Source organism: Lactuca virosa, chromosome 6, assembly GCF_052849685.1.
Source record: "Lactuca virosa cultivar CGN04683 chromosome 6, Lactuca_virosa_CGN04683_v6, whole genome shotgun sequence".
Taxonomy (NCBI): Eukaryota; Viridiplantae; Streptophyta; class Magnoliopsida; order Asterales; family Asteraceae; genus Lactuca; species Lactuca virosa.
Genome location: NC_136431.1, coordinates 48,026,151 through 48,170,329, shown reverse-complemented (window position 1 = coordinate 48,170,329; position 144,179 = coordinate 48,026,151). Strand labels below are relative to the sequence as shown.

The window sequence follows — 144,179 nt, the reverse complement described above, 5'->3', positions numbered from 1 at the left end:
TTTATATGGTGCTGATGATATCGAGTTTTGTTTGACATGAAACGAGAGTTTCTTGCATATTTGTTGTGCTGAATGATACTTAAGTCATGTATTATGGGGAATTCAGCATAGTAATGAGCATCTATTTATTAGAGGGGTAATTTAGGTATTTCACTTGTGTAGTTTGTTGCAAACTTGCAATAGAGTACTTAAGTGGGTAGTGGGGAGGAGAGAGAGCATTTTTTTGGTGAAAATCTGGTAATTCTACCATTGGGAAGGTTAGGCTTTCGAATCACTAGCAAATCATTAGGGTTACCATATTCATATTGGTATTTTTTTTGGAGATTTCAATCAATACACCAAACCTTTTGATTATTGTTCTTGTTATTGATTACTTCTTAGGTTCATAGCAAATTGGTATCCAATTTCATCAAAGGTTTGAACTTATAGAGTACATAGCATTTCAACTTCAAGATTGACAATTGATTTGAACTTTCAACAAATACTAACAATGGAGAAACATGAGAAGTCACAAGTTAGATCAAAGATGTCTAACTTTATCTCGTATTTTGGAACATGAGGAGGAGCATCTATTTGGGTATGCCCTTTTATGGTGAATCATATTAATATAACATATGGTTGTTTTTAATTCAAGAAAGACAAAGAATGCAAGCACACCACACTTGTATTGTAAACACTAGGATGAACTTTTTAACCGAAGACCAACTGAACTGGTTGGAAGCGATTAGTGGTATTTGGTCCGTTTTCGGTTCTCCCGATCCATCAGTTTCAGTTTTCGGTTATTTTGGTTCCAACCCGGGTCGGTTCCAGTTCCAAATACCTTCTTAGATAACACATTTTTTAGAAGAACTGGAATATGAAACGGTGGGAATCGGTTAGTGATATTCGGTCTGGTTCTCGGTTCCTTGTTCAATCGTTAATCGGTCTTAAATTATTCTGGTCTTTAGTTATTCTGATTCTGGAACCGACCTAGTAGACATTGTTATACCTTATTTTTGGGTTGCTATGAGCCCTATACAAACATGTTTAATCAATATTACTTAAAATATTATCTTACCTTATTATAGCTAACTTGTAATTTTAAAACAAAAAATTTATCTTTTAGGAATGAAAAAATATATTTGGTTAAGGATAGTCTAAGGTTTAAACTGTTGCTGAAAAAAAAAATTATTTGAAAAGTATTCAACTTGTCGATAAATATAAAAAATGTTATAAAAAGATAAGAAATACGAGTTTTTGTTGTTCCACATGCTCAATCCGGTTTATCAGGTCATACTTTAGTTTTACGTCTCTCGTCCTAATTTTAATTTGTTATTAATTTGGTCTAAACTTTAAGGTTTGTACGAATATGGTCAAAACTTTTAATTTTTGCAAATTCGTCCTAAATTAGTTTTGTTTTTTAAAACTTTTTTTAGCCTTTTTAAATTGTTTTTTTCCAATTTTTTATAACTTTTTACAACATTTTTTAAGATTTTTTTGAAACTTTTTTACAACATTTTTTTATAAAGTATTAAAAAGGTTTGTATACAACTTTTTTTACAATTTTTTTATAAACTTTTAATAAACTTTTTTTTAAATAGTTTTACAAACATTTTTTACAACACTTTCTAAATTTTTTGAAACATTTGTATACTTTTTATAACATTTAGATATTTATAAAAAGATTAAAAGGTTGTATTAAAAAGTATTAAAAAGTTTTGTTTACAATTTTTTTTATAAACTTTTAATAACTTTTTTAAAATAGTTTTACAACATTTTTTACAACCCTTTTCTAAATTTTTTTACAACATTTTTATAACATTTAGACATTTATAAAAAATGATTAAAATGTTGTATTGAAAAGAATTAGAAAATATTTTTATACTTTTTCACAATATTTTTATACTTTTCCTACAACACTTAGATATTTATAAAAATATTAAAACCTTGTATTTATAATACAATTTTATAACTTTCTACAACCTTTTTTACGACTTCTTTTTAAAACATTTAAAAAGCTTTTTTCTCTCATATCTCTCATCTTTTTACGAAATTAAGTAAAATCTAAGTTTCCATGCTTAAATTTATTTGTTTTTCTTTGTTTTGATTCAATGTTTGTTTTATCAGTTGTGAATTTATTTGTTTTTATTAGCTTCAAGGTTGTGAATTTGTTTATTTTGTATGTTATAATTGTCTTATCATGATTTAATTGTGGTTGGATTCATTTTTTATTGCTGAAAATTGGAACTCTAGATCGTTGATGATGTACTTTCTTAAAATTGAGTTATATCAACTCTAATAAATGAAAGTTTTTTTTTTTTTTTTTTTTTTTTTTTGCCACATTTCACTCTCTCTTTCAATTTGCCAAATGTCATTTTATGATTATTTTGAATTTTTTTTTCCACATGTCGTTTTATGGGTTTTTCTATTTTAATAAATTCCACATAATACTTTAATGTAATAATTACAATAAATGTAGTAATAAATGAATATCAATTTCATTAATAGACTTACCTTTTTATTTCAAAATTTCCAAATTAAAGCTCATTAGTTTATTTTGTATATTTATTTAAATTTAAAAGATAAAAAAATCAATTTTAATAATTCATTGTTTTTCTTATTTTTTTATAAATTCAAAGTTCTTGAATATTTAGATCTTTATATTTAAATTTTTTTAATTAATCCATGTAATAAATGAGTCTTACACCTAATGAATTGATATATTAGGTGTTGTTTTTGTTTCTTCCATTTATGTTACTTGAGAATCGGTGTTGTCTTGGGATGAGGAAGATTTGGTGATAACTCACAGTGGAGGATTGTAAGGATAGTGGTGTTGATGATGTTCACATTGGAGGTGGTTTGTGATCATAGGCGGAGATAGCAGGGGGCTGCCGGATGCTCTGCCCCCTCAATCTCCTTTAAAAGTCCAAACTATAGTATACCCATGTATGTATAATTTGAAGTCCACATAGGTTTTTTGTGATAAAAATCCTCTGCCAATCTTTATTAAAATTTCAGTTAATATATAGAAAAGTAATAGGGTTATGACTACAAATAAACTTGGGGCCCACAATTAAAATCTCATAGACTTAGTACTTCACCCATATTTTAGTTATCGATTTACCTCCATTTACTTTAATTTGTTTAATTTAATTAGTTTCATTATGGGTTCTTTTAACCACTGATTAACCAATATAGTACATAACTCTTATATATGTAAGATTTTTTTTTACACTATCATCCAAGACCTACTTCGGACACAATATAAGCCCCCGTTATCTTTCAATCCCGGCTTCACCCCTGTTTGTGATAACATGTTAATGAGTTTTATTGAAAAGGATTAAAATTAATGATAAAAATTAAAAGAAATACATAATTGAGGGTATAAGGGTCATTTTCTCTAACTTATTAAAGCAAACCAAATAGGTGTTGTCTACATGGACGAAATCCATAATGAAACCTTCAAATAAGACATTTTTGCAAGTTGAATTTTTTTTAGACCCTGGTAAGAGAAAATAGCAAACCATATGAATATTTTTATAGTTTTCTATATATAATAAAAACACCTAATTGATAAATAAAATATGTTAAAAATTATATTAATATAATTGACAAGCAATGTTTAAGATGGATTGGATTGCAAAAAAAAAAATTATTCTTTTTTTTTACAATATGGTTCATCTTATTAGTGTGTCGTACATAAATGATCATCGATACAATGCGAGATGAAGAATGAGATTTATTGATATACAACCCTTCTCAGACTTATTGCGGACCTAACCATCATTTAGGTATAAAAGTAATGTCCCATATCATGCATAATGGCAATATCCCCAATGGGATCAATTATATTATACTCTTAAAGTCACTCTAGTAACCCGGTTTGAAGAAGACATTTAATTGTGTATATGTGCTAGTAATAAGTCTGAACAAGCTACATGCATCGACTAACTCCCACTTCAAACTTGGGGGACTTATTGATATACATCCCTTCTCGGACTTCCTTTACACCTTATTGTTCGGTTCTGTCATTTTGGTTTTGAACATCCAAATACGGTTCGGTTCTTCCATGTCGGTTAGTATAGTGAATAGTTGGGCCCCACCCATCATATAATACAAACAAAAGTCACAAAGACAACAATCATACACTGACACCTCGTGTCTGATGTGCACAAATATACCTACCAATTTTAAATTTATAAACCTAACCTAACTTAACTACTGATGCACTTATAGGCAGTGTACCTAGTCATTTTATAATATAGAAAAGTATGTCGGGTATCGATCACAGGGAACAATATTTAGCTAATAAAATAAATACTAAAAATTAATCTAAAACAATAACTAAAATGGGGGGGGGGGGATTCTAAATTTGCAAGTTTATATTAACTTAACTACTTAATTAACTCAAAACTAAGCAAACAATTAACTAAGATGAATGTAATCAAGATAATGAAGATACTTTCGTTTAGCTTGGAATCCCCATTTTTCATATGGTCAGTTTATTAATCATGGATTTATTCAGTTGGTTACCAATATAAATATTATTAAGAATCTTGATACGATCTCCTAATATTTTCACTAATTCATGTGCAATGATCATACACAAGTGAACATAAAATTGATTATTTAAGATTATTGGGCTATATAAGATATATCTAGGATAATTATCTATGATCAAGACATATTACCAAACATAATTATGATCAAATTATGTTCTCTAACACAATTAAAGTTGTTATATTTATTACTTAATCTAAGATTTGGTAAATTCTAGCTCTAGCAATTTAATGATCATAAACACCTAGGTAGACAAGTTCATGCAGTTAAAGTGATGATTCAACTACACTTAACTTGAATCTAAGCAATAAAGATTAAAGTTTTAAACATGCTAGGTATTAATAATCAAACATAAGCTAAACCAACTTCATAAAATCCATGAAAATAGAAATTAACACATAGTATTATGGTTCATCTACACTAAACAAAAACCTAATGATTTAGCTCCACATTATAAAAAAATAAACACATAAAAACATAAAAATTTAAACTATACATGATCAATCTAATGCAAACCGAATGTGGTGTATGAATCCTTGCAATAATCTTCAAAACTCGTAATCTCCAGTATTCTTCTCCTTCCAAGGGTTGTTTTTCGCAGCTTTTCTATCCCAAAAGTCATCTAAAAAACCTTAGAAATCTCTCCCATTCGTCCTTAAGTCGATCTAACAAACGATATATATAGTTTCCATAAAACACTCCCCACGTCGTGACCAACACGGTGTCACGACGTGAATTTAGTACATATCCGTATTTGACAAGGAAACTTGCTTCTCCGCGTAGAATCTTTTGGGACATAATCTCATGACGTGAATGACAATGGCTCACGTCGTGAGCTTCTATTTCACATACACAATCGAGATGTTTCTTGATGCCACGTCGTGGTATTCATAAGGCCACATCGTGGGACTTATTTTTGTATGATCTTCTCCTTTTTTAAGCTCCAAGTTCAACTCTAGTCCTTCGAGTATCCCGTTTTTGTCGTTTTCAGTCCTTTTTCTTCAAGAGTAATCTTTTTTGCTGCCAAATAGAATTCAACTTACTAAGTACAAAATATCTTTGCAATTAACCAAAATACAGATTAAAATGTATTAAAATAATGCCTAAATATATGTATAATGTAACATCCCAAAATTCATGACCAAAAATTTCATTTTTAATATAGCGAAAACACATTTGTAACTTGGTTCACACATTGAAAAGCAGTTCAAATAAAACATTTATCAGAGTTCATTCCCAAAAATCACATATTGCAGAAAACATATGTGTATGCACTGCGATCGTCCCGAGCTCCTTTATTTGAAAACTGGAGGTACCTGAAACCAAAACTGAAAACCGTAAGCACGAAGCTTAGTGAGTTCCCCAAATACCACATACCATACATATCAACATACTGCCTAACATATCTGGGTGCTGGCCTACCCATTCAGTCTCTTTCAATCGGATACTGTCTAGCATATAAGCACATAAATCACATACTGTCATACATAACCATGAGCCATACATATCATTCATATAACATAATCAATAAAGATGCTTTGTGTTGAACATAGTCTTCCCATTATGCCACGGGCCACCACGTGGTCTTTCTTGCCAAGCCGGGGGCCACCCCCTGGGTCTTACAGACAAGTGCCAAGAGCCACCTCCTGGTCTTCCATGCAAGCATCACAAAGACAACTAGCATACATACTACTCTACTTAGCTAATTAGCATACAGTATACCAGGAGCCGCCTCCTGGTCTTTCATACATAATGCCTAGGGCTAACTCATGAGTCTTCCTACTATACATAAACCAAATGGCCCAACATTGGTGCCTTCGACCCATCCAAACAGTGAGGAGACTCACCTCGAATGCTGAAGCATACTGCACGAAATCCTTAGCTGCTGCCCTAACAATTCCCCGAGCTATCCATACCAAAACATCACCCAATTAGCAATTAGGTTCCAAACCATGATCCATAATCCTTACTTGGGGTGAAATGAATGTTTCACCCCCGACCCATCAAGGCCCAAACTATAAAATCCATGAAAGCCCATCAATGGCCCAATTTTCCAAATTGGGCCTAAACCCTTACATGGAACTCCCTTTAGAACCCATTTCGTACTTCATAGCCCTACAGGGGTCAACCTTGGTCAAAGTCAAATCAAGGTCAAAGTCAACATCCAAGTCAAAGTCAAAGTCAACACTCCGAGTTTACTCAACTCGTCGAGTTTTTCCTTCAACTCGGCGAGTTCCCATAAACCACAGGATCGTGATAGTTCGAATCAACTCGTCGAGTTATTCCTTAACTCATCGAGTCCTTTCCTTTTTAACAGATACTCACATCAACTCGCCGAGTTCCTTCGTGAACTCGTCGAGTTCTTCAGTCTGTTTACTCCTTCTTAATGCATTAAGCCTTTATTCTTCAGATTTGAACCCAATAGTCTAGATCTAGACTGCAAATACCTTTTAGAAGGGTAAAGTTTCCAACTTTACCCATTAATCCCTTCCTAAAGAGAATAAGCTCAAACCCTAACCTAAAAAGGGCCAAGGTCTTAATCCAAAACCACCAAAACTACAAGGTAGACCATGAGGTCATAAATCCGGACCATAAGAACCAAAATATCACGTAAAGTTCCTAGCTTTCTCTACATGCATGGCCATTAGAAGCTCAAAAGGCCAAAATGACGGCTTAAAGGTTACATGGGACTTCCATGGCCATAAAGTTGGCACCTTTATGCCATGAAAGTCCTACAAGACTCTAGATCTGAAATGCTTTCCATTTGGGACGTCCAACTCTTAAGGACCATATCATTTGGACCAAAAACAAGCAAAATGTGCTAAGAAAGAGATCTAATCAACTATTAGGCAAGTTTGAGACTTGATTATCATAAAGTGACGAAAATGGAGTGAGGTTTCTGGATCTAGCAACTCTTCCTTGTTCCTTCAAACTTTCCTTCCTTTCAAGAGCTTCAAACACCCACAAGAACACTCAAAATGGATCACAATCACTCATAATAGCATTAGGGTTTCGAAATATAGGTTTAGGACAGTGGATGCTGGAAAATGAGGCCAAACCCTAAAGCATACAATGTTTAAATAGGGTGCAAAATCTCGGATCTACGGTTTCCCAAACCCCGTCCAACTCGTCGAGTTGGTCCTCCCCAACTCGTCGAGTTGGTCTTTAAATTCCCGCGTGCCCAATTATTCCAACACGTCGAGTTCTCACCCTTGAACTCGACGAGTTGGCCTCTTAATTGAAGAATTTCTTTCCTTAATTAGCCTTCTGAATTCCGGGTGTTACAACTCTCCCCCACTTATACTAGATTTCATCCTCGAAGACTGCTGCAGTCACCTACCCTGGTTACAGCTCCCGCGGCATGCCTGCGGCCACCACTAGCTGCCATGAACCAACTGATGTTTTCGATGAGTACTAACACTCGCCATCCCGAGGGTACTGCCATCACCCCGCACAATGAATGACCTTCCCAAGGCAACCAAGACTCCTATCTTGGAAATAACACCCGAACCTTCAACCCTTGCAAACCACTTCTACTTTCTGAGACTTGAAATCTACAATAACCTGACTTTCCGACAATTTGCCCTTGTTGAAACCACTTTCTGCCAACTCTCAACATGTTGCTGACCAATCATAACTCTTCCAACACTGATCTATCCAAATCTGCTGAAACTATCCTCAGAATAGTTCCCTGAATCCGATGAAGAACGAATCCTCATATCTCGAATAGAAACCGACCCCACTTATCTGGTGTCCGAAACCTAAGTCTCAATGGTCTGACTCCCTGCCAGACCCTTCACACCGAAATGCCACCAAGCCATCCTCATAGAGTCTCGCATCACACAAAATGCTCCCAATCCTTGACCACATTGTCATCCCAAAGGAGACAAGGTCACTGACCATATATCGCTAAAGAACACTTAACTCGATAGGAGGCTCAGATAATCCTTCGAGTAGAAGATTCATCCCTGCAACGGTTAGACTCAGACGAGAGCTGCGCAACAGGGTCAAATCAATTACTCTGAGATTATTTAATCCAACTGCGAGTGACTTAGCGCCTTCCTGTCCACAAGCTACTCTACGCAAAATCCCAGAGCACTATCGCTATCCGGAATACTTTTGGATAATTAGAAAAAGGAAAATGAATGTTTGGCTAAAAGATAATTAGTGTTTTGATCGAATTAAAAATGAAATTTTTACCTCGTAATTTTGGGACGTTACAAGAAACCACATATCAAGCAATAAGCTCACCATCTTCTCCTTACAATGTATCACCAAGCTCAAAACACCAAGAACACACACAAGGATTAAAGTTTCTCTCTGGATGAAAGAGGATGAAGATAGAGCAAACCTTAAACATCTCTTTTCTTAAATAGGGCCCAAGGCCCGAGACTTAGTGTTTGGGTTGTGGCGGCCACTACGTGGCGGTGTACACCTTACCGTGCTGCTACTTGAATGACGTGGCTGCGACACGGTACCATAACAACCGCGCCGTGACCAAAGGTTTTCCCCAAAAACACTCAAAATCCTAAAGTCTTAAGCCGATTGAACCAGAAAACAGATGTTACATGCTGTCTATCATTCCCATGCATATTCCCATTGTCGGACATATGCTCCATCCCAAGACAAAGGTATCATAACTTATGCTCTCCTCCCTAAGTTAAAAGGTATTTATCCTCTTATAAATACATATATCCATACAAAGTACAGAAGATACCGAGAAAGATCCATGAACTCTCTCATATACATCGTACATACACACGATCAATTCTTTTCCACTAAAAGGAACCGATCCATATTTTGCATAAATTCTAATTAAATTGTCAGAGGTCATTCCCATGATGAAAGTACTGGGGTGACTCTAACGATCATGTTGATAAGTGTTACATGTTTCAAATCGAGGCTCACTAATGAAATTATACTACATATCCATTATCTTGACTTAATCAACCTCGTGGCAATTTTCCATGTTACATCAAGATCGAAGATGAAAAATAATATCTAAAGCAGACAAAAACACAAAAATTGTGCTAATTTGACAAAAAAAAATGTGTTTCCAATAGAAGGCATGTGCTTGGTACATGTCATGATAAAAGATGCTTAAAAATCATGCACAAAATTGTTACAAATAACTTAAATTAGCATGATATTAAAGCAATTTTAAACTTCTAAACTAAATTTGTAAATACAGAATACTTGAGGGTGACAATGTGTAACTTTATCTAAAATAATTTGTATTCAAATATGCAGGGGGCGAGGTTTCACACGCTATAGGCGTCAAAACGCCACTTATAATATAGGGTTTCAGCAAATTAGGGTTTTCACATCGCCGATCAACAGCTGAGAATGGAGCTAGAAGTCGCCGGTGCTACCGAATCACTTGTCACAGATCCATCAAACGCGGTGGCGGTGCCACAATCTCTGTTAGTAATAAGAAAATTAGCTTCCTGCAACACCGGGGCGAGGACAAAAGCTCTCCGAGAACTCACCAATTGGCTTCCGACACAGCTCGAAATCTCCGATGAGGAAATGAAAAAGCTCTGGAAAGGGCTTTTCTACTGCATCTGGCACGCCGATAAAGCTCCCGTACAATCAAATCTCATTAACAGGCTCTCGTCCATGCTTCTAACCCTGGACGTCCCGCTCTCACTCCATTACCTCTCCGTTTTCCTCACAACGCTCCGTCGTGAATGGTCGGGAATCGATGTCCTCAGGTTAGATAAGTTCTACCTTCTTATTCGCAGATTCGTAAATTGCAGTTTTCAGTTCCTTAAAAAGAATTCATGGGACTTGGAACTGACTTTAAGAGTGATGACTATTTACCAAGAGAAGTCCTTGTTAGCTAACGAGAAGAAATTTTTGGGAAATGGCGTTAACTATCACATCGTTTCGGTTTTTCTCGATGAAATCAAAGGTTATTTGCCTCTAAGTATCGAAACATATGAGATTCTGCTTAAACCCTTGTTCAATGTCATGATTAATTCTCAAGACAAGGTGTTGCTGGGTAAGATTAGGAATACTGTTTTCGAGCCTTTGTTGTGTATGGGGAAGAGTCTTCTCGAGAAGATGAAGAATCACGAAACTGAGATTGACACCGAGGTTATGAATTTGGGTACAATAGCTCTAAAGATGGGGTTTTCAGCTAAGTTCTATGAATTCGGATCCTCTAGTGACTGTTTTCAAGGAAACAGGAAGGTTTTGTTTGGTTTACAGAAGGAGTTCCTCAAACTAGAGAAGGACATGGAAGTTTCTGGTATTAAAGTTCCACTTCCTGCTCTCCAAGTTGATAATGCAGATGAAGAAGTTCCTGATTTAGTCCCCATTATCACCAATGGCAAACAGAAGCTATTGAAAGTGTCTGAAACTGTTGCAGAAGGATCTAAAAAGTCTTCAAAGAAAAAGAAGAAGAAGAAGACGACTCCTGAGGAGGGTTCAAAAGAAAACAACAATGACAATGTGATTGTTCCCAATGGGGAAGATGTAAATGTAAGCAATGGAATAACCAGTAATGGGAATGATATTACTTTCGGAGATATCTTCAAAGCAAATCTTCAAAAGGAATTTGAAAAGGTAGCTGAAGAAGAAGGCTTAGATAAAGATGGTGAATCAAGTCTACTACATGACACATCACCAATCACAATCACAAACACTAAAGCTCCCAAAAAGAGAAAAAGAATGAAGAATGGTGATGCAAAGGAGTCTCAAAATCCTGAAACTAGTGAACAAAATACAAATACTGCAATGAAGAGTGGTGATAAAAGTGCAAAAAGGGTAAGATTTTCAATCAAGAACAATTTGGTATGGAAGCCACAGAGTCCATTGCCACCTCAAAGCCTTAGAATCCCGCCATCTGTGACGCCACGTGGCAGTGCTTTAAAGAAAGGGGTGCCACCTGGACCAATCAGAGAGATGCCTTCTGTAGGTAAAAAGATGAAGAAGAAGAAAGTTAGAAAAGTGATGAAGACCACATCCCCTGCTGTCAAACGATTGAGGAAGCTGCAGACTCTTACTCCTTGAGTTTTGAGGTTAGAGGAATTTTTAATGATTGTTCTTTTTTGATATTTTAATATTATTTTGTTATTGATGTTGAGGTTTTATGTTTCTGATGCTTGTGGGAATCAATCCTATTTACTCTTTCGTTCTATAGTTTATGACTTGATATGAATTATGATTTTATGCATTTTTCAATTGTTATATATTTTTATCTATTTAGATCTATATTTTGCGGGTATGGTAATATACAGTTATTTTTTCTTAAAAAAAATCTTTACATTTGATGAATATTTTTGTTTGGATCGACTTTTTGTTTTGACTTGTAATTAATGTTCTTGATGGAGGAATCTTGAGGTTAGAGTCTTTGTTAATTTGGATATTGAAAGTTTTGTATTTTTTAATTGTGATAAAATTGATCAAATGGTTTTGTTTGGATATTGAAAGTTTTGTGTCTATTAATTTGGAGATTAAACTGCTAAACTGAAAATACAATGCCTAAAGAATTTGTTGATTTTGACTTGACATGGATATTGATGGAAGAAAATTAAGTATCAAATAAAACCTAATTAAATTATTATGGATCAAATCATTTCGGAGATTGAAATGTTGTAGTGGAGAAAACATTAAAGTTAGAATTCAAATTTCCAAACATGGATTGAAGTTCGAAAGTTGTTTTTCTGTTCGATTTTGAAAAGAATTTAAGATGTCAACTCAATCTAGACCATTGTTTTTCATCTGTTAAAGCTAAAAAGCTATAAGACTAAGGGGTAGGGGCAGGTTTACACGTCAAATTCTGGATGGCATACATTCTCATCGGTGAACACTACTCAAGTTTATAGTAATTATGTTGTGGAGTGGTTAGCTTCAAGGAAGCTTTTTTAGACCATTCTCTATATTTCTCTCTTCTTTCACATTTTCCTATCTCTTGTTCACTAATGAACACCATTTTCACAACCTAATGACATACTATGGAATGGTTTGACGATGATGTGGCTTCCTCGTCTATATTTTTTTTATTAATAAGGATACCCCTTAGCCTAAGGCTTTGGGGAGTGGTCACACCCACCCCACCGGAAAAGTGCTGTCACATGTGCGCCACGTCAACTTCACACCCAACCCACCACCAACCCACTAAACATTGAAAATGGTTACCACTCCACACATTTCTTTTTTTATTTTATTTTTATTTTTTTAACATTATATTAAATAAAAAACCAAATACAAACCATAATTTAAAATAAAACCATAATTTAAATAAAAAACACACATTACATTAAAATTAAAAACACATTACGTTAATATAAAAAACACAAATTAAAATTCTAAAATTCTTAAAAAAAACATAAAAAAATTAAAATCCTAAATTACTTAAAACCATAAATATTAGAACCTAAATTCCATATTTTTCCTGGACTTGTCGTTGAATTTTAAGAAAGGTCGCAAGATTTTCCGGGTCGAGATCCGGTTGGAGCTTTGTGTTTATGATTTGAAGATCGGTAAGAGCTATTTTTTTGGCGATTAGCTGCCTCCGACGATTCGTATTTTTTTTTTATAGAAAAATTAGAGCTTTATCTATGGATGTCGCAAGCTCGCTGTCGCTAGTTGCCGATGCTTTTCCGCTTGAAGACGCTCCCTTTCTCGCTTTGTCCCGTTCCGGTGGTCGACGAAGTTGGACGTCCGGTGGGCCCTCCCCCTCGGTGGCGTCGAAGTCATCGTTGAGGTCGAGTCCAAAACCCACGTCTGACTTGGACGTTCTTGCCCTTTTGTTGGAACCGATTGTAGATCCCGAATGCGCCATTTCCGGATATAGAACCCATTTTGGACCGTTACGACAAACTTCCCATGCTTTTTGGTGGCCGAACGGTTTACCATTGGTGGTAATTTTGTATTCGTAGGCCGCGGTCGCTAAAATGTTGAAGTCGTTGCTACCACTTCTATGCATGTTTTTAAGCTTGTCAAATATGTCATTGAATTTGGTGCAAGCCGCTCGTAAATCACGCCATTTTGCGTTGATCGAGTTGTACGTCCGCTCCGTTTTCTTTCTTAATAACGCGTGGAAATGATCTAAAATACGACACCAAAAACTTTGACCCGATTGCGAATTGGCGACATCCCCGTCTTGGGATATGAAAATCCAAGCTTTCGCTAAAGCTTCCTCCTCGTCTTCGTTCCATGCGGTAGTTTTTTTTTTCTTGGATCTTTGGTTTTTTTTTTGCCGTCGACGGGTTGGTTGTTGTGTTTCTTGGACCCGTTCGTCGTCGTCGTCATTGTCGAGATTTATAGGTTGAGATTGAGATGGTTGAAATTGTTGAGGTGTAAAAGAAGTTTGCTGAAATTGTTGAGAATGTTGTTGAAAGGGTTGGAATTGGGGTTGATTGAATTGTTGTGGTTGTTGTTGGTAGAAGTTTTGGGGGTATGAAGTGGTGAATAGAGGTTGTTGTTGGATTGGGGAGGTTAACAATTACATGTAGCTAACATTTGCATTTGGAGTGTTTGGGGTGTTTAGATTTGAATCCATGTAGAGAGAAAAAAAATGAGAGATGAGGTTTTTTTTGTAGAAAGTAATAAAATATAGAGAGTGTTTTTTGAAGTGTAAATTGTAAATAGAATATAGGATAATTTATAGGTGTAGATGGTTGTGTTTAAATTGTAAAAAGTAAATTTTTTTTTTATTTTTTATGTTTAAACGGTTATATAGCCGTTCCTAAAAAAATCCGAACGTTAGAAAAATGAAGCAATTCCATTGGTCGTCTTCTCGCGTCTCCGGAGCCACGTCACGCGCACCCCACCGACTTTGGGGGTGGTGTTCACGCGTGGGAGAGGCTGCCACCTCAGCCCAAGACGCGTGATTTTTGCTCCATACCGGTTAGCCTAAGCATAGACAATGTCAACAAAAAACACCATTATATAGGTGGATCTTATTTTTGTCCCAAAAGCAATCATTTGAAATTAATGTTAAATCACAAAGAACACCTAATCATAAACAATGTCAACAAAGAACACCGTTATAGCTGGTCCTAAGCTCATTTTAGTTTATATTTTTTCCCAAAATTCTTTTCGGTGTAAATAACCCATGGTTTTCAAGCGGAACTTTTTTTTTTTGACAAAACTGCACGAATGGTCCTTGTGGTTAACTGAAAATTGCCACTTTGGTCTAAAAAAGTTTGGACTAGCACCAGAGGTCCAAACTTTTCATTTTGTTGCGAGTTTGGTCTGATTTTGTTTGAACTTTTTTATAAAGACGATTTTGCCCCTGATTATTTAATATTTTAATTTTCTTTTATTACAACAATTAAAAAAAATTAAAAATAAAAGAAAAAAGAAAATTCTCTCTCTCTCTCTCTCTCTCTCTCTCTCTCTCTCTCTCTCCCCCTCTCCCTCTCCCTCTCCCTCTCCCTCTCCCTCTCTCTAATAAACCAATACAATCAACACATATCCTTCAACACATATCCTTGTTCTTCCCTTCTGCATTCGTTCCCAACCAAGAACATAAGAGCATTCTTGTTCTTTTCATGTATACCTGTAAATGAGAAATACAACCACTCCTTGTTATTGCTTCATCTTCTTTCTATGGCAATTTCAAGCAACGAAAACACAAACCTAAACCTAGTGATTTACAACCCATCGATTCTGTCAAGCAAAACAAACATACACCCATTGATTTCCTGTAAACGATTAACCTCACTCATCCATTCCATTTATCCATTTCTATCAAGAATCAATCAACAAACATTCATATTAACCTAAATCTATTTACTAAACCCCATGGATTTACAGTCAAAGTAAAAAGAAGAGAGATGAAAGGAAACCTGTGATTGTCGAGCAAACAAAAACGTCGAACACCCCCCATCGCACCTGCCCTTCTTCCCGTCGAGCTCCACTGCCAAACACACCACCTGTGCCGATGATGCTGCTCTCCTAGCTCAACCGGTTCTCCCTTCCGCATCGCACCTTGTTACCAGAACAGGAAGAGGGAAGCTTCACTGCCTTCCCTTTCCTTCTCTTCGGCCCTATCGATCTCTAGAAATGCTTACGATTCATTGCCGATTTTGAGATTTAGAAGGTTGTAGAGAGAGGTGATTTGAGAATCGAGATCGTCGGGATTGCTTCGAGCAAAGATGAAGTCGTTTTGGCATCAGAATCTTCCTTCGCTAACCTTCTGTCACCCCCCAATAAGAAAACCCTAGACACACATAGGTAGAGTGCCAATCTCTGCAAATTTGGTCTCCGATTTGGCCCTCTCATCCCGAGCGATTGTCGGAAGAGAACGACAGCAGAACACACGCCTCCGGTGTTGGTTCGAAACAGGAAGAGGAATCGAAAACAAGGTTCGTTTGGGGGTCCCGATGAGGTGCCACGAGCAGCAACGATAAAGAAGACGAGGTCGTCGGTGGGTTTTGCTCGACAGAAGAAGAAGAAGCGGGTGCGACGGTTGGTTCGAGAGAGAGGTATGAGAGGCGAGGCCAGAAGGGGATTTTCGGGGAGTGTCGATCAATCGCAAGGTGGGATAACCTCTGGTGCTCGCCTGATTTGAAGAGAGAGAGAGAGAGAGAGAGAGAGAGAGAGAGAGAGAGAGAGAGAGAGAGAGAGAGAGAGAGAGAGAGAGAGAGAGAAGTATCTTCTTTTTTTCTTTTCTTTTTAATTCTTTTTAATTATTGTAATAAAAGAAAATTAAAATATTAAATAATCAGGGGCAAAATCGTCTTTATAAAAAAGTTCAAACAAAATCGGACCAAACTCGCAACAAAATGAAAAGTTTGGACCTCTGGTGCTAGTCCAAACTTTTTTGGACCAAAGTGACAATTTTCAGGTAACCACAGGGACCATTCGTGCAGTTTTGTCTTTTTTTTTTTACTCCATACATTGTCTCTCATATTCTCTCATCATATGATATTTGCCTTTTCGATTCAAGTTTACATATTCTTTTTGGTATTCATGGTATTGTAATATTGTGTAATTTTAAAGTTTAGTATTCTCAATCGGTACAACTACTGCAAAGACCGTTGAACTCGAACCGTCTAGACAAAAAAGCGGACCAATTTAAACACACCCCGAGATTGGTCCGAGACCAAACTGAGACCTCTCGTGACCTTTTGCCCTATATATATATATATATATATATATATATATATATATATATATATATATATAACAAAATCAGTATGTCGTGAATTAATCTTACTTGAGACCAATTTGTTTATCTCTAAACCAATAAAAAAAAACATCAAAACCCCAATCTCATAAAATTATGATAGGGTATGAGGTAGGTTAACAATCTTAGATGTTTTCGAATTAATCTTAATTGAGACCAATTTGTTTATCTCTAAACCAATAAAAAAAACATCAAAACCTCAATCTCATAAAAATATGATAGGGTATGAGGTAGGTTAACAATCTTAGATGTTTTCAAATAAGATCAAGGTTGTTAAAATCGGAATCTTAGGTAGAATCGTTTTTGGGTTTGCAAGATTGGGAAGGAGATCTTAAGATCTCACAAAATAAAACATAATTTTAATTGATTATTTTAAAACATGAAAATATTTCAAACATTTAGTTTTCCGTTCAAAAACCATCAAAACTTCAAAATTTTAGTTACAACTCACAACATAAAATGATAAACGATAAATAGGTAAATGATAAAATACATAAAATGGTAAAGACAAAATTGCAAGAATGGTCCCTCTGGTATGTTAAAACTAGCCACTTTGGTCCAAAATGAGTTTGACTCGCAAGGATGGTCCAATAGTTTCTTTTTGTTGCGAGTTTAGTCCAAAAATTTTAAAATTTTTTATAATGACAGATTTGCCCTTGGTATTTTCCCTTTTTCAAATTTTTATTACAGAAATCAAAAAAAAAAAAAAAGAAAAAAAAAGAAAATCTCTCTCTCTCTCTCTCTCTCTCTCTCTCTCTCTCCTCGACCTGCTTTCATCTCCAACTCGTCTATCTCCCTCGTTTCTCACTTCTCCAGCGAAGAGAGCCACCATAGTCGACTATGGCAGCTCCTCCGCCTTCCCCTTTCGTGACCCACCACCATCCAACATCCCAAATCCAAATCCCCAATGGGTGTTCTTCGTTCTTGATTTTGGATCTGAAATAAAACCCAAATCCAAAAGTTAAAGGTAGGTATGTTCTTGGTTCCAAATTTGAAACGAAGATGAAGAAGGGTAGATCTGAAACAAAATTCACACACAAAACCTTACCTGAAACGAAAACCTACCATCGATTCGAAGAGAAACGAAAACCCACCATTGATTTTGGATCTGAAATAAATCACTACACTTGTTGCCTCCTGTTTTTCTTTCCTGTCGGCGAGAATAAAGAGAAAGGAAGCTGGTGGTCGGAGGGAGTGGCATCATTTGGTGGCCGAAACTCATAACAACAGCGGTGACAACAAGCTGTTTGGGTGGCAGAGCGACGGGAGGAGCTGGGTTTCCTCCTTAGCGGTGCAGTATGACTGGAGAGACGTAACGAGGGTGGTGAGGTCATGTACGTTGGTGAGAGGTGGCGTTGAGCGACTGGAACGGGCGGAACAAGGGTGGCAGTCAACGAGCTCACATCCGTCTCCTTCTCTCGTCATCGTTGCAGATTCAAAGGGGGGGGGGGGGGTGGATGGAGAAAGTCGGGAAAGGCAGTGATTAACGGTGGCAGTCGGCGACTACCTTCCTCCGTCGTCGACTGTGGTGGCTCGGACTGGATATGGTGGAACACCGGTAAGTTGGTGGTGATGTTGGCATACAACTGAAGTGAAGTTTATGGTGGTCGTGGTGGTGCTGTGACAGGCGAAAAGGTGGTGGATGTTCACGGTGGTCACCACAGCAACACCACCGGTGTCAAAACCATTGGTGCTCCATTTTTTGTTTGTGAAACAGGGACGAAAGGAAGAAAGGAGAAGAGAGAGAGAGAGAGAGAGAGAGAGAGAGAGATTTTATTTTTAATTGTTTTTTAATTGTTGTAATAAAAGAAAATAGAAAATAAAATAATAAGGGGCAAATTCGTCATTTTAAAAAAGTTCATAGGAAATTGGACTAAACTCGCAACAAAAGCTAACCACTTGGGTTGTGGTGACTTGGTAAGGCATGTGGAAGATATGGTGGATAACCTATTGACCCATGTTCAAATCCTGGCACCACTCAGCCCTTGTGGCCATGGAGGTTCGCCTGCAGTGACTTCAGGGCATGAGGCAAAGCTTCATGTTTGCAGCGGGGGATTAGTCGGTGGCGAAAGCTGGCCCGGAAACCCTCGTTAGGGAAGTTCCCTTTCAAAAAAAAAAAAAACTCGCAACAAAACGAAACTATTGGACCCTCCTTACGAGCCAAACTCATTTTGGACCGAAGTTGTTAGTTTTGACATACCACAGGGACCATTCTTGCAATTTTGTCAATGGTAAATTCATTTTTTAATTTTCAACAAAAAAAAAAAAAACTTAAGGGAAGGTAGGATCGGATCGGATCGAATCCTGATCCTACGCTCCCTACCTACAATCCTACGATCTTATCTGTGATCTTACCTTAAATATGATTCAAATCGTTTTTCATGCCTAGGATAATAGGATCCTACGAATAAGATCGTGATTTTGACAACCTTGAATAAGACATTCGAAAACATAAAGAAAAAGAAAGAGAAAAGGAAAGAAAAAAAAGGGAAGTGAGATAAACCAAAGAGTCACATCGACACATTAAGAAGGTGTTTGTTTTTTAAGAGTGAAAAAATATACAATTTGCAAACCATATTTGTAGATATTTGCAAAAAAGGATGTGGCCCAAACGTTTGCAGTCTATAAGAAGAAGATTATTATTATTATTATTTATTTATTTATTTATTTTTAAGTTTGTAGACTACTAAAATAAATTCATAGAACTCTTTTTAAGTATTTGAGTTCATGTTTATAAAGATTAACCTGTGATAACCCATTAACCCTCCAATTTTCTTTGAAAACGTTTAAAATTCATTTTTGACTACTTTATATTGTCATTTCACTTATATTCAATTTGTGGCAGAAGATATGTAAAAAGTATACCGCGCTCCAAAGCAAAATGTGCATGAATTTTCTTCAAAATAAATAAATAAATAAAAATAAAATAATAATAATAATTGAACAAAATGATACAAGTTAATAATGATGGTATTGATATATTGCTCCAAATTCAGCCCTCCATGCCTGATCATCGTCTTCACTCTCATGTGCTTTTACATCCGCGTCTTTCTTGTACAAATCTCTCAACAGAGAAGAGGGAAATTAGAGAAAGAAAGCAAAACAGAGACGGTGAAATTACACCGCTAAAAAAGACATTTTATCGAACATATAGAGTGTATCATAATGGTTGGATGCCAATAAATTCACAGCAATAGATAGCAACCCATACAGTCTAAAGAAATTAGATTTTAGCTATTTCAAAAACGATTTCAACTATTAAAGAAAACTACATGAAAGTAGAAACAAACATGAAGCCATTTTAGCTATTTTAGAAGCAATTTCAACAATTCTAGCTATTTTCAGAAACAATTTCAACAAACCTACTATAGAAGGAAGAGCGTGGTCTAGGAAGAAGCAAGCAATGGGAGCAACGTGAGAAGGAAGGTGGTCGACAGGAGATCTGATGCGATGGAGAGGCGGTCGGCGGCTGTTATTGGCATCTTCTAGACGGCGGCAACAGAAGGGAGATGAGGAAGATGACCGGTGAAGGAAGGAGGCGTTGAATGGTGAAAAAGAACTATGGGGACGCCGATATGTCGAGAGAAACAGATGGGCTGCATTATTATTATTATTATTATTTTTTTTTTTTATGTTTTGAATAGAATTGTGCAGACCTTAGAAGACTCAAGGCTATATTTGTGCCATGAAGACCCTCGTAGATGTTTTTACGTCTCCAGTTTTCTGAAAAATTCACCTCAATTCCTTATGTCTGCATGGTTTGCACGATGCAGACAAAAGAGGTCATGCAACTCTGTAGACAAAAAACGAACAACTAACACACAAATTAAATGTCAAACCACCATCAAACAATAATTAAATAAAAAGCAAATTATTGAAATGGTTATTGTGGTTTGGTTAGAATCACAAGTTCCAACATTTAAAAACTTGATAGGTGGTGTGTCCTCGTGGTTTCTGTTGGTTCAGGCCCTGTTTCACACAGCAAAAACACATAGAGTAAAAAGGAGAAGATATGGGGCAATTTTTTGTGTTATTCCAATCCAATTAACTCATCGATTACAAGGTTATTTAAACAACATAATTCCAACTACTTATCCTAAAATGACTGCAACTACTGTCCACTAAATCTCTAGAGCTAACGTGGCCATTTACTTAGTCATACTCCTAATAAAAGACTAAAATGCCCCTGAATAAAACACGTACCTTTCACATGGTTTGGATTAACACCAACAGTTTCAAAACATTATGGTGGTCCATGATCAATATACAAAGACTATTATAGCATTTTTAACATATATTACTTTTCTTTATTACATATTTATAATTAATAATAATAGAAATTTAAGAATCCCTATTCATCCCGTCGTCTACATCTCCAAACCACACCAATGGCATTCTCACGATTAAAGTGATTGTTAGTGCATAACCGTGATGATTGTGGTTTTGATTGTCGACAGAAAGGAGAAAGGAATATGAATATAGTGATTTATTAAAGAAAAATGTGTTGGATGGAGGGTATCGTGGGTGGGCAAACTATATTAAAATAATAATTTATTAACTAATTATTAGATAAAGAAAACCTAAAGTTAATTACATAAACATAATAGTCTTTTCATATAGATGAAAAACGAATGTTATAATTTGTTAAAACCATACAAACACAACCTATCAATTTTAAAAAAGGTAAATTACACCAATCGTCCCTCGTGCATATGACAGAAAACGTGTTTAGTCCCTATTTTCAAAAATTAACTCGGACCGTCCATCGTTTGCTTAAAACGTGCACGCTTCGTCCCTGATATACATTTTTGTTGCGAATGTAGTCCCTGACAGATCTAAAATGACCATAATGCCCTTTGTGTATTTCTTTTCCATTTAATTTAATGTTATTATTGTTATTTTTATTTTTTTTTAAAAGAAAAGGGTAAACATATCATGCCTACCCACCCCCGTCCCATTTGTCCCTTCCCAAATCCAAATTTGCCTCACACGAACCTACTCCCCTTAAAGTAAAAATCTGGCCACCGGGCCACTACCTTGCACCACTACCGGAAAATGGAAAACCGTCGAAAATCTTCACCCCATTTCTCTCCTTCTATCTCGTACACCTGGATCTATCTCTCTACAACTTCACCAAAAAAAACCCAAAATTCTCGTCAATCGCAAACCCTAATCCCAAATTCTTATTAAATCTATTAGCTTTAACGAAACCAATTCAATCTTTTACCTGGCCTTGTAGAGCAATTTAAGATCACTCCGATCAAATCTGATTCCAAGATCAGGAATCTTATTATTGATCTTGAGATAAATCGCTTCATCAGGCTAGACACCAAGCACGAGCTCATTTGTAGCCTTCTCCAAATCCATTTCAAAGTTTTGTTTGTAAAGATTACCATGAACACGCCGATTTAAGCGTTAGGAAGGAGGAGACACATCTGGTGACCGATTGGAGGGAGAAGAACATGGGCTATAACACAAAGCCTCGCCAACGTATTCTCTTACCACTTCATCCACCATTTTATCGACCTTCATTTATAACATATTTACAGACGATGAGGGAACGAGATATGAGCTTGAAAGTAGGTGCAGAAGACGAGGACTTTTCTGCTGCCATCGCCGGAGAAAGGATGAGGAACTTATGTGGTCTCGCCGGAGAGTTAGGTTTTGGGTGGTTGTCGGTAATGGTAAGAATGAGGGAGACGAAAGAAACTAGGGAAAGGGAAGGAGAGGGGGGGGGGGGGGGGAAGGGTTTGGTAGAGATATTTTTTCCTTTTTTTAAGTCTAAAAATGATTAACAAATAAAATAAAATTAAAAAAGAAATTATTAAGGGCAAACTAGTCTTTTATGTCTAGAGGGATGAAGTGTGCAAGTTTTTAACAAGCAAGGGACGGTCTGAGTTAATTTTTGAAAATAAGGACTAAACACGTTTTATGATATATGTACGAAGGACCCTTTTAAAAAAGACAAAACTGCACGAATGGTCCCTGTGGTTAGCTGAAAATTGCCACTTTGGTCCAAAAAAGTTTGGACTAGCACCAGAGGTCCAAACTTTTCATTTTATTGCGAGTTTGGTTCGATTTTGTTTGAACTTTTTTATAAAGACGATTTTGCCTCTGATTATTTAATATTTTAATTTTCTTTTATTACAACAATTAAAAAAAATTTAAAAAAAAAGAAAAAAAAGAAGATACTCTCTCTCTCTCTCTCCCTCTCCCTCCCTCTCTCTCTCTCTCTAATAAACAAATACAATCAATACATATCCTCCCTCCCTCTCTCTCCCTCTCCCTCTCCCTCCCTCTCTCTCTCTCTCTCCCTCTCTCCCTCTCTCTCTCCCTCTCCCTCTCCCCCTCCCTCTCTCTATCTCTCTCTCTCTAATAAACAAATACAATCAGTACATATCCTTCAACACATATCCTTGTTCTTCCCTTCTGCATTCGTTCCCAGCCAAGAATACAAGAGCATTCTTGTTCTTTTCATGTATACCTGCAAATGAGAAATACAACCACTCCTTGTTATTGCTTCATCTTCTTTCTATGGCAATTTCAAGCAACCAAAACACAAACCTAAACCTAGTGATTGAAAGCCCATCGATTATGTCAAGCAAAACAAACATACACCCATCGATTTCCTATAAAAGATTAACCTCACTCATCCATTCCATTTATCCATTTCTATCAAGAATCAATCAACAAACACTCATATTAACCTAAATCTGTTGACTAAACCCCATGGATTTACAGTAAAAGTAAAAAGAAGAGAGATGAAAGGAAATCTGTGATTGTCGAGCAAACAAAAACGCCAAACACCCCCCATTGCACCTGCCCTTCTTCCCGTCGAGCTCCACTGCCAAACACACCACCTACGCCGATGTTGCTGCTCTCCTAACTCAACTCATCGCACCTTGTAATCAAAACAAGAAAAGAGAAGTTTCACTACCTTCCCTTTCCTTCTCTTCGGCCCTATCGATCTCTGGAAATGATTACGATTCATTGCCGATTTTGAGATTTAGAAGGTTGTAGAGAGAGGCGATTTGAGAATCGAGATCGTCGGGATAGCTTCGAGCAAATATGAAGTCGTTTTGGCATCAGAATCTTCCTTTGCTAACCTTCTGTCACCCCCAATAAAAAAACCCTAGACACACACATGTAGAGTGCTAATCTCTGCAAATTTGGTCTCCGATTTTGCCCTCTCATCCCCGAGCGATTGTGGGAAGAGAACGACAGCAGACCACACGCCTCCGGTGTTGGTTCGAAACAGGAAGAGGAATCGAAAACAAGGTTCGTTTGAGGGTCCCGATGAGGTGCCACGAGCAGCAACAATAAAGAAGATGAGGTCGTCGGTGGTTTTTGCTCGACAGAAGAAGAAGAAGAAGAAGCGGGTGCGACGGTTGGTTCGAGAGAGAGGTATGAGAGGTGAGGCCAGAAGGGGATTTCCGGGGAGTGTCGATCGATCACAAGGTGGGATAATCTCTGGTGCTCGCCTTCTTTGAAGAGAGAGAATCTTCTTTTTTTCTTTTATTTTTAATTTTTGTACTAAAAGAAAATTAAAATATTAAATAATCAGGGGCAAAATCGTCTTTATAAAAAAGTTCAAACAAAATCGGACCAAACTCGCAATAAAATGAAAAATTTGGACCCCTGGTGTTAGTCCAAACCTTTTTAAACCAAAGTGACAATTTTCAGCTAACCAACGAACCATTCGTGTAGTTTTGTCTTTGAAAAATTAGAAGTTCCGGTCCACCTAGGCTTTTGGGCCCATTTTTCAGATACTCTTAAAGCTTTAATCTTTTGGGACGGATAAATATGAGTTGCACAAAAAAACAAACCCATCGCCTTCCTTCAACAGCTGTCAAACAAGAAACATATGGAGTGCTAGCAGTCAAGGTCTATTCAATTCCTTCAAATTTATTTCCGGCTCATTTGGTAAAGTTTCATTTTCAACTAATAATATGATTAAATAAAAATATATTTATATTTTTTAACCTTCTCGAACCAAGAAATCCATAGCATAAGTACAACAAGACATACAAAAAATTCTCTAAAATGTTTAAGCCACAAAAAAATGTCATTATGATTGTACCATGTATTCTCGTAACGAGCATTTATTTATTTATTATTTTTTTGATGATATGAAAAAACTGACGAGTGTAAGTTATACTTTTCAAATGACAAAATATAAAAGACAAAAAAAAAAAAAAAAAAAAAAAACAAAAGACTTTAATCAGATATTTACAAACTTATTTTTTAAATTCATTGTAATTAGTGTTTTATGATTTTATTGCAATTTAATAAAACCAAATAGTTTATTGTCGCTTATTTTTTAATAAATTATTTAAAATAAATTATTAATAAATTAGCTTTTCAACTACCTCACTAAATAAAGGCTTAAATAGTTAGATTAACCACCATCAAGAATTCAAGATAGCTCAAGATATATAAATAATGAAATGGTTCAAGGTTCAAATTCTATAATCTTCAATTTTAGGTAACCATTTTAAGAAAATAGTTAAATCTAACTTTATGATGCTTGAATCATGCAAGAAAATATGGTTTGATATTTGGTTTATATGATATATTTAAATTGGTTTGATATTTGGTTTTTATGGTATATTTAAAATGGACTAGCTATTCCAACAATTAGATTTTTCTTTGATATGGATTCTCTATTTCTAATGGTTTTTGGTATATAAAATACATTGTAAAGAAAAGAATAGAATAGACAAGTAATAAAAATCTCTCTCGGTCTATGATACCTAAATGGAAGAAAATTCGGATCAAACCCTTATTTATCTCTAACCTTATGTTAATTTACTTAGCAATTTACTTAGCCTAAAAGGAGCAAAATGGATCAAACTCATATTCTTAGCATTGTTGATTTTATTTTTGTTAGGTTTAAGTTTGAGATTAATATTCTACAACTAGCAATTTTCTTTATTTTCAAACCGGCCAATTTACTATCTATTACTTGATTGAATAATCATTTATATTATAATGATTGAAGAGTCAAATGGTTTGGAAATTCTTCATGGAAGAAGATTGAATAATCATTTATATTATAATGATTGAAGAGTCAAATGGTTTGGAAATTCTTCATGGAAGAATTTGTCGATGCATTTTATTGAAAATTGCAGGTTTTTGATTTTTATCAGTTTTGATCATGTGGTTTTCAATTTTTGCACTCCACCCTTTTAACTCTATTTTTTTTGTTAAATATCAGTGAAAAGACTTTTTTATTTTTGGACAAAAATTGCAATTATTTTTCCAGTAAACTTCATTATTCCATTTTCAATGAAATTTAGGAGAATAATTCAAATTCAAGGATGCAATGTTATTTACAAATTCATCACATTCCTAAAACCCTAATCACGTATGTAATGCATCACAAGAAACCAATGATTCCATTTGGAAAATATAACATTAATTTCTCTTCCAATTTCAATCCTATGCCAACCATTCAAAATCAATCGCCTCATAAACTCTCCACTTTTGAATTGCATCAACATTCTTCTGATTCTTCACTATGTTCTTTATCTTCTTTGTTTTCGGCATAGTCACTTGATAATGATTTTATCACAACAATAAATACTACCCATGATTATGAACATCATATATTGATTAACGACAGTGATTTAGATTTCGTTGTCGGGCAAAGGCTGACTCCTAGATCAACACCTCATAAACAATCTCTATCTGGGATAATTTTGACAAGAAAATTGGTATTTAAGTTATCACACAAATATTGGTTCTCAAAATAAATTAAACACACACACACACACACACACATATATATATATATATATATATATATATATATATATATATGTTATGAATTAAGCGTAATTAATGTAACTATAAATCAAACCAAACTAGTAAACTTTGATAAGAACTTTAATTGAGAAGAAAGAATATTTAGAGAGAATATGAAAGTTATATCTCTTATAACTTTTGGTGTATTTCATTCTTTACAATGGAGGGGTATTTATACTACAAATTTTACTAATATATAATTGTAACTAGTTAGAAATGTTGACAAATTTGCCATGCACCAATTATTATGTCATCCACCAATTATTTACAACACCACCAATTATTTACAACATTCCCCCTTGGATGACATCATTTTAGCATTCAACTTTGACGTACTGCCTCATTAAAAACCTTGCTAAAGAAAACCCAGTGGGAAAAAAACTTTAGCGAAGGGAAAAAAAGTGCAGTGTATAGTTGGCTCCCCCTTATTTAGACATCCGTCACATTATGTTCTATGCACATGTCGCATTCCGATGCCATGGACATGTTTCCTGAAGATTGCAGTAGGAAGTGCCTTCGTAAAAAGGTCTGCTGCATTGTTACTGGATTGAACATATTTGATTTCAACTTGATGGTTCTTTATAAGCTCTTGAGTGTACTCAAAAAACTTTGGAGGTATAAGTTTTGTCCTGTCGCTCTTGATATATCCCTCTTTCATTTGAGTGACACATGCTGAGTTATCTTCATAAATTAAAGTTGGACATATATCCTTTTCAAGTCTACATGAAGTTAAAACTAGTTGTGTCATCGATCTTAACCATGTACATTCTCTACTAGCTTCATTTAGTGCAATTACTTCAGCATGATTTGAGGATGTGGCAACAAGTGTTTGCTTTTGAGAACGCCAGGAAATTGCAGTACCTCCATTCATGAATACATATCCAGTTTGAGATCTAGCTTTATGAGGATCAGACAAATAACCTGCATCTGCATAACCAATCAAGCCTTGTTTTGAATTGTTAGGGTAAAATAACCCTAAATCACTAGTTCCTCGAAGGTATCGAAAAATATGTTTGATTCCATTCCAATGTCTTTTTGTTGGGGCTGAACTAAATCTTGCTAGCAAGTTTACAGCGAAAGAAATGTCAGGTCTAGTACAATTGGTAAGATACATAAGAGCTCCAATTGCATTTAGATATGGTACTTCTGAACCAAGGACTTCATTTTCTTCGCATGGACGAAATGGATCCTTGTCAATATTTAATGATCTAACAACCATTAGAGTGCTTAAAGGATTTGCATTTTCCATATTGAAAAGTTTCAAGACTCTTTCTGTGTAATTTGATTGATGCACAAGTATTCCGTTAGGCATATGCTCAATCTGTAAACCAAGACAATATTTGGTTTTTCCAAGATCTTTCATTTCAAATTCTTTCTTTAAAAGTTCAATCACTTCAAGGATTTCTTTATTCGTTCCAATGATGTTTAGATCATCAACATAGACTGCTATGATCACATATCCAGATGTTGTTTTCTTAATAAATACACATGGACAAATAGTGTTATTTTTATAACCTTTACTTGTCAAATAATCGCTTAAACGATTGTACCACATGCGCCCAGATTGTTTTAACCCATACAAAGATGTTTGTAATTTTATAGAATACATTTATTTGGGTTTTGCACTTAACGCTTCAGGCATTTTAAATCCTTCAGGGATTTTCATATAGATATCACTATCAAGTGATCCATACAAGTAAGCTGTAACAACATCCATAAGACGCATCTCTAAATTTTTAGATACTGCCAAGCTGATTAAATATCTGAAAGTGGTTGCATCCATTACCGGTGAATAAGTTTCTTCATAATCAATTCCAGGTCTTTGAGAGAAACATTGAGCAACAAGCCTGGCCTTGTATCTTACAATTTCGTCTTTCTCATTTCTTTTTCGTACGAAGATCCATCTATATCCTAATGGTTTCACAACTTCAGGTGTGAGGATAATGTTCCCAAAAACCTTTCTCTTGTTAAGAGAATTTAATTCAACTTGCATAGCTTCCTTCCATTTAGCCCAATCATTTCTTCTTTGACATTCAATGACAGATTGTGGTTCGAGATCATCATTCATAATATCACATGCAACTGAATAAGAAAATATTGCACCTATATTGTCAGTTTCATTTTGGTCACATATTCTATTTGTCTGACCATAATTTAATGCATCATCCTCCTTTCCTGGGGGAATTTGAATAATTCGTGTTTCTCCAGGAACACTTTCATCGTGATCTAGTGCATTTTCTGCTCCTCTTCTTTTTCGTGGGTTCTTATCTTTAGAACCAAATGGCCTTCCACGCTTCAGGCGTGTTTTAGACTCTTGAGTGACTTTATCATCAGATTGTCCATGTGGAATGTCAATTCGAGCTGGAGCATTGACAGCTGGTATATATGATTTAGTCACCCTTTTTGTGTCAGTAAATGCATCAGGTAATTGATTTGCCATTTCTTGGAAATGCATTATCTTTTGAACTTCCATGTCACATTGCTTTGTGCGAGGGTCAAGATATGATAAAGTAGGCTCATGCCATGACACATCCTTTTCCAGAATCTTCTTTTCTCCACCTAATGATGGGAAATTTGCCTCATCAAATTGACAATCTGCTAGGCGTGCTGTGAAAACATCACTTGTTAATGGTTCAAGATATCTTATAATAGAGACTGACTCATAACCAACATATATTCCCAACCTTCTTTGAGGACCCATTTTTTTCCGTTGAGGTGGTACAATAGGGACATATACTGCACACCCGAAAATTCTCAAATGGGATATATTTGGCTCTTGACCGAAAGCAAGTTGTAGTGGAGAATATACATGATATGAACTTGGTCTTATGCGTATCAATGATCCAGCATGTAAGATTTCATGGCCCCAAACAGAAACAGGAAGTTTGGTCCTCATTATCAATGGTCTAGCTATTAGCTGGAGACGTTTAATTAGTGATTCAGCTAAACCATTTTGTGTGTGTACATGAGCAACTGGATGCTCAACAACAATTCCTACAGACATACAATAGTCATTAAATGCTTGTGAAGTAAATTCACCAGCATTATCAAGTCTCACTCTTTTGATAGTATAATCAGGGAAATGTGCCCTTAATTTAATAATTTGGGCAAGAAACTTTGCAAATGCCATATTACGAGTTGATAATAGGCAAACATGAGATCATTTGCTGGATGCATCTATTAAGACCATAAAGTATCTAAATGGTCCAGATGGTGGGTGAATCGGTCCATATATATCACCTTGAATTCTTTCTAGAAATCTAGGTGACTCCCTTTCAACTTTCATTGGAGAATGTTTTATAATTAACTTTCCAAGGGAACAAGATGCACATGGTTTTATGCTATTGGATTGAGGAAGCTTTTGGTCCTTCAATGGATGCCCGTGTGTATTCTCAATTATCCTTCGCATCATTGTTAATCCTGGGTGGCCCAACCTATCATGCCATAAACTGAATGTCCCAGGATCACAATGTTTTCCTTCTACTACCATATTTGATTCAATCATATGTATATATGTATAATGCAGACCAGAATCAAGTGTTGGTAGTTTTTCAAGCACATGGTTTTTGTCTATAATATACATATATTTCTTATTTTCAATGGTCACAGTTTTTGTGTCATAACCTTTGAAATATATGTCATTGAAACTTAATAAGTTTCTATTAGACTTTGGAGAAAATAAGGTATTTTCTATACAAAAGCTTGTACCATTTGGTAATATAAAATGGGCTTTCCCGGTTCCCTCTATCAAGTCTGCAGGACCTGATATTGTATGTATGACTGTTTTTGTTGGTACTAATTCTGAAAAATATTTCTTTGATTTCAGAATAGTATGTGTACTACCACTATCTGCTATACAAAGATCTCCAATCTTTTGTGCTCCAGTTGGACTCATATTAAACTTCACATATAAAAGGAATAATAAGTGAATAAACATAATCATAATTATTATTAAAAAGAAACCTCATTTATTGTAGGAAAAACATTACATGAAAAACAAACGAAGGAAAAACAGTTTTACTAGAACAATAATAGATTTTTTTTTTAGTTTATGTCTTCCATGTCATTGCAGAAATCAGCAACATTTAGGGGAGTGAATTCAACATTATCAATGAGGTTTGCTTCTTTTCCTTTTCCTTTAATGGACTCTTGATAAAGTTGACAAAGATGTGCAGGTGTGCGACAGGTCCTTGACCAATGACCTGTGCTACCACATCTATAACATGAACCATCAGATTTTTGTGATGTCCCAGTGTCATGCCTTGCCACTTTGGCCTTATCTTGTGTGTGGACATTGTTTCTTTGTGAATATTGGTAATTATTTCTTTTCTTGCCACGACCACGATTATTACCTTGTCCACGACCAGAATTATGGTTCTGATTATGGCTTTGATTTCGATTAAAATAGCCACGGCCTCGCCCTCGACCACGACCTCGCCCTCATCCACGTGTATTGTTTCGATGACAATCAATATTTGTAGCATTTGCTTCAGGAAGTGCTACTGATCCCGTTGGACGAGATTCATGGTTTTTCATTAAGAGTTCATTGTTTTGCTCTGCAACAAGCAGACATGCATTCACTTCAGAATATCTTGTGAACTTTTGCATCCGATATTGTTGCATCAAAGTAATGTTTGTTGCATGAAATGTTGAGTAAGTTTTCTCCAACATATCTTCATCAGTAACCTCTTGTCCACAATACTTGAGTTGTGAACATATTCTGAACAAAGCTGAGTTGTATTCATTTACTTTCTTGAAGTCTTGAAACCTTAGTGTTCTCCATTCATCTCTAGCATTTGGAAGTATAACTTCATTTTGATGATCAAATCTTTCTTTCAAAAGATTCCAGAGAATACTTGGATCAGTAACATCAAGATATTCAAATCTCAACATTTCATCAATATGCTTACGAAGGAAAACTTGTGCTTTTGCTTTGTCTTGTGCCAAGCAATTATTAAATTCATATATAGTATCTGAGATACCCATGGATTCAAGATGCATTTTTACATCTATCATCCATGGCACATAGTTTTTCCCACTAACTTCAAGTGCTGCAAACTCGAGCTTTGCAATGTTGGACATAATGTAACTATAAATTTTAAACAAAATAAAAATTAAAATTAAAATCCATTTATTTCAATAAATATTACACAAAAAAGAAACGGTAAAGCTAACATTGCATACAAGCCTAAAAGTAGATGAAATTCCATATTATCTTCGATGTTAAGGATTGGGATGAAAAGTAACATGACTATTATAGTCATGATTATCACAAAAGGATGAATCATCTTGAAGCTTGATTTCTTGAAATTGATTTATTTGATAGAAGAGAGAAATATTTGTTGTGGGTAAAATAAGCAGGGTAAAGATGTTTATTTATGGTAAAAAATATAGCCGTTGTTTTTGCTGTTTATAACCGTTGCATATATATTCCCGTTGTGTATATATGTATATGTATTTTATGAATCATATAATAAGACTTATAACTAATACATAACTTTACTAATTAGAAACATAAATAAATATTAGTAAATGTTTAAATAAAATTATGAAGAGTATCTAAAATATAAATAAACATTGACATGTATAAATAAATATAATTTAAATGTTAGTATGCACAAATAAAAGTTAGTAGCATAATATAAATGTTAGTATGCATAAATAAAAGTTAGTTGCATAATGTAAATGTTAGTTTGCATAAATAAAAATTAGCTGCATAATGTAAATGTTAGTTTGCATAAATAAAAATTAGTTGCATAATGTAAATGTTAGTATAAAAATTAGAATACATAAAGAAATGTTAGTATAAGAAATAAAAATTGTTAGTAGTCCATAATGTCCATAATGTATAAGTTTCATTAATTCATTAGTATTATTATTTTAATATGATTGAGGTTTTTATAATTAATAGTGTTTTTACTAAGTAATACATACCTTGATTAAGATAGATGTGATTTTCCACTTGTTTAGTAACCTTGATTAGAGCTTTCGTGCTGATAACGTGTTATGAATTAAGCGTAATTAATGTAACTATAAATCAAACCAAACTAGTAAACTTTGATAAGAACTTTAATTGAGAAGAAAGAATATTTAGAGAGAATATGAAAGTTATATCTCTTATAACTTTTGGTGTATTTCATTCTTTACAATGGAGGGGTATTTATACTACAAATTTTACTAACATATAATTGTAACTAGTTAGAAATGTTGACAAATTTGCCATGCACCAATTATTATGTCATCCACCAATTATTTACAACACCACCAATTATTTACAACAATATATATATATATATATATATATATATATATATATATATATATATATATATATATAGAGAGAGAGAGAGAGAGAGAGAGAGATAAATAGATAGATAGATACAAAGATAGAGGTATCTACAAATAGAAACAAAAACATATTAGAAACCACCGCTGAACCAATATAACCTTTTCATTTTTTTGAAGTTTTTATCAACAGACAAAAACAAAACAAGGGCATTAAGATCATTTTAGACACCTTAACATCTCAATAAAAATAGGACTCATTTCATTATTTAACTCAAATACTATCTTCATTCTCTTAGGACTCAAGTTCATACTCTAGTAACATTGACGCCAACTACCACTACTGTCCAACCAGTGGCCACAACCACTACACAACCACAACCATCACTACCGTCGCCTACCGAATTGCGGTGGATACGTGAAGGATTTGTAACAGACGAGTGAAAAATTTACGATGAATTGTTGATGGATCAATGATTGATTTGCGACGAATTTGTGATCATTTGCTACAAAATGAAAAAAAATTTAGTGTAAAAGGGGTTAGATGTTCGATTTCACACCACCACGATGTGTATGCCACTGCACACAAGATGTTTGATAAAACTCCTCTGCATTTTTAAACATTGAATGTGTTGTATGAAATTGTGAGTGTTTTGTTATATTAAACTGTGAATGTGTATTAAAGTGGCCCATCATCATCGCCACTACCAATGATAGCGACCCTACCACCACCTCATCCCTCTATGGATTTCTAAACTTTGAATGCCTTACACTAAACTGTAAATGTGCATTTTAAACTGTGAATGTTTGTTATATTAAATTATAAGAGTGTCTATTAAAGTCACCGTCACCATTGGTAACGGTCCTACAACCACCTCCTTCCTCCCTTTGTAGCTGCCTCCTGACATTTGTAGAAACGACTACTAATGTCGTTGCCCAGATATGCTATGTATTAAGCTTTAAGCTTTGAATGACCTATAAATGGTTATATTAAATTAAGATTGTTTGTATTAAGTTGTGAATATGACTAGAAAAATACCACTAATGACATTATTTATGGTTATATCTATAGGTCTATTTTTAACCTAATTCACAGTTTAATAATTATAATTGTTGGTTCATAGAGTTTCCAACCTTTTTTTGGTTACTATTTGTACCAATATATATATATATATATATATATATATATATATATATATATATATATATATATATATATATAGGCCTAGGTTATTCTATTCAAAGTAATTATTGTGTTATTGTATGCATAAATATGGGCCAATCATTTTACTTATTTTAATAAAGTGATTAATACATATTATTGAATTAAAAATAATCGAAAAATACCATCTAATTTAACTAGAAGGGTATTTTAGTCAATTAATATAGATTTAATAAATGAAATTTGCATATTTTAAGGGATCATAGATTCTATTAATTTTAAAAAACCGATTTTACGAATTATAAGGTTTTTAATTCGGACATTCTGACAGAATATGTTTGAGTATGTTAAAAAAAAATATTCTAGAACCATAAAATAATAAAAATATTATTGAACATATTTCTTGTAGAATAACAAATTCTTGAATCAGCAATTGAAGAATTAAAACAAAAATTATATTAATTCTTATAGAATACATGTAACAATTGCTAAGAATTACATTTGTTGTTAAAGAATAACACTAAAAAACTGTCAAATCGGGAAAAAAAACATCAAAATCTAACAAATACACTAATTTATTCTAAAAGAATAATGTTGCTAAGAGGCGTCGTTCAAATTTCGTGGTCCGTTCTTCAAGCATCAGCTTCTGTGGAAAAAAACCCAATGAATAAAGTAGTGAGAAAATATCCATATTCCATTACAGCATGAATGGAATTCGTGATTTCATTCTGATAGAATTGGAATTCATTTACCAATAATTATATTAATTCGGGGCATTCTAACAGAATATGTTCATGATTATCATAAAAAACATTCTTTTCTGATAGAATATTATAAACGAAGAAATACCATTCAGTTGAAACATTCTTTTCTGATAGAATATTAATTCGGGGCATTCTAACAGAATATGTTCATGATTATCATAAAAAACATTCTTTTCTGATAGAATATTATAAACGAAGAAATACCATTCAGTTGAAACATTTTACCGAGCGCTTGGTGTGCATCAAAACAACTTTCAATTTCTTGTAAAAATTAGACAATCAGAACAAATTCCCAATAAACCTAAACACATCGAGTCTATCAGAAAACCATTGTACCTTACATTCATTTCTATCAGATTATCGTTAATCTATGCCTTGGAGCTTGTAAATGTAAGCAATTTTGCACAGGTTTCGTTCAATGTCATCATTCAAGACTGTATTTTTGAATCATCCAACAGAAGATTCCTAATTTCGTACATTTTTATTGGGGATTTCGTTTGGGATGGTTCAAATAACGAAAACTAGGGCTTTTCTGCCAATTCGAACTCAAAGAACACCTGATCGATCGGCCTACATGTCTATGAAATACTAAATGCTAACAGATTATACAAACTGAGCATTCGTCACTACAAATAAAACTGCTTATTGATATGACTAATATCTATTAACAGCCTCGATTAACTCAGAGAGCAGAGCACAAAAGGGGCAAAACCTGAAATCAGAATCGACCTCCCGTGCGCAGAATTGACATCGAAGGCTTTCTGATGGCCGAAAGTCGGAAGAAATCGGAGACAACGATGGCGGATAGAACAGGCCGCAATTCTTTGCAGTGCATAGGTTGGTCTTTTCTTGGCCACCGCTAAACCGAGACGAAAAAGAGTTTTAAGACGTTATTGGTGTCGACAAGATCCGCCGGTGACAGGTGGCAACTGGCACGACGCCACGGGGAGACGTGATCCGCAGGTTACGATGCCCTCCTTGAATCTGCCGGAGTCGATGAATATAAGAGAAGAGGGAAGAGGCGGACTAGAAATTGAGTTTTAAAACTGATATCCCTAAATTAAAGGGATATTAATTGATTTATATATTTACCATAATTAATTAAATATAAGATTACATATTTACCCTTTTGAAATGATTGGCCTATATTTACTCATACAATAACACAATAATTAGTTTAAACAAATGAACCTAGCTCTCTCTCTCTCTCTATATATATATATATATATATATATATATATATATATATATATATATATATATATATATATATATATATATATATATATATATATATATAGAGAGAGAGAGAGAGAGTAAGTTACACGAATTGTCCTTCGTGCAGGTGTCAAAAGGCATATTTTATGACAATCACAAAAATAGACCCCAAATCACTAATTACAACAAGTATAAAAGACTTAGAGAGCACTAGTTAGCAAAACGCAAGAATTTGAGTTCCAACGCATAAGAAAAACCGGTCCAAATAGATAAAAACTTTAAGAATAAGTGCATAGAAAGTTGCATCGATTCGTATAAAGAATAATATATCCCGAGAGTACGCGTCAACACGTTTTCAAAAATATAAATTTCATAAAAATCCGACCACATATGAATTAGATATGATTTTTGTAAAATATAAAAATCTGCGGCACATAAGGAGTTGCAACGTCAAAAAGATATGAAGAGAACGATTGACCTTTGGATAAAGTCACCAAAAGGAAAATCATAGTACTTCTCGAGATAATTTTGAGACAAAGAAAGCCAAAAATGGAGTCCATATGAGAAAGATATGATTTTTTTTTAAAATCATTTTGGGTTATAAAAATAAGGGCTAAAAATAAAGTCAGAATTAGCTAATACAACATAAAGGAAAGTTGAAGTACTTAAAGATAGCTATGCATACATATAAAGAATGCTGAAAACAAAATTCATATGAAAGAGATATGAATTTCTGAAAAACATTTTTGTGTGCGACACACACTTCTGACGACCGGATTCGCTGAGATACGGGAAACGTGAGCGAAAGAGAAAGTGACACGTGTCCAATCTTGGATGGAGCTAATGTGCGTATGTGCGCCGCACATATGAAGGTGCGCCGTACACACACCAAAACCGGCTACTATAAATAGACACCCTTACCCTCTCTCTTTTCACAACTCACATCACTCTCCACTCTCTTCCATTCAACCAATATATTTCCCCTTCTTCCGAATGGCTCGAGCCTCCCGATACGAAGTCCTAGATCAGTCAAATCATGCTACAAGGGCGAGTTCACGACCCCACTTTTACGATTTTCAAATGTTTTACGGAGGGGGGGGAGGGATACATGCCATAATAATACACTATTGATTTTACAAAATATTATTATTTATAATATATCAAGTGGTTTATTAAATTCATGAGCATTAGGATGATATTATGCCTGGTAGTTACCTTGCCAAATTTTTAGGAATAATATTATGCCTAGTCGTTATGCTGCACAAATGATAGGATGATATTATACCTGGTAGAACCTCTGCCCAAAACTATATGATAATATTATACCTAGTTGTTATACTGGCAAATGCTCTAGGGTAACATAATACCTAGTTTGTTATACTGGCCAAACTTAAAGATAAGCATAGTTCTTAGTTGTTACTCTGCCCTAATATCCGATCAAAAACATCAAAAACTATGATAATTATATATATATATATATATATATATATATATATATATATATATATATATATAAGTAAGTATATATATATATATAAGTGAGTATATATTGTTATAATTATGTAAGAGAATCACATTAAAGGAGAACTAAAGATAACAAGACCAATAAACATATTATAAGGTTAAACAAAGCAGTTGTTAAATGAGAACGACAATTCATCGAGTAGCTGATCAGTTTTCAGCTAACCCCGTCCTATAATCATTAAATATTAAGTGAGTGTGAAAGATATGTATAAATATATACGAGGCTGACACCCCCACATGCGGTTGCTAGCTACAACTTTGACAGTAAAGTAACAACAAACATAACCTTGTAAACTACATTACAACATCTAGTGAAGCATTATGCGGGGAAAATATCTAGTCGAAAGCTCGATTATAGGAACTCAGTGTAACAAATGCTCTACCAACTTTAATAAAACAAACTGCCTAGAGGGGAACGCCTTGAAGTAGTAGTGGTTGTATCAATAAAATGAAAAGTGTAAAATATCTTAAAAGAAAAAGATATAGAATTACTAGAAGTGTGTGTGTGTGTGTGTATATATATATATATATATATATATATATATATATATATATATATATATATATATATATATATTGTTGTGATATGTCTCCGACTTAACTCCGTCTCCTTGAGGGGTGAAAAAGATAAGCCTGAGGATCACAACAAAGAAAACAAGATCGTCAGACGTCGTCCGGGAGGTGATCCTGGAACGAAGATCCGACAGTCAAGTTAGTGAGTTCCTTTGAGAAAAGGTCAATTATGGAAAGTACGAGACTGGGATTAAAGAGTCGATCCCCTCTATTGAGAGATAAGGGACCTTTTTATACATGTGGTCAGGGGAACAGATCCCTGACAATATCTTCTACTTTTTTAGGCATGGCAGGACAATGCGACCTTCAATTGGTAGATCGTGCTCCACGGGTGGCTATATGCTATTGGTGCAGAACTGCCAGTTGGCAGATCACCGAGCACTACACATGTGGCTCTGGGGAAACTGGCACTCCTTTGTCTTATATGGAACAAAAGTTTCTCTCCTAAAAGGGGGCCAACCCCGAGGCCAGATTTCCAGTGCTAGAACGCGGGGTCTTATGGACAATGGTTTGCTCCCGACTCTTGTCGGGTAGTGGGTTTTTGATGGTCAGTTCCTGAGTTGACGGCTCCGTTATCCTTTGATGTTATTCCAGGTGAGATACGTCAACAAGTCCCCTAGGCTAGTGGAGGTCAAAGTTTGCTCGGGCTAGCGAGGTCATTCTAGCCTTAGGGTTGGATACGTGTTCATCGATGGCAGTTTCTGCTGCCTGTTGACGTGACGGAATCGTCTGAGTCAGCGGTTTCATCATTGTAACTGTTCAGGTTTCCCGCCTTCATTTAAAACCTTCCTTATTCGATCTGCTTTTTTTTTCCTTTGCTTATTCTTTCCTCTAATATCGCTTCTTTCTTTCCGTTCCTTCCACATTTATTCTTCTTCGTTTTCGTTTCCCATTTGTTACCAGACCATGGCATCTCTAGACACGGGTGTCGCTCCATCTTCCGAAGAGTTTTCCGGGCTGCAGGAGCGATTTGGTTTCCTCCCCAATCATGGGGTCGAGTTTCCACATAAGGGAGCCGCCATCTCCCGACCACCAGAGGGTAAGTTCAGAGTTCCTATTCTCATCTTTGAGGCAGGGCTCCGGTTGCCAACGACTGAATTTTTTTTGACAAGATCATGCGTCACTATGGTTTCACTGCCGACGACCTTACCCCCAACGCTGTTAACATGATAGTTGGATTTGAGATGGTGTTTTGGGCTCTGGGTGTGATTCCCTAACTATGGGCTTTCAAGTACTTTGTCAATTCATCGACTCAATCTGGTACTCACACATTTCTTTTACGCAGAGGTGTTCATGCTTTCATCGTGAACCAGAAAGCACCAAAGAAGAATTGACAGGACAGGTGGCTCTGGGTGAATCGGGATTTAGTCGGTTACGGTTATTGATAGATGTCATTTTATGCATCTTTTAGGGTAGTTTTTATTAGCATTTTGAATCATTTTTTATGCTTTTGCATGTGCATTAGTTTAAATAATGTTCAGCTAATGTATTTCGTAAGAATTTCTATACTGCTCATGTTTTGGTGTTTATTTTCAGGTAATTTGAAGTTGAGCGGGAGTTTGAAAGTCTTTGGAGCACATATGGAGCTTATCTGAAGCCAAAACGCTAAAAAAAAGACCAAATACAAGCTATATCTCACCAAAAATGGGTCGTACTTCACTTATGAAACATGAACGGAGGATTTCTGATTTTTTTAGGTCATTTTAAAATTTTGGCCCTAAAGCTCGGGGCGTGATTCCCAAGCGCGGGCCGTGCCTACCTCCTCCTGCCTTATTTTGGGTATTTTAACCTACGAATCCCAAGCACGGGCTGTGCCACCCAATAACCGGCCTTGCTTCCCCAAATTTTGAGTTTTTCTTATTTATTTTGGATTATCAAGTTGCAATGAGCTGGCACGGGCGTGCCCCCTCCCTCTAAGCAGGGCCCGTGCTTACTGCCAGGACCCTTATTTGCTGCCCATATTGCTATATAAATACCACATACCCTCTAAGTCGATTCTAGACGACGAAAAACCCTTCTGAAGGCGATTTTATACACTTTTCATCACTTTATGGAGATCTGAAGACTTTAGATCATCTCCCACGTTTAGTTTAGTAAGATTTAGTAGTTTAATGTTTCTTTTTATTGTTCTAGATCAGATTTTACCCATGTCTGGCTAAAACCTTAGTTTTCAGTTCTGCATTAGACTAGTACTTTTCATGTAATTAGTTATAAGATCTGGTTTATTTTTGTGTTTCTATCTAGATTTTTCAGTTTTGAGCTTAATGAATGTTTGGTTTTAAATTCTTGTTAGTCTGATCACCTATCTAGGGTTTTATTATTCAAGTTAATCAGTTAATAGAATCCGTAATTGTTCTTGTCAACTGATAAAAAGTAACAAGTATCAGATTGGTTCCGTGTTGGGATTTAACTCTGATATAAACTGAAAAATCATATCTTTACGCTTCCGAGCTTGTGAGAAGTATTGGGTATTGCTGGGAATTTTACACAGAACTTAATGCAACTTTTATGATTTAATTAAGAGCTTTTTTAATTGAACAGTAAAAAGTTAGGGTTAATTCAAAGAGCTTGTTTTGGTTAACTAATTAAGGTAAAAGAGATTATACTAGAGCTTGTTAGTTTTTCTCAGTAACAGCCTAGATAAAACGCATTCTGAATAACCAGATCTGAACTAATTGCATGATTAGGAAATTCGCAGCAGAACTGAAATCGTTTTTTTATATTGATTTTCGTTTAATTTAATATCACTGCATTTTTAGTTTTTAGTTTTCATCAAAATCCCCCTTATTAATAATTTCTGTTTTGACTAGAATGTGCCTGATACAAAAAGGCATTGACCATTAGGTTGTGTCCCTAAGGATTCGAACCTGCTTCCCTCTGCTATATTTTTAGTGCAACCGGCAGTGATAAATTTACTTGTTTAAATCGGATGCAAGAACCGGTGTAACAGTTATCCTCGTAGATCCAATTTTTCTGATTGGATTCCTACTCTTTGGGGGGCTAGCGAGCAGGTTGCCAACGCTTTGAAGAGCATCTCTTTCAACGGGGATGACTGGGAGGACCGTATGCTGGCCTCTGTGGGTATGAGTGCAGCTTGAAGGTCTTAAGGAATGATGCCTCAATTTTTTGTTGTGAAGGATGGTAAACGCTTCTCCCTTCCTCCCTTTTTGTTTTGCTTTCCTTCGTGTGCGTTTGTGTTTCACAGTGTGGCATGCCCCCCCCCCCCGCCTTTTATTTTTTTATTTTTTTATGTGCTTGATCTTCTTGTTTTGCTGTTAGGTCGTGAGAGGATCATTCCATTTAAGATGGTTTTGAGAGGTCTTTTTCAGGGTGTCTGTCTTCATCAGGAGATGCCGTTGGTGGAAGTGCTTTCTCCGCCAATTAGCATCGACTGTGCATGGGCTCTCTTCGGGCCGATCACTCCTTTGGGTCCAATGCCTGATCTTTGATCCGACCCAAAGCTGGTCGATGCTCCGGTCGGCGGTGTTTCTCGTGAAGAACCTTTGCATTCTGACACGAAGGAGGAGGCCTCGAACGGGCTAGTGAGACAGGATACCCGCGTGGCCTCGAAGTGATGACTTTCTTGGTTGGATTCACCACAGGCAGAATCTACCAGGACTAGCTCCTCGGGCCGACGCCTCCTCAAGAGGTGAAATGTGGACTTCCTTTTGGGGGAGTCCACCATGGTAGTGGACATCCCCGATGATGTCACTTCGAAACAGTCTGAGGGGGTGAAATAAGGGGCGGCAAAACTGCCCCGTAAACTCAAAGAAGAGCCAGAGGAACCTATTACTTTTGGTGAAAGCGTTTTTGGTGTTGACTCGGGCGTTGCTCACGAAGATGATCCAAAAGTATCAATACTGCTTCTGACTGGGGAGGGTGCTACTGGGGATTCTACTTCTGTTCCTCCAACGGCGCCGACCATATATGTACCGGAATAGGGGATTACCCAGGAATCTCACCTCAAGCAGCACACGGTGGCGTATGACTAGGGTTGTCATGCTCCCCCTGCCACCATTGAGGCTTTGGAGCTTCATTCTAACTCATATCTTTTAAACAGTCTTTTATATGCAGCTGCTCAGGTTGGCTCATACATGGTGACGACTGCTCGTCACCTTCGTTAGAGCAACTCGAGGTATGGTGAGCTTGCTTTGATTAGGGCTGAGCGGGTTGAATTGAGGGTGAGGTTACTGGAGTTGGAGGGAGAAAAGTGTGCGTTTGATGGCCTTATGACCTTTTGGATGGGGAGAAGGCCTCTTTGGAGGAGCAGGTTGTGAGACTGGATGAATCTGTGGGGAGTTTGTCTCAACGTGTAGAGGCGTTGGTTGAGGAAAAAGGGGTATTAGAGGACCACGTTAAGGAGTGTCGTGGGTAGCTGGAGACGGAGAGGACATGGGAGAATATGGAGGTGGATTTGTCTTGGCACCTAAAGAAAGGGATTGTCCGGGTTGTGGATAAATTATTTGAGAGCTCCGAGTTCACACTTGGGATTAAGAAAATGAAGGTTGTGTGTATGGCAGCCAGTGTAGAGGGTGGCCAGCAGGTAATCAGGGAGCAGGTTGCTGTTGGGAAGTTTATACCTGGCGAGCCGAGCGTCCTTCTAGAATATACCCAAGCCATGCATGCTGAGGTGAAATCTTTCTTGGAGACAGATTTCGCCTCCTACCTCCACCTTGGCGAGCTCGACATGGAGGGTCTTCGTCTGTTGTGTAATGACCCTGATGTTGAAGGATAATGTCCTGAAGGAAGTACTTCTGGGGCCGGACCTTCCCCCTGCCCCCAGTATGTGATTTCTGCTATCTCCTTTGTTATGTGTGGATTGCCTTTGGTTGGTGAAATTCAAACAATGTTTTCTTTTGAATGGTTTTCATTTGGTGAACAACTTTGACAGTGTTGTTATTCGTTTTTTGATGGCCCCGTGTGGCCTTTTTTTAAGCCCGAGATCTGTCCGGTGGACAATTTGTTTTATTTTCTGAAAAAACATAGCTTTGTACTTTGCTTGTGATTTACTTGTGGTTTATTCGGTTTGATTACTGGGGGGTTTAACTTGGCCACCCCGGGGCTGAGTTCTTTCTTGGACCTTGGTCAGTCCCAGGAATGCTATTCTGTGTTGCTATTCCTATTTAAGTTTGTATTAGGTGAGAGATTGACAGAAAAGTTTCTCTGTTAAGAGAGGGTTATTCAATTTGGTTACTGCCCTTTATTCTCTTCCCCTATTTTTCCTTTTAGACTTTTATTCAGAGTTTTGGGCTCGTGGGGCCCCTGTCTCCGAGTTTGATTATCTAAGCCGTGCCAAGGTTGTCATCCCGAGGATTTGACGCTTAGATATTGTTTCATTGCGAGACGAAGGTTATGACCCTTCATATCCTCTAGCTATCCCACATCCTAATTCTCACCGTACATAGCCATAGCGAGATTTTATTAGGGAAAGGTTGCGAGCCTTTGAGGCTTATGATTGTATTTTTTACAATGGTTTCATGTAAGTGGCGTGGATGATCAGTCTGTCTTTGATTTTCATTTGTATGAATGCATGTTAATATGCGTTTGTTTCAAATTGTAACTTTTCATTGCATATTTTCTAGTGTCTTAGAGACATTTACATCATTAGATAGGTATCGGGGGGTGGGATAGCTGATGCTATACTAGGCCTAGCTCCTGGGCTGGCTTGTTGGGGGGGTGATTATTCGGTAGGAGTTTAATCACTTGACCCATTCCCTGGTTCCCCCCTCCCCTGTTCTAAGCCTGTTGGTTTGGGCTCTGGGGCTCCCAGGCCATCAGAGCAAATTCTTCTTCTTGGTCTTTCCTGGTTTCTGTCCCTTGGCGGCTTGTGTCCACGAGCTCTTCAGCGTTCGTGCTAGCATGCGGGCCCTGGTTGGCTGTTTTTAGGTTGGCCGTCTTTGGGAGGACGATCTTCAATTTTTTCCATTCCCCGGTTCTGGTTACCTGGTTATCATCTAGGGATGAGTTTGTCTTGTTCGGCGTGCATGTTTGTATTATTATGACCCTTTGGCTCCTTTGTGGTTCGATTTTCCTGCTGTTGTTTGCGAGGTTCCCGACTAAATGTCGTCCTAAAAGAAGCCTTTGCCAGTTGTGGGCCCTTACAGTTGTGGTGGGTCTCCTGTTGACATCTTCCTTTCTGGGGTAGTTACCTACCCTCGCTACTCCGACTTTAGCGGTTTCCCCCTTGCGTTTCTGGTCGAGCTGCGAGACTTCGCGCTTATGCCCCGTTGTTTCCTCTTTTTCCGTTCTCAGGCCTTTCGTTGTGTGACAACATTTTGGCAGGCTTAGGGGTATCCAACCTCGTTTGGTGTTCCTGCTGACTATCCTCGATGTTTCTAGCGTTGTAATGCTGTTGCTATCGCGCCCTTCTCCCCCCGGGCTGTTTGTCTGGGGGTGGCGACTTTTCCCCTGTCCTGGACCTGGGTTGTGATTATTGTTGTGCGTCGCCGTCTTAGAATGTGCCAGTTAACCCAGGCAGAGATCACCCGTTGTTGCTTTGCCCGTGGGTTGAGGGCGGTCACTATTGCCGAGCCGTTGGTCGTCCTGAATTTTACTATACCATGTATTGTTGATGGGATGTCTTGGAGCCGGAAAAGGGCTGGCCGCCCAAGGATGATATCGTCGTCAGACCTGTGTTTTAGTACTATGAATTCGATTATCCTTGTTACATTTTCCTTCCCATCGTGGCTAAGTATTGTCAATGGGAGGCTTATGGTCCCGAGCGGACACAACTTGTGTCCTGTGAAGCCGAAGAGTGGGGCTCAGGTCGATGGTTTTAGATTCTTTTTCCAGGATGTCGGGATTTGTTCGTAACAGTGCTCGTAGAAGATGTCGATGCTACTGCCACCGTCGACCAAGGCTCGCCAGATATGGTGTTGTTGGATGTAAGCGGAGATTATGATTGGGTTTGTGGGGTCCCAGTTGGGCGTTCACGGGTCTCCTGGTGAGAAACTTATGTTAAGTGTATCACCAAGTAGGGCACCGATGCTATTGTTTGCCGATCGCTACCTAGATCTGTTATGGGGCTTCACGATTGTGAAGATCTCTTCCTTTTTGGCTGGTTGTTTATTCGCTTCCTTACAGGTTCGCCCGTCTTTTTGTCCGACTTCGAATTTTGATCATAGGGTTTCGCGATCTCCACGAGGTTTCCATTCAATTGCTTGTCCGCTACTTCTCTTTTGAGGATCGTGCATTCTCCGGTGTCGTGGGTTTTGCTCTTGTGGTATTCACAATACTTCCCTTTTTCTTTTTCCACCCGATAAGGGGTTTTTTCCGCAGTATGTACTTCCGGCCTATGGCTCCTGGGCTCGTCCTTGACGAATGGGCGAAACCTGCGGGATGAATGTCTCGAATGTATGTTATGCTTATCGTGACTTCCATCGTGACTCTCCTTGTGACTATGGCGGGATGGGATTCAGCTGATTATTGTTTGAGGTATGCGTTCACTACAACTTTTAGATTGGCTTCTTTGCGATCTTCTCCCTCAACTTGCTTGAGGTAATTTTCGACCCTATCCTTCAGTTCGTCCATAGATTTTGGCAATATTCCTTGCATTTTCCTCGACAGGGGGCTTGGGAGTAACCCCTAGATGAAAGCGCCTGTGACTAGAAACTCCTCATGACCGGGGACGCTCAGAGTTGTGAGGGTAAACCGGTCATAGTACGCTCGGATGGACTCTCCCTCTTTTTGTTTGCATGCCATAATGGAGTTGGCATCTCCTTTGATTTTCCTTAATTGCATAAAATTGTTGAGGAAAAGATATCTCAATTGTTCAAAGCTGGAGATACTTCCCGGACGCAGTGCCTTGAAGCATTTGCTAGCATTTCCTGACAGCGTGACCGGGAAGTAGGTGCAGGCAAACCTCTTGTCCATTCGTAGTGATGTTATTGTCCATTCGTAGGTGTCTATGTGCTCATCAGGATCTGTCGTGCCGTCATACTTTGGAATGTTTGGTATCATGGGGGAATGTAGTATTTCTTACTGTAAGAGCTCTTGGCAGAATGCCGAGCTGATGCTCGTGACCGGGCTGTCCATGTGTAGGTAGGTGAATGCTCCGTCGGCCATCACCAGTTGTATGTGGTATGGGTTGTTGTACCCTTGTCCATACCCGTATTGGTACCCATGGTTGTACATGGTTACTTGTGGTATGTATGGTGCCTGTGTGGAGTATGTGAGCATCAGCTGGTCCGGTTGTGAACTTTACTCTGTTGGCCCCGTAGTGTGTGAGCTCGTCTCCAGCACTGGTGTGCCTTGACTGTTATGACTTTGAAGTTGTGCTGTTTAGGGAGACACACCTTGGTAGTGGTATGAGTATGGGTTGAAGGCTAGTTGCTGTGCGAATACCGGGATGTGCGACATGCTGGCCATCGGGGAAGACAGATGACCTGTGGATGAGAGTTGTGCGGGTAGAATGGTAGCGGGGGACCAGGTGCTGGTACCCACCTATCGTAATGGTGTCAGAGGTCGATTTTCTGTTGGTTGTGATTGGTTGTTCGACGCTCTTTGAGGTGCTGTGGTGGGTGTTGTGGCCGGGTGTTCCGTTGCGACGGGTGGCGGTCGCCATAAACTGGCAATGAACTCTACCGCGGACCCCATTGCCAACGTTGTCGGTGTTTGAGTGGGCGGTTGCCCTTCCCAGTGATGATGGACCACTCCCGTTGAGGGACTGCATTGGTCTGACTGGGCTGTTGTCACCACCGTCTGGCCATATGGGTCCTTTTTCTGTCATCTCCGGCGCCTAACGTCTTTAGATGGGTTGTGCAATACTGAGTGCACACCCGGATGACGCGAATTGTTGTGATATTTCTCCAACTTACCTTCGTCTCCTTGAGGGGTGAAAAAGATAAGCCTGATGATCACAACAAAGAAAACCAGATCGTCAGACGTCGTCCAGGAGGTGATCCCGGAACGAAGCTCCGTCGGTCAAGTTAGTGAGTTCCTTTGAGAAAAGGTCCATTATGCAAAGTATGAGACTGGGATTAAAGAGTCGATCCCCTCTCTTAAGGGAGAAGGGACCTTTTTATACCTGTGGCAGGGGAACAGATCCTCGACAATATCGTCTACTTTTTCAGGCATGGCAGGACGAGGCGACCTTCGATTGGTAGATCGTACTCCACGGGTGGCTATTTGCTATTGGTGCAGAACTGACAGTTGGCAGATCACCGAGTACTACACCTGTGGGTCTGGGGCAACTGCACTCCTTTGTCTTATCTGGAACGAGAGTTTCTCTCCTAAAAGGGGGCCAACCCCGAGGCCAGATTGCCGGTGCTAGAACGCGGGGTCTTATGGACAATGGTTTGCTCTTGTCTCTTGCTGGGTAGTGGGTTTTTGATGGGCAGTTCCTGAGTTGACGACTCCATTATCCTTTGACGTTGGTCCAGGTGAGATACGTCAACATATATATATATATATATATATATATATATATACCCAAGTAAACAAATACAAGAATAATGATTGATACTTTCCTAAGTATCTTATCAAATGTCCACTCGATATTAATTGAGTGTACACATACAAATATTCATGAAAGAAGGAAAAAGTGAAATAAAAAGAGAATGCCAAAGGAAAGATGGCAAATTATCAATCAAAGATAGTGAAAGAAAACACTGCTTAAAGACTTAGAGTATAAGAGGAGTTACGAAAGCATGTATATTCATAAACAAATATCTTATGTTGTAAACTTTTACAACGAGTATTTTTAAAAAACTATAAAAACCTGTGAAGTCACCAACATTATGTTGACCATTTTCAAAATCACATGTATTCCAAGGAAGCCAAAGAAGAGAAGATCATTCCAAGAGAGTACAAGACATAAAGAGATTGATAGATTTTGGCATGTAAAATATTCAATGCAATCATTGTTTAAATAAATATTATGTACTGATGGCTTTATGCCTTTATGGTTATGATATTTAAAAACATCGCGCAGCTCGACGTTTCCGTCGCTAGCCGAGGGTGTGACAGATTGGTATTAGACCAACAGGTTATAGTGAACTAGTGTTATTTTAGGAAAAAAATACGACAATAGCCTAAGGCATATACTATGATAAGATTTGTTCTCAAACCTATAAATAAAAGTATTATTACTAATTACACTACCGATAGGCTACTTACGGGAAATGTGACTAGACCGGAATTGTCGCTTTAGGTTGCTGGATTTCAGAACGGCTATACACTAAAATGGTCATGCCCTACTACACTACCTATCTGTCTGATCCTTATTTGATAGTCTAGAAGTATAGAACAAGAATTTTAAAACACCAATCCAAAGCATACAAACAAAAAGCGAAAGAGCAAAGCCAATTATCTTAATTTAAATATTATACATGGGCCAAGCCACAACTAAACATAGACTGCTCACCTATGTTAAAGTTTTGGGTTAGACAAATGCACAACCACAACCGAAAAGTAATATGATAACAAATATAAGACATACAAAAGACATAAGATAAACCATGATAATATCCCAAAGTAACAATAAATATCATAAAAACAAAAGACCATAAAGTATATCCAAAAATAGAAACACATACATCATCTACAAACCTCCAATAAAAGCATCATCGTCGTCATCCTCATCCTCCTCCTCCTCATCATCCTCCTCATGATCATCATCGTCATTGTCATGCTGTGTCCCAGATCTACCAGCACCATCGCCCGACTGTGGGAATGGTGCATGAACGATCCTATGATGATCCATCAGACAAGTAAGGGATGCTATAATCCACTGCTTACCCTGCATGATAATATGATGCTCCATACTCAATGCGTCTATACGATGAGCCAAGTAGCGTAAATCAATCTCAGGATCAGGCCCCTACTCAGCAACCGGTGGTGAATGCCTAGCCCTCTACCGCCTATGGAATGTAGGCTCAGGCTCAGGCTCCACTTGGCGAAGAAGTTCTACTATATCACAAGGAGGAATCCTCGCAATCCCATCATTTCCATGTACAATCGCTCGTATATTTATCAGAGCCCTCTCATCAAGGTGCCTAATAGTGTAACATTCGAGATTTATTGGTATGTTCTTTTAACACTTAATGTAAAGTTTATCTCATTTTAGTCCCTAGCTAGTACGCGGGGCGTACTCTATTAGTACGCTTAGTGTACTAGCCCATTTTTGGATCGCGCATGCACCCACGTATGTTGGGCGTATGTGGGAGTACGCAGGGAGTATGCAATGCTGGGGAAAACCCGAATTTTTAGGGTTTGTGCCTTATTTAAACAAATTAAGACACCCTTGGACCTTCTATTGAATAACCTCAATCTCTCTATACCCTAAGATCGAAACCCTAAGTGTCATTTGTGAGATTTGAGCTTGAAAGTGAGTTTTGGTGGTGTTTTTGGTGAAGTTGAAGAAGAAGAACACTTGGAGGTTTCTTGGGAGTGGCTTGAGCTTGTTGATCCAGAGTCATCTTCATCTTAGCAAGCCATTTGAGGTAAAAAAGCTCTCATATTGATGGTTCTTTATGCTAGATCCAACTTAGGGTGTTATTTGTGCATTTTTGGGTCTTTTAAGCCCCTTTTGAGATTATGGTCTACTCCAGAAGCCATGGATGTTAGATCTTAGCACATTTGAGGTCCCTTGTCCATAAAAAAGCAAACATTATGAGTTATTTTGGTCCATGCATGTGTTAGGTTCCTTGTTATGGTTATCTTTGAGTTTTGGGTCTTATTAAGACATGCATAGGAGTAAAGTTGCCAACTTTACCTGTTAAGTCACTATTTAGGATCAAATCTGAGACTTTGGCTGGATGGCTTAACCGATTAAGTGCTTAATGGGTTGGATTGGTGGTCTGCGGAGTACGTGGGGCGTACCCAGCTCGTACGCTGCGCATATTGGCCCCGGAAGGAGTACGCTAAGCGTAAGCCTGAGTACGCCCAACGTACTCAGCAGTTTGATTTTTGGTTGACTTTCTCGGTTTTGGGCCATATTTTGGACTTTGAGGGTTTGGGCTTTGTTGGGCCATTGGACTTCTGACTTTGGGACATGGATATACATTAGGATTTCTTGGAATTAGGTCCATGATGGTTTTTGGGCCCAATTAGGAAGTTAGGCCATATTGGTTGGGATGCTATTTAGGAATTTGGGCCTTTTGAGCAAACGGGTTGGGCCTTGGTTTTGGGCCAAGTAAGAAAAGGGTAAAATGGTCTTTTACCCTGGATGTTGGACAAGTAATTTAGATTCTTGATTATGGGTCGAGATCCGATTATTAATTGGATATTATTTGATGGTGTTAGCGCGGGGATTTTCCGGATCAGCAAACCGAGATCTTATCTGAGAGATTCAGCAACTTGAGGTGAGTTTCCTCACTGTTTAGCGGGTCGAAGGCACTAATGCCGGCCCATGGTTTATTATGATTAAGATGCTAGTTGTCTGCGTGACTCTGCATGTATGATTTATGATATTTACCGGACGGGGCTCGATGATTATTGTATGCTATTTATCTTTGTGATTTTTGCATGTGTTTATGTGTTTGTATGTATACCGGGGGGGGGGGGGGATGCCAGGCGGTGCCTGATGACTGACAGATCTGTTCTGAGCGGGGATGATTATATGTTTGATATGTATGGTATGTGGTATTTTTAGGGAACCCACTAAGCTTTGTGCTTATGGTTTTTAGTTTATGTTTCAGGTACTTCTGGTGTGAAAGGGAAGAGCTCAGGATGATTGCAGTGCACACACCACGTAGTTCTGCATTTTATATGACTCTGATTATACTTGGATGTTATTTGATATACTATGATTTCACTATGGTTTTATGATATTTGTATGGATAATGGTTTTATTAAAATAAAAATCAAAATTTTTGGTCTTAATTTTGGGACGTTACAGATAGGATACAAAATCATCCCACTAGTATCTACCCCATAGGAGCTAGCTAGGTGACTGGAAAGATAACCCCCACAAATCTTGCTCCATGACAAGGGACCCACGACTAGACTAGATACATATAAAGCAAGAGAAAAAGGAAGGTTGAGGAAAACCTCAGTGCGAATCAGGCACCACATATAGAATAAATCGCTTGCAGACACATTGTCACACTCACCACGGTGACAAATGGTAGAAACGACCAATCGATGAATCAAACTCATAATAGCATATCAGAATGTACTCTCCTTGACCAACCTAGCCACATAAGTACCCCTGACACGAGCCTAGACATGCATCTGAATGAACTCATGTGGTGGTGAAGTGATGCAACAATCAAGATGATGTAAGAAATGAGGGCTAGCCATCTCCTCGTCATTGTAGATCCCCAAACGTCGTCCCAGCTCCATGAAACTGCAAGAGTGGGATGCCCCTACCAAATGAAAGATAAAAATCGATTGATCAGCTCAGAGTCTCGACTCCTTGTCGAACTGAATGGTAGAGAATAAATCCCAACAAAGCTCCTGATAAACGACCTCTCATTTCCCAAAAATGCAGCGCCACCCCTAGCAAGTAAAAAGCTCGAGACCGTTATCATCGCGAAGTAATCAAGTAAGGTACGACTCCAGACGAGTTGCCAAACCCAACCTATCTGTAATCCCCCACTGAAGTGACTGGGGTGTACAAATCTACTTGGACAGCAAAGCAGACATCGATGAGATGAAGGAGTTGTGGTCCGCAACCGAAATGGTATCCAAAAACTGTAGATAGGGGTGTGCTAGCCAGTTATGTGGAAAATGATGTTGTCTATCTCCTCGAGCCATTGAAAAACCTGAGAAAAACAAGGCAAAACAATTAGTATTAATGTTAAGATAAATAACAGGCTTCAAATAGTCAAAAAGAGTTCAACGCGCACCAAGAAGTGCGATGCGCATAGATTGAAGGTGCGCCTCGCGCATATGCATTTGCGCAACGTGCGCCAAGAACATGAAGAACAGTCGACTCTAAATCACCAATTTCGTCTAAATTTCAACACAAAAATTATAGGGGTTTGTTAATCGGGGCTTAGACAAACGTAATACACCACCAATTCATCCAAAACACAACAAAATGACGGATTTGAGTAAACCCTATAATTTTGCCCAAAAACCGAAAACCTCAAATTGAAGCTAAATTAATTTATTTAATAGAAATGTAATCATAAAGGTTTGCTAATCGATCATTATACTAAAGATTTAGCTTGCCAATTTCGTGTATTACAATAAAAAATTTATAAAATCCTAAAAAGCTCAAAAACTCGAAAACAATAAACCTTGGATCATTATGAACTAGAAGAAGTTGAGATCAAAAGTTATAAGTACCTTAGAAGTACGGAAAATCGAAAATTAAAGTAATAAACACCAAACATATGGTGTGCTCGTCGCGTGTCGGGACCAGTCGAGAGTGGGTACCAGTTAGTAAGAAGAAGACACAAAAGCATGCGGTGTCAAATGAAGTCATACACATCTTTTATCGATCTGGAAAGAATGCACGTGGCGCATCCTCCATGCGCGACGTGCAGTGCCCTATTTTCAAAAAAATTACTTTTTCATCCCTAATTAATTTCACCCATTCGCTTTTACCCCCTTAAGAGAAAAATTTTGTTTTAAACAACCACCATTCAAGTGGATAGAACCTCGACAAATCAAAATTCGTGAGGCAAGAAAAGAATAATGCAACCTAGCTCGCATAAAGGATTCCTATAAATAGCTAGAGACCTCATTTAAGACAAAAACAAACAAGGAATTTAAGAAAATCATCTAAATATCTTACAGAATAGAGAAGCCGACAAGAAGACAAGTTGCTAAGAGGTTAGTTAGTTAAAAGCAATCTACCTCCAAAGCAGGAGAGCACCAAGAACGTCAGAATAAGTAAAGTGGAATAACTCAAACTATCAGACCACTGGGAATTTGAGAATGTCCCTCAATTATTGCAATAGATCGTGAAAATTCAATTAAAAAGTAATAACCATATACCTACCATTATAGGATGAAGCCATGTCAACACAAAGACTGGCACGAGTAGATTCAGCCGCTATCAAGACACTGATAGATCAACAAATCTCTGACACCTTAGGGATCTACGGAGCCAACATGAAAGAAGGAAATGAAAACAACAATAAAAAAATAGGCACCTATGAGGAGTTCATGCGTAACAATCAAAGATCCTTCTATGGAGATGTAGGAATAAATGGCCTAGCCAACTGGATAAGAGAGATCAAATTATTCATAGAAACCCATAAAAGTGATAAAGACTGGTGGGTTAAATTTACCACTTGTACATTTATGGGTGCGACTCTTATCTGGTGGAATACTCTGGTCAAAAGCTTAGACATATACGCAACCTACGCAACTTCTGTTGGATTTAGTGTCTAAGCCCATTACTATAATTGGTATGTACTTGACCCAAGAGTAGCATGGTCCATTTGGGTTGCATGGCACCGGAACAATTTGTAAGGATGGACTTTTGAGAAGAGGATATTCATGATTTATTAATATATTATAAGTTCTAATATATTAATATGAAATCATATTATTTAATTAGTATTGATCAAGAATTAATTTTGTGATCAAAAGAGACTAATTAAATATAAGGGGTTTATTTGGTAAATCATTCATTCTTAAGGTGTGGGCCTATAATCCATGATTCCTTATGTTGGGCTAAACCCATGGATGATCCATGAAGGTTTATACCCATGGAGCATGAGGAATGCGGAAGGTCATGCACATTAGGGTTTACATGGTGTAACCCTAGTTTTGCCACACTATATAAGAAACCCTAAGGCTACCAAAATTGGCACCTAAGTGAGCTTAGAAGAGTGCTAGCTGATTTTGTGAACCAAAGAATCCTCTCTTAAGTCCTCCATTGTTAGTGGTGTTGTGTGATTCCATTTGAGGTGCAACACTTGGGGCACTAAGTTCTTAAAGGCCAAACGCAAGAAGTTCTACAAGCTACAACAAAGAGGTAACTCCATAACTCTATTTTATGTTGTTTATATCATTTATACGCTAGTTGTAGGCTTAATGCTTTATAAACAATATTGCATGTATAATTAGAGAAAACATAGATCCAAAGCATTTAGGGTTGTATGTGCACCATAGGATGTTGTGTTATACTAAAACCCATCAACTTCATGGGAAGAATTGAAAAAGTTGTTAACAAAAGGATTCTGTTCTAGAGAGGACATAATGAGAATGGAGCAAGGCCTCAGTTACCTGACTGCAAGGAAAACAAACTTGACATCATATACCATGCGCTTTGAAGACGTAGCTGTCATATGTCCATCAGTGGTTGGCTCAGAGAGCAACAAGATTGAGGCATATGTCAAGGGGTTAGCTCAACAAGTTCGAAAGATAATAGTCATTGTACAACGCGACATTGTAACACCCACAGAATTGGGCTAGTCAACTAAGATATAATAAGCGTTAAAAATGACTTTTTGATAGAAGATTATTTAGGACAAATAATCTTAACCAAAGTTATAGTATATGTCATAAGGATTCTGTACATATAAAGAACGCTGGAATCTAACTTTGTATGAGGAAGTTATGCTTCTTTAAGTTTCACGATTAAACCGGAACGGCTCTGCATATTGTAAAAGTAAATTTTTGATGAATTACTCTTTAGACTAAGTGGTCTAAACAAAAGTCATAGTAGTCGTCAAACCAAGAGCGTGCATATAGAGAACGTCTAAATCCGACTTCATTAGTGGAAGTTATGATTTTTCTAAGATTCAGCGTAGTAGTATACAGTTCAAAAATCGAATTTTAGATCGGTAAATTTTTAGCCAAAACGGTCTAAATAAGAATTAAAGATCTCGTTAATAGGAGTCTGTTGATATAAAGACAGTCGATAACGGACGTCGGGCGAGAGAGTTATGAAGTTTTAACGGACTTTAATAGTCTAAACCTGTTAAAACATAACTTTAAAAATAAAGTCAAAATTTCTCGTAAATAGCTACATGTGGATATAAAGAACGTCAAAAACGGAGCTTGTTTGAAAAAGTTATGAATTGTTGAAGATCTATAGTTTTACTTGCGTTTTTGCTTGTTGCCTACGCAAGGCAATGACGTGGCAAGATGTGCCACAATGTGGGAAGGCCCTGAACAACCTATAAATAGACGATTTTACCACTTTTCTTCATTTCAAATCACTGCCAAACATTCCTCTCTCTATAGATTCCATTTTCGGAAGTTTTTGGGGTTTTGGAGTATCTTAGCGAGGCTTTGAGGCATCAGAGAGCCCGAAAAATAGAAGCTTTCGGGTCGGAGTTCTGCTTGCAAACTTTCCGGTTTTCGAAAAACATTTCTATAAGTTAAGCTGCACTTACTATACTTTAAGTGTAACTTATCTTTAAGTTCGTTATCGTTATTATGAACCTATAAACAAGATTTATTAGTGATTCCAAGGCGTTATACTGATTGATCTACTTATAGGGATGACGACAAGGCTAAAAGGTGTTTAAAGTGGGATTTCCAAACAGTATACTCTGTATACCAAACGGATCCTACCTCCGATATGATCTTACATGGTTTTCCCTTATCAGCTATAGATCAGTAAACTTTGAATTAATGATGAATCTAGACTAATAATTAGTCACAAGAAATAATAAACTTAGACTTAGTGATAATTGAACCTAGGTCACATCAAAAGAAAGACTAAGTGCTAAAGTGAAACGCTGCCAACTTTCATGTCATCACTTTAACAAGTGATTTCATAGTTACTTTCATCTTACACATAGATATGAAGTATTTGAATACTTAGATGCTATGTGTGCCTATTGTATGAATTTGCAAAACTTGGGCTCGATATGATTACTTGTTTATACTACATTGAGCTATTTTATAATACCTAAATTGTGTTGGGCAGTAAAGGGTTATATGAAGTAATATATATATAGAGGGATTGTAGCCAGCATTGTAGTATTGTACTTCTATGGATTAGTCATCTAGTAAGGTATAGAGGATGGCCTCGGACTAATGTAGACAAGTCTGGTCAACATGGACATGTTTGCAACCTGTAGATGTTTTATTATCTCTTCCACGGCAGGTGGATAATCTGTAGATGTTGCTAAATCGTACATGGGCAGGCTTACAACCTGTAGGTGTTATTCAATTGTACATGGGCATGTTTACAATCTGTAGGTGTTAATCGATTAAGCACGAGCAGGTATACAACCTGTAGGTGTTAGTAAATTATCTTACGGGTAGGTCTATGACATGTAGGCATTAATGAACGATACACGGACATGTATTCAACCTATATGTGTTATGAAATTATACATGGGCAGGTCCCCGATCTGTAGATGTTAAGGAACCTCATACGGACAGGACTACAAACTGTAGGTATGAATGAATTATTCATGTGGGTACTCCATTCACTCCATGACTATCTTATTAGTACATATTGGTAATGGAACTGCGAAACAATATTGGTCACTTAGAGATCCTTTAGGATAGATCCCTTGAGATCATAGATCTAGGATCAAGGAGTGAGAATAACGTGAATGGATAATCAGGTTAATTGTTTGATGTGAATTATATAATTGTAACAAACTGATTATAATATTGTGGGTTGAAAACCCTATGTACTCATCAGGTTTCCCAACCTGACCCACTCAGTTTATTGTATCATAGGTAGTGATTTAAAAGATACATTATGCTGATAGATTTGAGGAGTATTAGGCCACTAGTTTAATTTTGTAAGGCCTGTACTATTTCCATTTATGCTTATGTACTATATTGACGATGAAACCCCAATGTTTTTAATATAAATAAAATACATTTCTTTGGAAATGTTTTGATAATATCTTTATCATATTTTTGGGAACAAATTCCGCAATATTATTCTTCAAAAATGATACTCTAATTTTAAATAAGCATAAAGAAATCGGTCTTTCCTGGCCGTGAAATTGGGGATGTCACAGACATCTACAAAAGTGTCAAGCAACTAGCCTTCAACTTAACAGAACAGGCAACCAGAAAATATTTGTCAAGAACAAAGGCTAATGAAGAAAAAGTCAAAGGTTACAGGAAGAAATAGGAAGGAGATTCCAACAGAAGGTCCAGTCGATCCTCATGGGAGAGACGAGACATCAAGAAATCCTGAGACAGACCAGTCTCCCCACCAAGGGGATACTTAAGTTGTCTTCCCATGTGAAATCAATTGAATTATCACCATCAGGGAAAATGTGGAGAAAGGGTTTGCTACCATTGTAACCAAATAGTACATAAGGATCATGAACGTAAAAGAAGGGCAAACATGAGGATCAGAATAGATAAGGATGAAAAGAAAGACTACCCAGAGATAGGTAAGATAGGTAAAGAAATACTGGAAACAGAGCATTCAGGAATGGCATAAGGTTCCAGGAATCCTAGAATATTCTATGAAGAACATTCTTGAATTAACTATGTCATTAAATAAAAGGACTTACAATTCTTGAAATTTTTAATATTCGTAGAATCTATAGGATGCTTAATGTAATCATATTTCTTTATCTTGATGTAACTTCTCCATAAATGAAAATCCCAAAAATAGAATTAATAATGAGAAATGAATATTTCAGCTAGAGATCAAATCATAGGAATCTCTCTAGAAAATGGCACGAAATGAAAATAAGATGAAAACAAAGCTTAGTTTTCCTCTTAGTGTAAAATATGAATAAAAGGAAAACTATAATAGTTCGACTCGACCAATATAACCCAACGAAATAACAAAGACTGATACCACTTACTTTCTATCTAGAGTTAAAGAATTAGAAGTAGAACCAATGAAACCGAAAATAAAAAGGAATGCGACCAATAAAGGATAAGTTGTTCTAACCTAGAGGAAACAACACGAGAGAATCACGCACGGGTTAAGAAATCAGCCTCCCCTAGCCAACATCTTAGTGATAAGCACTACGATCTGAATTTCGGGACGTAATTATTTAAATGGGAGAATGTGACAATCGCAAAAATAGACCCCAAATCACTAATCGCAAAAAGTATAAATGACTTAGAGAGCGATAGTTATCAAAACACAAGAATTTGAGTTCCAACGCGTAAGAAAAACCTGCCCTAATAGATAAAAACTTTAAAAACAAGTGCGCAAAAAGTTGCGGCGATTTGTATAAAGAATAATATATCCCGAGAGTATGCGTCAACATGTGTCCAAAAATATAAATTTCGTAAAAATTCGACTCCGTATGAATTAGATATGACTTTTATAAAATATAAAAATCAGCCGCGCATAAGGAGTTACAACGTTAAAAAGCTACAAAGAGAACGGTTGAACTTTGGATAAAGTTACCAAAAGGAAAATCGTAGTACTTCTCGAGTTAAGAATTTTGAGGCAAAGAAGGCCAAAAACGGAGTCCATATGAGAAAGACATGATTTTTGCAAAATCATTAAGATTTATAAAAATATGGGCAAAAAATAAAGTCAGAATTAGCCAATACAACATAAAGGAAAGTTGTAGTACTCAATGATAACTACGCGTACATATAAAGAATGCCGAAAACAAAATTCATAAAAGAGATACAAATTTTTGAAAAACATTTTCGTGTGCGCATCATGCGCATCGTGCGCAACGAGCACTTCTGTTGACCGAATTCGCTGAGATACGAGAAACGTGGGCGAACGAGAGAGTGGCACATGTATGAATTTGGATGGAGCCAATGTGCGTATGCGTGTTGAGCATATGAAGGTGCGCTATGCGCACACCAAAACCGGCCACTATAACTAGAGACCCTTACCCTCTCTCTTTTCACACCTCACATCACTCTCTACTCTCTCCCATTCAACCAATTGATTTCCCCTTCTTCTGAATGGCTCGATCCTCCTGATGCGAAGTCCCAAATTAGTCAAATCATGCTACAAGGTTGAGTTCATGGCCCCACTTTTACCATTTCCAAATGTTTTATTGGGGGGGGGGGGGATACATGCTATAATACTACACTATCGATTTTATAAAATACTATTATTTTTAATATACCAAGTAGTTTAGAAAATGCATCAAACATTAGGATGATATTATGTTTGGTAGTTAACCTGCCAAAATTTTAGGAATAATATTATGCTTAGTCGTTATACTGCACAAAACCATAAGATGATATTATACCTGGTAGAGCTCTGCCCAAAACTATATTATATTATTATACCTACTCGTTATAATGGCAGTTGCTCTAGGGTAACGTAGTACCTCGTTATGCTGGCCAAACCTAAGGATAAACATAGTACTTAGTTGTTACTCTGCCATAATATCTTATCAAGAAAATCAAAAACTACGATAACTATATATATATATATATATATATATATATATATATATATATATATATATATATATATAAGTATATATTGGTATAAATATGTAAGAGAATCACATGAAAGGAGAACTATAGATGACAAGATCAATAAACATACTATAAGGTTAAACAAAGCAGTTGTTAAATGAGAACGACAATTCATCCTTTAGCTGATTAGTTTTCAGCTAACCCCGGACTATAATCGTTAAATCTTAAGTGAGCAGGAAAGATATGTAGAGATCTATACGAGGTTGACACCCCCACCTACGGTTGCTGATGGGTTTTGATACAAAATATAAGTTAGTTTTTCATAAAAACCGGTCAACGGAAGCATTAAAAATAACAAGTTTATTTTTGAGTTTATAACAAAACCAAATCTTCTAAGATCCATTTATATAGGCTAGAATGATATTAAAAACAACCATAAAATGTTTTAGAATGACAACCTTTGGAGCCTTTGAACCCACTTGGTTTTGGGATTTCGATGAAGATAGAAAAATCAAAGAGTATGATTTTCTCTACAAGTATCCACCATCAAGATTAAAGCACTTGGAATGCTAGTTCCTTATTGTATGAAGCACTTCTTAAGCCTTTAAGTGCTTAACTCAAATAGGAACTAAAGTAGAAGTACTTCTAAGCATCTTCAATATACTTCAAAAGACAAAGAGAATAAAGAGAGAAGAAGAGAATTCGGCGATCATACGGAAGAGTAGGAAAAACTAGTAAACTCTAGCCAAAAACTCATGCAAAAGCCTTCCTTTTATACTCCCATGCAAGACATACCTTTACATTATAGTAACATAAAATATTGGTAGCCTTTTATAAGCATGGGGGACATAAGAAGAAAGTTGACAAGCAACCTCTCCTCTTATAAAAATGATTTTGTCCATGCTTAAGAAGAAGAAAAAATTTGTCTAGTTAGTTTATTAACCATGGTATGTTAACTTATTAACTTAATCATGGTTAACCAAAGTGTCCAAAACTTTGTACATGTCTTATTAAATCATACCATATGATATAATAACTACTTATACTCTCTTTAATTATTATTTTGACAAAACTATAATTATTCCGTAAATAAATACAAGAATTGATATTATTTATTAATAATCATATTAATAATAAATATACAAAATGTGCCAACTTGATAAAGGTGTGACCTTATAGGATCATATATTATTAACAATGTCACTCAATAATGATTCTTAGGTATATAGATTCAACAATCTCCCACTTGCACCAGATTTATTACAGACTGACATAGACAGTAGCTGACATTTAGCAATGGGCTACTTCCCCTAATAACATATGAAGGGTGCCATCTTATCAATAACCAATTCCAGGAGCTTAAAGCTAATGTTGTTACTAAAGGTGTGGTATCAATTATTCCTTTGTCTCAGACATCATGTTCAACATGAGATATGGATCGACATCAATCTCATTTAGTGTTCAACTTTTAGAAAGACCTTCAATGTCTATCTCTCAACGAATAATAGGAACACATCTCATCTTGACTACATAAGCCCATTATGTCATTCATGTCACACCCAACGATGGCCCTTATGATTGCCTTTTACAGAACAACATTACACCATGTCAAAGCACAACAATTCCAATAATTTAAGTCCCAAATATGCATCTCAGGTCTACAAATACAAAGATGCAACATTGATCAAAACATCACTCATGACTACGATCCATAAAGTGATTTTGATGCGGTTCAGGTCGATTACATATTTTCCTAATCAAGTATCTATGAAGTTGGTAGCAGCTCTTGCTATTTTCATCACCATGAAAATCAACCAAACCAATCATATTAGTCTTACCTCATAGATGCTCCCATAACTATGAAAGACCTTGGACATTTAGAATAACCTAGTTATTCAAGGATTAAACATGCTAATATAGAACACAACAATTATTTAATGAAAGACTATATCCAATATATCAACTCATTGCATTACATGTTGCTTGTACTGTTCCAATATCCAAATACAAAATTTCAATCAAATACATCTACTTATATAAACAAGACCCTATATCACCAACTTGACTTTCATGCTTTAGCTAATAAAGGAGCTATGTTGAGTAGATTTAACAAACTTGATTTACATAAACTTTGCGAAAACAAACATTTTCAGTTATATATATATAACTCATATATAAATAAAACTATTGAGAATGTATCAGATGCTTAAATATGACTTAGATATCAATACTTGTGTAATGGGATTACTCATAGTCATAATGAACTATACATTAAACATCTTTGTATGTGGTTCTACAAACCACAATGTATTGTAACTCATAGTCATAATGAACCATACATTTAGTGAGTTCCCCAAAATACCACATACCATACAAAAAATGTCAGCTCATGGTTGAGCCGGGTTTGTTTCACCTCCGAGTCTATTTCACCCTCGAGTCTATTTCAACTCACATAACAGCTCAAGGCCGCACTATGTCTATTTCACCCCCGGTCTATTTCACCCCCAATTATATTTCAACTAAAATGATAGCTCAAGGCTGTACCGGGTCTATTTCACCCCACATACATATAGAAAACATGCATACAATTATATAACAAGAGTCACAAAGACAACAAGCACATGCTATCTTAGTATCCTACAGTATAGTGAGCAAACTCACCTCGATCCAATGATAAACAAATAGATGCTCAGGCTGCTGAACCGGAGAATCCCCACACAAATCAATCAAATAGTATCCTAATTAGTAATTAGGTCATAAACCATAATCGGGAATCAAACTCATTAAACCCGACTCCTTAAGGTAAAAATGCCATTTTACCTTTTCCTTTAATCGACCCAAAACTGAGACCCCACCCAAAAGCAACCGAAGCCTAAAATGGCCCAAAACCCTCTAAGCCCACAATTAGGAGTACACAGAGCATACACAACTCGTATGCCCCACATACTCACCCTTGACCAAGTTACGAGGTTTAAACCCAGTACGCATATCGTACATGGAAATACGTTCGACGTACTGGTCTATAAGCCAATCCTCCTTTAGATGGATTAATACCTTAAGACCTTTTTGTCAAAACTTTAGATCTACTATACAATAAGGCCTTAATCCATATAGTTGGAATATTTAAGCTTATGCATGGCTTCTTACACCCAAAACCCAATTTTAACACTTTAAGCTCATGAAATGAACATCAACCCTTGCATGGTTGACTTAAACCCATAAAGCTACCATTTATATGCACAAGGGACCATAGAAACACTAAGATCTAACATCCTAAGCTTCTGGAATAACTTATACTCACAAGAAACCACTCAAGGGACCAAAATATGCAAAGAATTCCTAACTATCTAGATATAAAAGATAAATCAACAAGGCTACAACTTTATACCTTCTGAGACTTGCGAGGATGATGAAGATTCTTGATCTTCAAGCTCTAATCTAACCAATGCTTGATCACCAAGCTCCTACTTCTTCACAAAGGACAAACACACCAAATATTTACTTCCAAGGTTCAAGAACATACAAGGAAAGGCTAGGGTTTCATAGGGAGTCTTTAGAGGGAAGGAGGCTGATGAAGGGGCAACCTCAAGGTCCACAATGGCATTTAAATAGGGGATAAACCCTAAAAACTAGAGTTTGGGGTCTGCTTACGTACCCCCGATGTACGCATGGGTACGCCCAACGTACGCCTTCAACACCTACGACCCACTTAAGGGAGTACGCCCAACGTACATCATGCTACACCCAACGTACTCAGGGACTAAAAATGCAAAATTTCTAAAACCAAATCCAATATTGAAGAGTAACTGAAACTCGATCGTTATAATTCTCCCCCACTTGAATCAGACTTCATCCTTGAAGTCCGCTGCTGGAAATAACTCCGGATAATGCTTCCTCATCTCATCATCAGGCTCGCACGTCGAATCTGAACCCTTTCGGTGCTGCCACTGCACCTTTACCAAGTCCACCATATTGTTTAGCAGAGTCTTTGTCTTTCTGTCAAAGATTGCTATTGGTCTCTCTATATAATTCAGGCGATCATCCACCTGAATGCCCTCTAATGGAACCAATACGAAATCATCAACCTGGCATTTCCACAGCTGAGAGACGTGGAAAGTACTATGGATCTGATTGAGCTCCTCTGGAAGATCCAAAAGATATGCAACCCTGCCCACCCAGGCTAATACCCAAAAGGACCAATATATCTGGGGCCCAGCTTACCCCGCTTCCTGAATCAAATGACACCTTTCCAACGTGACACCTTCAAGAGTACCATGTCCTCAACCTAGAATTCTAAGTCTGTTGTTATATGAAAGGAGGTCGATTAATGTTGGCGTGATAACTGTTGTTAATATGAAAACTATGCCAAGGGAAGATACGTGTCCCAACTCCCGCCAAAATCTAGTACACATGCCCGAAGGTGTCCTCCAAGTTCTGGATAGTCTGCTCATTCTGACCATCAGTCTGCGGGTGGAAAGCCTTGCTAAAATGCAGATGAGTACCCAACTCCTCATGAAATCTCTTCCAGAACCTGGAAGTAAACGAACATCCCTATCAGAAACCACCAAAACCGGCACCCCATGCCGTGCCACAACCTCCCGAATGTGGATGTCGGCCAACTTCTCAGTCGAGATACTCTGTTGGATCAGAATAAAGTGTGCACTTTTGGTTAATCGATCCACAATAACCCATATCGAATCTACTTCACGCTCAATTTGTGGTAACTTCATTATGAAATTCATTGTGATCTCTTCCCAATTCCAAACGGGAATAGCTAACGGATCCATTTTTCCATGAGGTTGTTGGTGCTTGGGCTTGACTTTCCTGAAGGTCAAGCACCTCTCCACATACCAGGCTACATCCTGCTTCATGTAGGGCCACCAATAATCAGGCTGGAGATCTCTATATATTTTCGTCGCTCTATGATGAATAGAGAACCTCGACTTGTGTGCCTCCTCCATCAAAACCTGACGCGCACCACTCCAATATGGAACCCATACCCTCCAATGTAGATTCAATAAACCCTGGCTATCATAATCTAACGAAGACACCTAACCCACTATACACTCGCTCTTTAGGTGTTCCTCCTTCATAGCCTTAACCTGTGCTTCCTGAATCAGCTCCATAAGCTGAGTAATCACTGTCATCCTCAGACACAAGTCCCTGATCGGAGCGGTAGCCATCTTGCAGCTAAGAGCATCGGCCACCACATTGTCCTTCCCCGGGTGGTAAAGGATCTCACAATCATAATCCTTCACCACATCCAACCACCTACGCTGCCGCATGTTCAGATTCACATGATCCATCATGTACCACAACTCTTGTGATCCGTGCAAATGGTACAATGGACCCCATAGAGGTAATGTCGCCAAATATTGAGGGCGAAAAACACATCCCCCCCCAACTCCAAATCATGCGTAGGGTAGTTCGCCTCATGAGGATTCAGATACCTCGATGCATGTGCAATCACATGACCCCGCTGCGTCAAGACTGCACCCAAACCCGTGATCGATGCATCACAGTAAACCATAAAGTCCTCAACACCCTCATCCAGGGTCAGGATCGGTGCCTCACACAACCTATGTCTCAGAGTCTCAAAATCTGTTTGCTACTGTGTAAAACCCCGATCTAGGTATCAATTCAAATCACTAGATTGGTGCGGAATCCCAATCAAGTGAATGAAAAAAATCGTAAATATGAAATAAGAACACAATGTTGAATCTTCAATGCACACTATATTAATCAATAGTCTAGTACATAAGACTCTCTATGTCTTTCGGTTCTCTCTGTCTCTCTCAAATCTCGAAATCAACAACTAGAATGACTAACTCTAAACACGGCTGAATCAATACAATATATACCTAGACCTAATTACAAAGGCCCAACCCAAAGCCCAACCGAAATTACTTAGTGATTTCGGTCCCAACACCACCGAATTCATGGTGTTTTCGGTCCTAGACCGAGAACTCTAAAAGCTATGTAAAGTAAAGTATAAACCACAAATCATATCCCAACAATCTCCCCCTTGGTTTATAGCTTTCTTTTCATTTCAATCTTCTCTTTGTTCTTGACTTTCAGCCTTTATCTTCGATTTCTTCACGACTTCAAGATGAATATATGAATTTCTACATGAATGACTTCATCTTGAATAGTTGGACTTCCTTTAAAATTTGACTTTGAATGCACATTGGGTATAGAGGCTTCTTGTATAGGTTCTTGAAAATAAGCACTTTTAGCTTTGAAATACTTCAGAGATAATTACAGAGAAACCGATTCTTCTGGATCACTTCACCAGGTTCATAGATAGTAGCAAATTGATTGAGGAGGCTTCAATGCAATTCATCACATAACTCCAAATACTGCTTCACCTTGCTTTGGGGTTGAAAGGTTGTGTGTTGAAAAATAATCTTCACTTCTTGTTCCTTCGAATGAATATTCTTCATCGATCACATATGCGTCTTGAAAAGTAACCATGACTAAAAGTCCCTATGGATCACATAGTCATAAAGACCCTTCTCACCACAGTTGTTCAAGGACCTAACCTTGGCTCAGATGGAGACTACTCGCAGTATCTGTGTGAACACGGAGGAACGCACTACGATTTGTTGAGTATCGGAGAACTACTCGTGGCTATTTTTGATGTTAGCCCCTGTATATCCTCGATCAAAGATCTCAATACAGTTTTTCAAGTTAACAAGTTAACTTGGCCCTTGGCGAGACGTTCAATGGTTTCTGAATCTCAGCTGAGTGTACCATTCTAGTGCCAGTGAGAGTTAATTAGGAATAACTCATAAAACCATCCTGTGAAAAAGTATCCGAGGACTTATTTCCATAGTTTAGCATGGCACGAGGTCAAAGCCCTTAGGCGGGACATTCAGCGATAACCGTGCCTTGAGAGGTGCATCACCCTAGTGCCAATAACCGTTAATTCCTTACTTGCAGAGAATGTATCCGAGAATACATTTGAGTCTCTACAGTTTTGCATGAAAATGAGAATGTCATGACCCTGGGCGGGATGTTCAATGATATCTGTTTCCCGGTGGGCTGTATCGCCCTGGTGCCACGACAGTTCTTAGGTAAAGATAACTGACAAGACTAATTTTGACAATTTGTACAGTTTCAAACTTTCAATTCCTTAAATACGACAATTCTTAGAAAGAAACTACCTAACTGACAGTTTGTACAGTTTCATGCCTTCAATTTCTTGAATACGACAGTTCTTAGAGAGATACTGCCTAACTGACAGTTTGTATAGTTTCATGCCTTCAATTCCTTGTGAAAGTAGTGTGAAGTGTAATGACCGTCAATTTCTTTCCAGGTCTCTTCTCCTTGCTCATCCACGTTTCAAGACAAGGAAATTTTAGAAATAAAAATAAAAATAAAATAAACTTAGCACACACAAAAAAAATAAAAATAACTAAGAATGAAAATAAAATTAAAATACGCTAAAAAACAATACAATATTTTTGGATTTTTTATTTTTCTGAAAAAGAAATAAAAACAGAACTAAACATATTTTTGGAATTTTTGAATTTTATGATTTTTGTTTGGTATTAATTCTCCACCTAAATTTGTGCATAGAGGAGAAAGAAAGAAACAAATATGAACAAATTTAAATAAAACAAAAATAAAATACAAAATGTACAAAAAAAATTTGTCAGTCTTCAAAACGAATCATTTTAAGAAAACTCACAAGCACATCAAAATGAGCTTTTCCAAAAGGTTTTGTAAACAAATCGGCCACATTATTATCAGTGTGGATTTGTTCCAAATGAACAAGTTTACGCTCAAAACAATCTTGTATAAAATGAACTTTAATATCTATGTGCTTGGTCTTAGAATGCTGAACTGGATTTTTAACAATTTGAATAGCAGCATCATTATCACAGAAGATAGGAGTGTCAAGAAAATTCAAACCATAATCCTGCAGTTGATATTGCATCCAGATGACATGAGAACAGCAAGCAGATGCTGCAATGTATTCAGCCTCAGCTGTAGAAGTGGACACAATTTTTTGTTTCTTGCATTGCCACGAGATCAGTCTGTCTCCCAAGAATTGACATCCAACACTTATAGATTTCCTGTCAATGTCCCAACCTCCATAGTTGCTGTCAGCAAAAGCATAAAGATCAAATTCACGATTTTTAGGATACCAGAGACCCAATTTAGATCTCCCTTTAAGGTACCTAAAATTTCGTTTGACAGCAATTAAATGAGAAAGTTTAGGATCAGCTTGATGACGCACACATTGACAGACTGCAAAGAGTATATCTGGTATGCAAACGGTCAGATACATCAGAGAACCAATCATGGATCGATATAGATTTTGATCAACTGATTCTCCATCCAGATCTGATGTCAACAGAGGTCGTTCAACCATGGGAGTAGAAGCAATTTTAGCATCCTTGAACCCGAATTTCTCCAAAATGTCATCAACATATTTGCCTTGATGCAGTAGAATGTCCGAAGAATCCTGACGCACTTGCAATCCTAGAAACATCGTCATTTCGCCTAGAGAATTCATCTCAAACCTCATCTTCATGACCTTTTCAAAATCGTTTCATAGTTCATCATTTGTTGACCCAAAAATGATATCATCCACGTAGATTTGAACAACAATGAGACCTTTCTTCACTCTTTTGATGAACAGCTTCTGATCAATCGTGCGTCTTGTGTACCCATGAGTTAATTGATGCTCGGTCAAAGTGGCATACCAAGCTCGAGGGGCTTGGTGAAGACCGTAAAGTGCCTTGTCCAACTTGTATACTTGATTTTGAAATTTTGAGTTGACAAAACCTGGTGGTTGATCAACGTAGATTTCCTCTTTTACTTTTCCGTACAAGAAGGCAGTTTTGACATCCATCTGATATACAGTGAAACCCTTGTAGGAGGCGTATGCTAAGAAGATACGAATTACTTCCAGTCGAGCCACGGGAGCATATACCTCTTTGTAATCAAGACCTTCTATTTTCCTGAAACCACGAACAACCAAATGCGCCTTGTTTCGCACAATCACCCCGCTATTATCTTGCTTGTTGCGAAAAACCCATCTTGTGTCAAGAAAGTTCATTCCTTCAGGAAGTTCTACCAGTTGCCAAACCTTCAGCTTCTCAAATTGATTCAACTCTTCATGCATGTCATCCACCCAACTTGGTTCATTAAGATCCATCTCAACATTCTTTGGATCGATTTGGGATATGAAGCACAAATATAGATATTCGTTAACATATCTGCTCTGGCTTCTAGTTTTGACTCCATCCGCCATGGAACCTATAACATTTTCGATGGGATGGTCGCGCTGAACCCTTGAAGAAATCTCATGATCCACCGCTTGTGAAGAGACTGGAAGATTCGTGATGTTCTCTACCCTGCATCTGGCTGAATCACTTTTATTCGATGATCGGAATTCGTATGAAGTACTCGCCACATACTCATCATGAATTCTCTCAGGAAAGAGAAAATCCATAAAAGTAGAATCAAAAGCTTCTGCAGAGTCAGAGATGACATTTTCAGTAGAGGTGACATTTTCTTTCAAAACCAGTGAATCATCAGCCTTTTTCGGAGATTCAGCAGGTGTGTCATCATCTACTGGTAGGGAATCCGGAGTACCATCATTCAAGCTTGTAGTTTCATCCTGCAATATCAATGGATTGATAGGTTCAACAATGATCACTTCTTCTTCATCGTCCCTACTTGATCCATACGAGTTTGGATGGATGCCTGAAAAATTATCAGAAAACACATAAAATGGTTTAAACAATTCAACATAATCAAATAACCAATCAGGGCCGACTCGAGCATCTGTCTCATTTTCTTCTAGCCAACGGACATCAAAGGACTCCACGATCTACTTGGTAGCTTTATTGTAGACTCGATAAGTAGTGCGTCCATAATACCCGACGAAGAAGCAGTTGTCAGCCTTTGAATTGAACTTTGGAGTGGCTTCGAGATGAAAAAGAGTGCATGGTCATCCAAAAGTGCGGAAATGAGCAACAATTGGTTTGTGACCATAGAGGATTTCATACAGAGTCTTCATGTGATGTTTGTTGATTAGGATCCGGTTCCGAACATAACATGCCGTATTGATAGCCTCAGCCCAGAAGAACACCGGTAATTTTGAGTCACAAAGCATTGTTCTAGCATAGTCGATTAGGGTTCTATTCCTTCTCTCAGCAACACCGTTTTTTTGTGTTGACGCTGCACCCCCTTTTCAGCACAGAAATGATCCAGAATAGCATTCTTGAATTCTGTCCCATTGTCGCACCGGATGCCTTTCACTTTCTCATTGTTCTGATTCTCAATCAGGACGATGAACCTCTTGATCAGCTCTGCAGTCTCACTCTTATTCTTCAGAAAGAATACCCAGGTAAAACGTGAGTAATCATCTATTATAACCAGACAATACGAGCTTTTGTTGATGCTAAGAACATTGACTGGTCCAAAGAGATCCATGTGAAGCAATTGAAGAAGTGTGTCGATGGAGTTGACCAGTTTGGGCTTGTGCGGTTTTCGATGATGCTTTTCCTATGCACAGGCCACACACTTCTCGAAGGTGACAAAATCTATGATAGGCAACCCTCGAACTAGATAATTTTTCGCAAGACGATTTAGATTCTTTTCATTTGCGTGACTGAGGCGACGATGCCAGAGTATAGCATTCTGTTAAGAAGTCTTTGAGAATAGGTAAGTAACGTTCTCCGGGATGTTGTGATTCATGTCGATGATATAGGCGTTGTTTTGACGTTCTAATATCACCAAGATCCATTATTCTGGTATGACTATACTGTTGGATTAGATGTCTAAGCCCATAACTATTATTGGTATGTACTCGACCCGAGAGTAGCATGGTCCATTTAGGTTGCACTTCACCGAAACAATTTGTATGGATAATCTTTTGAGAATAGTATATTTATGATTTATTAATATATTATAAGTTATAATATATTAATATGAAATCATATTATATAATTAGTATTGATCAAGAATTAATTTGGTGATCAAAAGAGACTAATTAAATATGGACTCTTATATATATAGAATGGGCCAATGTTCATTTAGGATGGGCTAAGCTTGCATGGATAGTCCATGGAGTTTTTAACCCATGGATCCTATGGAAATGAAAGGTCATGGGTATTAGGGTTTACATGGATGTAACCCTAATCCACCATACTATACAAAGAGGTCCTTGGCACTTGAAATTGACACTAGAGTGTGTAGAATGAGGGCATAGCCTATTTTGAACAAGTGTATACTATTCTCTCAAGCCTGACAAGTTGAATTGGTGATTTGTGATTCCATTTGAGGCTTCCACACTATTGGGGCTAAGCTCTTAAAGGTTCACGACTTCAAGCTCCATCAAAAGGTATGTCATCTAACTAGAATCTTGTAGTATAGTTGCTCCACCATATGCTAGTTAGGATGAAACCTTGGAATAGTTAATATTTGCATGTATAATAGAGAAAACATAGATCCAAGGTTTATAGGGTTGCATGTACACCATAGGAGTGTTAGAATGCTCAAAACCCATCAGATACCAGGCTTTAGAATTAAGCACTCCTTCTTGGTGAAATGAGTTGAGAAGTGTCTATCGCAAATTTGAGAGACACTCAACAAACTATGTTTCAATTTAGGATTGAAGTTAAAGTTTTCAAAATTCAACACACCATTTGTAACGGTCGCTATTTGAGTGTGCATACTTGGTGTATGGCATAACTATTGTTTAGAAAACATAGTGTGCATGCTTAGAGCATGGGACAACTGTTGTTTTAATTCAAGTATTAAGTTAATTATTTGAAACATTATGCAATGAATAATGTGCAATCAATATGGTGATAAATAAAAGGTGTTTTATTTATATTCATAAGTTCTGAGACCATATTGGATTCGATTATTCTTGTGTTTCACTTTGCATGTTTTGACTTCCCGAATAACTAGGTTATTCAAACTCTCCACAGTCAATCATACTTTGGAAGTAGGTATGAATCAAGACTGTAAACGCAACCAGTAACTGTTGGATTAGGTGTCTAAGCCCATAACTATAATTGGTATGTACTTGAATTGATAGCAGCACAGTCCTTTTGGGTTGCCCTCAACCTAGCAACTGGACAAGGAAATTATGAAAGGAGAGATATTAATTTATAAGATTAATAAATTAATATATATATAAATGATTTATTAATATGTTAATGGATTAATATATTAATTAGAAATCATTATGTTTAATTAATTGTTAGCCAGAAATTAATCAGAATTGATTTTGGGGTTAAAAGAATTAATTATAAAGTGCATGGACTAGTTTGCAATTTACTGATAGTTGAATGGAAGGATCCAGAACTCCCTTGGAAGGGGGTGGACGAAAACCCTAGGGGAAACCCTAGAGAATTCGTCCAAGGGGTCCAAGATAAGGCCTTGGGTCTTGCTTAGGCCCTAAGCAAAGGATAACTAGGGTTTTCCCTAAACCCTAGTTCCCTCAACTATTTAAGGAGCCTCCTGGCTCACATTTTGGGTACTGATTTCTTTGGAAGAAACCCTAAGGCCAAAATTGCATACTCTCTCCATCCTCTCTCCTCCAAGTTTCCTTCTTGCTAGTTCTTGGGTGTGATTCCATTAGAGGCATTACATTTGTGGTGCTAAGCTTCCAAGAAGATCAAGATCAAGATCAAGAGGATTATCAATTGTTTGCTATAACAATTGAAAGGTATGTAAACCCTAAACCCTAGTTTGTTAATTTCGAAATTAGCCTCTCTCCTCTAGGGTTCTTGTTTTGCAATTCAAAGTTATATGTTCAATAGTTAAAACATAGATCCAAAGTAGGTTGCATGTGAACTTAGGAATTGTTTTCTAGTTTATTTGTTTTACCTAAAACCCATCAGTGGTATCAGAGTCATTGTTTGTTTTAAATTGAATTGCTATAATTGTTGAATTGCAAATTAGGGTTTATAGCTATTAAACCCTAAAGGCCAAATTTTCGATTTCTAGGGTTTTGGATGAAAAGGGTTTTTCGAAAAACCCTAGCCTCCAAAGAACCCTAATCGAAATTAGGGTTAGGGTTTTGAAAACCCTAGCCTACTCCCTTGTGAATTTCGAAATATGCTAGAGGATAACTAGGGTTTCTTGTTTTGGATAATTGTTACTTAATTAGATTAATTGGATAATTATCCTTACCCTATTTTTCGAAATTTAGAGGGATAAGGATTAGGATTAAAATAATGGATTAATTTAATTAGATAATCCTTACAAGATTTAATAATTTGATTAATAGTTAATTAAAAGATAAATATTAAATCTAGTTAATTGGTTTATTTAAATTTGAATTTAATAGTTTAAATTTCGAAATTTGTATAAACCCTTGAAGTTTTAAAATGTTTTAAAACACACCTTATATATGTATTATGGTTAAAAGTTTAATATTATATATGTATAAGAATATGGTCAGTCAAATCGCTAGTATGCCTCATTCACGAAGCTAATCTATAAGGAGGGGGGGGTATAAGGAAACTGCCTATAAAATGGTAGTTGAATGGGTGTCCACTCTCACCCACCGCTTCCTTGATTAGTGGAGGGTCGTTAGCAGAACAGATTTGATTAGACAACTACTTCTCATTAAAAGTATAATGATATTAAAGAAAGTACTAGAACATTATTTTCAAAATCCCAACTCTAGTTACTTTAGGAAAAATGTGAAAAGTATGCTAATCCATGAAATTGCACATTATGCTTTATTGGTCGTTAGTGGAGCGTGTGTGGTTAACCAGCACACTAAAAGGCACTAATAAAGAGTAGTAATGGGTATCTCACAATTGTCATTTTGATGGAGCGTGTGTGGTTTACCAGCACATCAATAGTTAATGATAAAGACAATGAGGTTACCAAGCACATTTGCATGGTTATTCACATCTTGTTCGTGATCCTCGGCATCCCAGTCACAAATAGAAGAGCATAATCTGAGATTAAAACATGCCATTGAATAGTTTCAATATATCTCAAAGGAATTAGGAATTTCACTTCGTTTGTTTCGTCTAATGGTGGAATTGGTGAATCGTCATTCACCTACCTTTATGAAATTTGCACTTGGATCTCGGCATCCCATTTCTAAGTTGTGAATCTTCATAGTTGGATCCTAACCTTGATATTATATCTTTGGGTTATTCTATTAAGGCATCTTGAAATCTAACTAAAACTTTCTTTCTTTTCAGATGTCTACTCCTAGAAACACTTCTGCTTCGTCCTCCTCCAACCAAAACTTCTCTTTGCTCAATATCTGCTCCAAAGTCGTTATGGATGGCTCTAACTATAACGATTGGATGTGTAACATCAAGATGGCGCTTCGTTTTGAGAACAAAGAATATGTTCTTGAAAAGGAGCTCAAAGAGCTTGATGAGTCTGAAGCTACTCCTGAAGAATATGCTGCCTACAAGAAACATTACGATGATGCTACCAAAGTGGCATGCATCATGGTGGCAACTATGTCCCCAGAATTGCAGAGGTACTATGAGGACTACTGACCTTTTGAGATGAGGACTAAGGACCTTATGGAAAAGTAGCATAAATCGAAAGGTAGTCCCACCCCAAAGGCAAGACGATTTAGATTCTTTTCATTTGCGTGACCGAGGCGACGATGCCAGAGTATAGCATTCTGTTAAGAAGTCTTTGAGAATAGGTAAGTAACGTTCTCCGGGATGTTGTGATTCATGTCGATGATATAGGCGTTTTTTTGACGTTCTAATATCACCAAGATCCATTATTCTGGTATGACTATACTGTTGGATTAGATGTCTAAGCCCATAACTATTATTGGTATGTACTCGACCCGAGAGTAGCATGGTCCATTTAGGTTGCACTTCACCGAAACAATTTGTATGGATAATCTTTTGAGAATAGTATATTTATGATTTATTAATATATTATAAGTTATAATATATCAATATGAAATCATATTATTTAATTAGTATTGATCAAGAATTAATTTGGTGATCAAAAGAGACTAATTAAATATGGACTCTTATATATATAGAATGGGCCAATGTTCATTTAGGATGGGCTAAGCTTGCATGGATAGTCCATGGAGTTTTTAACCCATGGATCCTATGGAAATGAAAGGTCATGGGTATTAGGGTTTACATGGATGTAACCCTAATCCACCATACTATACAAAGAGGTCCTTGGCACTAGAGTGTGTAGAATGAGGGCATATCCGATTTTGAACAAGTGTATACTATTCTCTCAAGCCTGACAAGTTGAATTGGTGATTTGTGATTCCATTTGAGGCTTCCACACTATTGGGGCTAAGCTCTTAAAGGTTCACGACTTCAAGCTCCATCAAAAGGTATGTCATCTAACTAGAATCTTGTAGTATAGTTGCTCCACAATATGCTAGTTAGGATGATGCTTTGGAATTTTGTATATTTGCATGTATAATAGTGAAAACATAGATCCAAGGCAAATAGGGTTGCATGCACACCATAGGAGTGTTAGAATGCTCAAAACCCATCAGATACCAGACTTTAGAATTAAGCACTCCTTCTTGGTGAAATGAGTTGAGAAGTGTCTATCGCAGATTTGAGAGACACTCAACAAACTATGTTTCAATTTAGGATTGAAGTTGAAGTTTTCAAAATTCAACACACCATTTGTAACGGTCCCTATTTGAGTGATCTTTCTCTTTCCTCCTCTCGCAAAGAACACATAACCACCATTAATGTTTTGAATGTCGTGCAGTTGAGATATGTCTCCTGTCATGTTCCTCGAACAGCCACTATCAACATACCAAGGTCTGATGATATTCCTCCATAGCTGTTCATGCACAAGTTGCGGGATTAATTAGTTTTGGGAACCCAATCCATCTTGAAAGTGGGTTGACCATTACTATTAACTCGGGCTACTCTTTCCCGTACCATATCTTGTTTATCAAATAATGATTTCTAAGAATCTGTAGGACTTTTTGGACCAATTGATGATTTGGAAGAAAAGACTTTGGGTACCCATTGGTAATTTGGTTTGTGTACTTTGTTGTTGGACCGAATGGGACCTTTTTCACTTGCCTTTGGGGTGGGACTACCTTTCGATTTATGCTTGTATTGTGAGTGTGAGCTAGAGGACGACCCTTGAGATGACTTTGACCTCACCAGATTTGGTTTGGTTGAGCCATCTCTCGAGTCAGTTTTTGTTTTGTCCTTGAAGGCCTGATTCTTAGCCTAGTCATCATTCCAATTGTTATTTCGGGAACGTAGCCTCGAAGGATTTCTTTTGGAAGATCTCCCCCTTGGCATGTTCGTCCATCCGAATTCAGAGAAGGGAGCATATGAATGATGTGGACAGTTTCTAGCAATGTGACCTAGAGTCCCACAATTAAAACAACTCTGTCTTTTCAAGAAAGTGCTATTGGAGCTTGGTCCTGGCCCAAAAGAGTCTTGTTTCAAAGAATTTCCACACACACATTTACATTTATCATACTTTTTCACACCTTTACGTGGCTTAAATTTTTCAAAAACATGACTATTTGAATTTGAATTAAAAGCAACATCACCACAATTTTTAAAAGAATCTAAAGTAGCATTTTTAATATCTTTGTTCACACAGTTATTTGAAATAGGAGAAAATGAAACGTTAGTTTTTGAAAGGTTTTCAACAGAGCTAGCATTATTAATGTCCTCCTTGTCCTCATCTTCCACTAATACTTGATCTGCACATGAGGTAGAGACATCAATATCGTTCACCTCAACACTTTTAGTGGGGCCAGATTGTTCAATCTTAACTGAAATTGATACAGGGGGCTGGCCATATTGAACATATTTTTCTGTCTCTATGGTTTCAGAAGCCGGAGTATAGTTATCATTGAAAGGAGGTGGTACACTGTGATACCCTAAACCATCTTTCTGGTTATATTTCCATTTGAATTGTTTTTCTATCATAGATTCAAGTAGCTCATTTGACACATCAAATTTCTTAAAGTTAAATTCAACATCTTTAAATTTAGCTTTTAACGCATCAAGTTCGGCAGTTAATTTGAAAATTTCCTCTTAAGCATAACGATGGTGAACACTTTTAATGTCATATTCCTCCTTAATCCTAATTAGATCTTTATTTTGAGCATGTAGTTTTTCTTTAAGAGGCTTGTTTACTTTCTTAATTTCATAGATTTCATTTTTAAGATCAAAAACTTCTCTATCTAATAACTCATTTTTCTCACGGTATTTATTAACTTTATATACGCAAGATTTAGAGCATGAAACTTCACTAACCTCTTTGGTGGTAGGAGTTGTGCAGACCAGGAAAGCGAACTGCAACTCCATCATCTTCTCCTCAGCCAAATCTGCATCCTCACCATCTTCAATCTGGGCAAGATTAGCTCTTCCATCTTTAGTAATATTGAGAGCCTGCATCTGATCTTCCCACGAAAACTGCTGTGCCACCATAGTATTCTCATTATTCAGAGGTGCTTCTCTGTTGTTTACAGCTGGAACCAAAGCCCTCTCAACATTATTCTCCACTCTTGGCTTGGTGCACTCACGAGCAAAATAACCTGTCTCGTGACAGTTGTAACACCTCAGCTTACTCTTGTTGAAGCCCACTTTCTTATCCACATTCACTCCTCTGTTATTCTTTCCAGTTCGCTGAGTGAACTTCTTCGCCCTGAACACCGCCATAGCAATTTGCCATGATATGTCCATCTCTTCAACATCCTTAGGGTGAATTTGATTGAGTTCTCCAATCATATCCGGAGGAACTAAATCACCAGCAACAAAGGCATCGTACTAGTTCATGAATCCAACCATCATAACCATGTTTTCTTCAGCTCCTTTGACAACGGCTGGAGTTTGCGCGGTGGATTTGGTGGTGGAACTGGACGCAGAAGTGTTGGGAGATGCCATTGGTAGACTAAAAGATGGAGAAGCATGATGCGATGGTACAACTGAAAATGCACTATTAGTGGATGCTCCTAAGTTTGCAGTTGAGTAGGAATTGAAATGATTAATTTCTCTCTGCTTGTCATCCATGTCACATGCCTTGATGATAGCCATCAATTCAGCAAGAGAGAGTCTGCTCAGGTCCTTTGTCTTCTTGATCACAGACACATTCATATCCCAATTCCTGGGAAGTGAATTGAGCAACTTCTTATTTATTTCAGAGCGAGACAACACAATTCCAACAGTGCTCATTTCTGTGTTGAGAGCAATAAAACGCTGCAAATGGACTTCCAGAGCCTCCCCAAGAACATGATTAAACATGTTGAATCTTTGACGCAGCAAATCCTGTCTGATTTGCTTCATATCCTCATTCCCTTCATAAACCTCAAGCAAGGCTTCCTACAAAGCCTTAGCAGATTTATACTCCCGAAAACCTTGAGCAATGTCAGGGGACAAAGCCATGGTAAGAATAACCAGTGCTTTCTCATCATCTTCAATCTTGTCGAAATCCTCATTAGTGTAGTCCTCGATTGGCTTATCAACCACGGTTTTAGCTTCATCATCCAGAGTGATTGTGATCTTGACTGGACCTCTCAGGAAGCTTCTCCACACTTTGCTATCCTTCATCTTAACATACTTCTTAAATATGAATTTCCACTCAGGAAATCCATCGGCAGTTAGCAACCGGGGAATTCGAGTTGTTGTCCCCATAACTGAATCAAGATCATTTTGCATTGTTGTAAGAGAGGTGTTGTATGAGTCCATTGTAAGCCGAAAGGTATATGATTTAGCCGAAAACTACTAGCTTTGACCGAAAAGTCAAAAAGTCAATATTGTTGACCAAAATCCTGTTGACCGAAAACGTTGATCGAGAACTCTGTTTGACCGAGATCATTGACTGAACACAATGTCAGACCGAAAACTCTGATCTGAAACCCTGTATGACCGAAAACTAGATGTTTGACCTAGTTGCTGATCGAGAACTCTAGTAGCCGCCGAAATCACTTTGACCTAGCCGAGAAATCAAGTGTGCTGCCGAAATAACCCAGGCTAAACCGAAATCGATGATTCTGATCTCAATTTCAAAATAAACGAAGAACACGATGAACACTTATGAGCAGCAAAGGTGATTTTTCGCCAAAGGAGACCCAAAAACACCAAAAACTTTAAAAAATTTATGGATTGTTTTGAAAACTGATTGATACCAAAACAACTTTAAGCCGTTTTCAAGCTTTGATACCAATTGTAAAACCCCAATCTATGTATCAATCCAAATCACTTGATTGGTGCGGAATCCCAATCAAGTGAATGACACAAATCGTAAATATGAAATAAGATTACAATGTTGAATCTTCAATGCACACTATATTAATCAATAGTCTAGTACATAAGACTCTCTATGTCTCTCGGTTCTCTCTGTCTCTCTCAAATCTCGAAATCAACAACTAGAATGACTAACTCTAAACACGGCTGAATCAATACAATATATACCTAGACCTAATTACAAAGGCCCAACCCAAAACCGAACCGAAATCACTTAGTGATTTCGGTCCAAACACCACCGAATTCATGGTGTTTTCGGTCCTAGATCGAGAACTCTGAAAGCTATGTAAAGTAAAGTATAAACCACAAATCATGTCCCAACATGCTCAGGCCCCCCAATGAAAGGTGACGGTGTTCTTCGTCAATCGGGTCAAAGGAACTGCTATCTTGGAGAAATCCTGAATGAATCTCCAATAGTAACCCGCCAACCCAAGGAACTCCGAATCTCTGATGGAGACCTCAAAACCTCCCATCTCATCACTACCTCAACATTTGCCGGATCTACCACGATACCATTATGGTTGACAAGGTTCCCCAGAAACTGCACCTTGCGCAACCAAAACTCACATTGGGGGAACTTCACATACAACTTCTCCCTCATCAAGGTCTCTAATACCCCTCTCAGATACTCCTCATACTGGTCCTGAGTCTTAGAGTACACCAGGATGTCATCAATAAACACAATCACAGACCGATCCAACATAGGCATGCATAGGCGGTTCATGAATCCATGAACACTGCTGGAGCATTGGTGAGTCCGAAGGGAGTCACCATGAACTCGTAATGACCATAACGAGTTCGGAAGGCTATATTCTGCGTATCCTCCTCTCTGACCCTCATCTGATGATAAATTGAATGCAAATCAATCTTGAAAAACCAAGATGCGCCCTGAAGTTGGTCAAATAAATCACAATAGTTCTTCACTGTTAGCTTATTCAACTCCCAGTAATCAATACACATCCGATGCGTCCCCTCCATTTTCTTCACAAACAAGATCGGCGCTCCCCATAGTGAACTACTTGGCCGAATAAATCCCTTGTCTAAAAGCTCCTGCAACTTTGTAGATAACTCATGCATCTCTGGAGGTGCTAACCGATAAGGTGCTTTGGCTATCGGAGCCGCACCTGGAACCAGATCAATCCGAAACTCCACCTGCCTCGCCGGAGGCACTCCAGGTAAATCCTCTGGGAAAACGTCCAGGTATTCCCGAACAATCGGCACATCACCCATAATCACCTTACCCTCCTCCCGGGTATCCATCACATAAGCCACAAATCGGAACAACCCTGTTGAAGATAACGTCTGGCCCTTGCTTCCGAGCAGAGAGCCGGATCACGCAGAGAACCCTCTCCATGAATCACCAAATCTCCCCCATTGGGATCCAGATACACACCAACAGATGCTCGCAATCAATTATTGCCTCATTAGGGCTCAACCAATCCATCCCCACAATAAGCTTGCTATTGTTGGGTTTTCGTATACTACAACATCCTATGGTGCACATACAACCCTAGAAGCTTTGGATCTATGTTTTCACTAATTATACATGCAAAAGGTTTCCAAAGGTTTAAGCCTATTACTAGCATGAAATTGACATAAACAATATGTAATATTAGTTAGGGTGACATACCTTTTATGTAGCTTGAAACCTTGATGAATTTTGCCTTAAAGAGCTTAGCCCCAATAATGTGGAAGCCTCAAATGGAATCACAACACATCATGGGCAAAGGTAGAACTTGAGAGAGAATTCCATGCACCAAAAAACACCCATGAACTCCAAGAACAAGCATGTAGGCGTTTTTTAGGTTAAGAACATGTATTTATATGTTGGATTTCAAAGGTCATGGGTATAACCCAAATCCATACCCATGGGTTTATGATCCATGGTTCATGTGGCCCAACTCTTTATGTATCCATACATAAACTTGGTCCAACATGGATCATAAGCCCAACACATATAAATATAACTAATTACCATAATTAGTCCCCATAGATTTAACTAGTCTCTTTTGATCACTAAATTAATTCCAAATTAATTCTTGATCAATACTAATTAAAACATATGATTTCATATTATTATATTATAACTTATAATATATTAATAAATCATATATAACCTCTTCTCTCAAAAGTCCATCCTAACAAATTGTCCTGATGATATGCAACCCAAATGGACCATGCTACTCTTGGGTCGAGTACATACCAATAATAGTTATGGGCTTAGACATCTAATCCAACAGCTATCGCACAGGGGAATGGGAACCAAATCAATCGGGCATTGCTCGCTGAATAACTCTAAAGTGCATCTTTGATGAAGCCTTGATACTCGAACGGGACGATTGTTGGCAATCTCAACCTCTAATGGATAATCCAGCTCCCCCGGAGCATCGACAAACCTCTTGCTAAGCGCAATAGATACAAAGGACTGGGTAGCCCCCGAATCAAACAAACCTAGAGCAGAGATACCGTTCACAAGGAACGAACCTAAAAACAACACACATATATAAGTAGGAAAAACAAACTAATGAAAGAGATAAGAAGAATATACATACACGTCACCACATCTGGTGCTGCACGAGCCTCCTCGACTGCCAACTGGAGTGCCCTGATCCTCACCACAGGCACCTCCGCCTTGCCCTGGCGGCCATCTGTGATCCTCAAGGTCGCCGGAGCGGGTGCTGCAACTGGTCCCGCCGCTGCTACACTAGGGAAATCGGCCTTTTTATGTCCCCTATGATTGTAATGAAAGAAAATCACGCTCGATTCCTGGGTGGTGATAGTGCAATCCCTGCTAAAGTGCCCAGTCTTGCCACACTTGTAGCAACCTGAACCACCCACCCTGCAAGCTACATCGTGCGTCTTACCGCACATGTCACAGCGACCCCGAACCCGCTGGCCTTTCGACCTCGAATAAAGAAACCTTGGGCCTCTTTCCTGAACCCTTAGAACCCTGAACCTGATCCAACTTCCTCTTCTTCTCCATCTCCAGATCAATCTCCCTCTCTCTGGCTCTCGCCACCATGTCATCTAGCGTGCTGCAACTGGATATGCTCACAAACTGTATGATATCACTCCTCAACATGTCATGATATCTCACCTTCTTCATCCCCTCGTCCACCACATACTACGGTACCAACAAAGCCCTCTCGTGAAACATGGCGGTGATCTCCGCCACTATCTCAGTAGTTTGGCGAAGGTCCTGAAACTCCTTCGCCAACTGTTGGACCTCAATCACAGGTGTGAATTCAGCTCGAAACCTCGTCACAAAATCCTCCCAAGTCATCGACTCAACCGCCTCTCCTCCCACGGCATGTTCAACCACCTCCCACCAGTCACGAGCTCTGTCTTTCAAAAGACAGGATGCAAATCTGACCTTCGACCCCTCAGGGCAGGAACTAGTATGGAAGGCGTTCGTGATATCTACTAACTAACTCCTGCTCGCAATAGGACCCTTCTTCCCGAAGAACTTCGGAGCCCCACATGCTCGAAACTCTCGGAAAGTCAAAGAGCAAGCTCCCACCATCGCCACAATCTCAGAACGAAAGGTGGCCAAGTGCTCATCCAAAACCTCCTTGATACCCTCCTTGATCGTACTGAAGATCATAGAGTTTGCTCAAGATTACCGCGGGTAATATCTGACGAAGTGAACTCTCGCACCTGATCATCCATGTTTTTGGCCCCAAAGCCAGAACTCGAACTACTTTCGGCACCAGAACCATCACCGGAACCCGTACCACCACAACCTCCTCGAGTTATCACCATGCTGAAAATAAACCCTACAAACTATCATAACACACCCAAGGAAACCCACATTCTACAAGCTCCCTGTTTTCATCATGAATTTCCTTGACTCGAGTACGGATCCTCTGCTTCCAGTAGTACAAGCCCAATACTAGTTTCCACATCTATCCGTACTTTCCTCAAAGATCGCCCCGAATCCTACAAGTTACTTCCCTATCGATGCAGACAATCTCTAACAAAGCAAGGCTCACTGCACCAAATCACCTCCTAGGTTCTCCTAGGACTACCATCCCACCACTCTCCGCCATCAGTTGTAGAAAGAACTCCCTCCAACACCATCTAAGTAGCTCATAAATGCGATTGCATATTACTGACACTAGATAATTCTTTGACTGATAGGTCTCAGACTCCAATAGTTGGACTCAAATAAGAGCTGCGTAATAGGATTAAACATATCCTTCTAAAATTATCTAATCCCAATAATATGTAACTTAATGCATTCTATTACCAGTTAGCTGATATTAATGAGAACTCCTAAAAGCACAAAGCAAGCAACATTTGAGCATTGAGTAATCCAAATCAAAGCATAACCTGAGCAAACCATCCTATCAAGCGACCAATCCAATACTAGCATGCAAGTCTACAAGCTCATATAGTAGGCATATAAAGGCATCTCTCCTAGAATTCTATCATGCAATCCTGAGTAGATTCTTAGCCCTAATCTAGCATGCGATTCAAAAACTCGCAATTCACAACATATCACATAGAACATGTATGGGTATTTTGGGAAAACTTACTTAAGCTCGGTCGATTGCATGCACCACACCCTTTTCTTTTATTAGAAAATCATTTAATAAAACATTTATTTTTATAAAAAGATCTACCAGACCCTCAGTTTGAGTTCAGACACACTCGAGAGTATTCCCAAATCCCTCAAACCAACGCTCTAATACCAACTTGTAACGTCCCAAAAATTCATGGCCAAAAATTTCATTTTTGTTTTAATAACACCATTAACCAAACATGTTTATAAAATCATAAGGGAGATCAGAGTATGTCAATAATCATCCAAAAGTACATCATAATCATAATAAGCAGAAAATCATGGTGTGTGCAATGCGATCATCCCGAGCTCTTCCCTTTCGAACCGGAAGTACATGAAACATAAACTGAAAACCGTAACCACAAAGCTTAGTGAGTTCCTCAAAATACCACATACCGTACATAAGTGTCAGCTCAAGGGTGAACCAGGTCTATTTCACATCGAGTCTATTTCAACTCACATGACTGCTCAAGGCTATACCAGGTCTATTCTACCCCTGGGTCTATTTCACCCCCGAGTCTATTTCAACTCAAATGACAGCTCAAGGCTGTACCGGTTCTATTTCACCACCAGGTCTATTTCTCCCCACATACATATAGAAAACAGGCATACATGCATACAACAAGAGTCATAAAGACATCAAGCACATACTACCCTAGTATTCTATAGTATGGTGAGAAAACTCACATCGATCCGCTGATAAACAAATAGATGCTCAGGCTATTGAACAGGATAATCCTTGCACTAATTAATCAAATAATATTACTAATTAATAATTAGGTCATAAACCATAACAGGGAATCTAATTCATTAAACCCGACTCTTTAGGGTAAAAAGGCCATTTTACCTTTCTCCTTAATCGACCCAAAACCGAGACCCAACCCAAAAGCAAATGAAGCCCAAAATAGCCCAAAAACCTTTAAGCCAATAGTTGGAGTATGCTGAGTGTACCCAGCTCGTACGCCCCACGTACTCACCCTTGACCGAGTTACGAGGTTCGAACCCAGTATGCACAACGTACATGGAAATACCCCCGACGTATTGGTCTATGAGCCAATCCTCCTTTGGATGGCATAATCCCTCAAGACCTTTTTGTAAAAACTTCAGATCTACTCTAAAACAAGGTCTTAGTCCATAAAGTTTGAAGCTATAAGCTTATGCATGGCTTATTACACCCCAAATCCCAATTTTAACACTCTAACCTCATGAAATGAACATCAACCCTGGCATGGTTAAGTTAAACCGATAAAGCTACCATTTTTATGCACAAAGGACCTTAGAAACACTAAGATCTAACATCCTAAGCTTCTGGAGTAACTTATACTCACAAGAAACAACTCAAGGGACCAAAATATGCCAATAACTTCAAACTATCTTGATCTAAAAGATAAATCAACAAGATTGCAACTTTATACCTTCTGAGATTTGCCAAGATGATGACGATTCTGGATCTTCAAGCTCCACTCCAACCAATGCTTGATCACCAAGCTCCTACTTCTTCACAAAGAATAAAAACACCAAAAGTTTACTTCCAAGGCTCAAGAACACACAAGGAAAGGCTAGGGTTTCGTGGGGAGTCTTTAGAGGGAACGAGGATGATGAAGGGGCAGCCTCAAGGTCCATAATGACATTTAAATAGGGTCCAAACTCTAAAAATTAGGGTTTGGAGTCTGCTTACGTACGCCCGACGTACGTATGGGTATGCCCAACATACGCCTTCAACACCCGCGACCCACTAAAAGGAGTATGCCCAACATACACCACACTACGCCCAACTTACTCAGGGAACAAAAATGCAAATTTTCTAAAACCAAATCTAATATTGAAGAGTACCTGAAACTCGATCATTACATTTCTTTACCAAAAGAAATCCATGCTTGTTTTCCAAAAACCAAAGATTATCAAACATAAAAAATAATTCTAACATATAAAAGATGGCTCTGATACCACTGATGGGTTTTGATACAAAATATAAATGTGTTTTTCATAAAAACCGGTTAACGGAAGCGTTAAAAATAACAAGTTTATTTTTGAGTTTATAACAAAACCAAACCATCTAGGATCCATTTATGTAGGTTAGCATGATATTAAAAGCAACCACAAAGTGTTTCAGATTGACAACCTTTGGAGCCTTTGAACCCACTTGGTTTTAGGGTGCCGATGAAGATAGAAAAACCAAAGAGTATGATTTTCTATACAAGTATCCACCATTAAGATTAACGCGCTTGGAATGCTAGTTCCTTGTTGTATGAAGTACTTCTTAAGTCTTTTAAGTGATTAACTCAAATAAGCACTAAAGTAGAATTACTTCTAAGCACCAAATCTTCAATATACTTCAAAAGACAAGAAGAAGAGGGAGCGAAGAAGAGAATTCGGCCATCATATTGAAGAGTAGAAAAAACTAGTAAACACCAGCCAAATGCTCATGAAAAAGCCTTCATTTTATACTCTCATGTAAGACATACCTTTACATTAAAATAACATAAATTATTGGTAGCGTTTTAGAAGCATGTGAGACATAAGAAGAAAGTTGACAAGCAGCCTCTTATCTTATAAAAATGATGGTCATGCTTAAGAAGAAGACAAAATTTGTCTAGCTAGTTTATTAACCATGGTATGTTAACTTATTAACTTAATCATTGTTAACCAAAGTGTCCAAAACTTTATACATGACTTACTAAATCATATCATATGATATGATAACTAGTTATACTCTCTTTAATTATTATTTTCACAAAGCAATAATTATTCCCTAAATAAATACAAGAATTGATATTATTTATTAATAATCATATTAATAACAAATATACAAAATGTGCCAACTTGTTAAATATGTGAATCTATAGGATCATATATTATTAGCAATATCAATTAATATTGATTCTTGGGCATATAGGTTCAATCATTGCTAGCTACAACCTTGACGGTAAAGTCACAACATACATAACTTTCTAAACTACATTACAACGTCCGATGAAGCGTTGTGTGAGGAAAATATCTAGCCGAAAGCTCGATTATAGGAACTTAGTGTAGCAAATGCTCGACCAACCTTAATAAAACAAACTACCTAGAGGGGAATGCCTTAAAGTAGTAATAGTATGTATCAACAAAATGAAAAATGGAAAAATGTTTTAAAAGAAAAAGATATAGAATTACCACAAGATATATATATATATATATATATATATATATATATATATATATATATATATATATATATATCCAAGTAAACAAATACAAGAATAATTATTGATACTTTACTAAGTATCTTATCAAATACCCATTCGAAAGTAATCGAGTGTACAAATCCGAATGTTCCGGAAAGAAGGAAGAAGTGAAATAAAAAGAGAATGCCAAAGGAAAGATGACAAATTATGAATCAAAGATAGTGAAAGAAAACACTCCATAGAGACTTAGAGTAAAAGAGGATATATATATATATATATATATATATATATATATATATATATATATATATATATATATATATATATATATAAACAAAGATCTTATGTTGAAAATTTTTACGACGAGTATTCTCAATAAACTATAAAAACCTGTGACCTCAACAATGTTACCATTTCAAAATCACATGTATTCCTAAGAAGCCAAAAAAGATAAGATCAATCCAAAAGAGTGCAAGACGCAAGGAGATTGATAGCTTTTGGCATGTAAAATATTCAATGTAATCATTGTTTAAATAAATATAAAGTACTTTTGGCTTTATGTCTCATGGTTACGATATTCAATAAACGTCGCGCAGCTCGGCGTTTCCGCCGCCGGCCGAGGGTGTGACACATTTAGTCAAGTTTTTTAAAAATTAACTTGGACCGTCTTTGTTTTTTTGAAAATTTGCACGTTTCATCCCTTATTAGTTTTAAATTTACACATTATGTTCTTTACCAGATATAGATATAAAACGACTATTTTGTTATCACAATTTTATTTAAAGAATAAATCTTATAGCCTTAATTTGAATGTTCTTCAACCAAAGGACACACCTTTCTTCTTATGACATTATATATATTTTTTCTATCGCTACACATTTATAGAAGTCTTTTGTTTTTATTATTATAATATTATATGTCAAGAATATCGACTTTTATAATATGATGACTCTTTGTTGGATCAGAACACGATTCAGACTACTTGGTACGGAGTTGCTCTTGCTAAAGCAAATATTATGGCATGGAGAACTAGATTTGGCAGACTTCCCACCCGCTTAAATCTCAAGCGCATCAGTCTTAATATTGTACCCACCTTATGCCCTCTTTGTAATAGCAAGCCCGAAACCAGGAAACATATCTTTATTGAGTGTTCTATGGTAAAAGATGTGAGAATGTTTATCAACAGGAGGTGGAGCGACATCCCAAAGAATGCAGATTCGATACAACTCTTTGAAGCCAATGCTAGCATGGTTATTGCTAAGAAAGTTCTTGCAGGTATAATGATTATTCTTCTTGCCCTTGTTTGGGTTATTTGGTGTTTCAGAAACAACTGTATATTCAGCAAGACGAGCAACATCAAAGATCTAGCTAGTGAGATTAAACTTCTTGCTAATAATCGGATGAAGATGATAGCTAGGAAAGGTTCGGTCTAAATGGTTAATTGGTGTAATACCCCTAAAACTGAATGTTCGAATATAATGTTCGCTAACTCTTTTTTAATAAAAAATTCTTGTCGTTAAAACAACGATGGATTTTCCATGTATAGTTATGTAACATAAAAATCAAAAACAAAATATTTGATTAACAAATTAATACAAACACATGACTCAAAATCAAAAACAAAATATTTGATTAACAAATTAATACAAAACCATGACTCTTTATGCTTGACTATCTTTTTAAACTTGCAACAAAGTATGTATAAGGCTGTTAGGTGTGGGCAACATGTTATTGCATGTTACCACACCTAAAATGTGTCACATCATCATCCTAGTCATAGATGGGTGTTATCACCCAATGTGGAAATGAGCAACACCAAATTAATAACATGTAATAACACCAATTATTTTCTATTTTATTTATTATTATTTTTTTTGATGTTTTTAGTTTCTATATTTCGAATTTCTTTTATTTATTTATTTATGTCATAATATTTGTCATTATAATATAAATTAAATCATAAATTAAAAACAACATTTAAAAAGTAAAAATAAAAATTTAAATCCTAAATTAAAAACAACATAAAAAAAGTTACAACTAAGGATAAAAACACATTTAAAAACCTAAAATCCAAAAAAAAGACAAAACAAATTACATTTTTGATCTAAATTATTCAACTTCAGTGCCATCGTGGATATGATCTGCCAAGTCTTCTCGAAGTTATTTGTGTTTTCGTTGGTCTTGAATATCAACGACTCTATGTAAGTATTCTGCTGTCCCTGGTTGAAATTGAATGTGTCCAGGTTCCGTAGGCGAATACTCCGCAATGTTTCGTCATTTATCTTCAATCACCATGTTATGCATAATGATACATGCATACATAATATCTCGTAGAGTGTCCAACTCATATGCTCATGACACATGTTCAACTATGTGCCATTTTGCTTTCAGAACTCCGAAAGCACGTTCAATGTCCTTACGTTCTCCTTCTTGTCTTCTCTTGAAAAGTTTATCTCCTGGTTCTATCGGGTGTCGAAACGCCTTCAGAAACGTGAAATATGGTGGGTATATTCCATCCGTGAGGTAATACCCGAACTTATACTCATGGCCATTAACTGTGAAAGGAGCATCCGATGCCTTTCCTGTCAAAAGGTCCTGAAATATTGGTGACTGATCAAGAACGTTTACATCGTTGTTAGAACCCGCAACTCCGAAAAAAGCATGCCAAATTCATAAGTCTTGTGATGCAACAGCCTCTAATACCAACGAAGGCGATCCAAGATGACCACTTGTGTATTGACCTTTCCACACCACAGGAAAATTTCTCCATATCCACTTTGTGCAATCAATGCTTCCAAGCATTCCCGGAAAACCATGCCGTTCTTCATGCGCCGCATATAGTTGTTGCATGTCATTTAATGAAGGTTTGTGCAAGTATTTGTCAGAGAAGGTTTCGATAACACCTCTCACCAATCTATACAAACTTTCTCGTGTAATTCGCTCTGACATGCTCATATAGTCATCAATAGAATCAGGCGATTCCCTTAAAGCCATAAGCTTGATTGCAGCAACACATTTTTGCAACCCTGTAAAACCTCGTTTACCTCTCGCATCATACCTCGGTTGGAAATATTCAGTGCCATCGTGGATATGATCTGCCAAGTCTTCTCGAAGTTATTTGTGGTTTCGTTGGTCTTGAATATCAACGACTCTATGTAGGTATTCTGATGTCCCTGGCTGAAATTGAATGTGTCCAGGTTCCGTAGGCGAATACTCCGCAATGTTTCGTCATTTATCTTCAATCACCATGTTATGCATAATGATAAATGCATACATAATATCTCGTAGAGTGTCCAACTCATATGCTCATGCCGCATGTTCAATTATGTGCCAGTTTGCTTTCAGAACTCCGAAAGCACGTTCCACGTCCTTACGTGCACCTTCTTGTCTTCTCTTGAAAAGTTTATCTCTTGGTTCTATCGGGTGTCGAAACGCCTTCACAAATGTGGAATATGGTTGGTATATTCCATCCGTGAGGTAATACCCGAACTTATACTCATGGCCATTAACTGTGAAATGAGCATCCGGTGCCTTTCCTGTCAAAAGGTCCTGAAATATTGGTGACTGATCAAGAACGTTTACATCGTTGTTAGAACCCGCAACTCCGAAAAAAGCATGCCAAATTCTTAAGTCTTGTGATGCAACAGCCTCTAATACTAACGAAGGCGATCCAAGATGACCACTTGTGTATTGACCTTTCCACGCCACAGGAAAATTTCTCCATATCCACTTTGTGCAATCAATGCTTCCAATCATTCCCGGAAAACCATGTCGTTCTTCATGCGCCGCATATAGTTGTTGCATGTCATTTAATGAAGGTTTGCGCAAGTATTTGGCAGAGAAGGTTTCGATAACACCTCTCACCAATCTATACAAACTTTCTCGTGCAGTTCGCTTTGACATGCTCATATAGTCATCAATAGAATCGGGCGATTCCTCCAAAGCCATAAGCTTGATTGCAGCAACACATTTTTGCAACCCTGTAAAACCTCGTTTACCTCTCGCATCATACCTGAGTTGGAAATATTCATACCTAAACATATAATAATTTTTAAAACAATTATTTAATAATCTATAGAAAATATATTAAAATTGTAACAATTATTTAATAATCTAAAGAACATATATTAAAATTTTAAAACAATTATTTAATAATCTAGAGAACATATAATAAATTAAAAAAAAATTATTTAATAATCTAAAGAACATATAATAAATTTTTGAAACAACTGTAATTACGGTACCTGCTTTCCATTGCATTGACTATTCGTTGAAACACATTTTTCCGCAAATGAAACCTTTTTTTTAAAATCGCTTGGTTGGTAGACAGAATTATCCGCAAAATAATCGTGTACTAGACGTCTATGCCCTTCTTCACGATCTCTGTTCAACGCCGCACGTCTGGTCAGTTGTGGAGCTGGCTCTAGCGATATCATGTTGGTAACATATTGATACATCATACCCACGAACATATCATCCTCGTCGATATCATGATTGTATGGATGGAACGGATCAAAATGTTCCATTTTTTAATTAAATAGAGTATTAAGGTAAAATGAAAATTTTGAAATTGAAAGAAATGGAGATTGTTGAAAGAGTTTGTTGAAAATATGAAGGTAAAATGAAGATAAATTTTCTGTATTTGTAATACTAAGGATTTTTTTTTAATTGTGACCGTTTGCAAATAGTCGAAAATATGACCGTTCCAGTCAAAAAGAGCTCAAAAGGAGCCCATTTCCTTCCGTTACCACGGTAACGGCGTAACGCGTCTTGCCATAATGCCCAAAAACGCAATAAGGGGGGGGGGTGTTGAAGGCGTCAAAACGTCGTTGTTTGTATTCCATGTCAGAAAAACACCTAATGGCGTTGCCCGCTCCGTGTAGTCTAAGGTGGTGTTTTTTTAAAAAAAAACCTCTTCTAACCTCTTAGTGCTGCGCGACGCAGCACACGCGCAAAACTTTTAAGTTCGCAGCAGTTTGATTTTTAAAAGACGTCGGGCTCAAAAACCTCTTCCCATCCTCTGCCCCACACAACATTGGGCTTGCCTCTTCTCACCACTTCTAACCTAATCTAAAAAAAAGCGACAATTGTAGCCGCATTCCTTCTCACCGAGTTCGTTCTCCATCGGCCAAGAACTTCTCGTCGTCGACCTTGTTGAAGAACGGAAGAACCCTCTAGCCAATTGCCTGTCGCTGGTCGCCACACACCGCTCGCCGCTCGCCTTTTCTGCTGCCCAGTCGACCGCCACTCTACAAATTAGGTTTTTTTTTTTCTGATTTCGTATTTCTGTACCGATTATGCTCTTGAGTACCAAATTTCTGCTTTGAGTATCGATTTTGTTGCTGAGATGTGAAGAATCCTTGCTAAAATCTTTGTTGAATGTTGATTTATGATATAATTGTTCTTACAACAAATTTTATGCTCAAAATTTATGCTGAATTGGTATGAATGTCTGGTAAAATCATAAATCTTTGCTGAAATCAAATATTTATATGCTGAAATCATAAAATTATATGCAAGTTTATATGCTGAAATCATAAATCTTTGCTGAATTGGTTAATGCCTTTGCTGAAATGGGTTTTTTTAAACTTATTTGTTGACTTTAAACTTATTTGTTGACTTGTTATCACTTGTATTTCTTGAATGGAGATCATGTTTAGGCTTATATGCAAGTTTGTGCTTAAATCGTTGAATATGCTAAACTTATTTGTTGATTGTGTTGTATAATCTTTGCTTATATGGTTTTTTTTGTTCATTCATGATGCATTGTTGTTGAATATGCTAAACTTATTTGTTGATTATGTTGAAATATGATTAATCTTTGTTGCTAAAGTATGTATTTTATATATATGTATTTTTTTTGTTATTGGCAATGGGAGATAAACATACATGGACCAATGAGCAAACAAAATGCTTATTGCTCAATTGTATTGAAGAAGTACAAACCGTGGGTAGAAAAGGTTTGAGTTTGCACAAACAATCATGGCACAAGTTAGGAATAACCATTAAGGAAAAGTATGGTGTGGATTTGAATGAACGACAATTAAAAAATGCCTATGACAACCTTAAAGCCAAATACACGGGATGGTTATACTTAAAAACCAAAACCGACAACCTTTACAATCCACAAACAAATACTTTTAACTTAACAAATGAGGAGTGGGAGGACTTTAAAAAGGTATATATATATACACACACATATTTATATGTATTTTGTTTATATAGTTGCCATTTATTCTTATATTACTTTTGTTACATTGATTGGATTTAGGGACATCCGAAAGCCGCTTCTTTGAAAACCGTCCCATTATTGTTTCCAGAGCTTTGTGCAGAACTCTTTGATGGAAACAGTGCATCTGGTAATCTCAGCTATGCCACATCCCAAACACCATCGGAACATGGATCATCTTCTTTCCATGTTGCACCACTAAAGCTTATGGACGCCCCTTCCATTAACATAAATGAAGATGATTACTTTTCCAATCATACTAGTGAGCATTTTACTCAGCCACCACCTTCTGCTGATTCACCTTCTGCTGCTTCACCTTCTGGTTACCCCAACAAAAGGGCTAAACCCTCAACTCCTAGACCTCGAGCTCCTAGTGCCTCACTTGATCCACCTTCTTGTGCCTCGCCTAAAGCTTCTATTATTGCTGATAGCACTGGAGATGCAAAAAGCTCTACACCATTTGACTCAAGGGCCAACAATTCCCCAATGTTTAGAGAAGCTTGAGTTGCTCGAGTTAGATCTAGTAGACCCTATACGATTATCCGCGTATCACATTTTTGGAGGGACCATGAATATAAGAGAGATGTGGGTAAATTTGCCTAATGATCCACAAATATTAAGAGGATGGATCAAGATGACAGCTACAAGTTTAGGAGTTTTAAAGGATGGGAAGATTGTTCGTTAAGTTTATATGTTTCAGTTGTTTAGGTTTTAATTGCATCTTTTGGAACTATATGGTTATGTTTTTTGGTTATTTGCTACTTGAATGTTATTTGTAGTATTTGGTACCTGAATCTTATGTTATTTGGTATTTGAGATTTATGTTTTGTTATTTGGTACTTGAGATTTATGTTATGTTAGTTGGTATTTGAATCTTATGTTGTGTTATTATCTTATGTTAGTTGGTTCTTGAGTTTTATTTTATGTTATTTGGTACTTTTGTTGATTAATAGGTTCGTAATGGATCACGACAAAAAGATACTACTCATAATTCTGATGTACTTGTACGTTCGCTACTTTTGGAAGAGGGGTGTCAAACGAGTGCGGGACAACGATTCGGAAATGACGGGACATGGATTTACATTAGAGTTACTTCACCATAATCCTCTACAATGTGTTGAAGTGCTACGCATGTCCCGTGAATCATTTTTCCGGCTATGTGCTCATTTTAGAGTAAACTACGCGTTAAAGGATAGCAAACATGTATCGGTTGAGGAGAAGATGACTATGTTTTTTATGATGATCGGACATAACCAACGTTATGTGATTATCAAGCGGAGATTTCAACACTCAAAGCAAACAATTCATAAGTTTTTTCATGAAGTGTTAGACAAAATGTTGCTTTTCGGCTTTTCGCACATGACATTATAGTACCAACTTCTTTTAATCCGAATCCAAACATTCCGGGACATAATAGGAGGCTACGATGGGTGTTCAAGGGAGCAGTTGGTGCACTTGATGGCACTTTGATACATGCTGTTGTCCCTGCAAACAAAAGAGATTTATATAGAAGTAGGGGAAAATGTGACATCCCATTTTCACGCCCAGAAAAGACCGATTTTGTTTATGTTTTATAAAAATCAGAGTACTTCTTTTAATAAAAATGTTGCGGAATTTGTTCCCAGAAAAACATGATAAATTATCAAAGCATTTTCGAAGAAATGTATTTTTATTCATTTAAAACATTTGGGATGTCATCGTCAATACAGAAACATAAGCATAAACAGAACTTACATTCATTTACACTAGTGATCTACATCTCTTTTAAATCTCTCAGTGCAAAGTAGCTTCGTATCGACACCTGTGATACAATAAGCTGGAGTGGGTCAGGTTGGGAAACCTGGTGAGTACATAGGGTTTTCAACCCACAATAATATAATTATTATATTTAAACATCAAACAATCAACCCGATTACCCATCCCCGTTATCTTCTTTAATATTCCTTAAAGAATTATCTTAAGGGTCATCTCCTATATCATATTTACCTCTCATCTTTTTACCTCACATTTCCGTATATGCTCGTTCCTAAGGCATGAATACGTAGTTACAACGTCGCCTGAACTCGTAATTCACAGTAAGGGTTAGAGTATCATCACATGAATATACAGTCACAACATCACCTGGACTCGTAATTCATCACCCACAGGTTATAAGTCTGCTGGTGTTTCCACGGGTTGTCTAGAATAGTCTGTGGTCGCCATCTATACTCTAGTATATGACTACATCTCCAAATTGCCGGACAAGGTTATAGTATCTTTCATCCTACATCACCGATTCATCATCACCTATCCATCACCTAATTATCATCACCTTCCTATCATCACCTATCTCTCATCATTTTATTTCATCACACACCAACTATTTCATCTACCCATGTTTTATCCCAACATATTTGTAGATATAAAATAAATATATATATATATATATGTAAATCATTTAAAACATGTATAAAATCATTCATCCATCATAGACAGCAAGTATTCAGATAATATGCACACATAGCACGTAATTTATATAAAATATTTCATATCTATGTGTAAGATGAAAGGGACCATGCACTAACTTGAGAAGGTGGTGACTTGGCACTTGGATAGCACTTCGTTACTCTTAACACAATTTTCCTCGGACAAAACCTAGTATCATTACCACTAGAGTTTAGTCTAATATTCACCGAGACTAATTAATAGTCTAACTATTATTACTATTATATAAGCGTTAAACGATACTTATATAACCAATAATAATAGCCCAAGTACTTATTATAAGGTCCTAATAACATTACTATATTAAAACATAAGCTATACTAAAGATAGGTTAGGCGTAGCTCACTTACAGCGGGTTTTATAGAAAACCGGACTTTGCTTGGAGCAGCGTTTCCGAACCGAAAAACCCTTTTTATCGGGACTCCGGGAGCCTCGGGGCTTCCTTCGGGTGCTAGGGGGTTTACCTAGGCTTTAGGGGGGTTAGGGAGGCTTAGAGAGAGGTTCTAGAGAGAGAAAGAGAAGTTGGAAGGTGTGAGAAATGAGGGTGCCCCGACACCCTTTTTATAGGCTGGAAATCACCAAAACTCGTCGAGTTGACCTCCAACTCGTCGAGTTTCATGGCCAGGTGTCACCATCTGGTGGCTAGCCTTGGGGAGGAAGCAACGGCCAGGATTTCGCCACGTCACCCGATTTCGCACAGCAGCCTCCCGACTTAGAAAAATCATAACTCTCGCATACGAGCTCCGTTTTCGACTTTCTTTATATCCATGCGTAGGTAAAAACAAGATCTACAACTTTCATTTTGACTCCGTTGGCTAATTCTCGACCGATCTTAAATTTAACAGTAGGAGGAGATTAGACTGTTAAACGACCGCGAAGAATTCGTAACTCCTTCATACGAACTCCATTTTTGTCTGTCTTTTTATCGTTGAGTTCCTATTAATGAAATATTCAACTCTCATTTAGGTCGCGTAGGCCAAAAACCGCTCGAACTAAAATTCGAGTTTCGGGTCGTGTACTGTTATGCCAAATCTTAGAAAATTCATAACTTCCTCATACGAGGTCAGATTTGTGCGTTCTTTTTTTTTGTATGTTCTAGGTTTAATGTATATTACAACTCTTGTTTAGATTACTAAGGCTAAAGACTCCTCTATCGTAAATTCACTATTTACGTCTCCCGGTGTCGTGCCAGTTTTGCCGTAAAACTTCGACGGACCATAACTTCTTCGTTATAACTCGGCTTTCGGCGTTCTTTATTTGTACGGAACCCTTGTAACATATACTACCACTTGGTTAAGATTATTCCTTCTAAATAATCTTCCATTAAAAACTCATTTTTTGACGCTCATTGTCTCTAAATTGGCTAGCCCGGATCTGCGGGCGTTACAGAAAAGGCGATTGTTACCAAAACGTATTGGCAATATGTGACTTCAACATGATGTTTACGTTTGTTGTTGCCGGTTGGGAAGGGATAGCACACGATTCTAGAATTTTATCAGAAGCATTTGCAAATCCACATGCACCATTCCCGTTTCCACCATCAAGTGAATTTATGGTTATTTAAATAGTTTTATCTTAGTTTGAAAAATAAATGACTTTTTTTTTTGTTTTTTTTACAGATAAATATTATCTTTGTGATGCCGCCTATACAAACATTCGAGGTTTTATGGCACCGTATCGTAATGTGAGGTATTGGCTTGGAGATTTCCGTCGAAGACGTGCATTAACGAGTAAGAAAAATTAAACCATGCACACGCAAAACTTCAGAATGTCATTGAGCGTGCTTTTGGTGTCTTGAAAGCACGATTCCCTATATTGAAGAGGATGACACCATTCTCGTTGGTTACACAACGAAACATTACCCTTGCATGTTTCGCGCTTCATAATTTTATAAGAAGAGAGATTACGTGATGACTATTTTGCACGATATGATAAACCAAATGTCTCGGTTCGGAATAACAATGCAGTCGTTGACAATGATGAAGATGAGATTCCAACACATGGTACTGCAGTGGACCGTGAATATATGACCCAGTTACGGGATGAAATTGCCGAACAATTGATGCAAAATATGGAATGAGAATTATTAAAGTTTGGTTGTATGAATTTTATTTAAAAATGTTATTGTAAGACTAATTTGGTTGTTTGAATTTATTTCAATGTTTTAAGACTACAATTATTAAAGTTTTGGTATTAAAAAACTATTTTCGGTTTATTAAATTACTTTATTTTAAATTTTTTAATATCTGCAGCATCCTGCAGACTTTAAAAAAACAAACATGCTTCTCATTACAGTCTGCAGCCGTTTGATTCATCTCTTCTGCTGCAGAAGGTTGTAGAGGTGGTCCGCAGACTTCAGACAGTTTCACTTCGGAAAAACAGCACCTAAATTTACAAAAGGTTGAAGTTATACATATGTGGACATCATTCCTTACGTCACGAGATGACGTCTTGACTAACAATTCAATAATTGCCCTCTATAATTCTATATAATCTTGTGGCTGCGCCGCTCTTGTAAGTGCACTCCAGTGCTCCACACTTTATCTCTAACTTCACCCGCCGGAGTGGCAGCTCGTTGGCCAGAAGAAGGATGCGGTGTTCGGGGAAGACGGTGGCAAGGGAAGCAAAAGATCCGGTTCCACCGCGAGGCTCCGTCATTAAAGAAATTGTTAATGACATACTCACCAGTTGTAGTGGCGGCAAAAACAACAAAGCCCAGGTGTTAGTGCTTTAGCTTTTGCAGAATCTGATCCTTAATTTATGGATTCCTCACATGTACATACTATGCAATAATTTTTATGTGATAATTACTGATGTAACCAGATCTGCTTGGTGAGGAATTTGTCTGAACATTGATGTTGATCTAGTTCTTATTATTCAAACTGAGCTTCAGTTTCTTGTATTTGAAAGAAAATCCCGACTCCTTATTTCAAGTTTATCTTTGGAAGAAACTTCGAACAATATTCATCAAATTAATTAGCTTTTGTTTCTTAACATTAGATTTTATTTTTGTGTCGTTATAATCTATCAACACACTAGATGTTTTAATATTTTATGTGTAGTTTTATATGAATAAAGATGGAACATAAGGCAAGTTTCTGCTTTTCTGACCATATTCCGTTCAAAGTATACTTATGAATTATGATGATTATCAACTTTTACTTAACCCCAATAAAGTAAAAAAGTACATCTTTTTCTTAGATATATAAAAATAAAAAAAGGGTTTTAATTTTGAATATTAGCTCAATATAAAATGTTATTGAATTTAATTCTATTATTAATAAATTAAGTTAGTTGATATTTTATGTTTGCTTGATTTCAAATATTCAATTAAATCGGATCCGGATGGACATCACACATTATTTCAAGAACATTCAATGCTTAACTCATTCTTTAATTAGAAAACGATCGAATTGATACATAGGTCATACTTCAACCAAAAAAAAATGTATATCCATTTATAAATGAAATTCTAAATGAATTTAATCCATACATAACGATGTACGAAAATTATTTATACAACATAAAATCATATACACAAAAGTTATTGGCATACCCGGATAGTACAAAACGATTTATATACATTATTTAAACAACATAAATCACGACTTGAATTTCTATGGATCAAATTTTGCGCAAACTAAACATTGATTACGTCGAACACTAGTTTTCTCATTTCTAATAACTATGGTGTAATCTTTTAATTTATAAATAATGTTTGTCGACATGTTTTCCACTTTGTATGATGTCACAAATCATGTAGTTACTGTTATCGCTCTCATTATGGTGCCTATTAAACTAACATGGTATCTAATACATACTAATTTGCCACTTTGGGGGTAACTACATATCAATATACACGATAATATACACGACGCAATAATTGTAATATTCATAGAGCTGAATTATTTGATAATAATTAAAGCTATGTTTGTACAGTTTGATAAGTAACTCATACAATGATCGAATAACGAGTTCTACACTTGTAGTTGTTATTATTGTCTTTGCTTAACAAAAATAGTTATTATGCGTTTGGATGGATTATCGTATTGACACCAATATATAACAGTTTTGTATGCATATCAATTGTTTGATGCCTTACTGATATAAAATGTGATTTTTAGTTTGTTTGTTTTTGGAGTTTTTGGAACATCAATTTTACAAAGAACTAAAAGTCTAACTTGTGAAAGGAACGTTAGATTTTTGGGAAAATATCTAAAATGACAACTAATAACATAAAATTTACCCATTAGGTCACTGGAGTTTTAATTTTACCAAATAAGAAAACAAACTTTTAATTTTGGTTTTAAAGTACCATTGTCTCCGGTTTTAACCAGATAGACCTGATTTCCATACCCACATGACATTCACATATGAGACAATGGTATTTTAAAACCAAAATTGAAAGTTTGTTTCCTTATTGGGTGCAACTAAAGTTTTAGTGAATTAATGAATAAGTTTTGTGTTATTGGTTTCTATTTTGGATCATTTTCCCTTGAAATAATATATTCAAAATGATTTTTACAATTAAGGATGAATCACTATTTCTTTTATTTAATAATTTTGAAATGATGTATTATGACGTCTTAACACTACAAAAAATGTGAGTATTAGCTCGTTGGAGAAGAAGAAAGAAGAAGCAGATGCCAAAGGCGGTTCCGTTGTAGAAGAAGAGAGAGTTAGTCGTAGCAGTGACGATGATGGAGCCGATGGCAGAGGAGTCCGAAGAAAGGCCTCGAAAGAGAAAGAGGGATCGAGTTACGACGGACGAAGCCAATTCCATCGAGATCGACAACTGCAGTGTTGATAGAGGGAGATGGAGATGACTGCATATCAGAGGTTGTCCGATGGAGAACGTGTTATCAAAGGGAGGTAGCGGCAACATCAGAAGAGGCTGACTGGGAAAAGTGATTCGGAGAAGAAGAGGCCACCCGAGGAGATAGAAGTAGACGAGGTAGTAGAAGAAGCCAATGACGGAACTCTGGTTTAGTGTCGGCGGCTGTATTACTATTATTTATGAGGGGAAAGAAGAAAGAAAAAAATATTTAAGCATAATGAAGTCACCTCTGATGACTATAATAGTTTCATCATTTTTTGTTCCTCCTCTTCTCCTCCCTCTCTATCTTCATGTGTGTATCCTATTATTTTTCTTTTGTGGTAACCTACTTAAATTTAGTTTTATAACTTATTCGTACCGACTTGGTTTAGTTATGTATGCCCATGTCCTTGTAGTTGTTATCATCTAATAGTTAGGATGGTTAGTTAGATTTGACATGTGGCACATTTTAATAGAGCTGACAAAAATCGACCTAACCTACCAACCTAAAATCGAGCCCAACCCAAAATTAGTAGGTTGGGTTTAGATTTCAACTCATTTAGGATAAATGGGTCAACCCGTCTAACCCATTTAATTAAATAGGTTAGGTTGGGTAAATATTGTCAACCCATTTTCAACCCACCAACCCATTTAACTTTAATATATATTTAATTTAATAATTATTTAAATATTACAATGTATTAATCTAAGTATTATTTTTATAAATTACAATGTTTTATTATTATTTATGTTTTATAAAATGTGATCCTAATTTCTATCTTTTTTCTTTATGCCGACAACACTAGTCACTCTTTAAAATCATTTTGAAATCACGTATGTTTAATGTTATTTGAACAATTTTTTGTATTTGTGAATTGGGATTGTGCTTTTATTATACTTTGAAAGTTTATTTAAGTTTTGAACTAATTTAAGTGGTGTAATCTTTAGTTAATTTATTTACCTTTTTATTTTAAATGGGTTAACCCAGGTTTAATCCTTTTATTTAATAGATTGGGTTGAGAATTACATACACGGGTCAACCCGCTGACAACTCATTTATCTGAAAGGTTGGGTTGGGTTAGAAATATCTACCCATTTAAATAAAAAGGTTGGGTTGGGTTGAAATCTTCAACCCAATTAATGAATGGGTTGAATCCGAACCCAACCCAGATCGATCCATTGCCAGATCTACATTTTAATGTGTCTCAATACACTTTAGAAAGTAGCAAATTTCAAGTTTGTGGAATTCTTGAAAAATCTAGTTGAGAGAACAGGGGTAGGCATAAGGTAGTTTGCGGTTATACTGTGTAACAACCCAAATTTCCAAATAAAATTTTCATTTTTAAATACTCAAAACACTTTTATAAAATATGAAATCTCAGTGACAATTGTTTTCACAATTCATAACATCAACATTTTATTTCAAATATCAGAGTGTCCCCATATAAAATGCCGGAGAGTGCACGCCGTGCCATCAAGCCTAGCCCTTGCCCTTAGGCTCAGAAGTACCTGAAACAATCAACAAATTGTAAGCTAATGCTTAGTGAGTTCCCCAGAGCATACCCTACACAATCCATATAATAACATAATCCATAATAGCTATATAAGCTACATAAACCACATAAGCCATGCATACAACATACATGGATGCCCTGGAAACCCTCCAGGGTCTTACTTCGCGTGCCTCGGGAACCCCCTGAGGTCTTAGCCTAAGGATGCCCTGGAAACCCTCCAGGGTCTTACACCCAAGTGCCTCGGGAACCCCCTAGGTCTTTACTAAGGATGCCTTGGAAACCCTCCAAGGTCTTACACTTAAGTGCCTCGGGAACCCCCTGTGGTATTTACTAAGGATGCCTTGGAAACCCTCCAAGGTCTTACACTTAAGTGCCCTCCAAGGTCTTACACTTAAGTGCCTCGGGACCCCCCCCCCCCCCCCCCCCCGAGGTCTTTACTAAGGATGCCTTGGAAACCCTCCAAGGTCTTACACTTAAGTGCCTCGGAAACCCCCGAAGTCTTTACTAAGGATGCCTTGGAAACCCTCCAAGGTCTTACACCTAAGTGCCTCGGGAACCCCCCAAGGTCTTTACTAAGGATGCCTTGGAAACCCTCCAAGGTCTTACACCTAAGTGCCTCGGGAACCCCCCGAGGTCTTTCATGCAAGTATCACAAATAACTACCATACCACATATCACATAACCAACTAGCATATCACATAACAACTAATGGTCCGACCTTGGTGCCTTCAACCCATTGGTATGGTGAGGAGACTCACCTCTCAAGAAATACTGAACTTATAAGATAAGTCCCAACGCGCAACTCCAACTTAACTGCCTACAACCATCAGGTGACTGACTTTGTCAAAATCCCGAAATACCAAAAATACCCTCAAAGTCAAACTTGGTCACCCATGATCAAAGTCAAGGTCAACAGTCCATGTTGACCCAACTCGTTGAGTGCATCTAGCAACTCGTCGAGTTCCTTCAGTGTTCAGAAAACCGGGGAAAAACCCTAACCAACTCGTCGAGTTCACTCTGCATACAGAAAACGGGAAAACCCGATCCAACTCGTCGAGTTGCTAGGGCAACTCGTCGAGTTTTCCATGTCTTAACGTGTTCAGCCCCTTCCAGTTGAATCCAAAGCCCCAAACTACAGATCCAGTCCCTTAGGACTGAAATAGTACGTAAAGTTGCAAACTTTACGTGCATGCAAGGCCTCAAGAGGCTAAAACACCAAACTAAGTCTCATACAAGGTTTAGGGCATGGAGAAGGGCCAAGACTAGATAAAGTGGGCAACTTTATGTCCATGGAGGCCTAGAAGTGTCCAAATCTGAAATCATATCCTCATGACAAGTTCAAATCTGAGAATGACACCACTATGCACCAAAAGTGACCATATACTTTCATAAGAGGAGATCTAAGCAAATAAAGGTCAATGTAGCAACTTTATACCTCAAAATGGTTGCCAAAACAAAGTAGATGTCAGATCTACTGCTTCTCCCTTTACTCCAACCTCTTCAAGCTCCATGTTCCTTCACAACCACACCAAAATAACTCTCCAAAGCTCTCTTACACACTCAAGAAGGTATAAGGCTCGAACTAGGGTTTCTCTAGGCTGTAAGGACGATGAGGGAGGCTACAAATGAGCCATAAGTTCTTTATATAAGGTACAAACCCTGAAAATTAGGGTTTTCCTTTTCATCGTCTACTCGTCGAGTTGGGCCTTCCAACTCGTCGAATAGACCCTTCATCCCGCGCCCATAATGATCCCTACTCGATGAGTCGGAGCTCCCCAACTCGTCGAGTCCCAGTGCAAAACCCTAAATATTTAGAGTAATAAATGATACCTGGAACAAACGTTACATACTGTTCGGGTTATACAATTTGGGGTAATCACCAAACCAGCCAATAACCGAACCATATAAAATTCGGGTTGATCGGGTTTGTTTTAGGCATTATGTGGGTTAGGTGGGTTCGGTTTGGTTGACCCGTTTAACTCAAGCCAATGCCATTTTGTGTAGTTTAGAAATCCATATCTTTATTGTGACTTAATTCATTTGCAATTCATATCTTTATTCTCCATGTTATGTTTCTGAACCATATCTAAAAGAAAAGGTCATAAAAGCAAATTAGTAATCACACAATGAAAGAATTCTTTATTAGTAAAATACATGGGGACATAGCACGACGAAAAACTAGTATCAAACTTTTGACTACCTGCTTGACTAGATTTTAATCTTTAGTTGAATATAGAAATCTGTAGTTAATGACTTAATGTATATATTTATAAAACTTATTAAACGTTAGAGTAAATTACACACTGGTCCTTATTTCAGTAATTATAACACTTTTGGTCATGGGTCGTCTAAGTTATGAGCCTAGGTGTTAAATTGTTTTACAATGATCATAAAGCGTACAACTTTTGATGCATGTGATATAACTCATACATATATATATATATATATATATATATATATATATATATATATATATATATATATATAGAGAGAGAGAGAGAGAGAGAGAGAGAGAATATAAATGTTTATTAAAAAAATTAAAATGTTATTTGGTTTTCGAGTGGGGACCGATTTTTTTTGCCAAACCGCCAACCGATGAAAGTTACCATTTAACCAGTGAACAGAACCGATACCCGATTAACCCGATCCCGAAAACCGAATAAGTTTTGTTATGTGATTTCGCGGTTTAAAACGAATAATACACACTCGACCATAGGTGAGATGAGCTTTTGAGCACATCGGTTTTAATGAATTTTCTTTTGTGGAGTTTCTTATTTTAAAACTTATAATTAAATGCCATATGCAATTTTTTATGTTTATTTGTTGAATATATAACATTATATTATTATTATTATATATATATATTATGGAAATTGTTCTTGAACTTCCATATTTTTTGTCTATTTTAGTCCCTGGACTTTATGTTGTTTTTTTGACAGAATTGGTCCCTGTATTTTGGCAACTTTGGTCTTCATTTTTTAGCCATTTTGACACTTTTGGTCATTGTTAATCGATATTTTTACATTTTTTATGAACATTTTAATATTTAAAGTTTGGCCACAAAACTTTAACGGTTTGACAACTTTGATCTCTTTTCTATTTGAACCTTTTAAGTTATTATTATTATTATAATATATATATATATATATATATATATATATATATATATATATATATATATATATATAATATATATATATATATATATATATATTATTAAAATTGTTTCTTATGAATAGTGAACTTCCATAATTTTTGTCTATTTTAGTACCTGGACTTTATGTTGTTTTTTTGGCAGAATTGGTCCCTGTACTTTGGCAACTTTGGTCCTCATTTTTAGCCATTTTGACACTTTTGGTCCTTGTAATCGATATTTTTTACATTTTTTATGAACCTTTTAATATTTAAAGTTTGACCACAAAACTTTAACGGTTTGACAACTTTGATCCCTTTTCTATTTAGGAACTTTTAATATTGAAAGTTTGGCCACAAAACTTTAACGGTTTGACAACTTTAACGGTTTGACAACTTTAGTCTTCATTTTTTAGCCATTTTGACACTTTTGGTCCTTGTAATCGATATTTTTACATTTTTAGGAACCTTTTAATATTTAAAGTTTGGCCACAAAACTTTAACGGTTTGACAACTTTGATCCCTTTTCTATTTAGGAACCTTTATTATTTAAAGTTTGACCACAAAACTTTAACGGTTTGACAACTTTGGTCCTCATTTTTAGCCATTTTGACACTTTTGGTCCTTATAATCGATATTTTTACATTTTTTTAGGAACCTTTTAATATTTAAAGTTTGGCCACAAAACTTTAACGGTTTGACAACTTTGATCCCTTTTCATTATATATATATATATATATATATATATATATATTATGGAAATTGTTTCTTATGAATAGTGAACTTCCACAATTTTTGTCTATTTTAGTCCCTGGACTTTATGTTGTTTTTTGGCAGAATTGTCCCTGTACTTTGGCAACTTTGGTCCTATTTTTTAGCCATTTTGACACTTTTGGTCCTTGTAATCGATATTTTTACATTTTTTAGGAACCTTTTAATATTTAAAGTTTGGCCACAAAACTTTAACGGTTTGACAACTTTGATCCCTTTTCTATTTAGGAACCTTTTAATATTTAAAGTTTGGCCACAAAACTTTAACGGTTTGACAACTTTGGTCCTCATTTTTTAGCCATTTTGACACTTTTGGTCCTTGTAATCGATATTTTTACATTTTTTAGGAACCTTTTAATAGTTAAAGTTTGGCCACAAAAACTTTAACGGTTTGACAACTTTGATCCCTTTTCTATTTAGGAACCTTTTAATATTTAAAGTTTGGCCACAAAACTTTAACGGTTTGACAACTTTGGTCCTCATTTTTTAGCCATTTTGACACTTTTGGTCCTTATAATCGATATTTTTACATTTTTTAGGAACCTTTAATATTTAAAGTTTGGCCACAAAATTTTAACGGTTTGACAACTTTGATCCCTTTTCTATTTAGGAATCTTTTAATATTTAAAGTTTGGCCACAAAACTTTAACGGTTTGATAACTTTGATCCCATTTCTAAAAACTTGCTAATTCCTACCGCTTTAATTCTTTAGCCATTTTGACACTTCTGGTCCTTGTAGTCAAAACTTTTACATTTTTTCATAAAAACATGAACAAAACGGTCCGGGGCAAAGCCCGGGCTTGTCATCCTTGCACTTTCTATGTCAGTCATATTTATCGATTCAGAAACAACATTGAAAGCTTCTGGCCCCCGCGTAACGGGGGTAACCTTTCTAGTTATTATTATAATTAATTGAAACGGCATGTAATTTTTTTTCCCTTAGGTTGGGGGCGGCAAAGTTAAGTACACAAATTCTGATATTGATGAAATTTGTGAAGAATGGTCGTCTTTTGTTGTATGCTTTATTCTCCAGTGATATTTTGTATCGACAAACAATATTTTTGTTAGCTTTGAAATTTTTTTAGCATTTGGCATGCGGTGGACAATATTTTTGATAATGTTTGACATATGACGTTATCGGATGAAATTGATTGTTTTGTTATATATGTATTTATGCATTTTTGTATTATGTGATATTAATTATCATTTAATTAGAAAATTAGTAAATCTATAAGAAATATATATTCAATTTTTTAAAATACTTAAAACTATGACACACAAAGTGCGTGTCGTAAAATATGTCGTAAATGCACGTCATAAATGCATATCTTAAATATATGTCGAAAATGCACGTTGTAAATGTACATCGTAAATACGTGTGGTAAACTCAGGACACATAAATACATGTCATCTTCTTTCATGATCGGGCTTTAATGACACGCATTTATGTATTATCTGTATCCTTTTATGACACACAATGTTTTCTAATAGTGTCGGAAGAACGAATCTACAACAACTAAACATTCCTTCCATCCGCTGTTCAAAAAGAATTTTCTTCCACCAGTAAGCATCATATGCTCTTGATTTTGCTTCAACATGTTTTTTCGTTGCCCCCATGATAAAGAATCTTTTGAGTTAAGAAAGCTTGGCATTTTGAACTATCTTGTCATTTAGTATAAATATTCTTTATATAATGTAAAAAATCATAACATATACAACAGCTGACCTAATGCTTTTATCTATATTAGATGCATTTTTGTCATTTTCTCAAAGGATGGTCGATTCATATTTATCCTTAAAATTGGAAAAATAAAGAGAATTAAGATATAATAACAATAAGAGAAGAAAAAAAATATTATTAATATAACAACTAAAATCTTACCATTTCTTGTCACCAAAAATCGTGACAAAAGAAGTTAAACAAAGCCCATGGTTCGTAAACAAAATGATCGAATGTGCATACCTTGAGTGCCACTTATTATTATAAGAGGGGCAATGACACAAATACCCTACAGACTTTCTAGGGTTGATCAATTTAGTCCATAAATTATTTTTGTGGTTTTATAAGGGAACGAACTCGGAAACAACCTATGTTTTTAGTCACCGTGACCTATTTTAGCAGGTTTTAATGCCACATTTGCAAGATTTTGCCCCATAACAATGACATGTGGGTTCTCTGAGTATGACCAATTCCATCTGCAAGATTTTTGTTTTTGTTTTCCATATCTAGAGAGTGATAAAACCCTTAAAATCGAAACTCAAGAAAATAAGATTAAGTTAAAACCCATAAACAATTTCAAAATCGTTTTATAGAGACCAATTTCGAAATCGATTTCTAAAAACCACAAATCAATGTTTTCTGTAAACCATGAAGTTTGCAAACTCGTTTTGAAATCGAAATCAAAGTTTTCGGAATCATCTTCTGAAAATCAATAGGATTCTCCTAATATAGAACAGAACCAGGAAGTGGGTGCGACAATACTGGACAAAAGAGTGTGGATCGATGGTACTGCATGAAATGGTGCAGTTCGACAGCTTCATCTGTGGTAGTTGGTGCATAAATCAAGTAGAGGTGGAAGGAATTTTATATATCTAACGAATCAATGGTGGTCCGAAAATGGAGGGAGGCGACGGTTTGGTAATTGTGATTTGCTGCCATGGTGTTTTCGGCAACGGTGTAGGAAGAGAGGAGACAAATTAAGGTTCCAGTGGGTTCTGATGGTTTCACTGTCTAGCCTCTCATTCTACCCCTCGTCTTCGTCGTCTTTGTAAATTTTGACAACTATGCTTCATCTTCGCCTGCACCAACAAATCTATCGTGCTCCTGGTACCTTCGACAACTTCTTCACGGTGGTAACAAAAGCAGACATCGTAAAGCGAAGGGGGGGGGGCTGCAAATTTTTCTGGATCTTCTTTACACTTGAAGATGGTTTTTGAAGTGGTTTCTTTGATAAATCTGGGAAGTTTTTTTACTTTTGGAGTTGATACGGAAGCTTTTGGGTTCAATTTTGTTTTTAGTTGATTTGGTCAGTTTTTTGCTTTGGGTCTTAATGTTTATGAATGTTATTTGATTTTTCATTAGAGGCTTTTTTTTGTTTGTTTGTTATTCCATTTTACAACTGGTTTGGATCCATGTGTTCTAACTAGGCCGCCCCATCGTTTTTTGAGTAATCAGCAAAATCAACAAAAATAGTTAGGTAGCAGGGATAACCGAATGCAATAGGTAATGGTGACCAAACAAGTAGGTAAATATCGACTTTGTACCCCCATAAAGTAACATAAATATATTAGAGACGAAATGGACCAACCTTAGAAACTTCGTATGCTATTTGTGTCATTTCCTATGTTAAAAGATGTCCACCTTGGTATTGCAAGAAAACTTTGATACCTTAGTATACTATGATTTTTTATGAGATTCCCCTACATTTTAATGTTCAATAAAACAAATGATTTCAAATCCTTCTAAAATGAAGCAAAATTTGTAAACAAAACGTACTAATAGACAAAGTATCACGTGAAGAAGTAGTTATGTGTACGACAACTGTAATGCCATGTTCCGAATCGTTTCCTATGTGGGGATGGTGATCCGATGACCGAGTATCATCAAGCTTAGGGCGTTTGAGGAAAAGAGATTTAGCCCCATTTGGGTGTGGGTAATGTAATTTGGATGATCGGGAGTTCGGTCTGTGTTTTGGTGCCAAGGGGTATTTCGGTAAAGTGTCAGTTCGGGCTTTTATGAATTTTGGGTTTTGTTCGGAACGTTGTAAGGCAAGGATGAGTTTATAGAAGTGTAGAGCTTCTCGTTACCTTTCCGTGGATATAAAGAACGTCAAAATCGGAGTTAGAATGAAGAAATTATGCCCGTTTGAAGTTTGATCGGTTTTTGGTTATGCTGAGTACACTGGGCGTACATAGGGGAGTATGTTGGGCGTACTGAGTCACCTTGAGTATGCTGGGCGAGCTAGGAGTACGCTAGGCGTACACAATCAGTGCCCAAACCCTATTTTCATGGTTTGAGCCCTATTTAAGCTCCTTAACTCTCCCAAACCCACTCCATTCTCAGCATCCACCCCTCCAACACCCTTTCCATTAAACCTAAGCCTAGTTGAGCCTTGTGTGCTAAAAGAATGTGTTTTTGAGTGCTTTGGAGTATGCATGGTGCACCTTGGAGAAGAAGGAACTCATTGGAGAAGTGTTGGTTGCATTGGAGCTTGTAGATCTGGACTTTGTTCCCTTGATCTCTCTTCTAGAGGTATAAAGTTTGAATCTTGATGATGCATTTGTTAGATCTAACTATGTTTGGATGTTATGAGATTTTGGTCATTTTAGTGCATAAAGTTTAGATCTTGAAATTTTGTGAACTTGTTATGGATAAAGTTGGAAACTTTATCCATCTAAACATCATTTTGATTCAGATATGAAAGTTGGAGACTTGTACTTAATGGATTAAGTTGAAAAATATGAACTTTTGGGTCCCTTTGAGACTTAAAGACTATATCTTGTTTGTTGGGACCATTCTAATGGATAAAGTTGGAAACTTTATCCATTATAAAGCTATTATGAACTATAAAAATGTGATCTTATCCCTTCTATCCCTTCCATACAAGAGTTGTGATGTCTTATTTGGTTAAGAACTTAGGGTTTTGGACATTAAGCACTTTATTGCCATGCAAAGTTATAAAGTTGGAAACTTTATGACTTAGGACATCATTTTGGGCTTGTATCTGAGTTTTGGATGTAAGAACTTAATGGAATAAGCTCTTAATGGAGTTTTGGGATTGGGGTGAGTACGTTGGGCGTACCTGGTGGTATGTTGCACGTACACTGTCAGTGCCCCGCTATTGGTCAAAATCAGAGTATGCTGGGCGTACTCTCTTGGTACACAGGGCTTGCTCTGCGGGGAAGAAATATTAACTTTTGGACCTTGACAGTTGACTTTGACTTAGACCAGGGTTGACCAAATTTGACCTAAGGGTATTTTGGGTTATCAGATTAATTGTTGATTAAGATTATATTTATTGTTAGTTGGCGCGAGGTTATCCGGTTTGGCGGTCTGAGCAGTTATTTGATTATCAACGGATTGAGGTGAGTCTTCCTCACTGTACTTGCGGGTCGAAGGCACCAACGCCGACCCATTGGATTAGATATCCTGATATGTGATTGTATGATGCTATGCTTAGTGATCTGTAGATCTACTTGATTGTCTGCTGACTGATTATATGTTTGTCTGTATATGTGTGTCACATCCCAAAAATTTCAGCAAATTTAAACTTTTCAAAAAAACCATTTATTAACAAAAGTGTTTACAAAACTTTGTCTCCAAAACATGATTTAAAATCAGAGTCTCCCAAGATCCAATCTGTTGTAAAACCAAGGATGTGTACGGTCACGCCTTTGCCTTGCCACGAATCATCTGAAGAACCTGAAACCATAAACAAAATTGTAAGCACAAAGCTTAGTGAGTTCCCCCAAAGTACCAACACACAAAAAAATTGCACATAAACAACAACATCATGTACTGGGTCCATAGCTAAAAGACTGGATTACCCCTTAGCCCACGGTATGAGTCTGGCTTCCCTATCTGGCCCGCAACTCATATCTGGTCTGCTCTTGAGCCCACAACATAAGTCTAGCTTGCCCCCAGGGCCCACAACTTATGTCTGGCTTCCTCCCAACTCAATCAATCATCAGACTAGAATACCAATGTTCAACCCTCAGTACGAGTCTGGCATACTAACCGGTCCTCATCTTGTATCTGGAATGCTACTGAGCCCTCAGTATGAGTCTGGCATGCCCTACCTGGCCCTCATCTCATATTTGGATTGCTCCAATACCTTCAATCCCTCAGTATGAGTCTGGCATACCAACTAGGTCCTTAGCTCATATCTGGAATGCACCTGAGCCCTCAGTATGAGTCTGGCATTCCCTACCCGACCCTCAACTCATATCTGGAATGCTCTAGGGTTTGTTGGCTACAACACGAAGCAGTACAACCTCAACCCAACACAATATGCCGACAGCTAACGAACATATACATGTAATCATGCAGATAGAAACACAGGTAGTCCTACTGATATACCAGACTAGCATATCAAAACTAGCATGCATATCTACAATATCAGGTTTTCCAACCAATTGGCCGACCTTGGTGCCTTCGACCCGAAAGTATAGTGAGGAAAACTCAATTCACACTGTCGAATCATACAGACGATCCCTGGCTGCTGGCTGACAGATCCCCGAACCGCCAATATCAAGACCACACCCCATCAACATGATCCCACGAATAATCTCTGACTGTAGTCCCTCTAAATCCACGCGCTATCAAATACCACTATAACAACCCATCAACACCTAGTCCCTCACTCACATTATGAGTCCAAATTAGGGTAGAAGACCTTTTTATCCTTCCTCAAGCTTGGCCCAAATCTAAGGCCCAACTAGGTGACCGAAGGCCTAAAATCCAAAATAAACACCTAAGGCCCAAATATGGCCCAATTTTCCAAACTGGGCCCAAAACCGAAGCCCAAAAAGAAAGGCCCCAAATCTGCCGAGTACGCGGGGCGTACTCAGCCTGTACGTTTATAGTACAACATGGAAGGCTTGTACGCGCGGTGTACATACTTGTAATGACTGTTGATCTCCTTTGGAATACTCTGTAATGACTGTTGACAAGTTTTGTGACTTTTGTGCATAGTCATTGCAAGAGGATCAATGCATATAAGTTTGGAATCTAACAGATTACAGTAAATGACAAGAATTTGGTATTCTTACATTTACGGTAAGGATTTAGGACTGTGAAATGAGCATCATTGGAATCATGTTCAATTGATCTACTTCACAAAGTAAAAAGATCATAGACAAACATAGTGTGCATACTTGGTGTATGTCATGACTATTGTTTAGAAAACATAGTGTACATGCTTGGAGCATGGGACAACTATTGTTTTAATTCAAGTGTTAAGTTGATAAATCGAAACAGAATAATGTGGAATCAATATGGTGATGAATAAAAGGTGTTTTATTTATATTCATAAGTGCTGAGACCATATTGGATTCAATTATTCTTGTGTTTCACTTTGCATGTTTTGACTTCCATAATAACTAGGTTATTCTTTCCGAATGATTAAGTTATTCAAACCATCCACAGTCGGTCATATGTTGGAAGTAGATATGAATCAAGACTGTCATGAGTTTGTTGTAGAGGTCTAAGATGTTGGACATGGCTACAACACTCATGAGTGCTCATAAGTTATGAGTATTGGATTCAACCCACGCTCACTTGCATCACTTCATGGAATTTATCTCGAGTGGTCGTGAGACGGTAATATCATGTAAGTCTTCAAACCTAGAGATATGAGTTGTTACCTATGAGTTGGTTGTACATTGGTTGCACGAAAACGCATCAGTAACGTGATGTTATAAAACGTGTCTTTGTGTATAATTCAACAAGTAGTAGAAACAAGTATATGAGTCGAAGTTTATCTGTTCCTTCTAGTCCTTGGAGGATTAGAAGCGATATCTGGGCCCCTCGATGATTTTGTTTTGACCTATGTACCAGGCCCGGTCAGAACTAAATTGATGTGTTCGATTAAGTTCTTTGTCAAACAAATCGGAAATCGGGAAACAAACTGCTGGACAATAAGTAAGACATTGTTCCATGTATTTGTCCGGCTGATATCATGAGAGCAGAGGATTATATGATCACTTATCTAAAATGGCGCTTCATAGTTCAACAGAGTTTTCGAGAGCTACGATTGTCGGTTGGTTCCTGAAGTCATATAGGCAAATATAGTTATTAGACTTATCCAAGTGGGAGACTGTTGGATAAGGTGTCTAAGTCCATAACTTATTTGGTATATACTTGACCCGACCCGGCATGGTCCATTTGGGTTGCACTTCACCCGAACTATTTATATGGATAACATTATGAGAAGAGTATATTTGCGGCTTATTAATATATCATAAGTTATAATATATTAATATGAAATTGTATTATTTAATTAGTATTGGTCTTAAATTAATTATGAATTAATTTAGTGATCAAATGGTGACTAATTAAACATGGGCTATTATATTTATATAGTGTGGGCTAACACTCATTATGGTAATGGGCTAAGCTTATATGGGAGTCCATGGATGATCCATGGAGCTTTTAACCCATGGATCCTTGGAAAGGAAAAGACATGGGTTATTAGGGTTTACCCTAATCATGTGCACTATATAAACAAGCTTGTGATGCATGAAAGGACACCCTAGTGTATGTGAAGAAAGGTGGCCGATTTCTAGAGCATAGATATACTCTCTCATAAGTTTTCCAAGTTTGTGGTGATTTATGATTTCCATTTGAGGCATTCACATTATTGGTGCTTGGCTCTCAAACTCCTAAGGAATCAATTCACAAACAAAGGTATGTAATTCATCTAGTTCTTTTATGTTTAAAAGTTCCCCATGCCATGCTAGATAAGTTATAAACCTTGGAAAACAAATTTTGCATGTATTTTAGACAAACATAGATCCAAGGTTTATTAGGGTTGCATGTACACTTAGGAAGTGTTAGAATGCTCAAAACCCAACATAAGGATGTTTAAATAGGGTACACATGATCAAAATTTAAGGTTTAGACACTCCTCGTACGCCCAGCGTATGAGGCCGAAGCTTCGCGACCAAGTCTGCTGATTACGCTTAGCATGCGCCAAGGTATGCCCCACGTAAGTGCCCTCGCAGGAGTACGCCCTGGGTACTCCCCATGTACGCCCCGCGTACTAGGGTTTTTCCCAAAAACCCTAAATTCTTCCGAAAGCCATAACTTCTTCATTCTAAGTCCGTTTCTGACGAACTTTATATCCACAGAAAGGTGACGAGAAACCCTACACTTCTAGCAACCAATAATAACCTTAAAACTCCCTGAACCAAACCCAAAATTCATAAAGGACTGAGATAACAAATTACGATTATGCCCTTGGGCTCCGAAACACCATTGAACATTCAGAACACTTAGACTTTTAGACTCTCATCCAAAAGGGCCAAATCCTTCTTCCCCAAGATCCCAAGCCTTAAGATAACTGATGAGCGGGTCGCAACCCCAAATAATGAAGCGATTCGAAACTGGGTGTTACATTGTGCACATATTTGGTTGGTGATTGAGGCTTTACTGCTTTGTGCGTGAGCCAACATACCAAGGGTATTCCAACTCGATGGTTGACTGGACCCGAGTTATGTATATATTGGCATTCCAATCTAGGGTATTACATCCCGAGGATGATTGGACCCTATGATTGACTGGGCCTGGGGTATTCCAACCCGATGGTTGATTGGACCCGACATGATTGTTATGGTATATGGTGAGACTGGACTGCTTTGTTCATCAGTCAACAGGCTGGGGGTATTCCAACCCGATGGTTGATTGGACCCAACATGTTTGGTATTCCAAGCTGATGGTTGATTGTACCAAACATGCTTATGATATGAGGGTATTCCATCCCGAGGATGACTGGGCCAATCGTAGACATACCTCGTATTCCAGCCCGAGGCTGATTGGGCCAGATATGCGTATTTGTGCATGTGATTTGTTTGTTATGTGTATGTGGTGGTACTTTGAGAGAACTCACTAAGCTTTGTGCTTATAGTTTCAGTTTATTGTTTCAGGTGCTTCAGGTGGTTGTGGCAAGGCGAATGCGTGACTGTACACATCCTTGGTTTTACAAGTGAATGGATCTGGGGAGACTTTGATTTTAAATCATGTTTTGGAAACAATGGTTTTGTAAACACTTTTATTAGTAAATGGGTTGTTTTGAAAGGTTTAAATTTGTTGAAAATTTTGGGATGTTACAACAACCGACATATTCAAGTCAGTGTATTTTTACGGGGGTAATGTCTTGAATAGGAATGGTGGAGTTGTTAGCTATTTAGAGAGGGACTAGAAGTTTTACGATGCACACAACCACTTACTTTAAAAATACACATGTGAGTAACGCATTGAGAAGTCGACATATTTAAATTTTAGAAGCCCAAAAACATTATTAACATATCACAATACAGTTTTACATTTGTAAACAAGGAGATGATGGATTATAAATGATTCTCTAAATTTACCTTGATCATGGGGGCGTTGAGGGATGGGCAAAGTGGGCAGCTGCACAAGGTCCAATTTTTATTATTATTATATTATACATGTATATATATTTATTTAAAAACAAAAAACTTATAATATCGATAATGGCCATTTTTTTAGCTCGTCCACGACATCTGCAGATATTTAAATCCTCCGGACCGGCCCTAACCATGATCAACATATGAGCCTTATACTCATGTAACTTGAATCCCTTTAGTGTCAAGTTAGCTATGCTAGGGAAGTTACGTATAAATCATTTCATGTTTGTAATTATAAACCATAATTTATACCTATATGTGATCATGATTATCCTACAATCTTGCAAAACTTATTGCAAGAATGAAACAGAAGGATACTTGTATTAGGCGGTCACAAAAACTTTCTACTGTTGTATGATATGGATCAAATTTTATTGGAGAAAAATGTGGATTGTATTGAGCATATACTTGATATTGGTGGCAATATATGTTCGATCTCCTCTGGTGGATGAGTATTAACAAGAAACTTATCAAGGGTATAATTAGAAGCATCATTGACTTTTGTGGTAGTCTCCATCCATGGAATTTCTAGAGGCTATTCTACTTTATATATTGCAAATTAATATGACCGATGAAAAAGTGAGGAGACTTATTTGAAGATGATGGAACATAATGTGTGAAAAAGGGTGAAGTACTAAATATGTTTTGTAATAATGTTCTAATACATGGTTCTGGGCATGTGGTTTATCTCTTGATCTACTTTAAGTTAAGTTTGGTTTAAGGTCCTAGGAGGGTTGTGACGCAGATACTTAATGGTCGTGGCGCGTGCCATGTCATTAAGTAGCAACACGACCTTATGTAGCTGATATTGCCATATTTATACACATATTTATGCTTTATTTTAATACATTTAGGCTATATTTTGGTAAAATGTAAAGATATATGGTACTTATAATGTTAAATTATAATTTACAACCAAAAAGGGTCATCCTCAAGAAAAAAGAGTTGAAATTAAAGAAAGTTGGATACTTGGAGGATTGGAGTTGAAAATTGAGAAGAAGTCGTGCAAAATGTATGCCACAATGTGGCAATCTCAAGGCCACGATGTGACCACCTTTCCTGACACAGAAGCTTCCAAGACTTGGGGCATACACGTTTTAAATAAGGACCACGACGTGGAGGTCTAATTCCCACGATGTGGTGACCGATTTTTGGCAACTATATATATTGAACTTTAGGTCGAAATTCGGAGGTTGGCTGGAGGATTAAGCTAAGGGTTGTGACTAAAAACCTCTGGAAAACCCTAAGAAGATCATAATTTGTTTGATGTTCAAGCATTGAAGAGATTTAAAAGAAGATCAACATTCAATCGTTCGGTTTGCTAGCTTTTACCATGTCTAGTCTACTTCGATTTTATGCTTGTTACTATTTTAATCATGGGCTAATCACTTGTAACATTCCGTTTAATCATGCTTTTACCATGTCTATTCCAACCCGATGGTTGATTGGACCCATAGTATGTTGGCATTCCAACCCGATAGTTAAGGACCTGGGGTATTCCAACCTGATGGTTGATTGGACCCATAGTATGATGTTTGTGATTATATGTGTATTGTTGTGTGTATGGGTATTTTGGGGGAACTCACTAAGCTTTGTGCTTACGGTTTCAGTTTATTGTTTCAGGTGCTTCAGATGTCTCGGCAAGACGAAGGTGTAACCGTACACATCCTTGCGTTTTGGACTTATGGTTTCTGGGATACTCTGATATGAAACTATTTTGAAAACATTTTGTAATAACTAATGGCTTTTGGATGTTTGAAAAAAGTTTTAAATTTGCTTGATTTTTATGGGTGTTACATCACCCTATACTTCTGTTTGGTGAAGATGAAACCATAACCTTTGTATTGATTACGAATTTATGGATATTTTTTGTTGATTTTACTAGTGTTTGGTAAATCACAATCCTTGCATGTTGAGGTTATAACTTATGTTACTTATTATACAAGTTTTGTGTAGTAGATGATCACTCTATTTGCATGAATTTGTTATGTAGTTGTTTATGACCATTAAATAATTAGATCCAGTGATTGAATAATCATAGTGTTAGGTAAATAAAAGTTAGCTACTTTGATTGTGTTAGAGAGCGTAATTAATCATTAATTTATGCTTGATTTGCTTGTCTTGATCTAGGATAGGTAATTCACAGATTTATCATTCATAGTCCAAATCATGCTCACATCAATTTTGTGTCTAACTTGTGTTTGATCATTGCATGGTAATTCATAAATTGGCAAAACTAGGTATCAAATCATGATAATTTGTCACTTAATGAATTGGTAATCAATGCAAGTCTTCTAATAGAAATCAACCATATGAGCGGGGGAATTTTGAATTAAATGGAAGTACTCTTAAAAAATTGAATGAATAATCATTTTCTTTGCTTGCTTAGTTCTAATAGTTTATAAATTGTTAGTTGATTAATTTAAGTTGTTGGTCTTGAAAAATCAGTAACACCCCCCCCCCCCATTTTTAGTTGTTCTTTTTAGTTTAACTTTTAGTAGTTATTTATTAGCTAAATTTTGTTCCTTGTGTTCGACACACGACTTACTTTTCTATACTATAATTTAACTAGGTACACTGCCTAAGTGCATTTTAACTAGTTAAGTCGGTAAGGTTTATAAATTTAAAACGAGTAGGTATATCTGTGCACATCAAGTTTTTGACATCGTTGTCGGGGAACTAATTATTTTAGTTTTTTAATTAATTGCTTAAAGTTATTCGAACCTTTTTTGTGGGATAAAAATTGCAAAAAGTTACTTTTATGCATTATTTTATTTTTCTATGTAACCAGCTCCCACGACGTGGTGAATTATTTGCCACGACGTGGGCACTGTTCATTTCCAAATTTTCGTTTATTCTGTTTTAGTTCGTTTTTACGTTTTTGTTTTGTTTTGTTTCAGTAATATATGACCAGGGGATCAAATTTTCCGATAATACCACCATTTGAAGATCCCGAATCCACGTTTCACAAGAAGAAAGATAAAAAAAATCGACGAGTCGAGTATCACCTTTCAATCGGAGAAATTCGAAAGCTTTGAGAAGACCCCCATCAAGAAAGGAATCAGGTACAAACTACAAACATAGAGTGATTCAGAAGAAGAAGAAGTCAAAAGAGAAGTAGAAGAGATGGATGACATCACAAAAATGACTATGGAGGAGTACAAAAACGGATGCGTAATGACAACGGGTCGGGTCTCGTTCCACCAGAAATTCCCGCCACGATGAAGTTTGAGCTCAAAGGCCACATTCTTTTGATGCTAACCAAACTCAAGAAGAAAATAGTGAACTTCCAACAAAACGATGGTGAATCTTTATATGAACTTTGGGAGAGGTACATGGGAATGCTAAGGAATTGCCCTCAACACGACCTAAATATGCAACAAGAAGTGTCGATCTTCTATAATGGGATAAACGTGACCACGGGGCAACTCCTTGACTCTCACGGACCCATGACGAAAAAGGATCTAGCTACAATCAAAGCTTTAATTGAAAAGTTTGCCAAGAATTCGTGAGATTATCACAACCCTCGTGAAGATATTACCAGAGGTAAAGTAAATGGAGACGGAGGAAAGGAAAACTTAGCGACGGTGATGACAAAACTCGATAATATGGACCGAAAAATTACCAAGTTAGGTCAATCTATACATGCCATACAAGTGGGTTGTGACAATTGTAGCGTGTCACATTCGACTAAGAATTGCAACTTGGAACAAAATGGAAAACGGAAAGAGCAGGTTTTCTACTCGAGTGTAGATAGATATGATGAGATTGGAGGAAGCCTAAGAAGGAGTGGCTGCCATATGAAGAATACAAGAAGGCGAAAGAAGAGAATTTTAGGCAAACATATCGTGGTTTTTATCAAAATGAGTAACCAGAACACGAGAAGAAAATCGATTTTGAGTCAATGCTTGCACGATTTGCATCGATTCTGAAAAGAGACATGATGCAACTGATGCTACCTTGAGAAACCAGCAAGCCTGCATCTCAAATATTGAGACTCAAGTATGACAATTGACCAAACTTGTGCATGAGCATTTACTACCTAACAAATACGATCCAAAATCACAACCTCATGTTATGGAAATCTCTACTGGTGATGGAGCCATTTCGGAGCCTTGGTTATTCTTGAAGAAGGAAAGAAGCATCCCGAACAACAACTCAAGGATGTAGAAGAAAAATCAAAAAGCAGGTATGCCCAGTTTACACGACCTGGCGACCACTATGCCACGTCGTGGCCACTAGAAAATGGTGATTATTCGTCTTATGTTAAACCTTATCACCCACCATTACCATACTCACTCTAGCCAAACAGAACCCACTGGAGGCGAAGCAGAAGGAATTCATGGAACTAGTCCTATCCCTTTCTATTAATACACCTTTAATCAAAGCCATGGCTAAAATTCCAAAATTCGCTCAGGATGTGATGAGAAATCCTAAGGGGTTGGAGAGGTGTCTACCATTGTGCTTAATAAGAAATGTTGTGTTATGAGCAGGTTCCTATGGCCTTCGAAACTTGCTTAAGTCATTCGTTCGTTAAGCCAACTGTTGACTTAAAGACACATCGAAGCATGATCAGTTTGTTATTGTACTTAACGACAAGTCGACCTGATATTATGTTTTCGGTTTGTAATTGTGCTAGGTACCAAGCGAATCCCAGAGAACCACATATCACAACAGTTAAGAGTATTATTCAATATCTACATCAAACACCGAGTTTGGGTTGTGGTATCCTGGCAACACAATATTCTTTATCCAATCTTTTTCTGATGCTGATCTAGGGGGTTTTCAATTGGATCGCAAAAGCACAACAGACGAATGTTAATTCTTAGATGGGAAGATTGTGAGTTGGCATTCGAAAAAACATACATGTGTACCGATTTCCACAACCGGGGCTAAATATATTGTTGTTGCTGCCTGTACCTCGCAAGTGATTTGGATTCAAATCCAATTGCGTAACTATGCGATAAATATGAAGAAGATACCTTTGTTTTGTGATTCTTAAAGAGCAATTCAGATTTGTCATACTCCAGTTCAACATTCAAAAATAAAACATATTGCACTTCGATACCACTTCATCAAAGATCATGTTGAGGATGGCAATATCGAAGTACATTTTGTTAAAACCACATACCATTTGGGTGATATTTTTACAAAACCACTTGATGAAAAGTCATTTCTAAGAATTTTAAATGGTTTCAGAATGATGAAATCTTGTTACATTCCAATCTCTAATTAATCTTTATTGTTTTTAAATTAGGAAATTTTGAGTAAAATTTGATATTGATATGATATCTTTAAAGGTTAATGTTCACTTTCAGAGATTCAATACCGCTCGTTTTGGACATTCGTTAACGATTGCGATTGCGATTGGGTAGATGTGACTACTCGTAAGGTGTTTGCGAGTAGGGAGTAGTAACGAATGGTGATTCCTGATGACTGATCGTAAGGCATTTGCGAGTGGGGAGAATTAACGAATGGCGGTTCCTGATGACTACTCGTTACCAATTGTGATGGGTTGGCATTTGCGATTGGGGAGAAATAACGAATGGCGGTTCCTGATGACTAATCATTACCAATTGTGATGGATGGGCGCTTGCGAGTGGAAGGCTATTCGTTATCAATATCGAGTGATAACCAAAGGTAATATTTATCTTTTTAGAAAAAGATAAAAATACAAAAAGATTTTCTTTAACTTTTGTTTTTTCATTTTATAAGATTCAAAAATCTAAAAAGATTTTTTTTTGTGTTTTCTCTATTCTTTCACCAAATTAAAAACACAAAAAGATTTTTTATTTATTATTTTTTTTTGTTCTTGATATTTCGTTACTTAAATATTTTCCAAAGCTTAGTTGTGCTTGACTACACTGGTCACACAAGTATTTTCTTACAACTATCCGTACTTATGTTAAGTCGCGAATATGCATGAAAATGAAGCCACCCAAAAATCTTGTTAAAAGAGGCCCTTCGATACTTCTTTATAAGTATTCGACTGTAATTCACGAGACACCACACAAACAATTCGACATCTTTCTTAATAACGAATGAAGAATCTTTGCCCGGGATAACACTGCCTTTATCTCAAAGACTCTTTGATATCACAAAATCCAAAATTTTCTTGTTTTGATTCTATCTTTATGTTTGGAACACATTTGAACTGAAATGCTTGAATTTATGCGTATTACCAACTGAGACCTAGATTTTGCAATGTCTAGCTTATGATTTCATTTACAATTCCCATAAGTAAATGAGGCCCAACCTCCATAACGATGATTGCTCCTTAGTTCGTAACGAAAAAAGGTGACTGTTCAGTTCTTTTAGGAATATAGAATTAGTCGTTGGATGGGACGTTACTATTGCTTTGTCATGAATCGAGAAAAGCGCTCACTACCTATACATGTGGCAACAGGGGTTGATGTTATTTTAATTACTTACTTTACATGTGGCAATTAGTGATTGGACCTTAATTTTAATTTGAATTTGACGCTGGTTATAAAAGATTGGGTGATCATTCACCTAAACCTTTATGATTCCTAACATTTACGCAGAACCCTAACCCTTCTCTGCGTTCAAAATCAAAATTTTCTCGATCATCATGTCTAATTTTAACCAAACTGTTGATCAATTCAATACCACAGAAGAAGAAATTTCAATACAGAGTATGAAATTAAATAAAAAAAATGTTTGGTTTGATCCTGTGGTTGAAAATTACCCTAAAGAACTGAAAATGCTTGTTCAATGTGTGAAGGATTCTTGTCTCGCTCATGCTTTATTTACGTCATTTGCTATTCCAAAGAAGTGGTTGTGACTTGCTGCGTCTACCGCTTTGTACAATAAATCGACTGAGATTATCACGTTCCAGATGGAATCACAGAAGGACAAGCATTTGACGAAGAAACAATTTGCCCAAATTCTTCAACTGCAATTGGAAAGGCAGCTTGAGGCTCCAACAATTGAAAATATACTAAAGATGTTCAATGAAATGGGGTATTAACCTTATATCATGCTTGTGAGTAGTTATAATAAGCAAATCTTCCAGGAATTTGGAATTTCTTCTTTGGGATTAAACGTCGATGTTTGACTGGTCGGAGTACAGGTATAGATAAGGCAAAGTTTCAGTGCTAATCAGTCATGGAAGGTCTATAATATGGAATTCAAGTCGATTATGAATCGTTGCGTTGGGCATAGTTTGTTGCTTCAATTTACCACTTAAAGATGACAACTGAGATCTTAAATGCTTGGTTTTGGAGTCTTATTTTACAAGAAGTCTACAGTCATGCATGTATTCTTGTTCCTGAAGATGCTAAGGATGCACAATTTCATCATATCATTAATCCCAAATCTGTAATCGATGATCCACTTATTTTCCCTGTTGTTGGTCGAATTCCTGATGCCATGCTCAACTTGGTATCACCCACGAATTCGTTAGTGATGAATTACAAATCTTCCATGAATATTACTTCTTCTGGTGCAATTTCTAAGAAAGTGACTTTTAAATAAGGAACCTCTACAGAGTCACAAGTTCCAAAGAAGAAATCTAAGTCAAAGCCTAAAGTTGTTGAGAAAGAGGCTTCTGTGAAAACATTTCCTGAGAAGTCTACGAAAATAGTTTCAAATAAGGTTACGAAAGAGTTCCTGAGAAGTCTACAAGAGTAGGTTCTAATTAGCCAATACAGAAAGCTACTGAGGTGGTTACTACTCAAGAGGTTGTCCTTACGAAACCTAAAAAGATAAATATGAAAACCAAACCACGAGGGGTTATGATTAAGGAAGTTCTTAATGTTGATGTTCAGGAAAAGAAGAAGAGAAAAGTTGTTGGCGTCTTGAAATGAGTTCAAAAGATTAGAGCTTTGAATCACGAAGAGTCATCTACTAAATCTCCCACACCATTATGAACGGTTGAGACAGATAGAGATAGTGAACAAATAGAAGATGATAAGTTTGACAAAGATGTTGTTACATTTCACATTTCACCACGCAAAGGATACCAATGTTGAATCGAATTTCGAGGAGATACATATTCATGATGTCACTAGAAACACATCTGATGTGGATCTAAACATCGATTATGGTGAACGTATTATGACTTCGATCCCTTAGAAAACTATAGTCACACCACCCAAATTTTATATTTTTGAGTCCACTATGGAGGAGGGTATAACTTCAAACATCACTGAGAACGTATCCAATACATAATCAAATGTTAATATGGGTGAAGGGATTTCGACATCAGCTCTCGATACTTCAGTTGTTCCACTACCACCACAGCCTTCGTCACCACCACCAACTTCTACGATTATTTCTACTTTAGTTGTTGTGGTCTCACCAATTTTTCAAGGAGTTATGAATGAGCCATTCACTACGCTGTTCTCTTCGTAATCTACACATCAAGAAGCAATAGCTAATGAAGAAGAAGATGAAGATGATGAACTAGTTGGATTTGAAAAATTGGAATTTAATCCTGAAGAAAATAATATTAAAGATCATGCCATGATGTTTGGAAAAAAGTTCAAGATTCTCAACTCTAAAATGAATTCAATTCTTCAATTCTTGAATGATAGCGCTGGGAAATCAATTGTTAGTGGGGCGGATGTTGAATTTTTTCTAAAGTATCGAGAGTCACGCACTCGGACTTTAATTAATGTTGTTGATAAATCTATTGATGAGCATTTGCCTACTTATTCTCGTGCTTTCAGTTATGAAATTATGAAATTACAAGATGTTGCTCTTGAGCGATATGAGTTGTTTAAGACGCTGGTGGCTTCTTCCAGGACCTCTATCAAGTTGAAGCTTAAGGAGTTCAGTGACTTGTTCTCCTCAGAAGTCAAGAAACTTGATATGTTTTGTGATGCAATTACAGAAAATATTAATGTTTTAATTGGTGCTACTAGTCGATTGATGGAGGATATTACTTCTTTGAGTAAAGACTACACTGGTGAGATGAAGTTGAAGAACAAAGAAGATGGGGAGGTGTTTGATATATTTGATAATTCTCTCAATGGATTTGAAAAGACACTATCGAAGTTTGATATTACATCAACAACTTCGATTTCCCAAGAATCACTCTCTAAAATGGTTTCTTCTGTCGAATCATTCTTTAAGACTGAATTGGCACCAATTCTTGATATGGTTCTTCGATTTCCAACAAGTACTCCATATTTTGCGAATGTGTCGCAAGGGGGAGAAAAGGGGGTTGGTTCATCGAAAGCCATTGGTGAAGACAAATGGAAAGTTGTGGGGAAGGTAACTTCTACTCCAATTCCAACCTTGATACCAATGAAACCAGTTGTGACAACATCGAAAACAACAACCAATCCAAATATTAATGTCCACTTATCCAAGTTGCAACAGAAGAAATGGATAAGTATTGGAGAATGAGGATCAAGTTCTGTTGTTATCAAAAATACTTCAACTGTTGATGCCAAAGACAAAGGGAATGGTGTTCGTGTCGAGCCCCCAGCTATAGAGAAGAAGTGGTTACAAGAGCTCGAGATGGAAAAATGAGTCAGTTGAATAGCATTATGATGCAAAGGAAGGATGATTTACCAGGTCTCAACAAGGGTGATCCAAACAAATTCTGGTGTTATAAAACTATCGAGAGCACAACATTCAATAAAGAAGAAAACTTTATTGTCAAACCAAAGAGGAGTTATGCCACTGAAAATACTAAATTTAATCAATTGGACTTTCCAGTTAATTACTCATTATTCTTTCCTCAGTTTAAGCTTGCTGAGAATTACAAAGATCGGAAGGAATTTAAGAAGTTGAAGATGTGTTAGGCAGTGCTTGATGTTGGTTCGGAAGTATGGTAGATAGTGAAATTTTTCATGCTCGTATCAATAGCTCCTAATTTGTTATTTGAAGGAGTTTTGCATAATTTTCGATACAATGTTGTTCGTGAAAATAATGTGCTATTCGACTTCAATATAGTAGACTTGCCTCTCATGAATGTGACAGATCTGATTACGACAGTAAAGTTAATGGGTGATCTGAACAAGACTCAAATTCCAGACAAAGCTACTTACATTTGTGGATACAGGCATATCAAGACTTTTATGGATGCTTATTTTGCTCATTTGGCTCTTACTGATATCGATCTCTCCACTATCTATAACAAAATGTCAAAAGTTCATAAGGCATTGTTGAAAGGAAAGATAAGCATAAAAGATTATGAAGATGGAGAGATTATTCATGATCCATTTGTAGTCATTTTCTCAGGAAAATGAAAGAAAGCAAATAAGAAGTTTTTGTTTCGTACCGATGATGTGGAAATATAATCTAACCAACATCTTTCTAGTATCCTGCATCGCATCAACAACTGTCAGAGAAATGAGAATGAAGATAGTGAAGGTCAGGAAGATCATGTAACATGTTGATATTGAGGTATTTCCTTTTTAAACCCTATGTATGAGAAATAATTGCAAAATTGGCCCATAGTGGCATTTTCGTAATTTTGGGCAGAGCTTGAGTACGTTGGGTGTACATATTGGTACACTGGCGTACATGCGTAAGTCTCAAACCCTAATATTTAGGGTTTGGACCCTATTTAAACATATATAACTCCCATATCTTCCTCCCTTCATTAGCCTCCAGCCCCATTTCGGCCACTTTGCAAACCCTAATCCATTTGAGAGCATTTGTGAGCCTTTGAGTGTGTTTTGTTGATTTTGAAGGAGGGACAAAGAAGAGAAGGTCATCTTGGAGAAGTGGACGTCTTTGGATCCAGAAATAACATCATCATTTGATACCATTTGAAGGTAAAAAGCTTTGAACTTGATGAAGCACTGATTAGATCCTGTTTATCCATAAAATTGTGTTCTTTTGATCCCATAAGCTTGGTATTATGAGTATGGATTACTCTAGTCCATATAAGTCGTCCTTTCATACATTTTGGAGCATTTAGAAGCATAAAAATGTAATATTTATTATTATTTTCCTTCCATGCGTGAGTTACAAGGTCTTAATAGGTTAAGTAGTTAGGGTTTTTGTTATTGGGCACTTATTGGCCATGCAAGACCATAAAGTTGGAAACTTTATGGTTAAGGATGTTATTTTAGGGCTAGATCCGGAACATGGACAATAGAACTTAAGGATTAAGCTCTTAATAAGAAAGGAAGAAACTCATCGCGTACGTTAGGTGTAACCCAGGTCCGTTGGGCGTACGAGGTTAACTCCACGCGTTTTTGTCAAGCTTCGTTTACGCCATGTGTACCTACTGAGTACGCTAGGCGTACTCAGCTCTGTTGACCAATTTTGACTTTTTGAATTTGACCAGGATTTGACCAAGTTTGACCTAAGGGTATTTTGGGTATTTTGATGAATAGGTGACGGGTAGAGCTGAAGTTCGAAGCAAATACCTATTTAGCTATTTGTTCAGACCGAGAGGTGAGTTTTCCTCACTGTACTTCTGGGTCGAAGGCACTAACGTCGGCCTACTAGGTTATGTATCCTTGTATATAGGATGATGTTATGTTGGTTATATGATATATTGGTAGATCTATATGATTACCTGTATTTGTTGGAAATGTGTTTATGTTTGAATGTTATATATGTTAACATATTATCGATGGGTTGAGGCAGTCCTGCTTTGTGCGGAAGGCCAAGATACCCAGGGAGGTCTGGATAGGTTGTAGGTCCTACAAGGTGGTCCAGTCAGGAAAAAGGCCCGAAGAGCGGTCCAGATAGATTGTAGGCCCAGCGTGGCAGTCCAGTCAGGCTGAAGGATCATATATGCATGTTGTTGTGTTGTTATGTGGTGTGGTGGGACTTTGGGGGAACTCACTAAGCTTTGGCTTACAGTTTCAGTTTATTGTTTCAGGTACTTTAGAGGATCGTGGGAAAGCGAAGGAGTGATCGTGTACATCTTCCTGTTTTTATGATATTTGATCATGGGATACTCTGATTATGATTATTCTTTTGAAACAATGGTTTTTTTGTAAACACTTTATGGTTAATGGGTTGTTTTTGAAAACTTTAAATTTCTATGATTTTTGGAGTGTTACAAGTTGGTATCAGAGCCTTGGTTTTAGAGAATTGGATAAACATTTGTGTGAATCCTGACTCAAAGTAAGGAACTGTAACAGTTTTAAAATGGTTTTCAAAATTGTTTTCAGAAGTAACCAATGAAGGATGCGATGTGTATGATCAACCGAAGCAAGAAAGTATACCCCAAGTTACCCACGCTGTTATTTGATATGATGTTTATGGTAGAGTTGATGCTCGGGATCTTCAAGAGTTGCATGACAGAACTGCTTGATGTATGATGCCTGATAGCCTAGGAGTGCTTGTTGTATGAAACTGAAATCATGACTATAGTTGCTTAGTGTATGCATCATAGTTGTACATAACTAAGATTTTATAGAATGGGAATATTTATTTTAGCCTTATTTCATGTTCCTTGTCTGGTTGTGGGCTTATGTTAGAATCAAGTATTTATTTGTCTATAGGATCCAATGTTGTGTATGATTAGCATGCACGAGTGGCTGCATGGTTGGTGGAAGTTTCATGGGTGAGTAGGTGTGTGAGTAGTCGTTTAGATGAGGTGTGATTAGCCACTCTCTAGGGAGTGAGGATAGGATGTATGTGTATCCTAGTTGTTGTATCTATTTTGGGCGATTGTGATGATCATGGGTGAGTAGGTGTGTGAGTAGTCGTACCGATTGGCACCACCTGAGATGTAGGAGTTGTCTTCTCAACTTCAGGAGCTTTTGGGCAAGCAGATTATTAGACCGAGCAGTTTGTTGTAAGGAGCACCGATCTTGTTTGTCAAGAAGAAGGATGGTTCACATCAGATGTGCATTGATTACTGGGAGTTGAACAAGTTAGTGGTGAAGAACCGTTAGCCACTTTCACGGATTGATGACCTTTTCGATCAGCTGCAGGGTGCATCTTGGTTCTCCAAGATTTATTTTAGGTCAGGGTATCATCAGATGAGGGTTGGAGAGGAGGATGTGGAGAATACCATGTTCAAAACTCGTTATGGTCATTACGAGTTTCTGGTGGTGCCATTTGGGTTCACCAATACACCTGTTGCATTTATGGATTTGATGAACCGGGTATGTAGGCCGATGCTCGATCGATCAATTATATTTTTCATTGATGATATCTTGGTGTATTGCAAGACTAGGGAGCAACATGAGGAGCACATTCGAGAGATTTTGGGAGTTAGGGGGCGGGAACGGTTGTATTCCATGTTCTCGAAGTGTTAGTTTTGGTGATGATAGGTCCAGTTCTTTGGAAACCTCGTTAACCAAAATAGGATTTTTGTCAATCCGGCCAAGATCGAGGCAGTTATCCAGTGGGAGGTCCCGAAGTCTCCTTCTAAGATCAGGAGTTTTTTTGGAATTAGCAGGATATTATCAAAGATTCATTTAGTATTTCTCTATGGTTGTTGTACCCCTCACTCGTCTGACGAGGAAGGGCGTGGATTTCCATTGGGGGTCTGAGCAGCAGGCTGCGTTCCAGACTCTGAGACAGAGTTTGTGTGAGGCCCCAATGTTGACACTCCCTAAGGGTGTCGAGAATTTTGTTGTGTATTGTGATGCATCCATTACTGGTTTGGGAGCGGTGCTTATGCAGCGTGGGAGAGTCATTGTGTATGCTTTTAGGCAGCTGAAGCTGCATGGGGGTCGATATTCGGCTCATGATTTGGAGTTGGGGGCGGTGTTGTTTGCCCTCAAAATTTGGTGACATTATATGTATGGGGTTCGGTGTACCATCTACATGGACCACTAGAATTTGAGTTATCTCATGGATCAGCCTAATATGAATATGAGACAATGTAGGTGGCTTGACGTGGTCAAGGATTATGACTGCGAGATTCTGTATCACCCCGGGAAATCAAATGTGGTCGCTGATGCTCTGAGCCGCAAGTTAGCTTGTTCTTATGTTGGGGGAGTGTGTATGAGGATTTCGATTGATTCTTTGCTACTTGATTTGATTAAGGAGGCTCGGGCCGAAGGAGTCAAGGATGAGAATTGGAAACAGGAGAGACTCAGGGGTGAGATTGACAGGTTTACTACTGACAGTCATGGATTATTGACCCGGTATGGTTGGGTTTGGGTGCCAGTCTTTTGTGGGATCAGACAGATGATGTTGGAGGAGGCACACAATTCTAGATTTTTGATACACCCTGGAGCCATCAAGATGTATCGAGATTTGAGACTTAGTTATTGGTGGTTGTGCATGAAGAGAGAGATAGCCTAATATGTTGAGAGGTGCTTGACCTGTCGCATGGTCAAGGATGAGCACCAGCGACCGCATGGCAAGCTACAGCATTGGAGATTTCCATGTGTAAATGTGAACATATTTCTATGGATTTCATCACCAAGTTAGCTCGGACGACTAACGGATTCAACGCGATATAGGTTATAGTGGACCGTCTGACCAAGAGCGTCCACTTTCTAACCATTTGAGAGAGCTCTTTGGTCGAGAAATATGCCGATTTATTTGTGTGCAAGATTGGTTCTCGGCATGGTATTCCATTCTCCATTGTATCTGATCGATATTTTCGGTTCACATCTTGTTTTTGGCAGAAGTTCATAGAGGAATTGGGTACAAGGTTGCATCTTAGTACTGCTTATCATCCGCAGACTGACGGTCAGAGTGAGCGGACCATTTAGACACTTGAGGACATGTTGAGAGCTTGTGTCATAGATTTCGATGGGAGTTGGGACTCCTACCGTCCCCTGGCTGAGTTTTCTTACAACAACAGCTATCACTCTAGTATTGGTGCATTGCTTTTCGAGCTTCTCTATACGAGGAAGTTTCGTACCCCAATATGTTGGGAAAAGATTGATCATAGAGTCATTGGAAGAACTGAGGTAGTCCTTCAGATGACAGAGCTTATTTACGAGATTAGACAAAGATTGCAGATAGCTTAGAGTCGGCAGAAGAGTTATGCCGACAAGCATCAGTCTGAGTTGGAGTTCCAGGTCGATGCATGGTTTTGCTAAAGGTATCACCATGGAAGGGTGTAATACGCTTCAGGAAGAGGGGCAAGTTAGGGCCCCAATATATTGGGCCATTTCGAGTGATTGCCAGGGTTGGCAAGGTAGCTTACACGTTGGATTTTCCTGAGGAGCTTAATCAGATTCACAACATCTTCCATGTGTCTCAGCTTTGGAAGTGTGTGGCTGATGATTCAGCGGTTATTCCTTTGGACGATATTCAGGTTGATGATCGCCTGAATTATGTTGAGAGACCAGTGGCGATTTTGGATTGGAAGACGAAGGCCTTGCGCAACAAGGTGGTGTTTTTGGTCAAGGTTCAGTGACAACATAGGTAGGGTTCCGAATGGACGTGGAAACCAGAGACAGAGACGTGAGAGCATTACCCTGAGTTGTTCAGAGCAGCAGACTTCGAGGATGAAGTCAGGTTTAAGTGGGGGAGAATGGTAACATCTTCATATTGAGGTATTTCCTTTTTAAACCCTAGGTATGAGAATTAATTGCAAAATTGGACCATAGTGGCATTTTCGTATTTTTAGGCAGAGCTTGAGTACGTTGGGCGTACAGATTGGTATGCTAGGCATACGTGCATAAGTCCCAAACCCTAATATTTAGGGTTTCGACCCTATTTAAACATCATTAACTCCCATATATTCTTCCCTTCATCAGCCACCAGCCCCATTTCGACCACTTTGCAAACCCTAGTCCATTTGAGAGCATTTGTGAGCCTTTGAGTGTGGTTTGGTGATTTTGAAGGAGGGAGAAAGAAAAGAAGGTCATCTTGGAGAAGTGACACACTTTAGATCCAAAATAGCATCATCATTTGATACCATTTGAAAGTAAAAAGCTCTGAACTTGATGAATTATTGATTAGATCTTGTTTATCCGTGAAATTGTGTTCTTTTGGTCCCATAAGCTTGGTATTGTGAGTAAGGATTACTCTAGTCCATATAAGCTATCCTTTCAAATGATTTGTTAGGATTTAAAAGCATACAAATGTAATCCTGATTGTTAGTTTCCTTCCATGCGTGAGTTACAAAGTCTTAATGGGTTAAGTAGTTAGGGTTTTTGTTATTGGGCACTTATTGGTCATGCGAGACCATAAAGTTGGAAACTTTATGGTTAAGGACGTTATTTTAGGGCTAGATCTGGAGTATGGACAATAGAGCTTAAGGATTAAGCTCTTAATAAGAAAGGAAGGAACCGATCACATACGTTGGGCGTAACCCATATATGTTGGGTGTACGAGGTCAACTCCTCGCGTTTTGGTCAAGCTTTGTGTACGCCATGCGTACCGGCTGAGTATGTTGGGCGTACTCAACTCTGTTGACCAATTTTGACCTTTTGACTTTGACCAGGATTTGACCAAGTTTGAACTAAGGTTATTTTGGGTATTTTGAGGTACATTTGAGATCGGTCACTATTTCATGAATAGGTGACGGGTAGAGCTAAGATTCGGAGCAGAGACCTATTCGGTTATTTGTTTAGACCGAGAGGTGAGTTTTCTTCATTGTACATGTGGGTCGAAGGCACCAATGCCGACCCACTAGGTTATATATCCTGGTATATATGATGATGTTATACTGGTTATATGATTGATTGGTAGATCTGTATGATTACCTATATTTGCTGGATATGTGTTTATGTTTATTTGTTGTATATGTCGATATATTGTGGATGGGTTGAGGCGGTCCTTCTTAATGCTGGAGGCCAAGATACCCGGGGTGGTCCGGATAGGCTTTAGACCCTACGAGGCAATCCATTTAGGCCACAGTCCCGGAGAGTGGTCCAGATAGGCAATAGGCTGTGCGAGGCAGTCCAGTCAAGCTAAAGGCTCATATATGCATGTTGTTGTTTTGTTATGTTGTGTGGTGGGACTTTGAGGGAACTCACTAGGATTTGGCTTACGGTTTCAGTTTATCGTTTTAGGTACTTTAAAGGACCGTGAGAAAGGAAAGGCATGATCGTGCACATCTTCCTATTTTTAGGATATTGCATCTTGAGATACTCTGATTATGATTATACTTTTGAAACAATGGTTTTTTTTGTAAACACTTTATGGTTAATGGGTTGTTTTCGAAAAATTTAATTTTCTATGATTTTTGGAATGTTACAGATCATCCTATGGTACATGGTGATTCAGGAGGTATTGGTACAAACTATTAAGATACTACCTTCAGTCTGAAGAATCAAATGTTTATCACAAAGGGGGAGAATGTTGAGTCAGGTTTTGTTGTGATATGTAGAATAAGTAGTTATCTTGATGTCGAATAGTCTGTAATTAACAAGTGTCCACAAGACTTCGTTATGTAATGTATTTACTAGGCACATTGTTGATTCGCAATGTAATGTCAAGTCCTAGTATTTTTTTGCTTCTATGAGTACCCAGTAAATAGGGTAGATACATTAGAGAGTCGTAACATCTTTTGCACACTTGTACGCTTTGAGCTTTCTCTCATTAGCGATTCTCTTGTACTCATTCCAGCATATAATTGAGCTGAAACCAAATCTTATTTAGATCACCGTGTTCATTTTACTCTGACTTTACTATCGATTTATAAAAACATAATTCAAACTACTCTCTCATATATATATATATATATATATATATATATATATATATATATATATATATATATATATATATATATATATATATATATATATATAGGTAAAAGTCCAAAATGAACCATTTTAAAGTGTAGAACCAAGGAACCATTATATTTTCAAGTTTTAGAGCTTATTATTTATCTAAAAAAATCTAAAAATATCTTAACTAATAACTCTTTATCCTCTTTCCAATGATATCAAATTTGATAATTTTTTTATTACTTTTTTTATCGGTTTAGATTCACACACTGTGAATTTACATGTGTGAATCTACACTGTAAATCTGCACATATTCACAATGTGAATTTGCAGAGATTCATAGGGTGTGAGAATCTGTGCAGATTCACAGATCAACAAAGTAAAAAAAAAAATCAAATTTGATATCAACGGAAAGAGGATAAAAATTTATGAATTTCTTTATGTTTAGTTTATTTTTTTGATAAATAATAAGCTCTAAAAGTTGAGAAAATGTTGGTTTCTTGGTTCTAATGTATAAAATGGTTCCTTATTGAACCCTACCCTCTATATATATATATATATATATATATATATATATATATATATATATATATATATATATATATATATATGGTCACGATCTGTTGCGAACCCATATTTTCCCGCGAACCACTTTCAAAATGCGAACTCTTTTGTATTATATTTTTTTTTCCAAAAAAAGTCATAAAGTACCAAATCGATCCTATAGAAGCTTATTCGCAAAAAACAAAATCTCGAAAAAGATATGCATACAAGACAAGTGCATTTGTGCATGTTTTACGAACTTTGTGAATTTTTGATGTCTATGCACATATGCACCTCTCGTATATGTACAATTTTTTCAAGATTTTTTTTCGGAATATGTTTTTATAGGACCGATTTGATGATTTATGTTACTTTTTTTGAAAACAAAATATGGCACAAAAAAGTTTGTATTTTAAGAGTGGTTCGCAGGAAAATATGGGTTCACAAAAATTTTTAGTATACATACATACATACATACATACATACATACATACATACATACATACATACATATATATATATATATATATATATATATATATATATATATATATATATATATATATATATATATAAGGGATAAGATTTTTTTTAAAAAATTTAATATTGTTTTTAAGAAAATGATTGGTGCTTTTTCTTTCTTCCTTTTGGGCATTGTCAAATGAGGTTATGACTATAATTTATCACGACCATGACCACCACGATGCATCGAGATGGTGTGGACGATCGTGGTGGCGTTCGACCGTGGCAACAAGGTCGCATCATAATGAGTATTTCGTAGAGTCAGAGAAACTTATTTGATCTAAATGAATATTGAACTTTTTAAGTGATGATATGAAATTAGAGTAGGGTTGATTTTCTATTTATTGTTATGGTTTTGTAAAACTATTATGATTTGAATATATTTCATGGGAAAACTGCAATAAAGTTCTTACATATTGACCTCATAATCGATTTAGTCTATATATATCACGGTTGTAAAAATCTCGACGTTAGCTAGTCGGTGGATTGGGGTTAAGCGATTACTCAGCTAGGCGGAGATTAATCGGGGACCATTAATTGCTAATTTGTTAGATTTTAAAAAAATTAAATATGACTAATATCATATAAAAGTTCGTAAATGCCACTAATATCATAATAAAGTAGGTTAACATGATAAATACAACACTACTCATACCTCAAATAGTTTTTATTGAGATATAAAATTTTCAAAGTGTTAAAATTTCATCGGGTTCTACTGTTTCAGTCATTGTGTATGCACGGATTAATCGCTAGGCGCTCTCTAATCGGTCGTGTAGCGCCTAGGGATTAATCGAAGATTAATCGGGACCTAATCGGGATTTTTACAACACTGATATATATATTTTTTATTCAATTAAGTCCCAAATAACGGTAATCGTATTCAATTAAGTCCCAGCTGAGTATGTTGGGCGTACTCAACTCTGTTGACCAATTTTGACCTTTTGACTTTGACCAGGATTTGACCAAGTTTGAACTAAGGTTATTTTGGGTATTCTTAGGTACATTTGAGATCGGTCACTATTTCATGAATAGGTGACGGGTAGAGCTAAGATTCGGAGCAGAGACCTATTTAGTTATTTGTTTAGACCGAGAGGTGAGTTTTCCTCACTGTACATGTGGGTCGAAGGCACCAATGCCGACCCACTAGGTTATATATCCTGGTATATATGATGATGTTATGCTGGTTATATGATTGATTGGTAGATCTGTATGATTACCTGTATTTGCTGGATATGTGTTTATGTTTATCTGTTGTATATGTCGATATATTGTGGATGGGTTGAGGCGGTCCTTCTTAATGCTGGAGGCCAAGATACACGGGGTGGTCCGGATAGGCTTTAGACCCTACGAGGCAATCCATTTAGGCCAAAGTCCCGGAGAGTGGTCCAGATAGGCAATAGGCTGTGCGAGGCAGTCCAGTCAAGCTAAAGGCTCATATATGCATTTTTTTGTTTTGTTATGTTGTGTGGTGGGACTTTGAGGGAACTCACTAGGATTTGGCTTACGGTTTCAGTTTATCGTTTTAGGTACTTCAAAGGACCGTGAGAAAGGAAAGGCATGATCGTGCACATCTTCCTATTTTTAGGATATTGCATCTTGAGATACTCTGATTATGATTATACTTTTGAAACAATGGTTTTTTTTGTAAACACTTTATGGTTAATGAGTTGTTTTTCGAAAAATTTAAATTTCTATGATTTTTGGAATGTTACAGATCATCCTATGGTACATGGTGATTCAGGATGTATTGGTACAAACTATTAAGATACTACCTTCAGTCTGAAGATTCAAATGTTTATCACAAAGGGGGAGAATGTTGAGTCAGGTTTTGTTGTGATATGTCGAATAAGTAGTTATCTTGATGTCGAATAGTCTGTAATTAACAAGTGTCCACAGACTTCGTTATGTAATGTATTTACTAGGCACGTTGTTGATTCGCAATGTAATGTCAAGTCCTAGTATTTTTTTGCTTCTATGAGTACCCAGTAAATAGGGTTGATACATTAGAGAGTCGTAACATCTTTTGCACACTTGTACGCTTTGAGCTTTCTCTCATAAGCGATTCTCTTGTACTCATTCCAGAATATAATTGAGCTGAAACCAGATCTTATTTAGATCATCGTGTTCATTTTACTCTGACTTTACTATCTATTTATAAAAACATAATTCAAACTACTCTTATATATATATATATATATATATATATATATATATATATATATATATATATATATGTAGGTAAAAGTCCAAAATGAACCATTTTAAACCGTTGAACCAAGGAACCATTATATTTTCAAGTTTTAGAGCTTATTATTTATCTAAAAAAATCTAAAAATATCTTAACTCATAACTCTTTATCTTCTTTCCAATGATATCAAATTTGATAATTTTTTTATTACTTTTTTTTATCGATTTAGATTCACACACTGTGAATTTGCATGTGTGAATCTACACTGTAAATCTGCACATATTCACAATGTGAATTTGCACAGATTCACAGTGTGTGAGAATCTGTGCAGATTCACAGATCAACAAAGTGAAAAAAAAATCAAATTTGATATCAACGGAAAGAGGATAAAAATTTATGAATTTCTTTATTTTTAGTTTATTTTTTTGATAAATAATAAACTCTAAAAGTTGAGAAAATGTTGGTTCCTTGGTTCTAATGTATAAAATGGTTCCTTGTTGAACCCTACCCTCTATATATATATATATATATATATATATATATATATATATATATATATATATATATATATATATATATATATATATATATATATATATATATATATATGGTCACGATCTGTTGCGAACCCATATTTTCCCGCGAACCACTTTCAAAATGCGAACTCTTTTGTATTATATTTTTTTTTTCAAAAAAGTCATAAAGTACCAAATGGATCCTATAGAAGCTTATTCGCAAAAAAAAATCTCGAAAAAGATATGCATACAAGACAAGTGCATTTGTGCATGTTTTACGAACTTTGTGAATTTTTGATGTCTATGCACATATGCACCTCTCGTATATGTATAATTTTTTCAAGATTTTTTTTTTTGGAATATGTTTTTATAGGACCGATTTGATGATTTATATTACTTTTTTTGAAAACAAAATATGGCACAAAAAAGTTTGTATTTTAAGAGTGGTTCGCAGGAAAATATGGGTTCACAAAAATTTTTAGTATACATACATACATACATACATACATACATACATATATATATATATATATATATATATATATATATATATATATATATATAAAAGGGATAAGATTTTTTTAAAAAAATTTAATATTGTTTTTAAGAAAATGATTGTTGCCTTTTACTTTCTTCCTTTTGGGCATTGTCAAATGAGGTTATGACTATAATTTATCACGACCATGACCACCACGATGCATCGAGATGGTGTGGACGATCGTGGTGGCGTTCGACCGTGGCAACAAGGTCGCATCATAATGAGTATTTCGTAGAGTCAGAGAAACTTATTTGATCTAAATGAATATTGAACTTTTTAAGTGATGATATGAAATTAGAGTAGGGTTGATTTTCTATTTATTGTTATGGTTTTGTAAAACTATTATGATTTGAATATATTTCATGGGAAAACTGCAATAAAGTTCTTACATATTGACATCATAATCGATTTAGTCTATATATATCACGGTTGTAAAAATCGCTCGACGTTAGCTAGTCGGTGGACTGAGGTTAAGAGATTAATCGGCTAGGCGGAGATTAATCGGGGACCATTAATTGCTAATTTGTTAGATTTTAAAAAAATTAAATATGACTAATATCATATAAAAGTTCGTAAATGCCACTAATATCATAATAAAGTAGGTTAACATGATAAATACAACACTACTCATACCTCAAATAGTTTTTATTGAGATATAAAATTTTCAAAGTGTTAAAATTCCATCGGGTTCTATTGTTTCAGTCATTGTGTATGCACGGATTAATCGCTAGGCGCTCTCTAATCGGTCGTGTAGCGCCTAGGGATTAATCGGAGATTAATCGGGACCTAATCGGGATTTTTACAACACTGATATATATATTTTCTATTCAATTAAGTCCCAAATAACGGTAATCGTATTCAATTTAACCCTTTGACCCGGCCAATAGGTCATCCAACTTTCAAAAATTACATTTTTGGCCCAGATTTCAAAATTTATTACAAATTTGGTCCAAAATTTAAACTTTTGGCCGAGATTATAATTGGTTTTTACAAATTTGGTCGAAACTTTACCCTTTTTGCCCAAATTTTAGAATTTTATTATGAATTCATCATAACTTTATTTTTTTTACAACTTTTTTTCTCAAATAATTGTTTCTAATATGTTTTTCTTATAAAATCCTACATATACAAAAAAAACGTATTTTCACATAAAAATATTATATTTTCTATATTAAAATGTTTTTTAAAAAGTTTTTGGTATATGAAATATCTAGTTATAAAAATAGGTATTTATTAAGTATATAAATATATACAAATCCGTTTTTATAAAAAAATATATACAAAAACATATTTTACAAAAAAAAATGTATACAAACACCTATTTTATCTATATTTTTTTTATAAAATCGTGTTTGTTTATATTTTTTTTTTATAAAAACGTGTTTGAATAATTTTTTTATATAATACGTGTTTGTATACATTTTATAAAATGTATACAAACACGTTACAAACACGTATTATATAAAAAATTATTCAAACACGTTTTTTATAAAATGTATACAAACACGATTTTATAAAATGTATACAAACACGTATTATATAAAAAATTATTCAAATACATTTTTATAAAAAAATATAAACAAACACAATTTTATAAAAAAAAAATATATATATAGATACACACCTATTTGTGTGCATATATATATAAATGTGATAGGTGTTTATATACATTTTTTTTATAAAAACATATTTGTATGTATTTATTTACTTAATAAATACATAATTTTATAACTAGATATTTCATATACAAAAAACTTTTTAAAAAAAGTTTTTATATAGAAAATATAAGATTTTTATGTGAAAATATGTTTTTTTTTGTATAAATATGATTTTATAAGGAAAAAACATATTAGAAACAATTTTTTGAGAAAAAAAGTTGTAAAAATAACTAAAGTTATGATGAATTCATAATAAAATTCTAAAATTTGGGCACAAAGGGTAAGTTTGGACCAAATTTATAACAAAATTTAAAATCCGGGCCAAAAGTGTAAATTTTGGACCAAATTTGTAATAAATTTTGAAATCTGTGTCAAAAATATAATTTTTGAAAGTTGGATGACCTGTTGACCGGGTCGAAGGGTTAAATTGAATACGATTACCGGTATTTGGGACTTAATTGAATAAAAAAAATATAGGGACTAAATCGATTATGAGGCCAATATGTAGGGACTTTATTGTAGTTTTCCCTATATTTCATGGACAATATTTTTTTTATGATTTGATATGTATTGGTTTGAACTATATATATCAGCTTAAAACATATTAATTTTCATTACAATAACTGTTACATAATAGGTTTAATAATGTGATTATTTTAATTTGTTGATACGGGTATCAAACCGCACCAACATATATCGCATCATAAAATAACATTATTTGTTGACGTGGTTCAACAACTGCATTAGAAAACGTTGCAAACCGCCTCATAAAATATCCGGGTAAAATATACAAATTGCACCAAAAATTAAGAACAACTCTATTAAACAATAACACCAAAAAATATAAAACCGTTCTATTAAAATATAGCACCAAAAAATAGAACGGCCTTATTAAAATATCACACCAAGAAATGAAGAACACATTATTAAACAATGGCACCAAAAAAATAGAACCCGCATTATTAAAAATAACAAACCATTAAACAAATTTCCACCAATAAACAAAAACGTTCTGTTAAATAAAAACCTCACCATTGCACAAAAAACAACAATTTCTAATTTACTGTTTAGTTACAGTAAAACACAAAAGAAGCTCAATCATTAATTAAAATAACAATTTAATACTACAAAAAATCCTAATTGTTACGGTGTTATTTTTCGGTCATCATTCACAATGTCAATTAAATGTTGTATTATTTCTAAGACCATATCTCCAAGTTCATCAGCCAAAACTAAACTAAATTCTTCTTGTTCCAAAACTGAAACAAACAAACAAATTATATATGTGTATACAACTAAATATAAATTTTGATATTTTAAATATATGTAAAACAGTTACTGTATTTTTTAAATCATGTTGAATGGTCTCAACAAACTTCCGGATATGTTTAATTACTATATATCCACATTCCCAACCAAGTTTTTGTTTGTAGCATTGCATTTTATTCACAATTAACTATTTCAAACCATTTGAAATAAATTGTTAAAAAAAATAATAGAAAACATATCTTTACTGTTTCCCACTTATTAAATCTTTGCGGGAAAACTTTATCAATTAAAGAAGCTAATATGTATTTGTCCTTTTTCTTTTTACCATTTAAAGAATCACTAATATAAGCGGATTTGCTACTTAGACATAGGATAAAAAGCACCCGATGCTTAATACAAAAATAAAAATTATAGAACAAGTAAGCATCTATGTGTAGTGTGTGTGTGTATATATATATATATATATATATATATATATATATATATATATATATATATATATATATATGCGTATGTATTATGGAAAAAATTACAATTCTAAATATGGAGCAAGAAAATATTTTTTGCCTTCATGATACGAAAATACTTCTTCGATATGTCCATCGTAAGTTGATGTAAGTCTTCACGACTGTTATGTTATTCTAGACCTATTTTGAATCTCGACAAGCCTTGAAGACTGTTACTTGATGCTCTAGACCCGTTTTGGATCTCTATAAGTGTCCAAGATTGTTAGTTGACGCTCTTAGCTTTGTAGATATTGGAATCTATGCATGTTTTGGTCCATTTTAGGGATTTGAGTTGGAGCTTGGAAAGGTTCGGGTGTATAAGGTGGATCTCTATCTCTTCATGACCCATTGTGGTACAAAGAACTAGACTTCATTGTCAATATTCCATATATATTGGTAACACTATGTTTTTTCGATCTTACCAATGGATAGGAAGTTAGGTGTAACCGTGAGGATCCCATTATCATGTATTTCGAATCAATCCTCTACTACGACACTCCCTCTGGAGCAGGTGGTATTCCATAAATTGAAAACATTCCCAACAAAATGTTATTAGTGAATTTAAATTGTTAACCTTGGCACAGATTGATATACCTCAAAGATTGGTTCTTTTTTGTTGTAACAAACTCCATTGTTACTTGATGTAAGTCTTCAAGACTGTTACATGATGCTCTTAACTCATTATTCATCTCTACAAGTATTCAAGACTGTTACTTGATACTCTTGACCCATTTTGGATCTCTATAAGTGTCCAAGATGGTTACTTGATGCTCTTAACCTTGTAGATATTGGAATCTTTGCATGTTTTGGTCCTTTTTATGGATTTGAGTTAGAGTTAGGAAAGATCCGGGTATAAAAGGTGGATCTGGGGCTCTTCTTGACCCATTGTGCTACAAAGAACTAGATTTCATCGTTAATCATTCGTACATATTGGTAACACTATGTTTTTCCATCTTACCAATGGATAGTAACTTAAGTGTAACTGTGAGGATCCCATTATCATCTATTTCAAATCAATCATCTATTACGACACTCCCTTGGGAGCAGGTGGTATTCCATAAATTGCAAACACTCCCAACAGAATGTTATTAGTGAATTTAGATCATTCAACTTGGTACACAATGAAATACCTGGAAGATTGGTTCTTTTTTCTGGCAACAAACTCCATCGTTAGTTGATGTAAATCTTCAAGACTGTTACATGATGCTCTTGACCCGTTTTAGATCTCTGCAAGTTTTCAATATTGCTACTTGATGCTCTTGACCCATTGCATCTCTGTAAGTGTCTAATATTTTTACTTGACGCTCTTAGCTTTGTAGATATTGGAATCTATGCATGTTTTTTCCCTTTTATGGATTTGAGTTGGATTTTGGAAATCTTTGGGTATATAAGGTGGATCTTTGGCTCTTCTTGACACATTATGGGACAAAGAACTAGGCTTTATCGTAAATCTCCTGTATATATTGGTAACACTATTTTTTTTCTATCTTACCATTGGATAGTAACTTAGGTGTAACTATAAGAATCCCATTATCATCTATTTCGAATCAATAATCTACTACAACACTCCTTCGGGAGCGGGTGGTATTCTAAAAATTGCAAACATTCCCAAAAAAATGTGATTAGCGAACTTAGATCGTTCACCATGGTACACAATGATATAACTGGAAGATTGGTTATTTTTTGTTGTAGTAAACTCCATTGTTACTTGATGTAAGTCTTCAAGACTGTTACGTGATGCTCTTGACTCATTTTGGATCTTTACAAGTATTCAAGACTGTTACTTGATACTCTTTACCCATTTTGGATCTCTTTAAGTGTCTAAGATGGTTACTTGATGCTCTTAGCCTTGTAGATATTGGAATGTTTGCATGTTTTGGTCCTTTTTATGGATTTGAGTTGGAGTTAGGAAAGAACCGGGTATAAAAGGTGGATCTATGGCTCTTCTTGACCCATTGTGGTACAAAGAACTAGACTTCATCGTTAATCGTTCGTACATATTGGTAACACTATGTTTTTCCATCTTACCAATGGATAGTAACTTAGGTGTAACTGTGAGGATCCCATTATTATTTATGTCGAATCAATCATCTATTACGATACTCCCTCGGGAGCAGCTGGTATTTCATAAATTGCAAACACTCCCAACAAAATGTTATTTGTGAATTTAGATCGTTCAACTAGGTACACGATGAAATACCTGGAAGATTGGTTCTTTTTTCTGGCAACAAACTCCATCATTAGTTGATGTAAATCTTCAAGACTGTTACATGATGCTCTTGACCCGTTTTAGATCTCTGCAAGTTTTCAATATTGTTACTTGATGCTCTTGACCCATTGGATCTCTGTAAGTGTCCAATTTTTTTACTTGACGCTCTTAGCTTTGTAGATATTGGAATCTATGCATGTTTTGTTCCCTTTTATGGATTTTAGTTGGAGTTTGGAAATCTCTGGGTATATATTATATAAGGTGGATCTCTGGCTCTTCTTGACACATTGTGGGACAAAGAACTAGACTTCATCGTAAATCTTCTGTATATATTTGTAACACTATTTTTTGTCTATCTTACCATTGGATAGTAACTTAGGTGTAACTATAAGAATCCCATTATCATCTATTTCGAATCAATCCTCTACTACAACACTCCCTCGGGAGCAGGTGGTATTCTATAAATTGCAAACATTTTCAAAAAATATTATTAATGAATTTTGATCGTTTACCTTGGTATACGATGACATACCTAGAAATTGGTTCTTTTTGTTGTAACATACTTAATCATTACTGGATGTAAGTCTTCAAGACTGTTACATGATGCTCTTGACCCATTTTGGATCTCTACAAGTCTTCGAGAATATTACTTGATTTAAGTCTCCAAAGAACTAGACTTAGCTATGATGATTGTTTTTTCATCGTACCAATAGATACTAAATTAACTGTAACTGTAAAAATTAAAAAATTGTTACTTGATGCTGTTTAAATTAAAAAATTAAAGTAACTAAAAAAAAAACATAACAATACAAAACTATCCTCTGTAAAATAGAACTATATGAAAAACTCAATCCGTATGATCCATTAAGAAATTACCTCCTCCGTAGATAAATATGATAATCGAATGGTTGATAATTATTATGATTTAAATTTTTTAATGTGTTTTTTTATTTGATGATGCGATTTCATGGGGACGATTTTTAGATGCATTTTTCCTTTTTTTGGTACGTTTGCGTTTTCTATTTTTTGATGCATTTTTTATATTTGGTGTGTTTTTGTTGTGTTTTTGACGCGTTTTTCTATTTTTTTTGAGGTGGTTTCTATTATCATGAAAAATTGGGTTTTTTTGGCTGAGAGAAACTTCATCGTCGTTTTTTTAGGTTTAAGAGTGTTTTTTGTATCAAAACCGTCATTTTTTCACCCTTTGTCTCAATACCAAATGACAACGAGATGAAATTATATAGCAACAATTCCTTTACCGTTTTCATATTTGAACTAAATAACTTTGTAGCCATAACTGCAGCCCATGGGCCACAACTTCAAATCAACGTCGGCGTTCTTAATGCATAGTTATGTGGTGCAACTACAAAAATGGTAAAGGAGTTGTGCTATTTGATGTCATCTCATTCCCACTTGGTCTTGACACATACGGTGAA

The 144,179-nt window shown here is 36.6% G+C and overlaps 3 protein-coding genes, 1 long non-coding RNA gene and 1 other non-coding gene across 5 annotated transcripts; 1 reads left to right on the top strand and 4 right to left on the bottom strand.

The window, feature by feature from the left end:
* The first annotated feature begins 9,817 nt into the window (after positions 1–9,817).
* LOC145120001 (ribosomal RNA processing-like protein) lies at positions 9,818–11,719 on the top strand. Its single transcript, XM_079055790.1, has one exon. It carries the CDS (start codon positions 9,886–9,888, stop codon positions 11,554–11,556), a length of 1,671 nt encoding a protein of 556 aa, XP_078911916.1. The 5' UTR covers positions 9,818–9,885; the 3' UTR covers positions 11,557–11,719.
* Positions 11,720–19,559: 7,840 nt separating this feature from the next.
* LOC145119021 (uncharacterized) lies at positions 19,560–20,760 on the bottom strand. Its single transcript, XR_013713597.1, has 2 exons — positions 20,341–20,760; positions 19,560–20,280 (listed from the first exon to the last, which is right to left on the bottom strand). It is a non-coding gene; the product is annotated as an uncharacterized LOC145119021 (long non-coding RNA).
* A 67,758-nt stretch (positions 20,761–88,518) lies between these two features.
* LOC145121508 (uncharacterized) lies at positions 88,519–89,160 on the bottom strand. Its single transcript, XM_079057245.1, has 2 exons — positions 88,870–89,160; positions 88,519–88,776 (listed from the first exon to the last, which is right to left on the bottom strand). Exons 1-2 carry the CDS (start codon positions 89,158–89,160, stop codon positions 88,519–88,521), a joined length of 549 nt encoding a protein of 182 aa, XP_078913371.1.
* Positions 89,161–89,472: 312 nt separating this feature from the next.
* On the bottom strand, positions 89,473–90,692 carry LOC145121507 (protein ANTAGONIST OF LIKE HETEROCHROMATIN PROTEIN 1-like). Its single transcript, XM_079057244.1, has 2 exons — positions 90,406–90,692; positions 89,473–90,199 (listed from the first exon to the last, which is right to left on the bottom strand). The coding sequence occupies exons 1-2, from the start codon at positions 90,690–90,692 to the stop codon at positions 89,473–89,475; spliced, it is 1,014 nt and encodes a 337-aa protein (XP_078913370.1).
* A 27,832-nt stretch (positions 90,693–118,524) lies between these two features.
* LOC145123081 (small nucleolar RNA R71) lies at positions 118,525–118,631 on the bottom strand. The gene has a single exon (XR_013714960.1). It is a non-coding gene; the product is annotated as a small nucleolar RNA R71 (small nucleolar RNA).
* Between the last annotated feature and the right edge of the window lie 25,548 nt (positions 118,632–144,179).

Bases quoted from the DNA above. Each gene is read 5' to 3' on its own strand.
- LOC145120001 (XM_079055790.1), top strand. From the start codon at position 9,886: ATGGAGCTAGAAGTCGCCGGTGCTACCGAATCACTTGTCACAGATCCA.
- LOC145121508 (XM_079057245.1), bottom strand. From the start codon at position 89,160: ATGGCTTTAAGGGAATCGCCTGATTCTATTGATGACTATATGAGCATG. The intron at 88,777-88,869 runs GTATTAGAGGCT...GTTCTTGATCAG, and splicing joins ATCTTGGATCGCCTTCGTTG to TCACCAATATTTCAGGACCT.
- LOC145121507 (XM_079057244.1), bottom strand. From the start codon at position 90,692: ATGGAACATTTTGATCCGTTCCATCCATACAATCATGATATCGACGAG. The intron at 90,200-90,405 runs GTAATTACAGTT...TTATATGTTTAG, and splicing joins TGCAATGGAAAGCAGGTACC to GTATGAATATTTCCAACTCA.